Below are 142,957 nucleotides of genomic sequence, written 5' to 3'. Positions count from 1 at the left end.
AAGATGTAACCAGTGATGTTATATACTAATTAGTGGCCACAGGTCTCATGTCAGTCTTCCAATGACACAGCTACACACCCGTTTTCATAATATCACACTCGATGTCACAAGTCCATTCCTGCAAGGCTTCACAGGGTTTCTAAGGCCTTGAAGCAAACCTGTCATCTCTCAGCACACACACATCACATCCATGCATGGGAGCTAGATTTGTATCCAGCACAGTGTGCCCAGCTTCCAGTCCTCAGCCCCTTGCCACCTTCAAAGCTGGTCCTAAATGCCAGATCACCCTAAATGTCAGATCATCCTGGGGTGAAGGCTGTCCGAGTCACCAGATCAGGCTCCCCTGCAGCAAGAGTAGCCTACAACCAGCAGGATAGATGTGGAGCCACAGGAGCCACACAGAAGCTGTGTGGATATGCCACACAAGAATACAGGAGTCAGAGACCAACCAAGACCATCGAGCTGGGTCACATAGAGGGAGACCTGCAGGGAAGGGTCAGGTAGAGGTAATCCACGGAACTGATTGGACTTTAGGGAAGCCATCAGGGCAGAAAGTGGTAGATACCTTGAACAGATTTAGTAACAGCAGCTGTCATTGTCTGATTCTAGTAGGAATCAGGACGCTCTCTCATGTGATCTTAACTCCTCCGGCCACTTGTGGGGAGCTCTTTACTGCCCCCTTTCCTAGAGGAGATAACGGTCGCTTCTCAAGTTTGACCTCTTACAAATACATAAGGGGGGGGCTTCCACTTCTGGGAAGTACAGGCTAGAAGGGAGGGGCTTTTAACTCTGGACACGGCTAAGCCGGGAGGGGCACTAAGAAAAGGCTTGAGTCAAGCACCCCTACTTGAGAATGGCAATAGTACCATGTGCCCTACACCTGTAGGTGTGCCAATGAGGGCTGGCCTTAACCATCTGTAGCCTGTGTGTTGCCAGCAAGGGCGGGGAGAGGCAGGAGCCAAAAGCCCACTGCCCCCTACTGGCCAGGATTTCCCCCACCCCCAGCTCCTAGGACCCTCCCATCACCTTGAAGTTGGGGGAGGGGTGCTGCAGTGTGCCTTGTGCTGGGGTAAGGGTGCCCCCAGCTGCAACACCTCCTCCTACTCCCTGCTGGACACCCCTCTTTGGCAGAGCTGCCTGGAGAGATCACAGGCAGCCACATGAAAGGGAATTTTCCCAGGCAGAGATTCAGTTGAAAGCTGCCTCTCCCGCCCCCACCTGCCCCTGCTGTGCCAGGCCAGGCTGCTGAGGTCCTGGTGCTCCAAGGGAGACTGGGACAGGGGGAAAGGGTTGGGGGGTCAGGACTACCCCCCCCTTTCTCCTTCCAGCAACAATGGCAGAGACAGCCCATCTCCCCCATCTCACCACCCACTCAGCTTCAGAAGTTTCTCTCTTCCTTTGTTCTGAAATCCCTCACCTACCTGAAGTTAGATTCCACCATTCATTGTCCTTCCTCAACTCTAGCCATCATCTCCAACAGGCTCAAAGTAGCTGGTGGGAAGAATGGATGGACAGGCTCATCCTTCAGGATGGTCTCTGTGATAGGCAGGAGGGACTCAAGCTAGATAAATGTTGCTGATGTAATGTCACCCTCTTGCTGTTCAGTCTAGAACATCTGGTTGGCTGTGTGGTGACTTTCCCAGGCATCTGGCTTCTGAGATCCCAGACCTGTGCCCAACAAACCCTCCTAGGGTGGAGACACTCCATCCCCAGGAACATCCCCTTCAACTGTCTGGTGACCTTGAGGCTGAAAAGAAATACAGAGAAGGATACCAGGTATACACTTGACACAGCCAGGTCTCTGGTTAAAACTGCTCCCCAGGAGTCACATCAGTAGCTTGAAGATTGGGGGTTATACTCATCCCAACGCTGCAGACTCCTCTGCACGGGTCAGGCCTGATGTTTGAAGCTGAGGTAGGAGGGTGGACCTATGTACATGATTTCTCACAGAGGCCCAGCTCTGAAATAAGGAGTCTGTGCAGGTAGGGAGGTACTCTAGGACCAGCCCCTTTCAGATGAAGACTACTTCCACCTTTGGCTGCCAGGCTAGGTGCTCATCTGGCCCCTGAGGGATCCCAGTGTCTCAGGGACTTTCTTCTCCAAGATGGTACCGCATAGCCCTCTGCCCAGCAAGCCCCCAAGCCAGCATCCCCACCACCACCAAAGAGAGCAATAAGCCAGTCATCACTTGTGACACAAACATGCATTCGTTTTATTCACAAAACAGCCTGGTTTCCTAAAACAATACAAACAGCATGTTCATCAGCAGGAAGCTGGCCGCGGGCAGGGACCCCTGGGCACCCACCCCCACTGGCAGGGGTCCACGCAAAAAAGCCCTTTCTTCTGCTGCAATTAGCAAGGCGGAAATGAAAGGACTTATTTTCTTTTCTCTAAGGGAAGTAGCCAGGATCAGAAATATCTAGACATGGGCTCCCAGGTCTCAGTGGATCAATGAACAGCACTTTCATTTTTCCAAAATTACCACTGTTGGGGTAGGGGGTCCCAGTCAGGATGGTGGGTGCAGCACAGCTGGTCTGGGCTTGGGGGTGTTGGGGAGGACCCTACCCTGGCAAGCTTGGCCTGACAGCTCTGCACACGTGGATGGATAGAGGGGCTTCTATACGGCGCCATCAACATTCTCTTATAGACTTGAGTGGATTCTCCAGGCAACTATGCACTATTTCATGGTCGGAAAGAATCAAAGGAAGTTTAAATGAGGGTGGAGTTAAACTGTGCTAAATTACAGTAGTGCTTATTAGTAACTAGATTTCAAAAGGTTACAGAAAATTTACATTCTCTACACAAAAACGGCATCTCCCGCACAGACAACATGACATCGACACAGGAAGGAGACTGATTGTCCATTCTTTGCCCAGGAAGTCTCGGTACTTTATAGATTCGTCTTTACCTCTTTTTGTTTGTTGTTGTTGTTCTTTTTCTTCTTCTGAAATAGCAGTTATATTTTTTCTTTCTTTTTATACTAGGGACGTGGAGATGTTAAAACGACAACAAAAAATATATATATAAAAACAGGAATGAAATCTGTGAGAGAATATTTTTGGTTCTAAAGACGGGTGCATCCGTTTGTCTTCGCCCGAATCCCTTGCCGGAGACCACACGAGCAGTGACATTGCACGGAGAGGGCAGCTTTGGGTTCCCGCCGCCGTCACTGAAACCACCGGAAGGCAGCTCCCGTCGGAAGCATCACCTTCTGGCGGGGCGGGAGGAGACAAAAACAAGGAGAGAGTCAGGGTCCTGGTGGGCCTGGTGCAAGAGGCTCCCCTGTGGACGGCTCCTGGCAGAGGGATGGGCATGGAGTTACAGGCAGCCACCCCTGGAGTTCCTGCTCTCCTGGCCAGGCCAGGGAAGGAGCGGTGACCCATTGGAGGGCCCAGAGCACCCTGAGGCCTCCTGAGCTACTATGCCCAGGAATCCTTTCCCTGGCCCAAAGGCACCAAACAACAGGTGGCAATGGTGCATCTGGGGGTCAGGTCAGCTTCTGTCAAACGAGCGTGCACACTGGCCATGTGCACGGTGCGTGCCTCACGCTATGCTGGGCTGTGCAGTGTGAAGAGGGCTATCTGGGGTTCAGCAAGCAGCTGTGTCTATAATGAGAGGATGCATACTGGGCAGGTGCGTGCGTGCATCTACAAAGGATGAAGGTGGGTGCCTTGGTGTGCGCATAGGACGTGTGAGCGTTGGGAAGTGGCCCGGAGGCCACAGCTGGGGTACCATCATTGTTTTCCAACCACTTGGGTATTTATGTCAGGCCCACTTGGAGAGGGGCAGGACCTAGGGCAGAGAGTAGTAAACTGAAAAGATGCTTTGTACCCAGGCCTGGCACTGGAGCTAGGTGGCTATGTCTGGGTGAACAGGGTCGGGCCCCGGCACAATGGTGGAGAGAAAGCAGCATAGAAAGCTCTCTGCCTTCTCTAAGCAAACCCCATGGTGGATAAGCCCTTGCCTGTACCCCAGGCCCATGGCTAATCATAACCCACGGCCCCAGATCTGTCACCTAGATGCACAAACCCAGGTTTGTCAGACTTCACAGGCGGGCAGTGATATGAGAGCTCTTCTTTCCTTAGGTGGCGGTGGGAAAAGAACAGCTAGACTCTGAGGGACAAGTGCAGGACCTACCCTCAAGGCCACAGGGCCGGTGAGACTGAACTCCTGAAATTGGGGATGGGACAGTGCTAGAATCTTAGGTCATGGACTGGATGCTCTAGGACAATTCAGGAATTCTATGGGAACCTTAATGTCAGACCCAAGTCTTACTGGGAATGCTAGGACCCTGCCTGTCGGGAATCTCAGGAGGTGGTTCTGAGTTTTAGGGCAATTAACTGGTTATCTCACAGCCAAACTGCCAGACCCCAGGACTTGCCCAGGTAGGAATGGTGGGCTTAGGGGTGGGTTTGGACTGCCAGACTGATGCAAGAGCCCACAGACCTCCCTCTAAGGCGCTGTTACCTCCAGAGCAGCGGAAGGCTTCTTTTTGAGTTCCTCACATTTTCTGAATTTGCAAATCTGATGGCCAGTCTTTCGATTCCTACAACTGCTGCACTGCTCACAGTTGATGCGCCGCCGGCAGGGCGCACACATGCCGCAGCGTTTCCGCTTCTTCTTGCCCGAGCTGATGGCAGAGGCCAGCTCTCCCTGCATGGGGTACTCAGCCAGACCAGCCATGTGCAGCGCGCTCTCGGCCAGGAACACACCTGCCGGGGTCATGATGAAGAGGCCTGGGTTGATGGGGAAAGCGCCCAGATAGGGGAAATCAGACTGGCCGTTAAGGGCTTCTGCACCAGCCACCGCCTCCATGTCAGGCAGGCCAGCGCCTGCCTCACTCATCAGCGGCAGATGCTCCTGCACCACACGCTTCAGCATCTCTGTGGACTGAGCGAACTGCTGCAGCGTCAGCTGTCCCTCGGCTGCCAGCTCCGTGGCCCGCTCGGCCTTGCTCAGCAGGCTGGCCACAGCACCACTTTTGTGCTTTGAGGTAGGGTTGCTTTTGTCCATTGCCATGGCTGCTGCCAGGTCGTGACCATTGGCCAACAGGGAGGCCGCGGCTGCAGCGGCAGCAGCCTTGTCAGCAGACTCCCCGCCCATCATGCTGCCACTGCCACCACTGCCACCGAAGGAGGAGTAGTGGGAGAGCGGGCGGGAGCGACGCAGGCTCTTGTTGAGAGGTTCGCTGATGATGCCGCTCTTGTTCCGACGCTCGGGGGGTGGCGCATCATCTGCCACCGAGGCCGGCGCAGCCGTCACGGCTGCACTTTTGTCTGTCGCTCCTGCCTTTGGGCCGCTGCCATTGGTGCTGCTGCTGCTGCTACTGCTACTACTGCCGGTGTCCTGGGAGCCACCGCCGAGGCTCGACATGGTGGGGCCGAGGCCCAGACCCTGCTGCTGGAGGAGCCTGCCAACTGCTAGGGGTTCACAGATGAGCACCTGGCCCTGCTGCTGCCCACAACAGAGATGCTGGGTGGGCCTCGCTGCTCAGGGCAGGCACATGGTCAGGTGTCCCAGTGGAAGTGTCTGTACTCTGTTGGGACAAGAAGGTACAGGGTCAGGGCAGCAATCAACCCTCCTACTTCAATATCACCATCTGTATTGCCATGGTAACAATGACAAGCCTGACAAGACATGGCCACTGAAGTGTCATGGGGGAGGCTCAGACCAGGCCTTTCCTTTCCTTCCAGAGATCAATGAAGGCAGCCAGCTCTTCTAGGCTACACTGATTGGAGAGTTATAGTCATCTCTGCCTCCTAATTTTATTCCCCTAACCCATCTTCTAGGAAGCTGCTCCTGGACCCCCCCACCTGGGAGATTTCTAATACACACCAGTTATTTTAAGGCTCTGGCAAGTTCTGCAGGTGAAGGTGTATGGCTTCTTAGCTGGAGCCAAAGTCAGCTCACAGAGCACAGGACCCTTAGTTCAAGGAGGAGCTACCCCGGTGCTCCAGGATGAGCAGCACTGGGCTGGAGAATGGGATTCCCCCTGTGAGAATGGAAGGACATGCATGCGCATGTAGCCATCCACGCCTCCTCCTCAGCTCCAACCCAGTCACTGTCATCTCAGACTCTCCTTTTGTCTCCCCAGGGGCCTCTACTGGCCCCTGGTCTGAGTCCTGGATGGGGAGCGTCAGAGATCTCAGGAAGCCTGATGAGCAGGGCCTTCAAGGAGGTTCAACTGTGAACCCAGACTGCAGGGGTACACTGCAGGCAGGGGGGCGTCTGGCTGGGGCAGGCTGGGCTATGGAGTATGCGTGCTCCTCGAGGGAGGGAAGACAAGCAGGGCCTGTCCTTTGGCCTTCTTAGGTACCCCTTCCCAGGATAAGGCCTGCTGCACTCTGGCCTCAAGTTAGGGCACTGTAGCATCAGCCTCCTTGGTTGGAGGCAACTGGTCCAGGTGGAGCAGGTGGTCATTTCCTCATCAGCCCTGGCTCTCATGTCCTTTCCCTGCCTACCTGCCTGTCTGTCTGTTGTGGACCAGCAGCCCCCAGCAGGAAAGGGGACAGCAGGGTCTAGCCCCTGAGCAGCTGGTGGTTCAAGGGAGAAGCACACATCCGGAAAACTCTGTTGTGCATAGGCTTTGGGGTAGAAACACATTGAGTGTCCCCAAATAACCTATCACCTCCCAATCTAGCCGCCCTGGCCACTCAGCCTGCCACAAATCATCTAGACCAACCCTGTGCAATTACAGAAACAAAGCCCTTGAGGTCGCAGAGCCTCTGCTCCAGCATCACCAACGAGTGGCCACAGAGTAGCAAGTATGGTCATGGAGGAACTCCAGGGTGAGGCAACTGGCAGACATTGACCTCATAACCATACACTTCCCAGCCCACCTAGGGCTCCTCCTTGAAGGGAGATGGGTGGAAAGGAAGAGCTGGGTATGGCAGAGTCCACAAGAGCAGATAAGAGGACTGGGAGTCAGAAGTCAGTAGTAAAAGGAAGGAGACAATCATGAATCTCAAGGATCTCTCTGTCTCACCTTCAAGAACTAAAATTCCACTCCTCAATGAATGGTAAACCCTGGCTAGGAGTGTGTGTGTAAGGGGGTGGTGGGTGCAATGGTGCTAGTAAGACAGAAGTCATCTCTTCCAGCTCATCTGAGCTAAGTTACCCTGTCCTGAGCCACGGCCCCAAAGCTTTTCAGATCTAAGGAAGGAGATCTGAAGATAGGGGTCTATGGGCTAGAGAAGTGGGGAAGAAAGCAGTTTGCCCCTAGCCTGTGGAGTCCCCTCCACACCGCTGCGGCCTGCTAGCTGGTAGCAGAAATCGATAGCTGCATTAACACTGCTCTTGCTCTGTTCCCTCCCTCCCTCCCTCCTCCAGCTCCAGGATCTGGCTCTGTGTGCAGGGCGGGCAGGTCAATTAGAAGTCAGCTCCCTCCAACACAGCCAGCTTGGTTCAGGCTTGGCGCTCTCTTGGGCTGAGCCTCTGCTTTTGTCTCTATCCCCAGTCCCTCTCTGTGGGAACAAACTTCATGTTCTCTTCATCCGCTCAGATCCCCTACTTTTTGGTCCTCCCTTAGAGGAAACCCCCCCCCACCACCATCATGCCCCCAGGTCCTGGGACACGCTGAGCTCAGAAGGAGCTCAGGAGAGAGAACGTGATATGTCACTGAGCAGGTGCTGCAGGCAGAATGCTGTGGTTTGTCAGCCACAGGCACTGAAGGTGGGGGTAGATACACAAGGGGGACTAGAAAGGGAAAACTGTCCTCAAACCCAGAGGACAGACATCCACATCTAGTCCTCCCGGTTCGGTTCGAGTCTCAAGCTTGTTTCAAAGCTGCCTCATGTAATCCTGCAAATATCGTAGAAAGCTGAAGCCCTGGTTCCAGTGGAACTCTTACCACAGACTTCATCTGCCCTACTCACAAAAGGGGATAACAGAAGTGATACTCTCCTAGGCTCCAACCTTCGTAGTGCAGGACACCCGGCAACACCACCCAGGCCAGAGGGGGCCTGGCAGTGCCCAGGCAGCAGGGGAGGAGCTGGGGCTGCGTTGAAGCGGAGCGGGAATGAGCAGGAGGGAAAGCTGGCGGGCAGGCGGGCGGCGGCGGGCGCATCCATCATCAGCCCTGCCAGGAACGCATCCAGCCCCCAAAAAGAAATACTGCGCCTGAGGAGGGACAACAAAGGGCTCCGTTTCATCAGCAATGCGGAGCCAGCGCCCTGCCGCCCCGCCAGCGGCGGTCAGCCCACAAAGGACCCCTTTGTCCATGCAGGAGCCGGGCGGCCGGGAGCCGGGACCAGGGACTGATGAGTGGGGACAGAGCAGGGGGTGGTGGTGATGAGGAACCAAGTCATGGAGAACTGGGGGGCAGATGGGGAGAAGATGGTAGAACAGAGACAGGTGGGAATAGATAGGGAATTGTGTCACCACACTGCAGAGTGGGTCAGAGAAAATGGAACCTGGAGGAGGGCTTCGGAAGTGTCAAGGTTGAAGGACAGAGGATGTACAGGGACCAGAGACTGGGGAGATGAGGCTTAGGGAGACCCAGCAAGGCATCTTGTCCAGGCTGAGGGACTTGAGGTCTTGTGACATAAAAACAGAGCCCTAATAAGAAGGGACTAAGAAAGCAGCGAATATGCCCATAATGGGAGAAGAGGAAGAAAGCCTGAAGAGACCACCATGTCCGAGGAGAGATGAAGAGGAGGGCGGGGGCTTGAAATAATTCCTTGGAAAACAAGTGGAGTCACAGATGGGCCCCCTGCTGGCAGCGGGTTCCCTTTGCCTACCTTTACCTGTAGAAGAATCAAACCCTGTTCCTCTCTACAGTCAAGCACAGAACTTGCTCCCTTAAGTAGCACGGTTCACACAGGTTCCCTTAACTAACTGCCCTTATCACTTAGCCCTTACTGAATACCTTCTGTGGTCTGGTGTTCTTAAGCTTCATATGTTAAGGTATTACCCAAAAACACAGGAACTGTTAACCGGCTTCAGAGATGAGGAAATATGCTCACAGAAGTTCAAGCTCTCAGTCCAAGGTCAAACAGCTGGTGCCCAGATGTGGAACTTGAACTCAGAGCTCAAGCGTTGGTCACTCTACTCTGTAACTGCCTGGGCAATTAATAGTGGCCCAAGGCAAGGTGACCTCATTATCATGCTGTCCCCTACCCCTCTAGGATTGTTACCATGCCTATCACCTCTCCCGTGGTCAAGGGGGTGAGCTGTTACAAACCCCACTTGGGGCCTTAGATAGGTACAAGCAGGAACACGGATTTCTGGGCCAGTGACATCATAATGCCAGCTGGCAATGAAGTCACTGGAGGTGGTGGTAGTGCCTTTACTCCACCCCCAACAGACATGCATACAGGTATGAATACGTGTCCCACAGCTGAAGATTACAGATGCTGGACTGTCCTCTCCTCATCTTCTCCAATAACAGCCCCATGTCCTGTGGCAGTGGAGAAACAGCAAAAGACATGACCCTGGTCCTATCCCCCAGAATGCACAGAAGCTAGGCTGATGACCACACAGCTGGTATAGGGAGGGACCAAGCAGGTTATAGGGCCTTCCTGGAAGGGGCTGCCAGGCTAAGAGCTAAGGACAGAAAAAGATTACCAGGGGGCAGTAGGTATAAGGTATGGCTATGAACTTGTCAGAGTCCAAATTGAGCAGATGACAGGATTTTTTGCTTCCCTCATACTGGGGATTGAACCTAGCTTCATATGTGCTAGACAAGTGTTTTACCATTTGAGTCATGCCTTCAGCCCTAAGATTTTTCTTTTGCCAGCAGTGGGTCTTTTACTCAGGGCTCCATAATCTCATGATCTCACTTGGCTACCCCCATCCCCCATCTTAAGGCTGATGCTAATTAATTAGAGATGAGTCTCACTCACCTTTCTGTCCAACCTAGCTTGGAACAAGTGATCCTTAGATCTCAGCATTCTGAGTAGCTAGGATTACAAGCATAAGCTACAGGCTCCCAACTTCCTAGGCTATAAGCTTTTTGTTGTTGTTTGGTCTTTTTTTTTTTTGGTTGGTCATGGGTCTTGAACTCTGGGCCTGGGCACTGTCCCTCAGCTCAAGGCTCCGTCTACCACTTGAGCCACAGCGCCACTTCCAGTTTCCTGGTGATAAGAGTCTCACGAACTTTTCTGCCCAGGCTGGCTTTGAACTGTGATCCTCAGATCTCAGCCTCCTGAGTAGCTAGGATTAGAGGCATGAGCACCAGTGAATGGCTAAGTAATACCTTCCATACTATAAAATTCACTCATTTAAAAAATATAATTCATGGGCTGGGAAGGTGGCTCAGTGGTAGAGTGCTTGCCTTGCATACATGAGGCCCTGAGTTCGATTCCTCAGTACTACATAAGAAGAAGAAGCCATAAGTGGAGTTGTGGCTCAAGTGGTAGAGCACTAGCCTTGAGCTGAAGAGCTGAGGGACAGCGCCCAGGCCCAGAGTTCAGGCTCCATGACCAACCAAAAAAAATTCAGCTGGGTGCCAGTGGCTCATGCCTGTAATCTTTGCTCCTCTACTCAGGAGGCTGAAATCTGAGGATCATGGTTTGAAGTCCCCCCTGGGCAGGACAGCCCATGACTTGTATCTCCAATAAACTACTCAAAAAAGCTAGAAGTGGCAATAATTATATATATATACATATATATATATACACTTGAATGCTCTTGAGTTTACGGATTGCCAAATATACCACTACCCCTCTTGGATGGGGCTTCATTTTGGGACCAGCCCAATAGAGACAGCTATTGTCTGGATGTGGAGGCAGTCTTGTGTGCTCTGGTTCGGAGCACCTCTCCCCTTACTTCTGTACCTTCCTGATAGCACCTCCCTGCCCTCCAGCCATCTTGGTGGTCTCCAAGGAGGCGAGACAGACAGATGGATGGCACACAGGCTAGTGGTGGCAGAGACTGGGGACCACAGCCTGTAGTGGTTGAGCCAATCTGAGCAATGAAGGGAAGGAGGGATTCTCTCATTCCCATGATTTAGCCTTGGGAGTTTCCAGTGGGAAAAAGCCCCACTCAGGCCCAGAAGATGCACACAGAGACATTAGTCTTAGAGGCAAAGAAATGCAACCCCAGCCAGAACACAGGAAAAACATTCAGTAGAAAGACATATAGAGACCCACTGACCACTCAAACACCTAGCAGGCTGACTGGAGGCCTTCAACACCACTAGGGGCTGGTGTCTTAAGGACTAACACCTCCAAGAGCAAATGTCAAGGACAGAAGCACTACAACCAGACTTCTCTGTTTCCACACCTATGGCCCTGACCCTCTGCACCCTCCTCGCAAGACATGTGTCACTTTGTCTAAACATGTGGCTGAGACACAAACGCTTGAGAAAAACACTGGGGTACATGAACCTCTGATCTACCTCACAAAGCTCCCAAAAGAAATGGCAGATCTGCCCATTTCTGGTCTGATCCTAGGTCACACCTCAGGACACCCTGAACAGAGTCCTTTGCCTGAGATGTAAAAGGGTCGGGACAACTCTTAAATGGTGGATACTGGTGGTTCACATCTTTAATGCTAGCTACTCAGGAGGCTGAGACCTGGAGGATAATGGTTAGAAGCCAGCCCAAGTAGAGAAGCCCTTAAGACTCTCTCCAGTTAACTAGAAAAACACAAGACTGGAGCTAGCTTAAAGGGCAGAATACTAGCTGTGAGCAAGGAAGATGAGGGAGAAAAAGAAGAGAGGGAGACAGCTCTTGGTTTTTTTGCTTTTTGTGGATCCTAGGGCTTGAACTCTAGGCCTGGCCACTTGTCTCTGAGTCCCTTTTTGCTCAAGGCTAGTACTCTACCACTTGAGCCACAGCTCCACTAGAAGCTTTTGCTGTGATTAATGGGCTTTCCTGCCCAGGCTGGCTTCAAACCTTGATCCTCAGATTTCAGCTTCCAGAGTAGGATTACAGGCATGAGCCACCAATGCCTGTAGCTAAGTGAGCTTGTTTTGTGACTTAAGCATATAGCCATTGAGCCCATTTTCCATGTTTTGTATGGGAGCAGGCCAGTCAATATGGAGGCTTTATCCCACATGTGTCTCGACAGCCATTCTCAGAAGAAAGTACTTGTACCTCTCCATTCAGAGCAGGTAGTTTGATGCAAACAAAATGATGTTCTGTCCCAGTGTGACCCCTTGGATCTTAGACTAAAAAAAGTGGTGAGCTGGGCACTGGTGGCTCACACCTGTAATCCTAGCTACTTAAAAGGCTGAGATCTGAGGATTGTGGTTCAAAGTCAGCCTGGGCAAGGAAAGTCTGAGACTCTTATCTCCAATTAACCACTTGAAAACCAGAAGTGGCACTGTGGCTTAAGTGGTAGAGCGCTAGCCTTGTGCTGAAGAGCTGAGGGACAGCTCCCAGGCCCAGAGTTCAAGCCCCAAACAGACAAAAAAAATGGTATCTGAACTATGCTCATCTAAGATCAAAGCCTACATACCTGTTTAGTGTAGGCCTCACTACAGGCTAAGCTGCCTGGCCCAGACACACCTGTGTGAAAGAATTAAAAGGGAGGGGGCTTTGTCCTTCTTGGGACTACTGGTTTTCTGGTGGTTTATTGGAGAAAAGTATCACAGCCAGGCACTGGTGGCTCACGCCTGTAACCTTAGCTACTCAGGAGGCTGAGAGCTGAGGATCGTGGTTCTAAGCCAGCCTGGACAGGAAAGGTTGTGAAACTCTTATCTCCAGTTAAATACCAGAAAACCGGAAGTGGCACTGTGGCTCAAGTGGTAGAGTGCTAGCCTTGAGTTGAAGAGCTGACAGTGCTCAGGCTGAGTTCAAGACCCATGACCGACAAAAAAAAAAAAAAAGGCTCGGATTTTCCTGCCTGGGCTGGCTTTGAACAGTGATCCTCAGATCTCAGCCTCTTGAGCTAGGATTACAGGCAAGCCAGTAATACCCAGCATGGGTACAGCGCTTTTGTGGCATGTGGTGGCACATGTCAACAGGAATGGCTAGGAATTAGAACCCTGTCTCTCTCTCACTTTGGCAGGACCTTTCCCCACACTGAGCATATTTCCCATCTGTAAGTCAGAGAATAGTTCTTACTTCTCATTCAAATTATAGGAGTAATGTTCCCAGAGAGTGCCATGAGGAAGGAGATAAGATACAGAAAAAATAGCCAGGTGCCAATGGCGCATACTTATACTAGATACACAAGGAGGCTGGAGTAAGTGGAGATAGAGGTTCAAAGCCAACCTAAGGGGGAAAAAAGGCCAAAATTCCAGGCTGGAGGTATGGCTAGAGTCTCCCAATAGTGACTTCCCACCCACCCAATAAGCGCTAGAGGCCTGCTCAGCCATTTGCAGGTAGGGAAGAAATCTTGAGAGGCTTAGAGAAGGCAGTTCACTGAGGCAAGGAGCACCCTGCCCCCCAGCTCTCTTTCCTGAGGACACAATGGCAGGTTCTGATAATGAATGGGCACTCACTGTCTGCCAGAGACTGTGCTAAGCATCTCACTTGCATTTTATTCCTGGGTCATCTCTACATTTAACTATTGCTATCTCCACTTTAATCTCTCTCTCTGTCTGTTCTGTCTGTCTCTCTCTGTCTATTTTTGTGATACTGGGGACTGAACCCAAAGCCTCAAGCACGCTAGGCAAATGCTATATAGCATGAGCCGTAATCCTCAGCCCACCACTCCCATTTTACAGATAAGGCAACTGAGGCTCAGGTAAGTAAAATCATGTAAGGTCATAAGTCTAGTAGGTGGCAGAGCTAGGATTTGAACCCAGATTACTGTGACTCTAGGGCTTGCACAGGACCAAGAACTCCCAGGCACATGGAGGGAGGGACTCCGGTTGAAGAAGGGGCTTCCCAAGTTGTCTAGAGTTTTCCAAGGGTCTTGGGTGTGACAGCTCTCAGGCTCTAGGTGAGCACATTAAGGAATCATTGTAGTGGAGTCTGCAGCTGTACCGCAGAGCCCAGGAAAAGACAGGGGAAGGGGCTGTGGGTGGGTCAGACAGGCCAGGCCACAGCTCCGGGCATTCCGGCAGCCTCCGCAGGAAGCAGAATGGGACGGAAACCGGCTCCTGCCACCTCCCCCAGAATCCTGTGGGCAGTCCAGCCAGGCTGCACAGAGGCCCTCTTTGTGCCTGCCCCAACCCGCTACCCGGCGGGCCCAAGGTTTTGAGTTTCCTGGGGGGTGGGGACCTAGTCACCACTAAGTCTCTGGCTACCTCCTCCTCTGCAGCCACTGCGGCAGTCCACAGCTGGAGGAGGAAGTGCGTAAATGGTCAGGACTGCCCCCAGAGACCCTGGGAGGGCTAGTCTGCCCACATCCCATTCCCCCAACATTTACATTCCTAATCAGGCTGGTCAAGTAGCCATCACCCTGAGCCTGCCTCTCTGCCAGCAGCCATGAAGACCACTGTGACCCTCATCCCAATCTATCTTGGTACTCTTGGGCCAGACAGGTGCGGCAGGACATCTGCTCAACTGCCCTATCTGATGCATAAGGCGCACCCAGCAGAGGCCTCTTCCTGTCAGTTCAGGAGACAAAAGCCCCTTGGGTATATAACTGCTTAAGAAACACAGGGCACCTGGGAGTTGCGTGTGGGGGAGGAGTGTCTCGAGGAGTGGTACTGTGTGTCAGTGTACTGACCTGTGTCTACCAGGATGCGCATGCTGTGTGCCTGTGCCTGGTGGGCTGTGGGTGTGGCCAGGTGCATTCACAGTCTCGGGCGTCACCCTGTGGGCTGGGACTTGGCTGTACACATGGGGCTTATAAAGTCAGCGCAGGAGGCGATGGCTGCCTGTGAGACCTGTGTTTCCATACATGTGAGTGCACACACACACACACACACACACACAGAGTGGAGTCCATGGTGGGTGACGTCTGCTTGTTCTGGCCTCGGCATGTCAACCTGCCTTAAGGGGAACACAGCGGCATGGGAGCACTGTGAGCAGAGTTGGGGCTCTGGGGATGAAGAAGGCTGGGGCCTGACTCGGATGGGATGGTGTGGGGAGGAACTGGTGGCAGCTGTTAGGGCCCCTGTGGAAACAGAAAGCTACCCACAGGTGCGCCTGGGCTGTGGTGGGGGCTGGGCTCAATCCCCAGTTCTAGCCCAGAGCTTGTCCCAGCCATGAGGGAGGCACCTGGCGTCTTGTCTGCAAGGAGGCACCTTGTCTTCAAGGTCCAACAGCTCTGACCAGCATCAACCTGCCTGCCTGCCTGGCCTAAGCATGGAAAAAAAAAAAAAAACCTGGAAAACAAAAGCCCCCAGACCGCAGGTCCTCCCCGCAGAGGTGTGGGGGAGGCAGGCAAGAGGAGGGAAGATGAGTGGGAGGGGGGGAGGTGTCCACAGCCCTGGAACACAAAAATAATGAGGCAAGAGGGGCCATGGGGCTGAGCCGGCTGGTTCCGGAGTCGCTATCTGACCTTGACAGATGCCACAGCTGGGCGCCTGGAGAGGAGCCGCCACCACCCGCCGCCTCAATGCTGCAGCCCCCCCACCCCCAGGTCCCCCAGGCCAGGGTCGATGGAGGCTCCAGCAGGCCATCCACAGACAGCCCCCTACCAGGCGAGCGCTGGGAGACCTCAGTGTACCTCTCAGAAGGGGGTGGGAGCAAGGAGAGGGGGTCTGGAGGGGGGGGGCGTCAGCTGTGGGACTTCCTGATGGTGCCCAGCACTCAGGTGTGGCTGTGTGTGAGAAGCACAGAGCTTGCCATTGTGCTTGTTTGCAAAGCTTAGCTGTGCGACCAGAGTATGTGTGGAGCAGGGGAGCAAAGTGTGAGTATGGGTGTGACGGGGAGGGGGGGGACGACAAAGATGGTACTTGTGTGTGCGCTTGGAGGGTCACACACGACTGGAGAGATGGACTAATGTTCCTGACGTGGGTGTGGACGTGCATCACTGGAGAGTGGGTGCTGATCACGCCTCACGCCCTTTTCCAAAGCCACAGCTGCCTTCGTAGGTAAGCCATGCTGACACTAGTAGTGAGGTGAGGGGGGACAAAGAGAGCCACGCCCCCCCTTCCCCTGCACATGGCCTTCCTGAGGCCACCTACCCTCCACTCTCACTGTAAGGTCCTGCTCTAGTACTCAGTGACAGGCACAGGGCTGGGCACTGCCACAGCAAGGGGTTGTGGGGTGAGCTGCAGCAGGGGATGCTGGGCTAGAGGTGGATTAGCAATTCCGAGCACTGGCTGCATAATTAAAAAATCATTACAGCAGGCAGGCGGGCAGAGCTGAGTGTGAGCTCACGCTTGGAGCGGGTGGGGACACAGCCGTGGTGCTCCCCTTCAAACCATTTCCCCAAGGAAAAATCCCACCTGCTAATATAATTATGGAAAAACACAAGCACAGAAATTCTGTTTTAGCAAGCAATGTGCCTGAGAGCCCAGGGCCCTGCCTGGTCTCTAGCACAGCTAGCAGGGCTAGAGACTGGCATCCAGAGCTCATGGCAGCAAGGTAGACCATGGAAAATCCAGAGTTACCTCCAGTCCTTCGGCAGCAACTTAAAGAGGGGAAGGGGGAGACATAGAAAACTCAGCTCCAGCCATGTGAGCAGCTCATACCTGTAATCCTAGCTACTCGAGGCTGAAATCTGAGGACTGCAGTTCAAAGCCAGCCCAGGGCAGGAAAAATCCCTGAGACTCTTCCTCCAATTAACTACCAAAAAGCCAGAAACGGAGCTGTGGCTTAAAGTGATAGAGCGCTAACCTTGGATGCAAAACCCAGGAACAGTGACCCAGTCCTAAGTTCAAGCCCCAGGATCCACACCAAAAATAGAAAAGCCAGGCACCGATGGCTTACACCTGTAATCCTAGCCACTCAGGAAGTTGAGATCTGAGGATCAAGGTTCAAAGCTAGCCTACACAGTAAAGTCCATGAGACGTATCTCCAACAAACTACTCAGAAAAAAACAGAAATTGGGCTGAGAAGGTAGCTCAGTGGTAGAGCGCTTGCCTTGCATGCATGAGGCCCTGGGTTCGATTCCCCAGCACCATATAAGCAAAAAGAAAAAAGCCGGAAGTGGCACTGTGGTTCAAGTGGTAGGCTAGCCTTGAGCTGAAGAGCTGAGGGACAGCGCCCAGGCCCAGAGTTCAGGCCCCACGACCGGACCCAAAAAAAAAAAAAAAGAAAAAGAAAGAAACCGAAGTGGCACTGTAGCTCAAGTGGTAGCACAAACTTGAGGACCAGCAAAAAGAAATAAGAAAAAGGAAACTCAGCTCCCCAAATCCAGGAGAAAACTACTGAGCCTTGATAGTTTACAAATGGGGAAACTGAGGCTAAGAAACCTGCAAAAAGTCAGTAGGTGGCAAAGCTGACAAGCGTGACAATGCAACATGCTAGGAGCTCAACACAACCCTCCCCTCTCTCCCCAGCTCCTTCCCCTCTGTGGGAGATTCTCCCTTAGGGTGTACCACAGCACCCTCCTGGACGTCCCTGGGTCCCTGTGGGGGCTGTGTTTGGATCCTGGGCTCCTAGTGTGGCCTGAGAAAGGCGGCCAGCTCTGGGGCACAGGCTGCAGAAGGGTGGGCACAGCCGCCCCGCCATCACCTCGGGCCTGAAGCGGCAGGGACTGCGCAGTCGGGAGCCAGGCCTAATTAGTCAGCCTGGGACCAGCCAGGCGCCGGGCCTGGGCTCGCCAGGACCAGGGCACACAGGCACGTCCGCGACCGACTGGCCGCGAGGCGGCGGGGAGCCTGGAGGCCACGGCGCCCAGAGATGCGGTGGGCAGGCGGCCTAGGAAGGAGGCCTGGGCCAAGGAGAGTCCCCAGCAGCAGGCCTGCCTCCCCTCACTCCTCGGTGCCACCAGGCGCAGCAATTAGAGGCTTTCAAAGTTTGTCCTTAATTGGTTTCATTTTTGCTTCATAAATGATTCATGGCCCCAGAGATCTGCAAGGCAGAGGGAGTGGCAGAGGGGAAATTTGGGGAGGCTTTTCGCCTGGGGCCAGTGCACCCCCCTACCTGAGGCTCAGGAGGAGGCCATGGTCCCAGCCCAATGGATGAGAGGGCCTGGTAAAGCCTTGGGCAGGTGGGCCCAGCAGCAAAAAATAAAAACCCAGACCTTCTCCTTGGAGCGCTGGCTAATTAGAAACTGCAACTTCTTTTCTGCAGACCAGAGCTCTGCCGTCCAGACCCAGCCACAGCAGCTGCTGGGGCCTTGGGAGCATGAATAATAATGTAGCGATCACAATAACAGCGTCAGTAGTAATAATAACAACAACGATGAACACTGAAGGAGCTTTTCCTAGGTCTGGGCACGAACCGAGAACGTAGGCATTAGCTCATTACTACCTCTGCCCCAAGCACTGGGATTACTGTTTTACAAAGAAACTGAGGCTCTGAACCTGTCTAATGCCGTAACTCCTCACATTCAGAGAAACAAGACAGAAGGACAGACACCAGGAATACTACTTGCCAGGTGTAGGGGTAGGGTGAGGAGGGGTGGGGGAGTGGTCTAGAAGTACAGTAAGGCCTTAGAGGGCACTAAGTGGCCCAGTTGTGCCAGACCAGCTCTGCCCTTCTAACAGGCTGTGTGACTTCGGTGGAGCAATGTCCTCATTGGGCTTTAATTGACCTATCTGTAAAACAGGAACCCAGGAACCCAGTAACACCCACCTTTGGAGTATTAAATCCTGTCCCTCTGGAGCTAGGACACAGGAGTTACTACGGGTGCCCGCCATCAGGGAGCTCTCAATCTCTAGAACACACACAATAAGGTTCAACAGTTTCAGCAGAGACCCTTGACCACTGCACATTGGGAAAACATTGAGAGAGCAGTACCTAGTATGGAGGGCCTCGTGGAGGAGTGACAAAGGAATTGACTTCCCTCAGACCCTATATGCCCTACACATATAGTATGTTCAGGCAATGCCCAACACACACATTATGTTCAGGCAATGGGTGAACACCTTCTCCCCACCAGACAGTGAAATAGGCTGGTGCCTGGCCCAACTCTTCAAGGGTATGCCTCCCTGAACAATACCACAACCTCCTGATCATCCCCACTTTCCCTCAGAAAAAGGGACCCCTAGAGCTCAAGGCCACACAGCTTGGAGGAACCCAAGGAGGCTCATATGCCTCACTTCAGTGGCTTGGAGAACAGGATGGGAAGTTAATATTCTTGACCTTGTCCCAGGCCCAACCATGACCTTTTCTTGTCAGAACAGAGTACCCCCATTCTCCCAGATACTAGATTTGACCCAGCTGAAGCTATGGTCAGTGGCGTTGAAAGTAGGCTAGAAGCAGTGTGTGTGGGGGGGTGCTATGTACACTAGGACCCATGGGGTATCAGGCTCTTGCCTCGTTCCGTTTAGGTCTTCCTAAATAAATGGGATGGTGGGGCAAGCCCCTGACTGCACACAGGGCGCAGGTAATATGTCCATACGGGGTGTGGAGGAGGCGGCCACAAAATGGTGCCTGAGGTGACAGGTTGGAGGGGCATGGCTATGTTCCATGGCCCCTCCTCCTAGGGGGGGAACAGCTCATTTCAAGGCATATCACCCTCACCTGGCAGAGCAGGGTGCCTGTGGAGTGCTGACAATGGCTTGGTGGATATCTGCCCAAGTGGCTGAGCTCTTGCGGCCTCAGCAGGTCGAGCTCACATACCCCGCCCAGGTGTGCCGTAGGACAGGACGCAGGTCCATCTGCCTATCCCAGGATGCCAAGCTGGGTCACTGGCATCCCCTTTAGCCTGCCCAGGAACCTGCATGTCTGTAGCAGGTCAACACTGATGTCAGCAAGGCCAGCCAGGCGTGGAGCCCACCACCTCCAGAGCCACCAATTAATTAACTTTTTCAAATTAATTCCTCAAGCAACACCCCATAATTAAACTGTCTCCATCAGCCCAAGCTGGTAAGCGAGAGGACCCCACAATGAGATGGATGTAGGGGTGAGGTTACCAGGTTGGAGAGGCTTTGGGCATTCAGGTGTTTCACCGTGGCTGGGCTTTTGTTTGCCTGGTGACCTGATGGGAGCTGTCTCCCAAAGGGGAGCCTGAGCTCCTCAGTCAGAAAGTGGGGGTTCTCAGAGAGACCCTTGGCTTGCTCAGCTCATTCTGCTGCCCCCCGCCTCCATCCCAATGCCCCCAAACCACAGCAGGTCTTGGCATGGCCCAGTAGCAGCACAGGCGCTGTAAGGCTGAGGAGGCCGTGGCTGCGGCGTTCTAATTTCCCAAAGGGGCTGAGATTAATTAGCTCACACACAGGCGCAGAGAGGGAGAGTGGGAGCCGGGGCGGCAGCGTGAGGCAGGAGCTGGCTGGCGCTCCCCTCTGCCGGCCGCCAGCCCAGCAGGCAGCCAGGCGGCCTTGACAGCCTGGGTGCTCTGAAGGTCAGTGGCCAAGCTGGCTGAGCCAGCAGACTGGCACAATGTCCTTCCCAGAATCCTTAAGGCTGGAGGGACAGGAACCAGGGCAGTGTTCAGCGGGGAGGGAGCCCCACTGCCACAATCTATAGAGGGGCTAGATGCTTTGTCCACATCATCTTGCTTCATGTTTACAGCAGCCCAATGACAGAGGACCACAGTTCTCCCATTTCACAGATGTGGATACTTAGGCTCGACAGAGTGCAACAATGACTGGCCAAGGTTGCTGAAGGCAATCTAATACAGGCTAACTCAACCCACAGTCCACCATGCTCCTCCAGATGAGGGCAGGAGCCCTGAATGCCACTGCAGGGCTTACTAGGGGATCTGTGACTGCCCTGGAGCACAAACTTCTACCACAGAAGGTGCAGGGCCCAAGCCATTTCACAGATAAACTAACTAGAAAGGGGGCCAGTACTGTGGTTCAGGCTTGAGAAGGTAGCTCACTCAGAAAAACGAGATCTGAGGATTGTGGTTCAAAGCCAGCCTAAGCAGACAGATTTGAGTGTGTGTGTGTGTGTGTGTGTGTGTGTGTGTGTGTGTGTGTGTGTGTGTGTGTGTGTGTGTGTGTGTGTGTGTGTGTGTGTGTGTGTGTGTGTGTGTGTGTGTGTGTGTGTGTCCTGGGGCTTGAACTCAGGGCTTGGTTGTTGTCCCTGAGATTTTTTGCTCAAGGATAGTGTTCTATCCCTTGTGCCACAGCTCCACTTCCAGCTTTTTGATGGATAACTGGAGATAAAGAGTCTCATGGACTTTTCAGCCAGGAGCTTGGAACTGCAATCCTTAGATCCTGAGTAGCTCGGATTCCAGGCACAAGCTATCTTTGAGCAAAAGAGAATCACAGACAGTGCCCAGGCTCTGAGTCAAGTCCCTGGACCAGCACAAAAAAAGAGAGCAAGAAAGGGGAGGGGAAGAAGAAAGAAAGGAAGAAAACAAGGAAGCAGGACTGGGAAGTTGGCTCAGTGGTAGAGTACTTGCCTTGCATGCATGAGGCCCTGGGTTTGATTCCTCAGCACCATAAAGCAGAAAAAAGCCAGAAGTGGTGCTGTGCTCAAGTGGTAGAACGCTAGCCTTGAGCTGAAGAGCTGAGGGACAGCGCCCAGGCTGAGTTCAGCCCCCATGACCAACAAAAAAAAAAAGGAAGGAAGCAAGCAAGGCAGGAAGGCAGGAAGGAAGCAAGGCAGGAAGGCAGGAAGGTAGGCAGGCAAACTGATCGGTGGCAGAGACCAACCTCCAAGTAAGGCCAACTTGACTTGGGAACTTTAAAAAAACAAATCTTGGGCTGGGAAGTTGGCTCAGTGGTAGAGCGCTTGCCTTGCATGCCTGAGGCCCTGGGGTCGATTCCTCAGCACCACATAAGCAAAAAGAAAAAAGCCGGAAGTGGCACTGTGGCTCAAGTGGTAGAGTGCTAGCCTTGAGCGGAAGAGCTGAGGGACAGCGCCCAGGCCCAGAGTTCAAGCCCCACAACCGACAAAAAAAAAAAAAAGGGTTTACAGTTACATAAGTCAGGTAAAGAGTACATTTCTTTGTGGACAAGGTTACCCCTTCCCTCTCTCTATCCCATTTTTTCCCTCTTGTTCCCACCAACAAGATATATAGTTCATTTGCAACACAGTGCCTAGTGAGTACCACTGCAGGTGCCTGATACTCTCTTAGGTAGAGGATTGGGGGAGAAGGTTTCCACTTTGATTGCCTCTATGTAGTAAAATAAGTGCCTGCTACTATTGCAGGACTCGACAGAAAGGTCCTCAGCCAGGTAAGGGGTGGCAAGAGGTGTGAGACCCTGTGCAGGGCCCTAGATGGCTCTCCTAAGCCAAGTACTGGAATCCACAGGGATTCCTTTGCAGAGGGCTCATCTACACTAAGCCTAAAGGGTCAGCAGTCCCAAGGCCTTTGGATTCAAGCCAGAGGGCTCCAGGACAGCTATGGGCTGGACCGAGGGAGGGACTGGCCCAACTGCAACCAGTATGCATCATATGACTTTAGGAGGTTGGCCCCTTAAGCACAGGCTTTGGAACCACAGTTCTCTCCCAACTCTGCAGCAGCCTAGGGGGACCATGTACAAGTTTCTCAAGCTGGCTAAGTCCATGCCCCTTTGTATGGAATGTAGACAGTGAGCCCCAACCTGCCAGGATCCTCAATACAACATGCGTGAAGCTCTGAACCTGGCTTGCAAGAGGTGCTCAACAAATGACAGTATTATTACTTTTATGGTCACCATCTAGGTATTGGGTTGACCAAGGTCCTAGCTTCATTTCTGCCCATTTGTCTTGGAGTCCCAGGCCAAGTCTTCATGCTGTTTCCATAGCCCCCAACACAGAGTAGGCCCCTGTCCCTAACCTACAGAGCTTGAAAGTTAGGTAGTGCCAGCTGCCTAGGCCTCTCTGTTCTGGCCACAGGAAGAGCCCAGCTACACTCCTGCCAGCCTTTCTTCATAGCTCCCTGGCTCTCCACTCATGCCTGCTCTAGTCAACACTTCTTAGATCTCTGCAATTCCCAATATCACGCCCATACAGGTTATGTGCTAAGTTCCTCACCACTCTGCAAAATCTAGCTTGTAGTGGTCTTGCTGTGTTAAGTATTGGGTTGCAGAACAGTCTCGGAACTATGGCAGGCTCTTTCTCTTTCTTCCAAAGTTGTGAACCTTCCAAGAATACCTCAAGACTCCCCACCTGTTCTGGGTCACTCTTAAGCCTCAACATTCCCATTTGAAAACAGCTCTAAGAAGGCTAAGGCTAGCTCTAAGACAATTCAGGGGCTTTGTTGTGGGGTGCTACCCCCAGAAAAATGGCCTGTAGTAAAACAGATAGGGGACAGGCACATGGAGCTGCAACAGAGTAAATCTAGTGAGAACAAACTGCACTACCTATTTTAATGACTCCTCCCATTAAAACCACAGCCTCATATATGCTCTACCACTCTACCACTGAGCCACAACTCCAGCCATACCATCTACTTTAAATCCAGTAGCTTTAAGACAGATGAGACAGCCGGGCACTGGTGGCTCACGCCTGCAATCCTAGCTACTTAGGAGACTAAGATCTGAGGGTCACGGTTCAAAGCCAGCCCGGGCAGGAAAGACTGTGAGACTCTTATCTCCAATTAACCAACAGAAAACCAGAAGTGGCTGTGGCTCAAGTGGTAGAGCACTCACCTTGAGTTGAAGAGCTGAGGGACAGCACCCATGCCCCTAGTTCAAGCCCCATGACCAACCAAAAAAAAAAAAACAGAAGACAGATGAGGCACGTTCCATTTTATAGATGACAAAAGTAAGGTCAGAACTTGACAGATTGACCCAAACTGCCCAGAAGGTAGTGATGAAGTCAGAGGTCTGGGCTTGTCCAATCCAGGGTCCTTGGCTCAGAGGGACTTGAGAGTCTTTCTAGCTGTCCACTACTGCTTATATTCCTGGGCTCCTCTTCCTCTCTTCTTGCCTGTTTGGGCCTTTACAGGCCTCAAATGATCCATAGTCTTAAGTGTTTGAAGGTAAGAGTCCAAAGCCCTTCAAAATCATAAAGCCCACTCCATTGGACTCCATTTTCTTAGGGAAGACAGCATGCTACCCAATATATGAGAAATAGCTGCATCGCCAGTTTTCCCTGTTTAAGGAGGACAGGCTTTAACCCCAACAAGAGGAGAGCAAAGACTTACAGAGTCCCTGAGGGTATTCCTCCAACCAAGACCCCCTGTTCAGGCCAGCTCTGTGCTCATTTTAGAGGGCTGTGGACTAAGAACCCGGGCTACGGTCAAATTCTAAATCTCAGGGTCACATCTGCAATCCTAGCTACGCAGGAAGCTGAGATCTGAGGGCTACAGTTCAAATCCAGCTCAGGTGGGCAAATCTGAGACTCTGACCTCCAATAAACCAGCAAAAAGCCAGAACTGGATATGTGGCTCAAGTGGTAGAGTGCCAGCCTTGAGCAAAAAAGCCATGAGTTTAAGCCCTAAAACTGGGACGAGCATGTGCATGCATGCACATATCAAGGTACTGCTTGCGAGAGGGCAACCCTGGATAATGACAGACTTGGGAACCAAGAGGACAGAGAAAAGTAGGTGCCAGGATAATTAGGGAGAACTCCCACTCCATCAGAGCCCCCATTCCTTGCCCAATCCCTGCCATGCCTCCATCTCTCACAGCCCCAACCCCGAGCAGGGTGAGCGGGCAGCCTCTCAAGGGTCCTGGGGAAATGGATTTTCAACAGTATCCCTCCCTCCAGCCTCTTCTCTTTCCAGCTCCACTGCATCCCTCCCCCACATACCCACCCCACTAACTCTGCGTGAGCCACAGTCCCCTACCCTGGAGGACAAGTGAGTTCTCAGATGGACCCATAGCAACCTGGTGATGGGGAAAGCTCCCACTCCTCCCCCCACCACAGAATCACATGTTATTAAGAGGAAGCTTATTCTGTGTGTGCCTAACAGCTTTCTTTTGTGCCATCCTAACCATGGAGAACGTATCTGTATGCAGGTGTTCCTGGCCTAATCCCATGGCCTCCTCTGGGTGTGAGCTCTGGGCTGGGGACCACTGCCTGAAGCTGTGACAGGGGGGAGATGTAGCACTGCCTTACTGGAGCAGTGTGTGTGTGGTTCCCCAGGGGGTGTGGAGCCTCCCCTCAGGAGGCACACCCATTGGTGACTGTGTATATCCAGTTTGCCTGGGTAGGCGCCAGCCTGTGTATATATCTAGCATGTGTGCATTCAGGGCTTGGGTTACTTTTGGGATGCTGCATGTATGTGGCTGAGCCTGTGCCTGCATGTCAGAGGGTGTGCTGAGCTGTGTGGGATTATGTGTACTGTCACTGTGGCTGTTCTGTGTGCCCCTGGGTGTGCTGTGTGCAGGGTGCGTGAGTGTGTGTGCTCTGCCTGCCAGGCCGCAGGGCCTCGTGGGGCTGCTGGGGATGGGGTGACTCACGTCTCCTGAGCTAATCCCGCCACCCGCCCGCCCAGCTCACCCTGCTCTGCTGGGCTCATGGCCGCCAGCGCTAGAGGTAGGGGGGGAGGCGCGGGCAGACGCGGCGGGGAAGCTGGCTTGATAAATAACCTGCTGCTTCCCCAGGCCTCTGAAGGGAAGGCTGCTACGTGAAAGAGAAGGAGGGGGAGGTGAGGGAGGCCACCTTGGCCCCCCCAGGCTCCGGCTGCCCTGGCCCCACGGCCCAGGCTGCAGCTCTGGTTCCTGTTTCATCGAAACCTGAGCTGGGAAAAGCCTATCGGGTCATCTTGCCTGTCCCGCCAGCCGCCAGGCCCAGGCAAGCTGCCCCTCAGGGGACAAGCCTGAAGCCTGGTAGGTGGGTGGGTGGGTGAGGATATTTCTGTCCAGACTAAATGCAGCTCCAGGCCTCTGTGCACCCCTCAACAGCTGTTCCGTCTCCCCTCTGCAGAAACGAGTAAATATAACCCCTCCCAGCAAACCCCAAAGCTGCTGTCTTCCCCATGGCCACACCCATATGATGGTAGGGGGAAGGGTGGGTAACCACTGCATGATCTTGGGCCAGTGTATCCCCTCCCCTCCTGTCATACTCATCTCTAGCCCCCATGCTGCCTAACAGATCTATCAGCAATAGACTACAAGACAACTAGGCTGGGGTCTCTTTATAGTGCTACAAGGCTGAGGGCCATTCCTCATAGCAAACAAACTGTCTTTAGGCTTATAAACATGACCCCCTCTACCCTGCCGGCTCCTCACCCAGGCCGGGCAATACCAGGCTCCTCCAATCTGCCCCAGCCGGACCCTGGCCAGGAAACAAGTTGTGCCAGGCTGAGGGGGGGTGGGGGGAGGGAGGGAGTATGACAGCTGCTATTTCCTGGAGGCCACAGTCAGGCACAATCTAGATTCCTGCCTGGCTCAACAATTCACCAAAGAGCCTCTCCCAGGCTCCAGGCTGAACCAGGGTGCCCCCTTCCCGGCATCAGCACACCTCACATGCAGCCAGGTCGGTCTACTTCTTCACAGCTCTGGTATGGGCAGAGGGCATCTGGCCGAAGCAGCCTTTAGGACTGGGAAGAGTGGCAATCTTTAGGGTTCAACAGGCCACGAGGCAGCCTCTGCTTCCCTCCTCCTGCCTGCCCGCCTGCCCACCCGGCTGCTTCCCCCAGCCCCACATGCACCAAATTCCCCACATGCCTGTCTGTCTCTGACAGCTCACGCAAATACTTGGCTGCGAGGGCACCCGCTGTTCTGAGCCCGCTGTGCCTCCTCCCTGTCTTGGGGGGTGGGGGGCGCTCTGCAGACACAGTCAGGGATGGGAGGGGGCCAGAGCTCAGGAGCTTGGGGAAGGCAGTGGGGGAAAAAGCAGGGGCAGGAGGGACCAGACTCAATTCCAAAGCACCAAACCCTAGGCCCTGGCCTGGGGACCACACGGTGAGCCAGTCTGGCTGGGTGGCAGCTGCCAACACCCCCGCTGCCCGGCCCCCCCCCCCACACACACCGGAACCTCCCAGGAGGACCTTCCGGAGGCCTCCCACTTGCCTCTGCCCATGAAACAGCATCTGCTAGCCCCACAGCAGCAGCTTAGGATAGGATGGAGGGCACAAGGCCCCAGGGGAAGGCTTTGAAATCCCGATGATGGCCTGGCCCCTCACCAGAGGATGGGGGTACATTCCAGCCCTCCCACAGTGTGAGGGGCACACCTGCCCAGCTGCCATGTCCTCAAAGGGGCTGACTGAGGAGGGGCTTCCTTGCCCCCACACTGTTCCCTGTCCGGCTTGCCTGATTTCCTTTCCAGAATAGCAGTATGGCCAACACTTCAAACAGTTGGGATTTTTCTGCTGGACTATGCCTCCTTGGCCAGCTCCTTACCTCTCCCAAGTCATCCCTGTACCCAGCCACACCCCACCTCCTTTCTGCAGCCAAATATTTGCCTCTTGCTTTAGCACCCCCAGCATGAAGCACTATTTAGACACTGAATAAATAACTAGCTCCATTTTGCAGATGGGTATACTGAGGTCAAGAAAGAGACCCAAGAGCTAGAACTCCCATCTTATGCTCTTCCCAGAAGAAACTGACTCAAGTCTTACCCTGTTTGTCCACTCACCACCCTACAATGTGTCCTGCTTAGGTCAGCCCTCTAGGCTTGTGGGAGAACAGGATGAATAACCAGCACTTATCATTAGTCGAGGGCCAAATATCCTTTGGCTCTTCTGGACTATTCTCCATAGCCTCAGAGTGCGCTTGGGAAGAATCCCAGCCTTCCTGTCCTTGTGACACTATGCTGTGAATAAAGCTCCCTCTCCCCATTGCACAGATGGGGCTGCTGAGGCCCCTAGGGGAGGAGAGATGCAGGCAGCCATGAGTCAGAGGGGGAGCTGGGAAGGCGCCCGGACCTGCCGGCTGTCATTGGAAGCAACAGCCTGCATTTCCTCCTCACGCTGGTGCCTGGGGAAGCGTGGGCAGCAGGCAACGGGCGGCCACAGGGAGGACCCCTCCTGTGCCAGCAGGCCAGCCACATCCCCTTGCCATCCCTCATGGGGTGGGGGCCCACCCCCTAAGACAGAACTGGCATCTCTGTCACAGGAATAGACTAAGAGGTTCAACCTGTGTAACTCAGAAAAAGCTTTCTCCCAGAGCCTCAGTGTCCCCTACCATCATACAAGATTGAAACATAGCCATTCATGCTTTCTTCCCACAGAAAAAAAAAAAAAAACAAACCCAGGCTTCTCTGATTCTAGAATCCCAACATGACAAGAATGTTGATTTGCGAATCCTTCCATTCCAAGTAGTCTATGACTCTAGATTACTGTCACTAAGAATTCTAGACTGCCAAGAGCTGACAGTCTTAGGAAGGGGCTATGGGTATTCTTCCTCCTGCTATGAGCTCAGTTAACCAATTTCCCACCTAGGTTTGGGGGGAGATAGGCTGGGTAAAAGAGGGGCTGGGTGTCCCCTGTCGGGGTCACCGAGTCAACAGAGAATGCGTGAAAAGGGATGGGGAGCTGTGTCTTAGTCTCAGGGGACAGCCTACCTCCTCCTGGCACACAGAGTTGTGAGTGCCACAGAAGTGGACCTGCACGGAAGTAAGAGTGGGTGGCTAAGGATTTGTGATTCTGAACCCCAACCCGGCCCAGGAGCTGAGGGGGAGGGGCCTCTGTCAGGTCAGGGCTAGTCTCCCTGCTTCTCAAGTTCCAAGCCAAGCTCCAGGCTTCATCTTCCTGTCTTCACCACCCACTGCTTCCTTCTTCCCACCACAGCCCCTTAGCCTCCCAGGCAGATCCTGATTTAGGCCAGCTGGCAGCCAGCCAAGGCAAAGACTTCTCCAGTCCATTTGATAGATGGAAAAACTGAGGCCCAAGGAGAAGATAGGACCCACCCCACTGGTTTGGCCAGCAGCCTATAATGGTTCCTGCCAGCTTGACTCTGCCCCTTACCTCACTTTTCAGAATTCTTTACTGTCCACCCCACCCCAGTGTCCCTTGAGATTGCTTATCCCCATTTAATGTTCTTTTTTTTTTTTTGCTGGTCATGGCACCTGAACTCTGGGCCTGGGCGCTGTCCCTCAGCTCTTCAGCTCAAGGCTAGCGCTCTACCACTGGAGCCACAGCGCCACTTCCAGCTTTTTCTGTTTATGTGGTGCTGAGGAATCGAACCCAGGGCCTAATGCTTGCAAGGCATGCACTCTACCACTGAGCTACCTTCCCAGCCCCCCCATTTAATGTTCTTTATTTACCCAACTAGCTAATCAGCCCATCTTTCTGCTGCAGGTGAGGCCTACTACTAGGGGTTACGGAACTTGAGGAGGTGCAAGGCCTATGTTCAGTAAGCACTCAGGGAGTCTCTTTTGTGGGCCATACAATATGCAAGCGCAGGAAACACCAGAGGGACCAATCCTGGCTATCTTCATGGTATTGGAAGTCTGTCAAGGCTCTGCCAAGACCCAGTCCCACTTACCAATGGCAGGTTAGCAACTCTCCAAGCCTCAGTTTCCTCATCTGTGTATAAGGATGCTAAGAACACCAGATTCCATGGGCTCCTGTGGGGATTAAAGGAGCAAAGGCCTGAAAGCTGTAAACACAGTGGCTACCCCAATAAGGGCTGAGGCTAGCTAGCCATTATCACTGTCAGTGTACAATAGATGATCTAATGTTAGTAATAGTTGGAGGCAGTGACTGATTACAGCTAAAGCTCTTCAAACACTTACTTGGTGCCAGGCACTGGAGTACAGGAAGGAATCACTGCCACATCCCTCAGTGTTAGGAGGCATGGCCCTATCTTCAACGACAGCACGTATTCCTGGTTAGGGAGTCATTTTGCATATACACAGGTGCAAACACTTAGGTGTGCACGCATGCCTGAGTGAGGGACTTGTGTCCAGTGACACCTGGAACACAGCTGCTCAAGCCCCTGTCACTGCCATCTATCCTTGCCAGTGACTTCCACAGAGCTGAGGGACCGTGGCAAAAGCAGGAACGAGGCTTGGTGGAGAGAAGCCTGCAAAGATTTTTTTGTTTTTGTTTTTTGCATAGTTCTGGCCACCAGATTACAGGCCTACGTTAGGTCCCTGGATGGAGGTCATTGGGTGTCAGCCCCCCCCCCCCCTCCCCGTTTCCCCACCAAAATCCATAGCAGCATCACAAACAAGTGTTGTGACAGGCCAGGCAGGCTGAAGAGGTGAGAGGAGGTCACAGGCACGGGAGGGAGTGGTGGGCCCAAGGGCCATGTGGGGTCTGCCAGACAGGGAAGGGTGAGTCCAGGGCTCTCCAGGGGCCACCGGGCAGGCCTGGCTCTGCCCTGCTGGGGCCAGCAGCTGGAGGGGAATAAATATAGCGTGGGGCGTCCCAGCCACATTCCTGGGAGGCCAGCGCGGCTGCCTGCCCGCTGCTCTAAGCAGAGCACTGCAGCCAGGGCTCAGAGCCGCCACTGCCCTCTTCCCAAACAAACAGAAAAATAAATAAAACCAGCTCTCATGGCTGGCCGGCCCAGCTGGGGGGGAGATGGCAGGAAGGGGCGGAGGGGGGGACAGCCCAGCAGGACCAGTTGCCGTGGTTTCTTTTCCATTGGGTAGGAGAAGACCAACAAAAGAGAAAAATGGAGGAAAAGGGCAAGGAAATGGTCAGAGAAGAGAGAACCACAGGAGAGAGAGAGGGGGGAATGTCACTGGAGGTGCGGGGAAGGGAAGTCAGGAGGGACAGGGAAAGCAACACGGATAGGCGCTGCTGCTGGGGCTGTGGGGGAAGGCAGAGGCGGCCTCTAGGTCAGTAATTCAGTGACAAGGATGGGGAGGGTGGCAGGCAGACAAAGAGGGCCGTGTGGGCCGGGGCAGGGGGCCAGCTTGAAAGGGCCATGAAATATTAAAGAGCCTAGGCCAGTGAGTGACAGAGGTCATAGAAAGCAGGACACTAACTAGTGAGCGCGGAGGGACCCCAAGACAGAAGGCTGCCCCCTCCCAACTTCTGTCACAGCCAGTCTTCCCAGCTCTCTTGCCACAAGCCCTCCTTTCTGGCTTGCCATGGACAGAGAGGACTGGAGGAGTATAGGAGGAATTGAGGTGATCAGTGACAGGAGGGAGGCCTTTGTGGTTCCCACTTCCCTTGGGGTGGTCTGGGAAAGTCGGGCCTACCAGAGCTGCCAGCCACCTTGGCAAGAAAGCCAGGAGGCCTGTCAGCACAGCCACTGCCACGGGTGCCTCCTGGGGAAGAAGGGGTAGACATCTAGCTTCCCCTTCCTAGAACAAATCAACGAAGCCACCACTTTCCTCAGAGAACCACTGGCGGGGAGTGAAGACTGCTTCACAGCTTAGCTGAGCCAGCAGGTCATCCCCAGGCCCCATTACCAGCCCATGACCTTGGCTAGTCTCTAGCCCCACTAACCTGTGCCATCAGCTTTTCCCACCCCAGGCTTGGTGTGAGGAAAGAGGGCAAATAATACGCAGGAAACCAAGCAGCTAACCCTGACACTTTCCCTGAGGTCAGTGTTCTATTAGTCCCACTTTACAGATGGAGAAGAGAAACCCAGGGAGACAAAGTAACGCACCAAGATCACACACCTGGTAATGAGCAAGCTAGAATACTGATGCTAAGTATATAAGCCATGTGCTTTGCTCTTCTAGTCACTGGGGGATATGAAGGCCTCACCACCACAAAAGCCAACTTTTAGCCAGATGCAGGCTATGGATGCCTGTAATCCCCAAAAAGGATCATGAGCTCAAGGCTAACCTGGGCTACATAAGGAGGTCTTCGTTTTGTTGTTGTTTTGTGCCAGTCCTGGGGCTTAAACTCAGGGCCAGGGTGCTGACCCTTAGATTTTTTTTTGCTCAAAGCTAACTCTCTACCATTTGAGCTACTGCTTCACTTCTTGCTCTTCAAGGCTTAACTAGAGACTAGAATCTCATACCATGATCCTCAGATCTCAGCCTCCTCCAAGATGCTAGGATTACAAGGGTATGCCACTGGTGCCCCACTGGAGGTGTTGTCTTTAAAATAAAAAAAGGGGGGGGGCTGGGAAGGTGGCTCAGTGGTAGAACGCTTGCCTTGCATGCCTGAGGCCCTGGGTTCGATTCCTCAGCACCGCATAAGCAAAAAGAAAAAATCTGGAAGTGGCGCTGTGTCTCAAGTGGTAGAGCGCTAGCCTTGAGTTGAAGAACTGAGGGACAGTGCCCAGGCGCAGACTTCAGGCCCCACGACCAGACCCAAAAAACGGGGGGGCTGGGGGCTGGGAAGGTGGCTCAGTGGAAGAGTGCTTGTCATGAATGCACGAGGCCCTAGGTTCTATTCCTCAGCAACACATAAGCAGAAAAAGCCAGAAGTGTCTCTGTGGCTCAAGTGGTAGAGCACTCACTCACCTTGAGCTGAAGAGCTGAGGTACAGCACCCAGGCCCAGAGTTCAGGCCCCATGACCGACATTCCCCCCCCCCCCCCCAAAAAAAAAAGCCAGGTGCTGGTGGCTTGCACCTGTAATACTAGCTACTCAGGAGGCTGAGAGTTGAGGATCACAATTTGAAAGCCAGCCCAGGCAGAAAAGTCCCCATGAGACTCTCATTTCCAATTAACCACTCAAAAACTAGAAGTAGTATTGTGGCTCAAGTGGTAGAGTGATAGCCTTGAGCACAAAGAGGCTCAGGAATTAGTGTGCAGGCCCTGAGTTCAAGCTCCACAACTGACACACACAAAAAGAAAAATACTAACTTTAGCTAACTAAATGCAAACTATGAATGAGCCACCATCCACATTGGGCACTATGTGATCCCTGTGTCCATCTACTGGTCTTGTGAGACACCACTTATTGTCCTGTTTTAAAGATAAGAGAAACAGCTGCGTAGAGAATTTGCTCGTGTCATATATCTAGTATGGAACCAGGTCTGATGGACTGAGTCCGGCTGCTTACATACACTTATCTGGGTGGAGCAGAGAAGGGAAGGGGTTGGGGATCCACTAGGAGAAGAACTCAGTGATCACTTGGCTTTTAGGACTTTCTCCTAAAACAGACACCATGTGAAGAAAAAGAGAGAGAGAAAAAAGGTCACAACTGCTGTGGCTGGGGGGAGAGGTAGCCAGTATAGGAGGCAAGAAGAGCCTATGGAGGCCCCAAGTTAGGAGGTCTATCAGAAGGCTCCTCTTAGTCTATCTATAGCAGTCTCTGTACTGGGTAACACAAGACCCCTCTCCCAGCATAGATACTGAGGCTGGTCTAAGGTTGTGCAGAGCCCCACCCACCTGGTCCCCTGGGCTCCAGGATCAGTGGTAGCATGAACTAATCACCCTCCCAATCCTCCCCTCCACCAGCCCCTGGTGAAAGGTAGGTCGGGATCTCCCCCCTCCCAGTCCCTGCAAGCCCAGAGGGAGGCCAGCATCAGAGGCAGGAAATGAAGAAGAATTTGCGATCTAATTGAGCTGGCGGGGGATTAGGCAGCAGAATGCAATTACTGGGTCTGGAGCTGGGCCAGGGGCTCCGACACCCCAAGATGTAGCCCTGCCCAGGTGACTGGGCCCAGCTATTCTCCTGGCCAGAGACACTCAACTAAGGGGTGGAGGGATAGGTGAGAAAGGGTTGGGACTACACTGCTCTTCTCAGCATGCTGAGAACTGCAGGGTTCTAGTCACATGTAATACTCAGAAGCAAGAAGGCTTTCTGGGAATTCTCCCCCAGGAGAATCAATGACAACCCCATGGACTCCCTATGAGGAGCAGGCAGACAGGCTGTGATCATGCATGTACATACATGTTTACATGCTCTACACATTCATGTTCACCTGCATAGGGATGCAGACACACAACTGTGGCCCTCTGCTGCCAATGGCTCCGCCAAAGGGGAGAAACATAAAAAACACCCATGACCTTAAAATCCTTTTATTTCTGTAATCACAGGCTGCCATCGCCGTGGATACGCGCTGTCACCCTGGCCCCAGCCTGTCTCCCTCCATGGCTTCCAAAACTCCCAGCAGGCAGGCAGGCAGGGAAGCTGCCCAGTTACTGCAGGGGGGGAGGGGGGGAGGGAGAGAAGGTGACAAGGGAGAGAAGATGGAATGGAAGGGGATAGAAAAACACATACTAAATGGGGGCCACAAACAACCATGTAGGGAAAGACTCAGAAAGAAGAGATGAAGAGAAAGGAACATACTGCCGACAGCCAAAGACGCAGACCACTGCCCACACATCTCAGATATACCACTTCTAGACTAGTGAGAATATTCAAATCCAGACACACACCATTCAGGCAATCCTAGATTTATACAGATACATACCAGTCACAAATTCAAATTCTCCAAAAATTCCAAACATAAAGTACAAAATACGCGCGCACGCACGCACAGACTCACACAGATACACACACACACACAAGAATGACAGGGTCATATCTTTCAGGTACATAATCTCAACTTTATAACTGAGGAATGGATATATACAATGCAGCTAATTCACCCTGGTTCACAAAACAAAATTATTCACTCCAGACTACCACATCCTGAGACAGAGAAGCAGACACATTCTACACACAGATTCATGAATTAAGAGATATGCAACCCTGAGACCCATCTCCTGGGTCATATGCACACATACCACCCAGGTTCTCACAAGGTAGACCAACAGACTCATGCCACACAGCCTCATCTCTGCCAGCTGACAATGTTTCTGGTTTTAGGGGGCAGGTAGAGGGTTGGAGATCTGATTGCTGGGTCTTTGAGGGGGTAGTCCTCTCTCATTGCCAGCAGCCTGGGAGGGCAGGCTATGCACTGGGGTAGGGAGGCAGACAGCAAGGGGGAAGTAAGAGAAAGCAGGAAAAAAAAAAAAAACTTTAGTGGGATATTCTTGTTGGGCAGTAGCGCGTGAGTAACGGGGGAGGTTTTTTGTGGTCTGGTGAGTTCCAGCTATGAGTGAAAGTTTAACTATTAATACACTTAATCAAGGACACTTCTCTCTCTCTCTCTCTCTCACACACACACACACACACAGAGCCCTAGGATGGGACCAGGTGTGAGACAGGATCCAGGAAGCTCCCACCAGCGCCTGCTTCAATAGGGGTAGAGGTTATTTTCATTCCCAGATTTTTTTTTTTTTTTTGGGTACTCGTCCTGGGGCTTGAATTCAGGGTCTGGGCATTGTCTCTGAGCTTCTTTTACTAAAGGCCAGTGCTCTACCACTTGAGCCACAGCTCTACTTCTGGTTTTTTGGTGGCTGAGAGCCTCATGGACTTTCCGGCCTAGGCTGGCTTTGAACCAAAATCCTCAGCTCTCAGCCTCCTGAGTAGTTAGAATTACAGGCGTGAGCCACTGGCACCCTGTTCAGAAGAATAAGATTTGATACTCAGTGGTTGTTCAATACTTACATCTCAAGCCAATGAATGAATGAATACTTGAATTGTATGTAAGCAGTGAGCAATGATAATAAATGGAATAGTAAGCAAGCCTGCCCTATCCTTGACCAGTCAAGGCATGCTCCAGAGCACTGTTTGGGATTAGTTCTGATTAGATGGTCACCCCACCACACACAAGGGGTGTCTAGAAAAGCAGTCTGGGCCCAGCTCCCCCACCCATATTCACATTCGTCTACCCCACTCTTCACCTTAGGAAGTCATGACCTTATCCCAGCCCCATTCTTCTCTCTCCTCCCAGGGATACAACTATCTCTATTCTACCTCTCAGAAATAACTTGGTGGACTCTTGAAGAGGATGAGATATTTGATTACCAGAGATTTGGTTCTTCAGCCAGATGCAGCCCTGCCCTACACTCCAATGGCCTCAGGTTCACACTAGACAAAAGGGTAGAAGGCAGGCAAAATCTTGAATGGGGTAACAAAAACTGAGGAAGTAGCTGGGTACAGGTGGTTCATGCCTGTAATTCTAACTACTCAAGAGGCTGAGATCTGAGGGTCGTGGTTCAAAGTAAGCCAGGGCAGGAAAGTCCATGAGACTTTTATCTCCAATTAGCTATCAGAAAACCGGAAGTAGCGCTATGGCGCAAAGTGGTAGAGCACTAGCTAGCCTTGAGTGCAAAATCTCAGGGACAAGCATCCGGGCCCTGAGTTCCAGCCCCACGACCAAAAAAAGAAAAGAAAGCCAGGAGCCAGTGGCTCACACATGTAATCCTAGCTACTCAGGAAGCTGAGATCTGAGGATCATGGGTTCAAAGCTACCTCTGAGATTTTTATCTCCAATAAACCACCAGAAAACCGGAAGTGGTGCTGTGGCTCAAGCGGTAAAGCGCTTGCCTTGAGCTGAAGAGCACAGGGACAGCACCTAGGCCCAGAGTTCAAGCCCCATGACCGGAAGGGGGGGCAAAAAAAAAAAACCTGATGTAGTCATGGTGGGAGCCCTAGGCCGAAACCCTGGGCGCAGTCTTCTCCTTTCTTTTCCCCTACCCTCCCCCCACACGACCCAGCCCAGCTTGGTGGACATTCCAGGCCTCACGTGATAAAGAGAAGGCCACTGGCCCTCGGGTAAGTCAACAGGCTCTGTTGGGGGAGAGATAGGAGGCCCAGGCCAGGGTCACCTGCTGAGCCAGGAAAACATCCAGGCCCCAACACACCCATAAATAAGGCACCAACTGCCAGCCAGCCAGTCAAGGGTCTGCCTTCTTCAGGGGAGCCTGTACCTCCACTCGGAGGGTGAAGGCAGATGCAAGGAGGCTCCAGGCTGGCAAGGGGCTTTCTCTGGAGTCACAGGTCCTACCAGGGTGGAAGGGAGACGTCCACCAAGCTCCCAGCGCTGACAAGGAATGCAAAGGCCAACTTCCTTCAGCTGTTCCCACCCCTCCCCAGGGCAAAAATCAAACTGTCACTCCCTCCTTCCCTAGGAGAGAGGGCAATTTCCGTTCTGGGAGGGGGGTGACAGCTGCAGAGCGGGGCCACTCCCCCCCCCCCCAGCTCCAGCTTGACTCTCATCTAGGGAAACTGCTAAATCAACACCGTGCAGTTGCAGGCGCCTCACTGCACGGGTCTCAAAAAAGAGGGTTCGAGGGGGTGTCGGGCCCATTCCCGGGTTTCCAGAGGTAGTTGGAACCTAGGATACCGGGGTCTTTCGAGAAGAGGATCCGTGCTAGTCACACCCCCCCCCCCCCCCACTACACATGCCCAATTAAATGCTCCCAACTGCGGGGCCTGACCCCACCCCCACCCCCGCGGGCTGGGCAGCTGAGGTGGCGCCGGGCGTTCAAATCGCGCTCCAAACAAGTCCGCAGCGACCGCGCTCGCAGCCCCCGCCAGGCGGCCCCAGCGGAAAACTTGAAAGGGACTCTGTTTGCCGGCGGCCCTGGGGCGGCTCCGGCGGGGGCGAGGGCCGAGCGCGCACACACGCCCCCCCTCCCCGCGCTTCCTGAGCAAACGCGGGGGTGGGGTGGCTGAGCCCACTACAAAACCCAGGGCTCCAAACTGCGCCCGCCGCACAAGGGAAGGCGGTAATCAAGAAGCCTGGCTGGCCGGTCCCTCCCTCTCCGCACACCCCAACCCCAAGACCCAACCTCCCAGACCACCCAGGGCTCAAGGGGCAAAGTCGGGCGCGGTTGCCAAGCCTTCAGTGCCCCGCCACGGGAGACCCCAAGGGGCAGGTCTCACAGGTCTTTTCCGGATGAGTCACGAATGAATCCCCCCCCCCCCCCAAAAAAGAAAAATCTCTTGGTGCTTCCTTGTAGCCCTTGGTACCAGCAAACTCTGCGCGCCCCTAACGATTCCCCCGAGAGGAAATAAAAAATACTGCTCTCTTATTGGGCGCTTCAGCTCTTCTGACAGGTCCCAGGAAGCCCCCCCCGCCTCGCTTTAAAAACTGGGGTTCCTCACTCCGGGCGATCCTACACATAAACAAAGCCAGGCGCACCCCGCCGGAAAGCAGCCCAATCCGGGCGAGGACAACTTCCCCCAGTCAGAAAATTAACACATTCCTCGCGAGGCGGTTCGGCCCCTCGCTCCAGGGATGCTAAGGGGGGGGGGGGGGGGCGCTAGGGACGGACTTCGGGGCTAAATTCGGGGCCAGGGCAGCGTGACGAGAGCCTGGGACGCCCGCCTTCCCACCGCCCCGCAGCTAGGGAAACACCCCCAATTCTCCGTCCCTGGCTGTATACACTACTTGGCACACGCGGGGCTCGAAGGCAGCCCGAAAGACTCCCCAAGGTTGGAGAGGAGGAGAGAGGTGGCCGGGGCATGGCGGAGATGGGGGTGATACTTCGGAAAAAAAAGAAAAGAAAGAAAGAAAAGGTCAAACTTGCTCAGCCCGCCTGCACCCCGCGAGCAGCGGGGGCGAGGAGCCAGAGGGGAAATACAGAAGTGGCCGCCGCCTCTCGCAAGTGGAGGGGAAGCTCAGCCACGCGTGGCCGAGGACGCTCAGGGCAGCGACGATCGTCGTCCCCCCCCCAAGCCCCGGGCTGCGAGTGGGCTCGGGCGTCAGGAGTGCGCGCCGCAGACATCCAGGCAGCCGCCCCCGCCGGCGGAGCGCCCGCTCGGCACCGAGCTGGAGGACCCCGGGGCGCCCTCGGCTCCGGCGTCGGCGACCACCAGTCAGGGGGAAGCGACACTGCCCAACGGGGAGAGCCCCAGTCCCACCCCCACGGCCTCCACCCCGCCGTCCCCGACCCTAAAAAAACCCTCTTTTTGTCTGAACTCAGTGATCTGCGACCGAGCATACTGCGGCTTGGGAAGGCTGGGGTACAGCAGCGGCCACAGCGATCCCCGGCGCGAGGTCTCCCAGGCTCCGGGGTTCCGCAGCTCTGGCTGCAGGCGTCCCCCGCCCCTCCCAAACACGGACCCCTCCTTCCCCGTCCCTCATTCTCCGCACCTGAACTTCGGGGGAACCCGCGCCGCCAAACTTTCCGCCGACTTGCTGCGAACTCCGGCCCCGGCCGCGCACCGAGCCCCGGGGGAGGAGAGGGAGGGAGGCGGGGAAGGGGAGGGGGCTGGACTGGAGGGGGGGTCGGGGGAGGGCCGTGGCCCGACACCTACCGGCTCTCCGCGTCGTCCGAGCCGCCGCCGCCGCCGTCGCCGCGAGGCCGGGGGGAGGGGCGGGGCGGGGAGCCGCGCTCCGCTCCGGGCACCGCCGCCGCCGCCGCCGCCGCGGTGCGCTCCGCTCCAGTCGCCCGCCGAGCCCGGGTCCGGAGCCGGAGTCGCGTCGCCGCGGCTGGCCCGAGGCGGGGAGGGGGGGGAGCCTGCAGCACCTGCCCCTCCTCCCCCTCCCCGCGGCCCAAATTAAAAAACAACAAAAAGCAACTAATCACCCCCGAGTGGAGCGGAGCGCGGCGCCGCGGGCGGAGGGCTCAGCGTGCGGCGCCCGGACTCAGCAGGCGGCGTGCATGGCGGGGCGCAGGCTGGGACACGGGGCCCGGCTTTGCGGGGTGTGTGTGGGTGTGTGTGGGGAGGAGGGGGGGTGAGGCTGCACCGCTTTTCTGGCTCAGCTCGGACGCCAGCTCTCGCCGCCACCGCCGCCAGCGCCGCCGCCTCTACATCCCCGCTCAGGCTCCGCCGCCTCTGCTGCCGCCGCCGCCGCCGCCGCCGCGCGCCCGCCCGGGCAGGAGCTCTGAATGCTGCCCGGGGGCTGCCGGCAAAACCCGGACCGGACTCTTCGCTCCCTCCTCGTCGTCCTCCCCCACCCCACCCCCCCCAGCCTGTCTCCCCCTCCCTCCTCCCGCCGCCTCCCTCCCAGCGCAGCTCTGGCCACTTGGACGCCGCAGGCTCTGAGGCTGGAAGCCGCAACCACTACGCCTCCAGATGCCCGCGCCCTGCCTAGATCTGCCGAGGCTCAGCTCCACTCGAGAGCCCCGCTTCACCTTTTTAACGTGCAACTTTATGGGGGGAGGTGGAGTAAAAGGCTCGCCCCTCTTTGTAAGGGGTGCCTGGGTTTGAAGACGCACCTTTCGGGTAAATATGCCGCCCTCTGGCCCCCACAGTACAAGCTGGGCGAGAGGCTAAGACGATCGGGAGGGAGGGCTTGGCCGCGCCTCCAGCTCAGGTGCTCCTTGAAACTGGGACGGCCTAACCCAGAACTGTAGAACCTAAACGCGAGTTCAAAGACCCCCAACCTCTCCAGAACACTTTCCTGGATCCGGTGGGCCCTGGGTCCACCGAGAGAATACCAATGGAAGTTCCTGTCCCCATTGTACAGATAGGGAAACTGATCCAAGAAAAGGCGCTTTGTCTTTTATGAGACAGGCGCCAGCCTACTGAATCCTGGGACTAAGGCTACTACGATATGGAACCGTGACTGATGAACTCTGTGCCTGAAACAGTACCTGGAACACAATAGCGGCTCAATCGAAACTAGTGGAAAGAGAGAAAGAAACCTCAGCCCTGTCAGGGTAGTCGCCCAATGGAGGAGGGGGCAGATTTGGGTCTGCATATCTTCGTCCTTATTCCATCAGTGCTCCCTCCATCTGCCCAGCTTGGGCTAATCCTATGGCTGCAGATGTCTTCGGAGCTATCCATAGAGAGAGCCCCGGGCTCGTATAATCCCAAACTGCATATAATCAATCCCAAAGTGGAAGTTCTCCAATTCTCTGGGATTCCGTGCAGGCGGGTTAGCTGCAAGCAGAAAACGCAGCCCCCACCCCGACCTAAACTGGGGGGGGGGGGGGGAAGGGCTGTTGGGGAAGTGGGCCTGGTGTTAAACGTTACAGCCTGACATCGATTGGGGTCCAGATAACAGGGAGTTAACTGCCACGACCTGACCGCCTCCAGCCACAGGCTAAGCCTCCGTGAGAGAAGCGAAACTGTCTCCCACCTCCCTGCTTCCTCTCTCCGCTGTCGGGCCTGGCTGTCTCCCAGGCATGGTGAAGGCCATGGAGCTTGGGTCTCCCAGGAACTGAGGCTCCAAGCTGAAGCCCCTAAGCCTTTTCTATAGGAGAACTTGGGGCCTTAACCCAACTGGGAGTGGGAGTGGTGTCAAAGGACAGACTTCATCTGGAATATGTAGCCTCAGCTTTCACTCCTGACATCACAGGGCATAAGACGTGACTCCTCTCAGACATTGCAAGACATCCCCCCCACGCACACACTTGCCAATTCTTTGCTCTAATGTTGAATGGTCTTTTCTTACCTACAGTATCAAAGAATGGCTATTCTAGGGCGGTGGTGAGCTCCTCTCCTCTCCTTCCAACAGGTATCTTCAAAACCACTCTTGTTAGACATACCATGTAAGTAAAAGCAAGGTGCTTGCTATGGGAACACAATTTTAAAATGGTGAAGGCACCCGGATGTTCATTTCCAGACTTCTTAAACATACATTCTGGGCCTCACCCTGAGCATCAGGCACTGTTTGGCACTGACCATATGAGGAAAAGGGAGGCATATCCAGGATGTTCCAGTAGGTAATTCTGTCCCCTAAAAGGATTAGAAACTAAGAGGTAAAAACGTCCTATAGATCCCATATGCCTAAGGTTAGTACAGAATGAAGTCCAGCCTACCTATAAAATGCTCTATGCTGGGATCCTTAACTTAGGGAATGCCCATTAATTATCCTTTTTTTTTTCTTTTTGAGACCATTTTCCCCCACCCTTCCTCCAAACTCAATGAGGCTGCAGACTCTAATAGTGGTCTCAATGGGGATGGTTTCCTCAGGAAAGTGGTGATAACACATGCCTGATCCAATTTAGAGAGCAGAGGATCTTGGAGTTTCCCCTTCTAGAAATTAAGAACTGGAGATGGTTTGGGAGGCATGGCTCAGTTGATAGAATACTAGCCAACAAGTGAAAGTTCAACAAGTACTGAGTTCAAGTTCCAGTCTAGGACCTAAACAACCAAAAAGAAAAAACCTGAGGGCTTAGGAAAGTGGGTCAATGGTAGAGTGCTTGCCTCCCATGCATGAGGCCCTGGTTTGTTTTCCTAAGCACCACATAAGCAGAAAAAGCCGGAAGTGGCACTGTGGCTCAAGTGGTAGAGCACTTGCCTTGAGCTGAAGAGCTCAGGGACAGTTCCCAGGCCCAGAGTTCAAGCCCCATGATAAAAGAAAAAGAAAAGAGCCGGGTGCTGGTGGCTCACGCCTGTAATCCTAGCTACTGAGGAGGCTGAGATCTGAGAATCACGGTTCAAAGCCAGCCCGGACAGGAAAGTCCGTGAGACTCTTATCTCCAATAAACCACTAGAAAACCGAAAGTGGCGCTATGGCCCAAGCGGTAGAGTACTCGCCTTGAGCTACAGAGCACAGGGACAGTGCCCAGGCCCAGAGTTCAAGCCCCATAACTGACCAAAAAAAAAAAAGAAAAGAAAAGACCTGAGAAGAGATCTAGATCCTCACCTATTGAACCCAGATAGGAACAAGATGGGAGAGTACGGGCAGGTTATCCATAAGGAAAACATAACATGTAGTAATTGGAGGTGTGGTTCAAGTGGTTGTAGAGCACCAGTCAATGAGCAAAAGCATCAGATATGGAGTTCAAGTCCAGGTCTCAACAACAACAAAAAATGCGGTCTGGGAAGTTGGCTCAGTGGTAGAGTGCTTGCCTTGCATGCATGAGGCCCTGGGTTCGATTCCTCAGCACCACAGAAGCAGAAAAATCTGGAAGTGGCACTGTGGCTCAAGTGGTAGAGTGCTAGCCTTGAGCTGAAGAGCTTAGGAACAGCTGCCAGGCCCAGACTTCAGGCCCCACGACCAAATAAAAAAAACAACAAACAAAAAAGCCAGAAGTGGCGCTGTGGCTCAAGTGGTGAGTGTTAGCCTTGAGCAAAAGAAGCTCAGGGACAGTGTCCAGCCCCTGAGTTCAAGCCCCAGGACTGGCACCAAAAAAAAAAAATGTCTAGAAAATGACATGTACAAGCCATCCATATAGATGTCTCTGTCACAGACAAGTGAGAAAAGTGGAGGACATCTAAGAAGGATGGGATGGGGATCTTTGCCCTTTCCCAAGAATGGAGATACCTTGGCCCACTATTCCCCACCACCACCAAAGGAACATTCAGCTCAACATTGTTGTTAACCTTTCTGCTAAGTTTTTTGGTTTTTTTTTTGGTCGGTCATGGGGCTTGAACTCTGGGCCTAGGCGCTGTCCCTCAGCTCTTCAGCTCAAGGCGAGCACTCTACCACTTGAGCTACAATGCCACTTCTGGTCTTCTGGTGGTTTATTGGAGATAAGAGTCTCACGGTCTTTCCTGCCTGGGCTGGCTTTGAACCGCAATCCTCAGATCTCAGCCTCCTGAGTAGCTAGGATTACAGGCGTGAGCCACCAGCGCCCGGCTTCTGCTGAGTTTTTAATCAATCAGATTTCAAGTTAGGAAGTAAGTTCAAGTCTCTAACCCCTTTGGTGAAGACAAGGGGCTTTTTGGTATCTACCTGCCCTGTCCTCTTCAGCGGAGTATGTCAATCCAGGAATCTGGATCAGCACTCTCATTCATTTTCATACCCCCTCCTCCTTGTGCTAGGGCTAAGGATTGAACCCAGAGCCTTCTGTAAGCTAGGCAAGTGCTCTACCACTTACCTCTCTCCCATCCCCTCATTGGGCTCTCTTGGATCCTGCTGATAATACTCATGTCTAGCATTGAGGTGTGGCTCCCCAGGTCCCTGCCCTTCCTTGGCTTCCCTACCTAGCCCTCTGCTCCTTGTAATCCTTGAGCCCTACTGACCAACACCAAACATTGGTAACCCCTTCAGATTTTCCTAAGACCCTGCCTCAGGTTGCTAGGACTTTGGATATACTGTTTCTTTTGCCTAGAAGGGACTTACTTGATCAAGCTCATCACATGGATTTCCTGCTGAAGACCAAGAACATATATCACTTCCACTGGAAACCTTCTCTATCACTTTTAGCCTGAGTTTGAGCCATACTGAAAAGGTCACCAGTAGCCTTTGTGGTAATCAGGAAAAAAAGGATAACCCTTTGGGTAGTTGTAAGAACATACAGAAGGTCCATGGACAAGCCTTCTAGCCTTTGCTAGGTATCATTTTGAAGGGCATACACTGTACATGTGTACTCGGGGCTGGCTTTGAGCCTATCATTTGTCCTTTCATATGGCTACAGTAACCACATTGCATAGAAATCGTTTTTCTTGGTCTGGGAATGTGGCTTAGTGGTAGAGTGCTTGCCTAGCACTTATGAAGCCCTGGGTTCGATTCCTCAGTACCACATAAACAGAAAAAGGTGGAAGTGGTACTGTGGCTAAAGTGGTAGGGTTGTGTGGTTCAAGTAGTAGGGTTGCCAGCCTTGAGCAAAAGAAGCTGAGGGACAGTGCCCAGGCCCTGAGTTGAAGCCCCAGGATTGGCAAAAGAAAAAAGAAAGAAAAAAAGTTTTCTTTGTTTCTTTTTTGCAGTGCTTAGGGTTCAAATCCAGGGCATTGCTTATGCTAGGTAAACTCTCAACCACTGAGATGCATCTCCAATTTCAGAAATAGCTTTTTTTTTTTTTTTTTTGGTCTGTCACGGGACTTGAACTAAGTGCCTGAGCACTGTCCCTGAGCTTCTTTGCTCAAGGGTAATGCTTTACCACTGAGCCACAGCTCCATTTCTGGCCTTTTGGTGATTAATTGGAGATAAGAGTCTCATAGGCTTTCCTGTCTGGACTGGCTTCAAATCAAATCCCGATTCTCAGATCTCAGCCTCCAGAGTAGCTAAGATTACAGGTATGAGTCACTGGTGCCTGGCAGAAATAGTTTTTGCTCACTGGTCTCCCCATCCACTCATTACCACCACCTATGAAAATTCTTTGAGGCTAAGGGAGGGTCCCCTAGCTGCTGGAGGCCTGAAGCCTGCTCCTAAATAGGTAACTAGTAATAACAATAGTAGCCAACATCTTATGGATCTCTTAAATTATGTGCCCAGCCTATGCTAATTGCTTTCAGTGCATATTTAATCCTCAGGTTTCCTAGCTAGCCCAGGGTTAAAGTAGCAAAACCAGAATTTCAATTTATATCCTGAGAAAATTTCCACAACCACCTGTTTTAACGACTGTCCATCATAGATTAAAACAGCAATGAAGCCAAGCACCAGTGGCTCATGCCTGTTATCTTAGCTACTCAGGAGGCTGAAATCTGAGGATCACAGTTCAAAGCCAGCCCAGGCAGGAATGTCTGTGAGACTCTTGTCTCCAATAAACCACTCAGAAAACTAGAAGTGGTGCTGTGGCTCAAGTGGTAGAGCGATAGCCTTGAGCTGAAGAGCTCAGGGACAGTGCCCAGGCCCAGAGTTCAGGCCCCACGACCAGCCAAAACCAAACAAACAAAAAATAGCAATGACTGTATGTGGCCACATGAAGGGGAGTATAGGATTTAGGGTCTTCAGGCAGTGATCGCTCATATCTATAATCTTAGTTACTCAGGAGGCTGAGAGCTATAGAAATTGAGATTTGAAGCCAGCCTACACAGAAAAATCCTCTATTTCCAATTAATCATCAAAATGATGTACTGGAGGGTGGCTCAAGTGCCAGCAAGAGTTCAAGCCCAGTACTGGGAAGCTCTAGAAGCAGCGCTCAAGCCCACACAAAGATGGTCAGTCTTCACTTTAAATCTACCCCTCTTGGAGCTCCACTGTCCTCACCTCTATCACAAAGCATGTTGGCTGCCCTGCCTGCTGAAGCAGACTACAGAATAGTCTTCAATGAGGTCACCCTAGACTGTGATCTTTGCCAACCTCCTAGCATGGACAGAAACAGAAAAGACCTTCACTGCACTGGACTACATGTAGCCTTGGAGTCTCAGCCCTCACATTTACTCCATTCCTTAGGTTTCATTCACCCCTACCCATGGCCTTTGAAATGAACACCAGAGCTGTCACATAGTAAAGGGGAAAGTCAAACAAGCCAGAGTCTGCGTCCCAAGTGGCCCAGGCTTGCCCACTCCTGAGAAATCAGTTTGGTGGTTCACACCTGGCCTTGATCTGTGTAACCAGGAAGAAAGAGAAGGCAGAAAGGGGGGGTGGGGGGGTTTCCAGGATAAAATGGCTATGAGGGAGCAGATGCCAGTACAATCTCCCTCACCCTCATATTCTTCCCCATGCTCAGCACAACTACACACATGCCATAGCCAACTACAGATACAGCCCCACAGGGAACTCGGCCCATATATGCAGGGACATTCAGGGAGGTGTCACATCCATGCAGCATCCCTTGGCTTCTCTAGGTACCATCAAGTTTCCATTGTCTGTCTTGTGGGAATGGGGCTGAGTACTCAAGGACCAAGAAGGGAAGAGGGGAGGCTTTGGCTCAAGGGGAGGACACTGTGTCACAAACCTCCAGGACCTAGACCTGGAGGAGGGCACCTGGGCCTGAGAGTTGAAGACAACTGGGTCTAAAAGGGCCTTGCCCAAGGCCTGCAGGCTGGGGTGGGGTGGTACTGCAGGCTTGCTGGGGGTGGAGGGGTGGGGCTCAGTTTCCTCTCACTCTTGGGCCTCAGAGGACCTAGCCAGGCTTTAAATACCCTTCTCACTGGGACTTCTGAAAATAGGTTCATCTCTTTCTTCACATCAACACCTCCCTCCCCCCGCCCCCCAGCAACCCTTAGACTGCCTTCTCCTTCAGACTTGGGGAGACCTGTGTGTTCTAGCTTGTGCCTGGGGTGGGCCCAGAGATGAACTGTTCTTTGAACTGGTGGGACTGGTTCTGTGTCTAGCCACCTGGGCAGTCACGGGTTGCCTGCTAGGCTGGGGAGGAGGGAGGGAGGGAGGGAGGGCTCCGGAAGGGGCCCCTCGTAAATCGTTAACTCCCTGAGCCACCACAGCGTCCCCTGGGCCCCACCTCCAGTCGTGACTCTGGCCCTGACTGTCCACCCAGGGGCCTGTAGTCAAAGTTTAGAAGACAAAGCTAGAGGCCTTAGCACCTTGGCAAGCCCTAGGAAGGGGCAGAAAGTGCCAGTCAGAGAAGGTCTTTCCTCTAAATTCAGAGTTTCTCCCTCTAGTCTGCCCTCCAGCCTTCCTGCTGCAACCCTGACCTTTGTCTTTCCAGTGGAAAAAGCACAGCACTCATGGCTGGGCCTCAGGGCAACCCCTAGGCAGGTCTTAGATAATTATGCCGCTGCTACCCACTCCCCCGTTAGGAAGTAGATCTGAATAAGGTGAGGAAAGTGACTTGGTATAGTTTTTTTTTTTTTTTTTTTGTTAATGTTGTTTTGTTTTGTTCAGGTCCTGGGGCTTAAACTCAGGGCCTGAGCACTGTTTCTGAGCTTTTTACCATTCAAGGCTAGTATTCTGCCCCTTGAGGCACAGCTCTACTTCCAGCTTTTGGGTGGTTAATTGGAGATGTCTCAGGGACTTTCCTGCTTTGGTTGGCTTTGAACCTGGATCCATAGATCTCAGCCTCTTAAGTAGGTAGGATTATAGGCTTGAGCCCATGACACCTAGCCTTAGCACAGTTTTGAATTAGAATGGGGCCCTCAGTATCCCTTTAGCTCTCCTTTCTAGGGCCGGGGCTCCAGTGGCAAACATGAAGAGCAGCCTTTCTCCATAGGCATTATGAAAGCCTTCATCTGCCAGGTAAGTATTCAGTTTATCAACACATTTGGATTTTGTGAGACTGAAGCTCTGAGAGCTAAGAGGACTTAACCCTGGCTATGGCAGCTGTGCCTGGATTGAGACCCATTTGGGTTTTTTTGGGGTTTTCTCTTGTTGGTCCTGGGGCTTGGTGCTGTCCCTGAGTTTTTTTTGTTTTTGTTTTGTCATTTGTGGGGCTTGAACTCTGGGCCTGGGCACTGTCCCTGAGATCTTCAGCTCAAGGCTAGTGCTCTACCACTTGAGCTACAGCACAACTCCAGGGTTTCTGATGGTTTATTGGAGATAAGAGTCTCAGGGACTTTCCTGCCCAGGCTGGCTTTGAACTGGGATCCTCGGATCTCAGCCTCCTTAGTAGCTAAGCTTACTGGTGTGAGCCACCGCACCGAGCTCACTTCCAGCTTTTTGCTCCTTATTTGGAGAGAAGAATCTCACAGACTTTTCGGCCTAGGCTGGCTTTGAACTGGGATCCTTAGATTTCAGCCTCCAGAGTAGCTACAATTCCCAGCATGAGCCACTATTGTCTGGCTAGAACCCTTGAAGGCATTCAGTCCATCTCCTCAAATTTTGAAGCCTTTTGGGTAGGGAAATACCCTGAAGGCAAGAGCGGTCAGACAAGTCCACTATTATACTGCAGTACTGCTGGGAGCATTGTGTGTGTGCTTGTGCATGTGCACACACATATGGGTGTGAGCACATATGAGCACTGTTTCTGGAGCTTGAACTCTGGGTCTGGGCACTGTCCCTCAGCTCTTCAGCTCAAGGCTAGCGCTCTACCACTTGAGCCACAGTGCCACTTCCGGCTTTTTCTGCTTATGTGGTGCTGAGGAATCAAACCCAGGGCCTCATGTATGCGAGGCAAGCACTCTACCACTGAGCCATCTTCCCAGCTTCTCTTGCTTAGTTTTTTTGCTCAAGCCTAGTGTTCTACCAGTTGAACCACACTTCCAATTATAGCATTTTGCTGGTTAACTGAAGAATAGTCTTACAGACTTTTCTGCCAGGCCGGCATTGAACCTGCTGGGAGCTTCTGTTCTAGGACAGATGGGCATGTTTGGGCACCTCTCTGGGAGCCCCTTCTCTAGATCGCATTCTCCATCCCTGGGATGGGAAGACTCCTCCAGACAGGCCAACGAGGGAGAATGGATGGTGCTACCACCCTTTGCACCAGGGAGGCATCTCAGAAGCCAAGGAGACAGAAAAAACATCAACTTTTAATCGAGACTGCAGATTCAGAAGATTCATAAGTGAAATGATTCCCTAAGGAAATATAAAAAGTTACTTACGGCATGGCTAAATTGGGCATGCTTCAATCAGGGGCTGTTGAGAAACCATTAAGATATACACGGTGATTTTTTTAGATATATATATGTGAGCTCTGTCAGGAAGGCTGGCCATGGCTCCAGCTAGAGACAGAGCTAGCCTTGGCTAGCTAGGGAGGAGAGTGCAAATGGAGAGACTGTGAGCTTTTTATTGTCACAAGGTAATTACTTACCTACCTTATTCCTTGGCTTAGCTTGAGGAAGTGAGCACCTGTTTAGATACAGGAGCATGACCAGAATCCACTCTTAGCTTAGATCTACACCTGACTGGCAGAGAGGTTCTGGGGCTGGGGGCAGGGGGACACTACCAGGTCATTCTCTTTGGTCACTCCTTCCCCAGGGAACACTGAAGGGGTAAAGTTTTTCCAGGGAAAGTGCTAGGATAAGTTGTAGTTATTGAGAGCATCCTCCCCTCCTCATTGCAGGAGGAGAAAGCTTACTGGAGACCTATCCTCTTGCTACAGCCTGCAGATGTGTTTCTTCCTTTCTTTGCTTAGGCCTAGAATTTTCAGGATCACTACAGGGATAAAACCTACCTCATTCTCATGCTTTGCCTAGTGCCTGGCTCCCACTGGATGTTAAATGTCAACTACAAAGGAGGACATCAGGGTGTAGATGGAGCAAGTCTATGTGGTATGTGGGGTAGGGCATGGAAAGTAGACAAGCCAGTACCCAAACCTCTTTTCTGAGGCCCATCTGACTCAATAGCCCCTCCTTTACTGCTAAATTATCAGGGAAAGCAAGAAATTTGAGCTGGGTGGCGGTGGCCACGCTGCCTTGTGGGTGACCCGAACCCGATCCTGGTCAGGCCAAGGCGCTATTTTAAACCCCAGCCCAAGCTTAAGGGCCTTAGCCCAGCAGGCCCATCTCTGATTACAAAACCACTGCCCACCTCCTAGCTACTCCCTCTTCCCTACACTAGGACCCCCCCCTCCCCAAGCTGGTGCTGGGCTCAGTGTGTCTTATGTTGTTGGCTGGCACCAGTGTCCCAGCCCCAAACCTTGTCCAGACATTCTCATCTCTCCATCCACACAGGGACCTGTTGACCTGTATTCTGACTGAAATTTCTCCTGGAAGAGTTCTGTTCTCTAAGAATGAGGGTACATCCTATCAGGACTGTGGTGTTAGGCATTGTTTCTGTGGGGGCCAGAGTATACAGGCTTGGCCAGGATTGTGTTAGGAAAAAAGGAAGTAGGTTAGACAAAAGTAGGGACTTCCCATCAGTGAAACAGTGCTCCAGAGAACTTCCCCTCCTCTGCTTGCCTGTGCAGAGAAAACTCCAGAGGGAACCCCATCCCAATCCTCTGGTTCAGGGCTAGGGGTGGGGGCTATTCGGTGCCATTTGGCAGACCTCTTCTTCTCTGTCTTCTCAGAGAGAGCACAATATTCAGATGGCCCAGCTGTCAGCTGGCTGGGCCCACTGGACCTGTGGACAATCTTTCTCCTATCCCTGGCAGTAGCCTGTACCAGCTCTGAGTCCTGCCAGCCTGGTCTCTGGTCAATGATGACCTAATGGGAGGCAGTGGAGATGTGGGTAGGGCACCAAGGGAAGGGAGGCTGCTGATCATCTTACCTGTGCTGCTGGCCCCCATCTTGAACTGACTGGACTGAAGGCAGCCCAAGAAATCCCATGACCTCATCTATTCCCTTGCTTCCATGACTTGTAGATTCAGCACTAAGTATGGTGTTGGCACGTCGCTGGGAGCAGCTGAGCAATGATGCCAATAGCCTTCAGTGTCAGGTAAGCATGGTTTGCTCCAATCTAGCAGTTGGGGAAATGGGGATAAGAAGTATCTCCCACTATTCTGGACTGGAGACAGCTGGAAACAGGACGAATATTCTGGAAGACCCCTCCCCCCTCTCTTCTAAGTCTTTGGCATCTCATGGGATCCTGCTTATCTCATCCAGGTGGTTGGGCCTTGAGGATAGAGCCGCTTCTCAACTTGAGAACTTCCCACAGGACATTTGGCAATGTCTTGAAGGCTTTCAGTGCTGGGGATCAAACCCAGTGCCTCCCACAGCAAGGTCTCTATCTTTGATTCATATTCCCCAGTCCTTTGGAGACTTTTTTTTTTTTTTGCCAATCCTTGAACTCAGGGCCTGGGCACTGTTCCTAAGCTTTTATTGCTTAAGATTAGCTAGTACTCTGCCACTTGAGCCATAGCACCACTTCCAGCTGTTTATGTGGTACTGAGGAATTGAACCCAGGGCTTCATGCATGCTAGCTAGGCATGCACTCTATATTCCCAGCCCCTTTGGAGACTTTTTTTTTTCTCAGTTGTGGGGCTTGAACTCTACCTGAACTCTACTTTAGTTCTACTACTTGAGCCATAGTGCCACTTCCGGTTTTCTTGTGGCTTATTGGAAATAAGGGTGAGTCTCACAGACTTTCCTGTGAGCCACCAGGACCTGGCTTGGAGATTTTTTTTTTTTTTGGGTGGTTGTGGGGCCTGAACTCTGGGCCTGAGCGCTGTCCCTCAGCTCTTCAGCTCAAGGCGAGCACTCTACCACTTGAGCTACAGCGCCACTTCCGGTTTTCTGGTGGTTTATTGGAGATAAGAGTTTCACAACTTTCCTGCCTGGGCTGGCTTTGAACCGTGATCCTCAGATCTCAGCCTCCTGCATAGCTAGGATTACAGGTGTGAGCCACCAGTGCCAGGCTTGGAGATGGTTTTGATAGTCATAGCTGTTGCTAACAGATAAAGACCAGAGATGTGGCTAAATATCCTCCAACACAAAGGACAAAGAATTAAATGGCCTATAGTCCAAAATGTCAGTAGTGCTGTTTTCAGAACTCTGGGTTAAACCCTGGGAGTAACTTCCCTGACTAATCTGGGCAACTAGAAATGGGCAGGAAGCATTCTCTGCCACCTACTACTACCAAAGGGGCCACAAATTACCATTTCTCACTGGCATAGTCAGAGAAAGCATTCTGCCACCCTGGCTTTTTTTTTTTTTTTTGTATGAGACTAGGATTCAAAGTTGCTAGATGACCCTTGTTTTTGTTCATTGGCTGGCACTTTACCCCTGAGCCATGCTTCCAACCTGCATTCTGGCTTTTGTCCAAGCTCAGGAATTAGGTATCTGACATTTTCACTCATTGGCTGGCACTCTACTACCTGAGCCATGCCTCCAACCCCAGACATTCTGGCTTTCCCCTGTGGCCAAGGGATTCCAGCTACTTACCATTGAGGGAAGATCAAGGTCTACCAGGAAAATTTAACAAGATTTGTTGTTGTTGTTGTTGTTCCTGGGGCTTGAAATCTGGGTGTGGGCACTGTCTCTGAGCTCCCTTTGCTCAAGATTAGCACTCTAGTACGGGAACCACAGCTCCACTTCTGGCTTTTTCAGTGATTAGTTACAAATAAGACTCTCACAGGCTTTCCTGCCTGGGCTAGTTGCGAATCCCTATTCTCATATCTCAGTCTCTTGAGTTTCTAGGATTACAGGCATGTACCACTAGGGACTGACCTAGCAAGACTTTTTTTTTTAACCGGTCGTGGGGCTTGAACTCAGGGCCTTGGGGCTATCCCTGAGCTTTATTTCTCAAGACTAATGCTCTACCATTTGAGCTACAGCACCACTTCATTTCTGTGATTAACTGGAGATGAGAGATGCACGGCTTTCTGGCCTGGGCTGGCTTCATACTATAATCCTTAAATGTCAGCCTCCGGAGTTGGTAGGATTACAGGCGTGAGCCACCAGCGCCTGGCTCTAGCAAGACTCTTAACTCAGAGGTAAAGCACTGCCCTAGCAGTTCTGCACTAGCTCTGAATTCAATCCCTATTTACACACACACACACACACACACACACACACACACACACACACACCTGTGGCCTTAGGAATATGGCAAGCTGGCTGTTCACCTACCCACAGCACTCCAGGTGCCCAGGATGAAGGGCATGGCTAAGACCCAATTCAGCTTCTGAACATGGATGGGGTTTACACATCCCACTTCCAGAAAACCCCATCCTCAATGAGGATTTGGGGCACAACATACAAAAAGCCAGTAGCTACTGTGCTACTCTAAGGCCATCCCTTGAAGGCTGGCCCAGACATGACAGGCAGGTTGGAAGCTCTGGCTGCCTCCTTCACCTTCCCACCCTCTCCCATTTCTATTTAGGAGGCAGCCATGGTGGTGGCTTAGCTTCTGTCTCCGGTTTCCTAGGAAGCTCTGCTGAAGCAGCCCAGCCTCCGTGGGTCCATCTGTCAGGGAGGCTGTTCCGCCCCATCGATCGCTGTTCCCAGGGGGCTCTGTTGCTCCAGGGACCCAATGTGGCCGCCAGATAGGAGAGAACCACAAGGATAAAAGGTGGGGAGGAGGGCAGTTTGGCAGCAGGGAGAGCTAAGAGGGGCTGACACTGCAGTGAGAAGGCACAAAGCTAGATAGGCATAAGAAATATAGAGGGCCAGGGGCAGTGAGGCAGCAGGCTGGCTAGAATGACCTCTGAAGCCAGCTGTCACCCTGAGGTCTGTTTTGCCTTTGGACACAACCAAGTCCCCACTTGCAAAGACAACAATAAAAATGGCAGCAGCTGGCATTTATTGAGCAGGAACAGTGTGCCTGGCACTGGGCTGGGGCTTCATACAAGCCTGCTTTCACTTGAAGATCCAGCCCATCCAGAGCCAGGTGCTCTCCTCTCTAGCGGGCAGGGAAGAGGCTGCAGCACTTATCAGTAGCCACAGAGAGGAGCTGCAGCTAGTCTGGCAGGCGGGTTAGCCTGGCCCAGCGGCTGTGCCCCAGCCCCAGACAGACAGAGCCAGGTTGGAGAGGGAGGAGGCAGTCTCGCCTGGCCACAGGCCCTGCCCGCCCTCCCCGCGGAGCCGCCTCCTCCCTTGGGCTGCGTGACATCTGCCCCGCTTCCCGGCCCCAGACAGCTGCCCAAAGCCACGTCAGCACTTCCACCAGGGAGTCTGGAAACTAGCTCTGGCCCCTGCAGAAGGGTGGAGGAGGAGGAGGACTGCGGGTCTCCGAGGGATGGCTCTCAAGAGGGTAACACACTCAGCAGAGTAGGGGCTGGGGTCAAATGACCATGGGCTGCGCTGCTCCTGTGAACCTCAGGTTCCCGTGTGCGTGTTGGGGCGCTTTAGGAAGAGGTCTGGGAGGACAAAGTAGCATTCAGAGTTAACAAGGAGCATATATTCCCACGCAGCCACCATTCTGAGGTCACTCTACCATCCCTAAGACCCAAATGGTCACTTAGTGGGGCTCAGAAGGGTGAGAAGGGAGGGTAAGGAGGTGGAGGTGCGGGGCCCAACTCCACACACTGGCCAGCTGGGGCCAGAGATAACCAGCGCCTCCCGGAAAATCATTAGCATCTGTTTGGGCCAGAGAAGTTGGCCCGCAGGCGCCTCCGCCCACCGGAAACGCCTGCCCCCGCTCCAGGCCTGCGCACAGGCGTCTCCCCCCCCCCCCCCCCCCCGCAGCTCTAAGGCGAGGGGACATCTATCCACCCCCCCACCCCCCGACGGTGGACAGCCCAGCCAGTCCGAGGGCCAGGGTAGGGCCGCGCCGTCGGGGGCTTCCTCTGCGAAGTGGGCGGTCCAGTCCGCGCTCCGGGCAATCCAGACCGATTCTTAGAGGTACCCGGGCTGGCAGCAGCCCAGGGAGTGTGTGGAAATGACACCGCCAGGGCGGCGGAGACTCCCCCCCCCCCTCCTGACATTGGCTGGAAAGTGGAGCAGCTCGTCAGGGACAATCAATGGCGATCGATCGCTGCCCGGCGCGGGCAGATGGCGCAGGGGGAGGGGCGGCACAGCCGGCAGGGCTGGGGGCATCCGTGGCCGAGGTCAAAAAACACAGCAGACCCACAAAAGGGCACACCAGGGTCGCACGGACACACAAGCCATACAAGACATCACTACGGGTTTCCACACCACAAAGGAGGCAAGGCATAGTTAAAACTACACTACAGTCTCTGACACAAGTCACAAACAGTCAAACCTCCAGTTTTCATGGGCATACAAGGGAGTCAGAGACACATAACTACAATGGCATGCAACCAGTCACACTATCACACAACAGTGCACCGCACCACCACAGGGCTACAGGACACAAGATTAACCACACATTCCACTAGCTACTCTCAACTACACAACAGTGTGGAGTTACTCTAGCACAATACAGCAAAAGTCACGGCCACATTACACACCATCACAATCTCAGGAAAAAAGGATTAAATTGGGGCTCAACTGCAACACCACAAATGGGACCAAGAGACCAAACGGTACAGGGCCAAACACTGCCACAAGATGCACCCAATAACTATGGGATAAAGCTATTTCACATTCCAACATGTATACAGTCTTCCCCCTCCCCTCCTACCCAACACAGTAAACATTTTGGCAGAAGCATTAATTCACAGGGCTCTTCTGACAGGGCTACTGTAGGTAAATACTTAACACATGGTAAGCACTCAACACAGGGTCATTGGCTTATTAATGGTTATGTCTATATAAGTGACTGGAACTACTTAGCATCATCTCTTCAAGTTTGGTCCATTTCTCTCTGGGAATCTGATTTACCCAACAGCAAAATTAGTTCTGCCATTACACACACCTGGGAAACTCAAATGTCACAAACAGTTCACATTGAATTTACCACATAGCAGGTACACCCTCACTTCTCCCAAAACATAGCCACTACCCACCAGAAGCAGGGTATGTCCGTGTCACCAAAGCTCCAGGATCTTGGTGGGGAACATGGCTCCCCACGATCTTCACTGGGTACAACCTAACTAATACAGAGATACTGGCCTCATGTTCTACTACTCCCCACAAAGTTGTAGAATACAAAGCATCTCCCTCCTAATGGTCACCCACTCCAGGTCCCAGAGGCTCCCAAATAAGCTCTTTAAAGATTAACCCTAGTTAGTCCCTCTGCTACTTCATTTTCCCCAATAAACAGAGGCAAAAGTGCAAGGTTCCCAGATCTCAGCAATGTCTCCCATTCCAATTCTCAGTGGGTGCATGTGTGTAGGAGCCTAGCCCCTAAAAGACCTTTATAAGACCACTCCTGGGCCAGCCATAGTGGTTCCTGCCTATAATCCTAGCTACTAACATGGCTGAAACCTGAGGATTGAGATTCAAAGCCAGCCTGAACAGAAGTCTTTGAGACTTATCTCTGATTGACAACACACACACACACACACACACACACACACACACACACACACACACACACACACACACACACACACACACACAAAGTAGAGCCTGACTCAAGTAGTGGAGTGCCAGCCTTGGGTGAAAAGCTAAGTATCAGTGCCTAGGCCTAGAAATCAAGCCCCAGTACCAACTCCAAAAAAGAAGAGACTTCTAGGTTCCAGGAATCACTGAACCGGCTGTAGCTCTCACTTCTTCAGTTGAAGCTGGACCCACTCAAGGGCTTTCAGGAGTCTTTTATACCCAGGGATCTCCCTGGGTCATATCTAGGCTCCTCCCAACACTTACCAGTTTTGCCTGTGTGAATTAGTTAATTCTCCAGCCAGTGTCCATAACCCAAATAACCCAAGTCCTGAATGCTGATCCAAGTGACTGGCAAGAGAGGGTGCTTTGATCACCTCACTCTCCTATCTCCTATTCCTCCTTCAGGAAGGGCTAAGAAATAGGAGGGGAGCGGGGAGGGAAGGGACCTGGCCCCCTTAGCCCATGGCTGGAGTCAGATCCTCCTAGTACCTATACTGCCCCCTTGCCCCAGGCTTTATTCACCAGGAAGGGTAGCCACAGACAGCCAGGCCAGACATAGCCATTCATCTTTTTATCTACTCTATTTGTGGACACATTCTCATAGGTCTCATTTAGTGGCTATATATGAGCTGTGAGCCTGGAAGGGCCAGATACCTTGCCCTTAGGTCCCTGTAGGTCCTAGCAACTGGATCCTACTCCCAATGACAAACCTCAGGCTTGTACAGAAATCTAGGAAAGACATCTTACTATACCAACATCACTGAAGCCACAAGTACCCACACACACAACTCTTGAATTTGAGGAAGACCATTTTCCACCATGCCTTGCCTAGAGACCCAGCTGGGGGCTAAGGAATCATTCACTAGGGGAGGAAAAAAAAACCAACGATAAATTAGTTGTCCACAATTCTAACTGAAAAGCTTTGGCCTGTGATTTAAACCCCTATCAGAATCTTCTTACTCAAAAGCTACAGATTTAGGCCCACACCCATATGCATAAACACTAAAGAATGTCCAGGCTCACAATTCTCACAAACTCCTGAACACATGCACAGCCTCTCCCATTATTGTGCTCTTGAGTGCGTGCACACACACACACACACACACACACACACACACACACACACACACAGCCTATGCTCTCCCATGCCTAAAGCCTATCAGCCACATTCTCCATGGCTCCCTCCTTTCAACAGAGACAGGGCAGGCAGGGAGTCTACATTCCCAGGTTTCTGCCCTGACCCTGCTGGCTCCCACCCCTTCCTGGTCCCCCCACCAGAGCACACATTCCTCCTGCTACAGTCAGATAACCAGCCCCAAGAGGAGGCTTGGGGGAGAGCAAGGAATTCTGGGGCCAGGCTGCTAGTCCCCCTAAGTCCCAAGTCTACGGCCAGTATCTGACATAGTACCAAACCAGGAATGTGTCCTGCAGGTAGCCATCACCGCCATACTAGAACCTATACTGTCCTCTCATCCCAAGGACATTCTTAGCTCTAGAACCTCCTTTGGATGCAAAATCCCTTATATGATTAGGAACTAAAGCAGGATTAAAACCCACAAGACACCTGTAATCCTAGCTACTCAGGAGGCTGATATCTGAGGAACGCAGTTCAAAGCCAGCCCTGGCAGGAAAGTCTGTGAGACTTTTTTTTTTGTCAGTTGTGGGGCTCAAACTCTGGGCCCTGGCACTGTCCCTCAGCTCTTCAGCTCACGGATAGCACCCTACCACTTGAGTGACAGCACCTCTTCTGGCTTTTTTCTGTGTATGTGGTGCTGAGGAATCGAACCCAGGGCCTCATGCATGCAAGGCAAGCACTCTGTCACTGAGCTGCCTTCCTAGCCCCTCCATGAGACTCTTATCTCCAATTAACCACCAGAAAACCAGAAGTGGCACTGTGGCTCAAGTGATAGAGCACTGGCTTTGAGCTGAAGAGCTGAGGGACAGTGCTCAAGCCCAGAGTTCAAGCCCCACAAACAACAACAAAAAGCAACAACAAAAAACTCACAAGACCTCTCCCTACCCAGAGTTAATCAGTTGGTAGGCAAAAGCCTGACTTAACAAGCACCAACAGCCTCTAGACAGCTTTCCCCATCTGGGGGTAGATGTGGTTCTCACAGCTCTGCCTGGGTTGCAGCCACTTGGTGGGTTCAGCAAATCTGTAGATATTTGCATACCCAGATGGCCAAGCCTAAAATTTCAAAGAATTCCTCATGAAGAGGCAGCTGGCTTCCGGGTGGTGGCCCTGGAGACTCACAGCTGTTAGGCTGGAGGATTGGGGAGCCTGAGGACCCCAGATACAAAATAGATGAGAGATGAGAAAAACGTTTCTCTGCTCTGCTCCTGGCCCCCACACCTTCGCCCATCCTGAGGGTCTGAAAGACCATGTCATGCCCAGAATAGGTGGGCAGGCAAGTGAGACAGGGTTAGTTAAGTAGGGACACAGGGAATGCTTCTGAGAAAAGGTAACAGTGGACTCCAGAAATATACATCCTGCTGTTCACATAAAGCAACGAACAGGAAATGTGCACCAATGTCACATGCAGCCAGGTGGGCAAAGGCCTTGGCCTTTGACCTGCTTATCCTGTTCACACACGGGAATATGACTACAATAGTGGGGAGAAGAGGTGGGAATTAGCAGCCTATTTCTGGTAGGTCTTGGGCTACCATTTCTCACTACAGAGGGGAAACTGAGCTATGCATTAGTTCATGGGATGCCAGACACACCAAATAAAAACCAAACCCCAAAGAAGCCTCTCCACCCCAAATCCACAAAAGCCTCTCAATTTGTCCCTAAATTGACCATGCACCTTATAGCTGTTTTTTAAAAAACTATGTCACTACTGCCCTCTGCTGGCCACTCAGGCACTAGCACCCACTCAAGACACCAAAGCCATCATCACTCCCTACATTGGTAAACATTTTGGACATCTCCACCTGTGAGTCAAGGATTAACAGAGGGTGGGAAAGTAGGAACCAAGCTCAAGACACAATGTGTCAGAGCAGTTGTTCTACATCCCCTCAAATAAACCTGCAATCTGTCCCACAACTTTTCTTTTGGCTGTAGGGCACTGTCCCTCAGCTCTTCAGCTCAAGGTGAGCGCTCTACCACTTGAGGCACAGTGCCACTTCCGGTTTTCTGGTGGTTAATTGGAGATAAGAGTCTCAGACTTTCCTGCCCGGGCTGACTTTGAACTGCAATCCTCAGATCTCAGCCTCCTGAGTAGCTAGGATTCCAGGCATGCACCAGAAACTCCCCTACATTTATCTTTTGTTCTTACCTTATTTGCACTACAAGAGGGCTGAGCTAAGCTGAGTTGGAGCTGTCCTTCCAAAGGATAAGACAGCTATGATTTCGTGGTTTCTCCTGCAACTTTCCAACAGGTAACTGGAAGTCCAAAATGCCCTCTAAAGAGGCCAGTCACCTTCAATTCTTTGCACAACATCCTGCAGGTAGCCACACCTTCCAAGATGGCAGTGATGGAAAGAGAAACTGCTCAGATGAGTCAAATCAACATTGTCTCTTATTAGTCAAGAAAAAAATGCTAGACACCCCTGCTGGTAGGTAGTCAGCCTTGCTTTTTGCAAATTAGTGCGGAATCTCATGTCTGAGATGGTGCTGGCTCTAGTGCACAAATGTCATACTGGGATAACAAACCCAAGAAAGTTAGCAATTTGGGGAGTAGCTGTTCTGCCTTAACAAAATCCTCCCCTTATTCATTTTTGTTCTCTAGAGGGCTTACAATTTAGGGCAGAAACAGAAGCTGTTGGAGCCCAAAGTTTGAGACTAGTCAGGGCAACAAGTGAGACTTGATCTCTCCTACCCACTCACCCACACCCACACCCATACATACTTTTCACTTCTCTGTAACATGTAAGTCCAAGCCTGCATATTCAGTAGCTAACACTTGTTTTTGCTACAAGTGATGAACCATTTGCTTTCAGAATAGAAATAGAGCAATCAAGTGTCCCAGCATTGTAAAAGTCTGTTCTACATATAGGTTAAAAACGAGGAAGTGAAGGTACTGCTCAAGTGGTAAGAGTACCAGCCTTGAGGGAGAAAACCAAGTAAGAGTGCTAGGCTAGGCCCTGAGTCTAAGCCCCAGTACTAGCACCCAATAACCAACCATTCAAAGACCAATGGTTAGCTGCTATACTGGTGCTAAGATATTCATATAGTTTTACATCTGCTAACAAGCAAATTACACTATCCTTTTTTTTTTTTTTGTCAGTTGTGGGGCTTGAACTCTGGGCCTGGGCGTTGTCCCTCAGCTCTTCAGCTCAAGGCGAGTGCTCTACCACTTGAGCTACAGCGCCACTTCCGGTTTTCTGGTGGTTTATTGGAGATAGGAGTCTCACGGTCTCTCCTGCCCGGGCTGGCTTTGAACCGCGATCCTCAGATCTCAGCCTCCTGAGTAGCTAGGATTACAGGCGTGAGCCACCAGCGCCTGGCTACACTATGCTTTTGGATTGGATCAAACTCCACAACTAATGTAAAGAGAAAAAAGTGATCACTTGTCACAAAAATGTCTTGACTTTGCCTTGACTTAGAAAGAACAAAGCTGGGAAGTGGTACTGTGGCTCAAAGTGGTAGAACACTAGTCTTGAGCAAAAAAGCAGCTCAGGGACAGCATGCAGGCCCTGAGTTCAGGCCCCACAACAACAACAAAAGGCTGGATGGTGAGTCAATGAAGCCTTAAAGGCTTTAGCCCAAATGTTTGACTTTCCCACTTATACTAAAATATAGCACAGAAGGAGGAATTGTTTCACGAATATTAGCCCTGACAATGTGCTTCTCTCTAATTTTCCTTTTTTTTTTTTTGGGGGGGGGGGGGGGGTCTGGTCGTGGGGCCTGAGCACTGTCCCTCAGCTCTTCAGCTCAAAGCTAGCACTCTACCACTTGAGACACAACGCCACTCCAGCTTTTTTTCTTTTTGCTTATGTGGTGCTGGGGAATCAAACCCAGGGCCTCAGGCATGCAAGGCAAGCACTCTACCACTGAGCCACCTTCCCAGCCCCTTCTCTCTAATTTTCCTATTTCTAATCCCACCCTAAGAAGTAATGAGGATCCTGACTACCAAGAACTTTACTGACCTTAGTTAAGTGATGTTATGGTGCCTGGGAAAAGCTTTTAAGGAAGGTTTCTGTGGAGTAAGAGAACTAGGGAAAGCTAGTTTTAAGTCCATGTACAACAGGAAGAAAAACTGAATAGGGACCAGGATCCAAGAATGCTTTACGTATTTTTCTATCTGCTTGCATACATACAGATAAATACATACTGTGCTATAGTTTGCTTCAACTATTTTTTTTTTGGGGGGGGTCCGGTCATGGGGCCTGAACTCTGGGCCTGGGCACTGTCCCTCAGCTCTTCAGTTCAAGGCTAGCACTCTAACACTTGAGCCACAGCGCCACTTCTGGCTTTTTTCTTTTTGCTTATGTGGTGCTGAGGTATCCAACCCAGGGCCTCATGCCTGCAAGGCAAGCGCTCTACCACTAAGCCACCTTCCCAGCCCTGCTTCAACTATTTTCATATTGAAAATTTACTTTCTTGCTGCATGCCGTGGCTCACACCTGTAATCCTACTCACAAGGCTGAGATCTCAGGATCGTGGTTCAAAGACTTCCTGGGCAGGAAAGTCTGTGAGACTCTTAATTAACTACCAGAAAACCAGAAGTGGTGCTGTGGCTCAAGTGGTAGAGTGCTAGTCTTGGGCTGAAGAGCTGAGGGACTGTGCCCAGGCCCAGAGTTCAAGGCCCACAACCAACAAGGAAAGGAAAGGAAAGGGAAGGGGAGGAGAGGGAGGAAGGAAATTTACCTTCTCTATATATCACACCCAGCAAACTCAGTTGAAACAATGTTTCAGAAAGGGACAAAGAAGAATCAAAGGAGCCTTAACTTTAGTAAGAATTGGCCATGAGTAGTACATATGCTTATTCCTGATTTGAAAGGAAAGAAAGTATGTTCATAATATAGAAGAGCCAGAAAACGTTCTTTTAAAGTCTCACAGACAAAACAGGCAGCACTGTTTTTTTTATACCTGTAATCCTAACTACACAGAGGATGAGATCTAAGAATCTCAGTTCAGGTAGGAAAGTCTGTGAGACTCTTATTTCCAATTAACCACCGAAGACCCAGAATTGGAGTTGTGGCTAAAGTGATAGAATGCCTGCCTTTTGCAAAGCTAAAGGACAGTGTCTAAGGCCTGAGTTCAAGCCTCAGTAACAGCACTAGTTTACACACACACACACACACACACACAGAGAGAAAAAAAGAAAAAGAAAAAAGAGGGAAGGAAGGAAGGAAGGAAAGAAGGAAGGGGGAGAGAGAGAGAGAATGAGGGAGCAAATCTTACAGGCAGCCAGAACTTGGTAGTTCACTCCACAGCTACACAGGAGTCTGAGATCCAGTTCTAAACTAGCCAGGGCAGATACTCTAAGAGATTCCATCTCCAATGAGCCAGCAAAATGTTAGAATGTTGAGTGCCAGTCACAAACAAGAAAGCCAAATGAAAAGGTGGGCATTAGCTCCTGTAATGCTAGCTACTTAGAAGGCTGAGATCTAAAGAACAAGATCCAAAGCCCAGCTAGGCAAATCTAAACTCTCATCTCATTAATCAGCAAAAAGCCAGAAGAAAAGGTATGGCCCAAGTGGTAGAGTACCAGCCTGAGTTAAAGCCTTGTTACAAACATATACAAAGACCCCCTACTCCCACAAAATAAACCCCACCCCAAGATCTCCAATCCCCAGTCAGAAGCCAGGCTAGAGGCATAGCTCAAGTGGTAGAGCACTAATGTAAAAACAAACTGCAAATACAAGTCTGAGTTCAAATTCTAGTACATCCCCTCCCCCTAAAAAAAACAAAAAACTTGGCCAACAAAAACCTCCTCTAAGCATTAAGAGGTGCTATACAACACAGATAGTCTGAATTTCACTTTTACTACATACAAGGAAAGGCATTGTAAATGTAATTCAGAAATAACCCATTTCTCCTGACAATTTATCTAGAGTTCAAAATAAATGACTCAGAAAGTCAACAGTTGGAAGTAGGAAATTCCAAAAGCTTCTGCTTTTTGCTAGGTCAGGATAGTGCAGAGAAAGTTTCTTTCTCTTTCTGACCATATTTTCCTCTCCCCATACACCCTTATGCCTGCCCCAAATCTTTGTAGAAACTGGCAGGACAATGAATGCTCCTTTTAACTAATACTGGCCAATATTAGAGCATGCAAATACCTGAAACTGATCAAAAGAGGTCGCTCCCATTATAACGTCAAAAGTACCCCAAGCTATTACTTAAGAAAGAGAGAAGCCGGGTACCAGTGTGGCTCATGCCTGTAATCCAAGCTACTTAGGAGGTTGAGACCTGAGGATTGTGGTTCAAAGCCTGCCCAGGCAGGAAGATCCGAGAGACTCTTATTCTCCAATTAACCACAGAAAACTGGAAGTGGTGCTGTGGCTCAAGTGGTAGAACACTCACCTTGAGCTGAAGAGCTGAAGGATGGTGCCCAGGTCCAGAGTTCAAGCCCCATGGAGGGAGGGGGGAGAGGATAGAAAAGAAGGAGCAACTAAGTAAGCAAACAAAAGGAAACTTCAACATTCCTTTGTAACTACTACAGGGGTTATCAAGATTTGCTTCAAACTTGCTTTACATATGATAAAGCCAGAGAATCTCCCGGAAAGATGATCTATGTGATCCTAGGTGAGAACCACCCTGAATGTTATTTTTCTTTTAGTAGGCTTTCCTCATAGACCTTAATTCTGGAAAAGACCCATCTACACAACTAACATGCTTGTTAGCCTTTCTAATACCCATGTCTATCTACCTCATAACTGGGCAAAGAACTTGGCAGTCATCAGTGATAGTGGGTAGTATAAGCTAAGGTTGTAAAATGTGAGGGATGATATGACTCCCAAACCTCCTGTATCTGCTGCTCAAAGTCCTAATTGGCAGTGACTTTTGAGCTGGCACAGCCACATAAATTCATCTGCTAAGGAAAGAAAGTTTGAGGACCTGAGATTATGTCCTTATTGAGATCTCTCTAAAGGCCTACACAGGTAAGCATTGGTGGGGTGACTACAGATCAGGTTCCTCAGCCAGCCAGAAAAAATGCTTCTGTAAACCAGAGTGCTAAACAGGCTACACTGCTGTAGTCCAATAAAAGGTCTGCAGGTTTGTTAAAAGTTACATGTTGTATATAAGCCATTTTAAACAGGCTGCCCAGAGGCAATGGGCGGTACTTAGTGTGCCAATCATCTGCAGTTTAAAAACATCTACTGTGGTTTTGTTATTACAAAACTCTGGCAAGTAATTGTTAGTCAGTTGTTAAGTTATAGGTAATCTCTCTCTCCATTGATTTCCGTGATACTTTAATTGGAAATAAAAAGGGCTTTTGTAACAAAGACTCCTTTCTACAGTTCAAAGCCAGCCTGGGCACAAAGAATCCCTCTAAAACTCCATCTCCCCACTAACCAGCAGAGCCAGGCTGGAGGCATGGCTCAAGAGACTCTCACCTCTAAGTATCACCTGTAACTGGCATTGTGACTCTTAAGTGGTAAAGCACTAGCCTCAAGCAGAAGTGCTCAGGGACAATGCCCAAGCCTTGAGTTCATACCCTGTGAATGCCAACTGGGAGATACTAAGATTCCTGCCCGCCCCCCCCCCCCTCGCATGAAGTCAGTCCTGACAACAAAAAACTGCGGAGAGGAGTAAGAGGAAATAACATCCTAAATGGAGTCACTTTACACTTGCTCTTTCAAAATTAATCAGAGCTGGGAGATCAAGAGAAATTGTTGTTTGCCCACCTAATGTCCATACCCGTTTACCTCCTAACTGGACAGAAAGTTAGTCTTGTCTTTGTTACCAGCTATTTGTATTTATAGTAGCCTCTGACTGGTTACTCCCAACCAGTCCATTATGCTCTCCCCTACCCAGTTGGCAAAAAGACCCTAGCACCCCCTTCCTTCCCTGTAATGAGCTACAACTGGGCTTATACACCAAATGGAATTTTTCTGGCCCCTGGCCAGTGTATGTTCTCCTATGTCATTCATGGTAACTGACCTTGTCACCTTGTCAGCTTTTTTGCCTAACCTTTCCAAAAGTTTGTTAACAGGGTAACAGCCCCCAATCCAGGACATTGCCTGGGAACATGTCAAGGCCATCCTGTTACTACAAGCAACCAGAGACATCACTTACTCTGCCCTGCCTTGCCCAACGCAGACCTGCACCCTAAAGTCCCCAGCTCCAGGGACTCCTCGATGCTCCCAGGCCAGGAGGAAGTAGCCAAAAGAGCCCATGACACCTGCTAGCCCTGGTACCTTTAACTATCTGCTACCTCTTCCTCAGGTTACTGTAATCCTGAAGCAGGAAGTTTTGCACCCCTCCCCTCCAGGATGTGGGGAGTCAGGAACGATGCTGTCTCTGAGACAGAAAAGGCAGTCTCAGGCCTGATAGCACCTCTGGACTACTAACAGCAATTTTTGCCTTTTATTAATGTCTTGCATTTTAGATAACTATTGTCATATAGGAACAAGAAGTAGCTCCAGAAGAAACGACCTCTGCCCATACCCCTGGCCTGGCACCCCTATTTTTATTAAACAACAAAGTGGGGAAATGTTAGTATTGTGCCCAACTTTGGTCCTCAGCTCTACCCAAAACTGACCTCTCCCAGTCCTACAGTTCCCACCATACAGCTGCCACTCCCTCTCTACCCACCTGAGGATGCACCTAACTCACTTCCTGCCTACAGACCCTCCTGCTTCCTGGATAGGGATGGATGACATGTGCTCCCTCCCTCCCTCTCCTGGGAAATATGCCCCCTCTAATAAACCTTATAATAATCTTTCTCCTGTGTCTGCTTGCCTCCGGAAAGGGGGTGGGGTGGGGAGAATCTCCTGGGATGGATGTAAAGGATCCTTTCAATGCTTCCTATTCAATTGGTTAAGACTAAATTGGATTCAAGGACCTAATACTTTCTGTGACCATACAAACCTTTTATGTGGCACTTGTACACTAGAATGGCAGCTTTTATTTATTTAGCACAATACTTAAAAGCATTGTTTTGAAAAATATCTGTATACCACCTAACAAATGGTAGTAATCTGGTCACTAAGGCGACAAAAAAAAAAAAAAAATGAGCTTTCAAGATTTGTGCAATAGGCAGGCCCTGCCAGTGGTTCCTGCCTGTAATCCTAGCTACTCAGGAAGCTGAGATCTGAGGATTGTGGTTCAGAGTCAGCCCAGGCAGGAAAGTCCATGAGACCCTTATCTCCAATTAACCACCAGAAAACCAGAAGTGGAGCTGAAGAGCTCAGGGCAGTGCCCAGGCCAAGAGGTCAAGCCCCACAACTGACATAAAAACCAAACCACAATATTGAGTTCGAACTAGGATGCAGCTCAGTGAGAGAGCACTTGACTTGTGGATATGTAAGGGCCTGGGTCTGATCTGTATCACTGGGGAAAGGAAAAAAAAAAAAATCAAACCAACCAACCCATACACACATGCACAGACTGAATTTCCCACTGCCCATGATAGGAAGAACACAGGATTATTTTGAGCTCAATTCTAACTTTTCATCCTAATTGTCAAACCTCATCTGCAAGGTCAAGGATGTTAATAGTCATCCTTGAAATGCTTTTAAGCAGCCAATAGCTAAAATCACAGAACTTTAAAGGGTTTTCAACTGATATCATAGGTAGGTCCTGAGATAAAGGAGCAGTGACACTGAGAGATGAGACAAGGTGAACAAGTGAACAAAAGCAGTGGATATTTATTCCTCGATTTTTGTGCAAGAGTGTAAAGATGCATTTTAAAGAATCTGATGGCTAGAGAGCATCAGCCATGGCCTTCAGGCTGGCCTGGTTTACAATTATAGATTAGGTAAAGAAGGGGAATGGGGATAACTTGCCTAGTTCACATGAATGATGTTTCTGGCAAACACAGTATACAAGTTTCAAACTACATTTTACTAGAGTCAAGGGAAGACTTTAAAAAGCCACATACAGTACAATTTAAAATTGGATGAACATCCTGCAAATGTTAGTGCAAAGTAATTACGTAGACTCTCCAATACAAGATTGTGCTCATGTTCCCAAGTTTGGTCAGAGTTGCTCTATATAATTACAGTCACAGAGGCTTCACTTACCAAATAGCAATGCCTTCGTGTTTTATGTTCTATGTACCAAGGGAATGTCACAAGGTTTTGGTGAGATGCAGCTTAGTTTCATTAACAAAGCAAATTTCTTATTTAGTGTAACAGTCATGTTCCTGGAATGCTGCACATACACATTTCACAAAAATGCCTTTAAGCTGATGCCTTTTATCTTGTTCAGTAAAATTACTCAAGGTATTTTTTTTAACTATGTAAACTGCAATTGTTTCATGATTTTAAAATGCAACCAGTATAAATGAAAACATTTCAGGGGTGAGGGAACACCCACCACTAATCTCAGTTAGACAAAGTTCTTAAAATCAAAAAGCCTATTCACACAAAATTATATGTAATGACTGTAGTAATCAGTTTATTACACAGATTAATCATTCTTGAACGTACAAGCTCCAGAGGAGCAATTGGGTCTTTAAATATACACAAGTATTTCCATCAAATGAATTTTCACCCTTACATCCAAATAGACCTAAGCAGTTAAAAACATAAGAAAAATAAGAGCTATTAGCTATGTATTAACTGAGAAACCACATACAAACCAAAGAATATGGAAAGAGAGAGAAAGAAAGAAAGAGAGAGAGAGAGAGAGAGAGGGAGGGAGAGAGAGAGGGAGGATGAAAGGCTGAAAGGGTAGGGAAATGTAAAAGAGTTGGAAACAAAGCCCATCACACTTTTTGTACTAATAGCTCCAATCCATTTAAATGTTGACCAGTTAAACTTAGACCTTAGAATACAGGATGTGGGTAGTTTAATCTGGTTGGTCATAACTTTCACCTAAGTTGTAGGTCCTTCGAAGAAAATGAATACAGAAATAACTTCATGTTCTTCACCTTGCTGTTCATAACGGTTTTGATTTTAAATGGATTCCACTTAAAAACAATCTCCTACAGGCCAGTGGAGCTTTCCCCCATCCAAGTACACACCATGTGCCCACCATCCCTCGCACCTTGCCGTTATCCAAATTTCTGCCAATAAGTAAAGTTTTTTGTCTCACACCTAGGTTACGCCTGGAAGATTGGCTTTTCATACACATACTTCTCTGCTAGGAGGCAATGTTGGTACAGAAGTACAGTATCTCTAGTTTGTTGTTCCAAGTATGTACAACACGCAGCACTGCTGTTTTATCAGGTAAACATGTGCACAGGGGAAGATGAGGCGTGGGCTCATAGAAAGCAGTCAAATGGAAATCAAAAGGACTTTCTCTTTCAGAGTTCCCCTATCTTTATTTGTAGAGGTTATCCAATAATTTCTTTAATTACATCGCATACTTCTGAGTCCATTCCCGAGCTATTCTGTTGTACCTGTACATACAAAGAGAAGCTTGGCTTAACATAGGTAAGGAGTCAATAATCAACAGATTGCACTCATTATCCCATCTAGTAACTTCAGGGCAACAATTTCTAGGACAGTCAAGCAAAGTCACTTTTATACCTCATATCAGTAAGACAGCTACACTCAAGTGACAGAAGGACATGCTGTACTATGGAAAACAATTTCATATAACTACATTTGCTAACATATACCTTTTTACACACTTGATTTGTAAGTCTTCATTTGAGGCATATGCATGTGTATGTATTTTTTGTGGGGGAAGGGAGAAATAGGGTCTCATGTAGCCAAGGGTAGTCTCAAACTAGAAATTCCTCTATTTCAGCCTCCAAAGGCTGGGATTATAAGTATGCCTCATTAAATTAACTAATGAATGTTAACACTTCCTTTTGTAACAATACAACTGGTTCTGACTTATTTCAACAATTTGCTTGACAAGATGAATGCTGCTGAAGAACATTCCAGTACTAAAATTAGCAAAAAAAAAAAAAAAAGACTTAAAAGTGAGGGTAGAGGGGGAAGAAAGGATACACATTTGGGCATGATGGTATATGTCTATAGTTCTATCTACTGGAGAGGCTGAGACAGGAGAAATATTTGAGCTCAGGGTCAACATAATGAGAGACACTTCTCAAAAACAAAACAAAAACAAAGATATCAGAACAATGTTAACAAAACAGGCAATGTAAAAGTTCTACTGACTACCATATTATTACTACAATGACTTAAGTTATGCCTTCTAATAGCATTCAATTATTATATACTAGATGAAATGGTTTCCCATCAAAAAATTTTAATCAAAGGCTGGGAATGTGGCTTAGTGGTAGAGTGCTTGCCTAGCATACATGAAGCCCTGGGTTCAATTCCTCAGTACCACATAAACAGAAAAAGCCAGAAGTAGTGCTGTGGCTCAAGTGGTAGAGTGCTAGCCTTGTGCAAAAGAAGCTCAGGGACAGTGCCTAGGCCCTGAGTTCAAGCTCCAGGACTGGCAAAAAAAAAAAAAAGTTTTTTTCAAATTAAGACTAATTTTATAAATTGTGATTCTCAGAGCTATGCCTCCTGAGCAGCTAAGATTGACAAAGCAAACTCTTCAAATTTGTTTCTGAGTTTGGTTTTCCTTTTATTCCTCCACCCCTTTGCTGTGTTGTGCAAGTAAAGGTATTTTCATTTCAGCAAGAACGTTCTTTGGAGAACAAACGTGTGTGCTTGATCTTCTTTATGAACTTTTTTTCCCCCAGACACTTATCCAATCCATCTGAACTGGCTGCAATAAGACACACTTTAGATAGCAATGTGCAATAAATGATTCTTGGGAACACACACACACACACACACACACACACTTTTTTCCTCTGCATATCACCTTTATAATAACACTAAAAGATTAAAAGCAATTTTTTAAAATAAAAATTTCAGCAAGAAATACAGGACCATGGATGCTATTCAGACATAAACACAATCAAAACTTAAGTAGAAGCAACTGCTATTAGAATCTCCATTCCGGGTATAGTTCCATTTAAAAAAAAAAAGAAAAAGAAAAAGCCTACTTCTTTTTGTATGTTGTAGGGCTTGAACTGGGGGCGCAGGTGCTAGCACTCTACCACTCTGAACCAGTGCCACTTCTAGTTTTCTCGTGTTAATTGGAGATAAGAATCACAGACTTTCTTGCCTGGGCTCCTTTTGAACTGCAATCCTTGGATCTCAGCCTCCTGAGTAGCTAGGATTACATGTGTGAGCCACCAGTGCTTGGAAAGCCCACCTCTAAGACATAATCCCTCCTATAATCTCATGGAACACATACAGTAATGGTTAGAATTTCTTTCTTACTCTTTTTTTAGTGTGCCAGTCCTAGGGCTTGAACTCAGGGCCTGGGTGCTAGCCCTCAACTCTTTTTCTGAAGGCTAGCACTCTACAACTTGAACCACAACTTGGCTTTTAGGCAGTTAATTGGAGATAAGAGTCTCATGGGCTTTCCCACCTGGGCTGGTTTTGAACCCCGATCCTTAGATCTTAGCCTCCTGAGTAGCTAGGATTAAGGATTACCAACATAAACCACAGGAGCCCAGTTACTATCCTGATTATTCTTTAATAATTCATAGTATTCTAAAATACTAAAATATCTAAGTTGCACATCAAGTTTTTTTTACAGAAGAAATTTGGGGCTTTCATGTCTAATGGAATTTATTCATTTTCCTCCTTTAGATTATGTAAAATGGTATTGCCCTCTCTCATTAATTTATAAATACCTAGGGAAGACAAATGGGTATTTTGATTTTAAATGCTTTGTGTTAAAGGCCAAGCATAAAACACAAAGCTGTTGTAAATGTGCTGTACATGAGTGTTCCTAGACAGTGAAAGTCATATGAAACAAGAGATAAAATTAGTATCACCTATGATACTTCATGTAAATACTCCTATCTCTTGGACAGTATTTAGTAGTTCATTTTAAATATGTGGCCCATATTTAGCCCTTAGATAAGGAAGAGTCTATATAACATCTTTATCCTACCACAGAGACCTTTCTATCTACAGGCCATACTTACTTTTCTCTATCTGTTTTGTAGATCCGAGCAATCTCAGGCACTAAGGGATCATCTGGATTGGGATCACACAACAGAGAACAGATGGACAAAAGTACTAGGATGAAAAAATATGTATGCATTAGTAGAAAATAAAAGCAAAAGGTTGAGATAAACACAAGATGTCAACAAATTCTCTAGGGCTAGGGGTGTAGCTAGGTGGATTCTAAAAAACCAGGGCCAGGGGTGTAGATAGGTGGTACACTACTTAGTATCCACAAAGCACTGAGTTCCATCCCCAGCACCATCAAATAAAAATTTGAAACTATACTATACTCATTGCAGCTTTGAAAGCTCTATCTAACTTTACATTTGCAGTAGGCATCAAAGATTTTAAGAAGCTTAAACAGATTTCAAAGTTCAGTCATCAAAAATTAGAATGACTACTGAAAATATCTTTCTTCCCTAAAACTATTCTTAAAGATTAAAAGAAAGGAGAATGAATAGACATCTTAGTCTCTCAGATAAGAGTATTAGCCCCTTTGGTCAAAGTCTTACAATTATGCCATGATATAAGAAGTGCATATATGATTTTCTTTAAACTGTTAACGGAGCTGGCTCAGACATGTGAAGTGACTTGTCCAATGGCCCTGCCAGAATGAAACAGAATTAGAAAACCCATGTCTTAGCTCGGTGTTGGTGGCTCACATCTGCAATCCTAGCTACTGAGGAGGCTGAGACCTGATAAAAGATGGTTTGAACTCAGTCAGGGCAGAAAAATCTTCAAGATTCTTTCTCAAATTAACCAGCAAAAATGCCAAACTGGATGCATTGCTTAACTGGATAGAACGCTATGAGTGAGACCATGATGCTCTAAATTCAAGCTCTAGTACCAGCACAAAAGTTAGGAAGAGAGAGATGGAGGGAGGACAAACAGGTAGGCCAGGCTGGGAGGAGCTTAGGGATAGGACACTTGCCTCGTCTACATGAAGACCTCAATTTGATTCTAAGCACAGCGAAAGTGAAAAACAGGGCTTCCAAATCCTAGACCAAGTACAACTGTCAGAGTTGTCAAAGCCTATTAAGTTTAATTTGTAGAAACTCCATTTAGGGAAAAATGACTTGCAAAAATATTTTTTGGTGCCCAAGAACTTAAACCCAGGCCCTACATTCTGTCCCTTAGCTTTTCGCTCAAGTCTAGTGCTCTAGTACTTGATTTAAGCCACAGCTCTACTTCTGCCTTGCTGGTTAATTGGAGATAAGTCTCATGGACTTTTCTGTCCAGGCTGGTTTCAACCGCAATTCTCAGATCTGCCCATGGGCCACCAGCACCTGGCTTGAAAGACAGAACAGTTACACTACCTAATACTCTTAAGCAAAAATGCTAACTGTGGAACTCAACAATTACTATTTGTTTATTGACATATCATTTCAAATACAATTAATTTGCTTTATTGTTAGCTAACAATAATTCAGCATAAGAAAAAAAATATAAAAAGGTATCGACAATATGTTTATACCAAATTGGGAACATCCACACTTACTTCAGAGGACTATATAACATACTTTCTATTAAGGTCTCAAAATCTTTTCAATGATGATTTAGATTTTTTTTCTAAGCCATTTCTTTCAGTGATAACACAGACAAATCCCAATAGTATACATTTCTATCTTTTTTGGTCGGTTGTGGGGCCTGAACTCTGGGCCTGCACATTGTTCCTCAGCTTTTCAGCTCAAGGCAAGTGCTCTACCACTTGAGCTACCTTCCCATCCCCTCAATAGTACACATTTCACTATATACAAAAGAGAACTAATGATACTAAGTTCAGTACTACCTTCTGACCTAATGGAATCAAATCTTTCTCTTCTAATGCTAATAAAACTCTACTATCCCTTTCTCTCTAATGTTCTCTACCAAGAAGCAATGACTCTGAATGTACTTTATAGTCAGAACACCAAATTTAACAGAAAAAGAATTTGTTAATTCTCCAAAGATCAAAGGCCTCAGAGAGGTAAATAAAGACTGACATGTCCTTTATCATTCAGTTGGGCAACAAAAATATTGCCCAACTAACAGAATATGGTGGGGGGGAATCCCTCAAAACTATCAGGGAGGGGCTGGGAAGGTAGCTCAGTGGTAAAGCGCTTGCCTTGCATGAGGCCCTGGGTTCAATTCCTCAGCACCACATAAGCAAAAAGAAAAAAGCCAGAAGTGGTGCTGTGGCTCAAGTGGTAGAGCGATAGCCTTGAGCTGAAGAGCTGAGGGAAGAGCACCCAGGCCCAGAGTTCAGGCCCCACGACCGGACCAAAAAACAAAAAACAAAAAACTATGAGGGAAGCTCTGTGTGTGTGCACGTGCATGTGTGTATGCTGGTCCTTGGGCTTTCACCCAGGGCTGGGTACTGTCACTGAACTTTTGTGCTCAAGGCTAGTATCCTATCACTTGAAACACAGCTCTACTTCCAGCTTTTTGTTGGTTTATTGGAGATAAGAGAGTCTGCCTGGCACCAGTGGCTTACGCCTGTAACCCTAGTTAGGAGGAGGCTGAGATCTAAGGATCATGGTTCCAAGCCAGTCTATGCAGTAAAGTCTATGATGATCTTATCTCCAATTAAGCACCAGAAAACGAAGTGGTGGTGTGGCTCAAAGTGGCAGAGTACTAGCCTTCAGCCAAAAGAGCTCAGGAACAAGGTCCAGACCTGAATTCAAGGTGTAGGACTAGCACAAAGAGAAAAAAAAGTCTCACAGGCTTTTCTGTCTGGGCTGTCTTGGAACTGTGATCCTCAGATCTCAGCTTCCTATGAAGCTAGGATTATAGGTATGAGCCACTGGCACTAGTTACATCATGCTCTTGCTTGGCTTTTTCCACATAAGACTGGTGCTCTACAACATGAGCCAGATCTCTACTTCCAGGGAGATTTTTTTTGACTCCACAATTCTGGTAGAGAGCAGTCCCAAAATTACTTTTCTTCCATTGTCAGGTGTCATCATCTAATGATGACAATTACATAGAACACTGTAATAGAAAAGATTTCATGTATTTCCTAAAAATGACTATAGATGTGAGTGCTCCTGAAAGTGTTGACTGGTATAGAAAGATATATTCATGACCTATCAAATATGCAAGAGTACAACTTGCCTAAAATTACATACTGTCAAATTAGTATTAATAAAAACTCCCTTTACTAATTTTTCTAATAAGGCACCTTTAAAGGACAATCTTCAACACTGTCCCTTGCTGGGGTTTGAACTAAAGCCTTATTATGCTTGCAAGACAGGCAGGCACTCTACCATTTGAGCTACACAGTCTTCAAAGAGAAAATTTTTTTTCATCATTTCAATTATGTATCAATTATGAGAAAGGCTTCACCATGTTATTCCACACATACTGTGTTATCCTTTAGTCACACTAGCCTCCTGTTTTCTTTCCTGTATTATATAACAGTTCCTTAGACTCCTTATGCCATTTTCATGCATAGACACAATATACTCCAAAATTATTCATACTCCATCACTCTATTTTTTTTGGGGGGGGGGGGGGGTCCAGTCGTGGGCCTGAACTCTGGGCCTGGGCGCTGTCCCTCAGCTCTTCAGCTCAAGGCTAGCGCTCTACCACTTGAGCCACAGTGCCACTTCCGGCTTTTTTTTTCTGCTTATGTGGTACTGAGGAATCGAACCCAGGGCCTCATGCATGTAAGGCAAGCACTCTACCACTGAGCCTCCTTCCCAGCCCCCTCCATAACTCTAAAGAGACAAATTTTAAGTGTCTTTCTCTTTTTCTTGGAATGAAAAATGGGAAAGGATTCTTAGTATACTACTCAGAACCTTCAAAGAAAATTGATGTTGGATTATAATGTACTCTATACCTTCTGTAAGAGGCTAATTTCTCGTTTAACAGCATGCATGGATCTTCATGGAAGTGACTTAAGTTTTATTTACATATGATTCTTTCATCAGTATATACCTCTTTTCATTGGTGTCCTAATCCATAGTCACTTTCAATTCTAAAAGCATACAGTTGGGTCAGCCAGGCGCTGGTGGCTCACATCTAAATCCTAGCTATTCAGGAGGCTGAGACCTGAGGATTATGGTTCAATCCAGTTGCAGCAGCAAAGTCCATGAGACTATCTCCAGTTAACTAGCAAAACAGCTGGAATAGAGGCATATCTCAAGTGGCAGAACACCAGATGTAAGCAAAAAAAGCTGAACAAGAATATGAGGACCTTGTTGGGCACCAGTGGCTCACACCTGTAATCTTAGCTACTCAGGAGACTGAGATCTGAGGAATGTGGTTCAAAGCCAGCCCGGGCTGTAAAGTCTGTGAGACTCTTCAATAAACCACTAGAAAACCAGAAATGGTGCTGTGGCTCAAGTGGTAGAGCACTCGCCTTGAGCTGAAGAGCACAGGGATGGGGCCCAAGCTGAGTTCAAGCCCCACGACTGACCAAAAAAAAAAAAAAAAACAGAACCTAATGTCTATATTCATATTAGGTATCCATCTCAAGAGCTGATATTTCTCTTTCTTTTCCTTTTGACTCATGGATCTGAAAAGTTGGTTGACTGTGGATTAACTGTCTTATTTTACTCTTTTAAACTAAGCTTCTTTTGCTCAAGGATAGCACTCTACCACTTGAGCCATAGTGCCACTTCCAGCCTTTTCTGATTTTGTGATACTGAGGAATCGAACCCAGGGCTTCATGCATGCTAAGCAAGCACTCTACCACTAACCCCCATTTCCAGCCCCCAATCTCTTCTTGAGTAGTACCATCAACAAAACAGTCACCATACCAAGAAATATTTTATGCTTATAAATCTAACTCAGTTGTCTCAATGTCTTCTTCAGATTGTTCCTTTTAAAAGGAAACGAGCAATCTGTTCAAACTAAGGCTTCAAACTTTGGCTGGAAGTATGGCCCTCCCTAATAATAATAGCCTTAAAGAGATAAAAAGCAAGCCTGGTACTGGTGGTTCACACCGGTAATCCTAGCTACTCAGGAGGCTGAGATCTGAGGACCACAGTTCCAAGCCAGCCCTGGCAAACAAAGTCTGTGAGACTCTAATCTCCAACTAACCAATAGAAAATCGAAAGTAAAACTGTGGCTCAGAGTGGTAGAATGCTAGCCTTGAGCTGAAGAGCACAGGGCCAGTGCCCAGGCCAAGTTCAAGCACCATGACTGACAAAAATAAAAATAAAAAAAAAATAAATAAAAAAAGACAAAAAACATATTTGCCTTATCTTGATATTAAATAACTATTTCATTACCTTTTGAAATAGTTAGTGCTGGAGACCACTGTGACCGTAGAATATCAAGACAAATGCTCCCATTACTGTTAATATTTGGATGATAAATTCTTGTTGTAAATGCAACCTGTATGAAAAGAAAAATTTTGTATATCGGTTTATTAGTATCATACAGAATTCATTAAAAGCAATTGTCACATCTCAATTACCTTAGGTGGTTTGAAGGGGTAATCTGTTGGGAAATGAATTGTCAAGAAAAATACTCCACCCTGATAAGGACTGTCATTCTGTTAATGATAAAAAAAAAAAAAAAGTAGATTTAAAATGAGAAAATTACATAAACTATTTATCTGAAATTAATGTGAATACTTACTGGTCCCATTATTGTAGCTTGCCAATGAAACACTGTAAAAGAACAACAAAAAGATGAACATGTAACAAATACCCACATTATACCTACACCATAATAACCTATCCTTTCCCATCTATTTATAGATGCTTATTTATAAGCAGAAAAATAATTAATATGGGTAGGATAAAAAAATCTGTTCAGTCTGAACAAAAAAATAAAAAATTAGACTACTGATAAGGTAGAGAATATTTTGGGGGGCTGGGAAGTTGGCTCAGTGATAGAAATCTTGCCTCACCTGCATAAGGCGCTGGGTTTGATTTCTCAACACCACATAAGCAGAAAAAAGCTGGAAGTGGTGCTGTGGTTCAAGTGGTAGGGCATTAGCCTTGAGCTGAAGAGCTGAGGGACAGTGCCCAGGCCCAGAATTCATCCCCTACAACTGACAAAAAAACCCAAAAGATTATTATTATTTTTTGGGGGTCTGGTCATGGGGCCTGAACGCTGGGCCTGGGCGCTGTCCCTCAGCTCTTTAGCTCAAGGCCAGCGCTCTACCACTTGAGCCACAGCACCACTTCCGGCTTTTTTTTCTTTTTGCTTATGTGGCGCTGGGGAATCGAACCCAGGGCCTCATGCATGCAAGGCAAGCGTTCTACCACTGAGCCAACTTCCCAGCCCCCAAAAGATTATTTTTAGCAAGACATATACACTATAGTCACAGCATTTGAGAGGCTGATGAAGGAGGTGTATGATGAGTCCAAGACCAGCCTGGGTTATACAGTCTCAAAAAACACTTGAACTAGCAGGATGCCAGTGGCTCACACCTGTAATCCTAGCTACTCAGGAGGCTGAGATCTGAGGATCACGATTCAAAGCCAGCCTGGGCCAGAAAATCCATGAGACTCTTATTTCCAATAAACCACCAGAAAACCGGAAGTGGCACTGTAGCTCAAGTGGTACAGCACTAGCCTTGAGCTGAAGAGCTGAGGGACAGCGCTGAGGCCCAGAGTTCAAGTCCCATGACTGACAAAAAAAACCCAAAAAACAAAAAACACTTGAACTAAGGCATATTGAAAAGTACAATCAAGGCAGGAGCTATAATTCTAGTACTTGGGAGGTGGAGCTAGGAGAGTTATCATTTCAAGACTAATCTGGGCTATGGAGAGAGATTTTAACATATTATGCTACTTAAAACTTATCATACAATTATCTGAGGAAACTAAGGAAAGTTGTCCCTGGGGTTATATCTGAGTAACTTAAACCAGATTGTATCACAAGCTATAAATATGAAGACAGCAGGGCACAGGTGGCTCATGCCTGGAACCTTAGCTACTCAGGAGGCCGAGATCTGAGGACTGGAGCTTGAAGCCAGTACAGGCAGAAAAAAGTCCAAGAGACTCTTATCCCAATTAAGTCATGGCCCAAGTGGCAGAGCACTTGCCTTGAGCAAAAAAAGCCCAAGATCAGCATGCAGGCCCTGAGTTCAAGCACCAAGACTGGCATGCATACTAAAATGAAGTCTACATGAAAATCCACTAGAATGTCAGTCCAGATTCTAAAGTCCCTTCAGATCTGTTTAATAGGAAACCATCTTTGTAGTTTGTTCCTTACTGGTGCTTAAACTCACAAATAGTAGCTTATTTATGTATACACGTATGTAAATCCTGGGACTTGAACTCAGAGCCTGAGTGCTGTTCCTGAGATTTTTTGCTCAAAGCCAGCACTCTAACACTTTGAGCCACAGCTGGTTTTTTGAGTGATTTATTGGACACAAGAATCTCACAGGGACTTTTTTGCCTGGGATGGCTTTGAATCTCGATCCTCAGATCTTAGGCTCCTGAGTAGCTAAGAATACAAGCTGTGAGCAACCAGCACCTGGCTATAGCCACCTGTTTATTAAGATTTAAGAATGAAAGGCATTGCTGAAGCTCTTTTCCTTAGATTATCCCTCCATAGTACTTTTTTTTTGGTTGTGGGGCTTGAACTCTGGGCCTGAGTGCTGTCCCTCAGCTCTTCAGCTCAAGGCGAGCGCTCTACCACTTGAGCTACAGCGCCACTTCCGGTTTTCTAGTGGTTTATTAGAGATAAGAGTTTCACAGACTTTCCTGCCCAGGCTGGCTTTGAACCGCGATCCTCAGATCTCAGCCTCCTGAGTAGCTAGGATTACAGGCGTGAGCCACTGGCGCCTGGCTCCTCCATAGTACTTTTAAAAAATCCTCTTATTTACAGCCAACAAACTTCGTGGGTGCGTGTGCATATGCACACATGCATGTGTGTGCCCACATGCACTCATACCGGAGTTTGAACTCAGAGCCCCAAGCTCTTGCTTGATCTTTTTTATTCATGAGTGGTACTCTACAACTTGAGCTGTCACACCTCTAGTCCACTTTCTTTTTTTGTACATTTTTTATTGTAAAAATACTGTACAGAGGGGTTACAGTTCCATAAGCAAGGTAATGAGTACCTTTCCTATCAAGCATTGTTGCCTCCTCCTTTGTTTTTCCCCTACCATCCCTTTCCTCCCACCTCCACAACTACCCTCCCCCTCCCCTCCACCTCTTACCAAAGTCGTAAAGTTTGTTTTCAACATAGTGTCTTGTATATCTCATCTTTTTTGTTGGTGGAAATAAGTTTCCAACTTTTCTACCAATGCTAGTTTAAAACCTGGGCTTTCTTTTTTTGTCCATCGTGGGGCTTGAACTCTGGGCTTGGGGGCTGTCCCTCAGCTCTTCAGCTCAAGGTTAGGGCTCTACCACTTGAGCCACAGCGCCACTTCCGGTTTTCTGAGTGGTTTATTAGAGATAAGAGACTCTCGGATTTTCTTCCTGTCGGATTTTCCTGTCCAAGCTAGCTCTGTCACAATCCTCAGATCTCAGCCTCCTGAGAGCTAGGATTACAGGTGTGAGCCACCAGCACCAGGCTAAAATCTGGGCTTTCTAGCTGAATGTCAGTGGTTCACACCTGTAATCCTAACTACTTAGAAGGCTGAGATCTAAGGATCACAGTTCAAAGACAACCCAAGCAGGAAAGTCTGAGGCTATTATCACCAATTAAAACCCAAGAAAGTAGAGTGGCTCTTGTGATTAAGAGTGTTAGCCATGATCAAAAAATCTCAGGCACAGGGCTGGGAAGGTGGCTCAGGGGTAGAGTGCTTGCCTTGCATGCATGAGGCCGTGGGTTCGATTCCTCAGCACCACATAAGCAAAAAGGAAAAAAAAAAACGGAAGTGGCACTGTGGCTCAAGTGGTAGAGGGTTAGCCTTGAGCTGAAGAGCTGAGGGACAGTGCCCAGGCCCAGAGTTCAGGCCCACGACTGGACCCCCCCCCCCCCCAAAAAAAAAAATCTCAGGCACAGCTCCCAGACTCTAAGTTCAAATTCCAGGACCAGCACAAAAGAAGAGACAGATCTTTAAGGATCAATCTTAGCAGTTGATAAAAATAAGGTGCCAAAATAAGTTTTTGGTGTTTTGTTTTGTGGTTTTTTTTTTTTTTTGGGGGGGGGGGGAGAGGCTGATCCATGGGGCTTTAAACTCAGGGCCTGGGTGCTGTCCCTGATCTCTTTTTGCTCAAGGCTAAAGCTCTACCACTTAGAGCCACAGTGACAATTGCAGTTTGAGTCATTAATTGGAGATAAGAATCTCAAGGGAACTTTTCTGCTAGGGCTGGCTTTGAACTGTGATCCTTAGATCTCAGCCTCCTTAGTAGCTAGTGGCGTGAGCCACCATTAACCAGCAAAATAATTTTTTTTTTTTGCTGATAGTTTTCATTTGCAGTGTTGGGAACTGAATCCAGGGATTCACTCATGCTAGGCAAGGGCTCTACAAAGTAGCTACATTCTAGGGCTGGGAAGGTTGCTTAGTGTTAGGTAGAGTGCCTAGCATGCATGAAGTCCGGAGTTTGATTCCTCAGTACCACACACAGAAAAAGCCAGAATTGGCGCTGTGGCTCAAGTGGTAGAGTGCTAGCTTTGAACAAAAGAAGTTCAGGGACAGTGCCCAGATCCTGAGTTCAAGCTGCAGGACTGGCAAACAAAAAACAACAAAGTAGCTATGTTCTAAAAATCAAAATAGGTTTGACAGTACAATTTCTAGTATATCACAGTTCTAAAATTACTCTTTGGTTCTGTGGATCAAGCCTTATATTAAAAAAGATACTGTGAGTTCTGTTAATCTCCAGAGATCTACATTTGAACAAATACATCTCAAGAAATTTCATTTAATGTTCAAAGGAAAATAAAGTTGACTGTGACTAACAAGTCTTCAGGTTATGTTTTTTAAAATAAATTTTTATTGAGAATGATTACATAAATTTCACAAATTTCACAGTACTGTGGGATAGTAATAAATAGTAAAGTCATAAACAAATTTTTTTGTTGTTGTTGGTGGTGATTGTGGGGCTTGACCTCTGGGCCTGGATGCTTCAGTTCAAGGTGAGTGCTCTACCACTTGTGCCATAGCGCCACTTCCAGTTTTCTGGTGGTTTATTGGAAATTAGAGTCTCACAGGCTGCTTGGGCTGGCTTTGAATCCTAGGATTACAGGCAGGAGCCACCGGCACATGACCACAAACACATTTTAATCATCACAAGGCAAACTGTCATTATCATGGTCTATAAAGTTTGTGAATTCTATAATTCAGCTTATTTCTTTCAGAAGTATACGTCTTCCTGCTTACTAGATCTTTGCCAAAAAGTAAAAATTAATGGGCTATTAAAACCAGATACTGTAACTTTTTTTTTTTTTGGTCTGTTTCTCTTTGTTCAAGGCTAGCTTGAACTTGAGCCACAGAGCCACTTCAAGTTTTTTCTGTGCTTATTTGAGGATAATATTCTGACTGTGCTGGCTTCAAAAGTTGATCTTCAGATCTTAGCCTCCTGAGTAGCTAGGATCAAAAGCATGAGCCACTGAAACCAAGCCAGGATGCTATAACTTTGTTTCCATCATCTTATACTAAATATCAGTAACATGAAATGCTGAGAGATTTCAGTGCTAGGAAGGTCAAAAGTATCTCAAAAGTTCTGTTTTGGTCAACAATTTTTCTCTTCATGCAATTAACCTTTGACTTCTTATGAGAAGACAATGAAAGTACATTTATCTGTCCAATTAATTACATACATGCCTAATTCAGATTTACTCCATGTGGTACCTCTAAGCTACTCAGGAAGTGGAGACTGGGAGAATTATAGCTCTAAGCCTGTCGGACAAAGTTCAGAAGACCCCCATCTCAACCAATAAATGCTGGGTGTGGTAGCACTATCGGTCATCTAAGCTATGTGGGAAGGAGATAGCTACCTATTACAGCTCTAGGCCAGCTGGGGCATAAATTCAAGACCCTATCCAAAAAATAACTAAAGTAAAAAAGGCCAGGGGGCATAGCTCAAGCGGTGGAGCCTCTGTTTAACAAGCCCTGTGTTCAAACTCAGAACACAAGCAATGGAATTGAAAAACAAAAAATTTAAATTAGCATGCATGAATCATATATCTCAGTTGATCTAGAAAAGCTCTCAGCCAGTCCTGCGTTTCCATGAGTTGAGTTTAAATCCCTGAATTTAAATCCTTACATGATTTATTAAAATATAGGCTGGTTTTTAATTTTTTTTTGGAGGGGGGGGTAATCAGTCATGGGGCTTGAACTCAGGGGTCTGGGTACTGTCCTTGAATTGTTTTGCTCAGCTCTACCACTCTGGGCCACGACTCCACTTCCTAGTACGTTTTCTTTTCTTTTTTTGGGTCTGGTTGTGGGGCCTGAACTCTGGGCCTGGGCGCTGTCCCTCAGCTCTTCAGCTCAAGGCTAGCGCTCTACCACTTGAGCCACAGCGCCACTTCCGGCTTTTTTCTTTTTGCTTATGTGGTGGCTGAGGAATCAAACCCAGGGCCTAATGCATGCAAGGCAAGTGCTCTACCACTGAGCCACCAGCCCCCCTAGTATGTTTTCTTTTAGACAATAATTCAACCTCCAATAATAAACATTCACAAAACTTAAGCATGTTTATCAACAAACATAAGTAACTAACTGTCCCAAAGGAAATTATCTTTAGTCTCTCCTCCCTCCCTCCTTCTTTGTTTGGGTCCTTGGGCTTGAACTCAGGGCCTGGGAGCTATACTTGAGTGCTAGTACACAAGCCTAGCACTGTACCTGGGAACCACAGCTCCACTTCCAGTTCTTTTTCGTGATTAAATGGAGGTAAGAGGGCTGACAAGGTGGCTCAGTGGTAGAGTGCTTGCCTTGCATGGAGATAAGAGCCTAACAGACTATTCCCCCTACCCCTCCCCATTTCCCACCCCCACCTCAGCCAGTAGTGGGGCTTGAACTCCTTGCCTGGGTGTTGTCCCTTGTCCCTCAGCCCTTCAGCCCAAAGCTAGTGCTTTACCACTTGAGCCATAGTGCCACTTATGATTTTCTGGTGATTAATTGGAAAAAAGAGTTTCACGGACTTTCCTGCCCAGGCTGGCTCTGGCTTCAAAATAAAGATGGTGATGGTGCTCTACCACTTGAACCACAGCACCACTTCCAATTTTCTGTTGGTTAATTTGAGGTAAATGTTTCACGGACTTTGCTGCCCAGGCTCACTCTGAACCACAATCCTCAGATCTCAGCCTCCGGAGTAGCTAGGATTACAGGCGTGAGCCACCTGCACCTGGATGATGGCTTTTTAAAAAATTGTGAACTGTGGTGCTGAGTATCAAACTCAGGGTCTCATACATGCTAAACAAGCTCTTTACTAGTGAGCTACATAACCCTAACCTGGAGGATTTTGTTGTTGTTGTTTTCCCCTAGATTTGAAATCAGGGCGTGGGCACTATGTTCTCCCTGAGCTTTTTTGTTCAAGACTGGAGCTCTACTTTCTGGTTTCTGGTGGTTAGTTGGAGATAATCTAGCAGACTTTCCCTGCCTTTGTTGGTTTCAAACAGGTCTCAGGTCTTACTCTCCAGAGTAGCTAGGATTACAAGTGTGAGCCATCCAGCCTGTAGGCTGGGTTTGTGGGGGAGGGGGAGTTTGTTTTGTTTTTAGTGCCGGTCTTGGATTCTGACTGAGGGCCTAAGTACTGTCCCTAAGGTTTTTTTTTTGCTCAAGGTTAGCACTCTACCACTTCAGCTATAGCTTCACTTCCAACTTTCCTGCCCAGGCTGGCTTCCAACCAAGATCCTCAGATCTCAGCCTCCAGAGTAGGTAGGGTTACAAGTCTGAGCTGTGGCTGAAGTGAAAGAGTGCTAGCCTTGAGCAAAAGCAGCTCAGGGTCAGTGCCTAGTATCCAGTTCAACCCGGAGCACCAACACAAATAAAATAAATAAAAAATATCACAAAGTATTTATAACTTTTTTTGAATTAGCTTTGTCTCACAAAGCACAATATCATTCAAATGCTTCCACTTTAATAAAGTTAGAAGACAAGCCAGACACCAGTGGCTCACGCCTGTAATCCTAGCTACTCAGGAAGCTGAGATCTGAGGATCATGGTTCAAAGCCAGCTCGGGCAGAAAAGTCCATGAGACTCTTATCTTCAATTAACCAACAGAAAACTGGAAGTGGCACTGTGGCTCAAGTGGTAGAGCGCTCACCTTGACCTGAAGAGCTCAGGGACAGCGCTCAGGTCCAGAGTTCAAGCCCCGCAACCAACAAAAAATAAAAATTAAAAAAATAAAATAAAGTTAGAAGATATTTTAAGAAAGAAAGCAAGCAAAGAAAAATTGCTATATAATTTATGCTATAATATGTTATAATAATTTTGGACACCAAAAATATATTAGAAGCTGGACACCAGAGGCTGTAATCTTAGCTACTTAGGAGACTGAGGTCTAAGGATTATGATTTGAAAACAGCACCAGCAGAAAAGTCTGCAAGACCCCTAGCTAAAATAAACTACCCAAAAGCCAGAAGTGGAAGTGTGGCTCAAGTGACAAGAGTATTGCCTTAAGCAAAAAAAGGTCAATGACAGCACCAAGGCCCTGAGCTCAAGCCCCAGGACACAAGCACACACACACAGGCACAAAGGCGCACACACACACAAGTTTGTAATTCTAGCTACTTGGGAGGCAGAGATCCAGGAATTGACAGGCACACAGACACAGACACAGACACAGACAGACAGACACACACACACACACACACACACAGACGTAAGTTTGTAATTCTAGCTACTTGGGAGGCAGAGATTCAGGAATTGAGGTTTGAGTCCAGCTCTTCTGTATCAACCAATGACTAGGCATGGTAGTGTTCAGTTGTTATCTCAGCTACCTGGGAAGTGTAAGAAAGATTGTGGCCAAGACCAGCCTGGGCTTTTGTGAAACCCCATCTTGAAAATAGTCAATGGAAAAATGGCCTGGAGGTGTGACTCAAGTGGTACAGCGCCAGCCTATGAAGTAGGGAGACCCTGTGTTCAATCCTCAATACCTTAATAAAAATTAATTAATTAAAAAAAATAAAAAGTTAGGATGACTAGTAACAGTGCAATAGCACTTGCCCAGGGCTGGGATCGTGACATAGTAGTAGAGTGCTTGTGTAGCATACACGAAGCCCTGAGTTTGATTCCTCAGTACCACATCAAAGCCAAAGTGGTTCAGGTAGTAGAGTGCTAGCCTTGAGCAAAGGAAGCTCAGAGACAGTGCCTAGGCCCTGAGTTCAAATCAACAGGGAAAAAAAAAGAATACCTGCCTAGAATGCACTGGGGTTTGGGTTATACCTTAAGCGCAGCAAATTAAAATTAAAAATTTAATTATACCTGTTTTTAAGTATAAGCCAGAGACAGACACAGATGCAACACATCTTACTTAATAATTATCTTACTTAAAAAGAAATACCTAGATGTGGCTTAGTGGTAGAGTGCTTGCCTTGCATACATGAAGCCCTGTTTAATTCCTCAGTACCACACAAAAAAAAGCTGGAAAGGCACTACTCTTACTTTCCCCCAACAGTCACAGAAGTTGTACCTTCTCCCAAAACCACTAACCCTTTCCCAAGCCTCTGCCAAGAGATAAAATAAAACTAGCAATTATTGTGGGAAAAAAAAAAACTGGAAGTGGTGCTGTGGCTCAAGTGGTAGAGCACTAGCCTTGAGCAAATGAAGGTCATGGACAGTGCCCAGGCCCTGAGTTCAAGCCCCAGGACTGGCAAAAAAAAAAAAAAAAAGAAAGAAAGAAAAAGAAATACCTAGGGAGTTGAGCTTTGGTTCAAGTGGTAAAGAACAATCCTTGAGCTTGTAATAATGTCTGACACAAGTTCAAAATGTAATAAACAGTGCATAAGATGACTAGATGCCCACAGAACAGGACTTTTCATTTATTTTATTTTATTTATTTTTTTTTTGGTCGGTCATGGGGCTTGAACTCTGGGCCTGAGCGCTGTCCCTCAGCTCTTCAGCTCAAGGCGAGCGCTCTACCACTTGAGCTACAGCGCCACTTCCGGTTTTCTGGTGGTTTATTGGAGATAAGAGTCTCACAGTCTCTCCTGCCCGGGCTGGCTTTGAACCGCGATCCTCAGATCTCAGCCTCCTGAGTAGCTAGGATTACAGGCGTGAGCCACCAGCGCCCGGCTAGAACAGGATTTTTCATGCAAAACTAAGATTATGAACAGTTCCTTTTTCCCTGTACCAAATGATCTCTGCACATAGAATATTCTTTGGACATATATAACCTACATGTATACATTTACATATTCATATGTACCAGACTTCCACCAAGGTTTATGCTGTTTTATTCCATATATTTCTCAATTATGCTTAAGCAGGGCCTCTACTACTTGAGCCAGGCCCCAGTCTCTATACTTCTGTTATACTTACTGTCATCTCCAACAGGACCGGCTGAACATTGTGCTGGGGGATCCCGTGCCAGGTCATTCAATTCCTTAAGAAAAACACAAAGGAAAGAAATTTTCACTTATAAATTTAAAAGTTTATAAATTAAAAGTTTATAATTTTACACTTTAGAAAATTTATACTATTACCAACATTCTCTTGTTCTACTTACTGGCAGCTCTTTTAGCATCAATCCTTCAAAGTTAGGAATGGATAATAAATATATTGAAATATTTATTTTATATTTGCCAATGTAAGTTCATGTTTTTGTGTTTTTTGTTTTTGGCCAGTTCTGGGGCTTGAACTCTGGGCCTAGGTATTATCCTTGGGCTTCTTTTTGCTCAAGGCTAGTACTTTACCACTTGAGCCACAGCTCCACTTCTGGCTTTTTCTGTTTATGTGGTACTGAGGAATCAAAGCCAGGGCTTCATGCCTGCTAAGCAAGCACATTCTTAGCCCAAGTTCATGTTTCATATAAAGTGAGTAGGGGCTGGTGAGTAGCTCAGTGATAGAGCAATTGTTCAGTAATCTTCAAGATTGGAGAGAAAAGCTAATTTCCTTATTTAGAATTAAGTGGATGGGTGTACTAAAGGGCCACAAAGCTATTTCCCTGCAGTGCTAGAGATGGAAATCAGGTTTTCCCACTTGCTAGGCACTCTACTGCTAAGTAGTCCTACCTCTAGCTCTTAAAACTTTTTTTAATGTTCTAAATCATATCCCCAAGAGGACTTGTTTGTCTTATTCTTGTGTTCTGTTAATAGGGCTTGAACTCTAGGCCTTGCACTCTCCTGGCTTTCTGGTTCAAGACTGGTGCTCTAGTACTTGAACCATACCTACACTTCCAGCTTTTTGCTGGTTTATTTGAGAAATGAGAGTCTCGGTGACTTTTCTTTTGGCCTGGTTGGCTTCAAACCACGATCATTAGATCTCAGATTCCAGAGTAGCTAGGATTAAAGGCATGAGCCACCAGAACGCAACACCCAAGACTTTTACAGTAAAAATTTCACTGGTTACTTTTCTGTATTTTTATTTTGCTCTGCTTTAAGCATGGCAGACTGATTGAACTCAGGGCCTCAACAGTACTAACTGAGCCACTTTTGCTTTTGTGTTTTAGATCAGATGTCCACAAAGGTCTCAAAACTAGATCCTCCTACCTCCTCCTCCAAGTAGCTGGAATTACAAGTATATAGCACCATACTTGGCTTTTTTTTTTTTTTTTTTGAGGGAGTGTGTGGGAGGGAAGGGCTTAATTAACACAGTCACACTGGCCTGGCCTTAAACTAACAACCCTCGCATGTCAGCCACCTGAACATTAGGATTTTATGAATATTCAGTGCCAGGGTTGGGGGAATGACTCAAGTGGGAGAGCTCATACCTAGCCAACACAAGGCTCTAGGTTAGAAATTCTACTAACACACATTTTCACACACATACACACCACTCATTTTAAAAAGATTCAGTGTCCTCCAATGAGAAAGAATGTCCCAGGATGACCCAGGGAGGGAGGTGGGCTAATGAAGTAGAAGAATATTTTTGGTTGAAGAAATCTGTTTGACTACATGAAAATGAAATTGTTTGGGGAAGGTGGGAATGGTATGATAAGGGAGAACTGACAGACTGATATAATTGAAACACTGTGGAAATGTTACAATGGAATTTCTCTTGTAACTTAATCCATGATTAAAAAGAAAGATTCAGTGTCTATTTTTGTATGGCACATCTATTAGGTTCTATACTCAAAGCAAGATAATAATTGAACAATGGCTCATGCCTGGATCTTAGCTACTCAAAGAAGCTGAGATCTGAGAATTGTGGTTCAAAGCCAGCATGGACAGGAAAGTGAAACTCAACTAGCCACCAAAGATGCTGGAAGTGGAGCTGTGGTAGAGCACTAGACTTGAGCACAAAAGCTCAGGGACAGCACGCCTGAGTTCAAGCCCTACTACTGGAACAAAGAGGGAAAAAAAGCTAGAAAATCACAAATGTTCCAAAAACAATACTGGGCCATCTGTCACACTATGTTTCCAGCTGATGACCACTACTAGGGATTTAGAAGTGGTAGGTAAAACTTCTGAAAAGATAACTAAAGGGCTAAGTAATAAAACATACCTTACAGCTTTAGTCAGACTGATGTACTGGTAGTAATGCTCCACAATCAGGTGTCAGCTTAATAAGCTAACTCAACATAAAAAGTTTTCCTAGCAAGCATGAGGTCCAAGTTCAAACCCAGTATAACAAAAAAGTAAAAACTAAAAAAGGGCCACAAATTTGAAACCTGGTTATAGGTGGGGTTGACTACAAAATCCTAAAACAGGAAACTGTACAATTTTCCCTTGTCCCTTGGGCTTGATTTTGCTTTTACTTTTGTTGTAAGTTTCAGCAATGAATATTTTAGTATAACATGGTTATTGTAGGGAAACGTAGGAAAAAGAGAAACAAAAACAGAAGAAGAGAAAGTGAGAGACTCCCACTTTGTTCTGTTTAGCAGCACTAGTGATGAGAGCAGAGTACAAGCTAGATAGCTGGGGGCTGGGAAGGTGGCTCGGTGGTAGAGCGCTTGCCTTGCATGCCTGAGGCTCCGGGTTCGATTCCTCAGCACCACATAAGCAAAAAGAAAAAAGCCAGAAGTGACGCTGTGGCTCGAGTGGTAGGGTTAGCCTTGAGCTGAAGAGCTGAGGGACAGCGCCCAGGCCCAGAGTTCAGGCCCCCCAAAAAAATAAAAGCTAGATAACTGTTTTGTCATTGGCCATATCCTCAGCTCATAAGTTTTCACAAGTATGAGCCAGTAGAAAGACAGTATAACAAACAAATGCTTTTTTTAAAAATTCAGACAAAACTCAAGCTCCAAGGGTGGATTTGTATATTTTAGAAGTACAACAATAAAAACTAATTGGGGGGGAGGGAGGTTCAGCCTTGAACACAGGGCCTGGGGACTGTCCCTGAGCTTCTTTTGCTCAAGGCTAGCATTCTACCATGTAAACTACAGCTCCACTTCTGGCTTTTATTTGGTGGTTAATTGGAGATGAGTCTACATGGACTTTCCCTGCCCAGCCAGGCAGGCTTTGAACCACAATCCTGATTATCTCAGCCTCTGGAGTAGCTAAGATTACAGGGATGAGCCACCAGTGCCCAATTTAGAATCTCAAGTTTTGTATTTTGTGTCTCCCTGGCCCTATCATACCCATTTATAAATGTGTGGATGTTGAATAGAGATGTCAGGTCTCATTTTAAAATGTTTGTAGCACTGGTCAGTATAACGAAGTACTCCTGCTCAATTTTAAATACTGCTAGCAATGTCTTAATACCACCAGACTGCTATCAAACTATAATCTGAATCTAACAAACTATTCTGAAAATACTTCAGTGTTCACTAAATGGTATTTTACTTCTGATTTCAAATTGAGATACCTTTTCCATGCCAGATGACATCAATGTTTGTCCCTCTCTAGTCCTAAGACTACTTTTTTTTTTTTTGGTCCGGTCATGGGGCCTGAACTCTGGGCCTGGGAGCTGTCCCTCAGTTCTTCACCTCAAGGTTAGCACTCTACCACTTGAGCCACAGCGCCACTTCCCGCTTTTTTTTTTCTGCTTATGTGGTGCTGAGGAATGGAACCCAGGGCCTCATGCATGCAAGGCAAGCGCTCTAGACTGAGCCAACTTCCCAGCATGATCCTAAGACTTCTAAGATAAACATAAAACCATCAATCCATTTCATAAGCCAGAATGCTATAACTAATTTTTAAAAATGCTACCCAAATGCAGGCTAATACACATTAATACACTCATTTAACACTTAACTTGGTTCAAGGGAGACATGGAATCATTTTAAAAAGCAAAATGGCAAGTCAAAAAGTTATACTAGCTGGGCTCTGGTAGCTCACGCCTATAATACTAGCTACATAAAAAGCTGAGATCCCAGTACTGCAATTTGTGGCCAGCCCAAACATGGAAGTCCATGAGTTTTTTTTTTTGTTGTTGTTGTTGTTTTTGCTTTTTTTTGGGGGGTCCAGTTGTGGGGCCTGAACTCTGGGCCTGGGTGCTGTCCCTCAGCTCTTCAGCTCAAGGCTAACGCTCTACCACTTGAGCCACAGCGCCACTTCCAGCTTTTTCTTTTTGCTTATGTGGTGCTGAGGAATGGAACCCAGGGCCTCATGATTGCAAGGCAAGCGCTCTACCACTGAGCCACCTTCCCAGCAAGTCCATGAGATTTATCTCTCAATTAAGCAAAAAAATCCAGAAGGAAAGCTGTGGCCAAGTGGCAGAGTTCTAGCCTTGGGTGAAACAGTTGAGAGACAGAGCTCAGGCCCAAGTTCAAGCCCCAGGATCGGCACAAAAAAACCCGGGTGGAAGCAGCAGGGCAGTCTCTCTCTTCCCTTCCTTCTTCCCCCCACACCCCGCCGCCTCTGCCCTCTCCTTTGCCCCCCCTCCCGGCCCCACCCTCTACCCATGCCTGATTCCTTGTGGCCAGATACAAAACTGCTCTGCTTCGCTGCCATAATGGGCTGAAATCTCTCAAACCATGGACCAAAATAAAGCTTTCCTCCTGTTTCTTAGCAACAATAAATCTGACTAATATAGGTAAGGACTTAAGTGGTTATATGACTATATCATGCTCGTTAAGTTTGGATCTACAATATTAGAAATATCTGAGAATCTATAATGTAGCCAGGAAAGTAAATTGAGTCTTAGCATTATTTAATTACAAAGAAAGAACAGTTAGACCAGCAGTTCTCAAAACTGAGCAGGATCCCTTGCCGGTGAGATCTGAGGATCCCAGTTCAAAGTTAGCCCAAACAGAAATATCTAAAAGAAGCCAGGCACCGGGCGCTCACTCCTGTAATCCTAGCTACCCAGGATACTGAGATCTGAAGATCTTGGTTCAAAGCCAGCCCGGGCATGAGTCTGCGAGACTCTTTTTTGGGGGGGAGTGGGAAGGGGTCGTGGGGCTTGAACTCTGGGCTTGAGCACTGTCCCTCAGCTCTTCAGCTCAAGGCAAGCACTCTACCGCTTGAGCCACAGCACCACTTCCGGTTTTCTAGTGGTTTATTGGAGAAAAGAGTCTCATGGACTTTCCTGCCAAGGCTGGCTTTGAACCGAGATCCTCAGATCTCAGCCTCTTGAGTAGCTAGGATGACAGGCATGAGCCACTTGTGAGACTCTTATCTCCAATAAACCATTAGCAAACCGGAAGTGGCGCTGTGCTCCAGCACTAGAGTGCTTGCCTTGAGCTGAAGAGTGCCGAAGAAGCTCAGAGTTCAAACCCCATGTCTGACAAAAAAAAACCAAAACTATCTAAAAGGCTCTCTTCAACTAACAAAACAAACTGGAGGCATAGTTCAAGTGGTAGGGTATCACCTGTGATTTAAACAGTTAAGAGCATATCAAGAAAAACAAAACAAAACAAAAACAGAAAAAAGTTGAGCAAAAAGCCCTAAATTCAAGTTGTAAAACTGCTGAAAAACAAAATAACAAAACCTAGGTCCTGGCACATAAGTATTGGCATCACAAGGATATTCTACCAGAAATGCAATTTTTCAGGCTATATCCCATAGCTACCAAAAGGTAGAGTTGAAGGAACAGTCTGCATTGTAAGGGCTCCCAGGAAACTACATTACACAAAAGTTCAGCTGCTTTTGTGTTTGCAACAATTAAAAAGGTGATACTAGAAAACTCTTCCACTACAATCTGAAGGGAAGGTGGAAGGCAAAATGGTTAATGCAAAAAAAAAAAAAAAAGAAGTAGTAAACCGGGCACCAGTGGCTCATGCTTGTAATTCTAACTACTCAGGAGGCTGAGATCTGAGGATCGCAGTTCAAAGCCAGCTAGGGCAAGAAACTTGTGAGACTTTTATCTCCAATAAACCACTAGAAAACTGGAAATGGCGCTGTGGCTCAAGCAGTCGAGCGCTCACCTTGAGCTGAAGAGCCAGGGACAGTGCCCAGGCCCAGAGTTCAAGCCCCAAGACCAAAAAAAAAAAAAAAAGAAAGTAAGTAAGTAGTAGAGTGGTAGAATGCTTGCCTAGCATCCATGAAGCCCTGGGTTTGATTCCTCAGTACCACATAAACAGAAAAGGCTGGAAGTGGCATTATGGCTCAAGTGGCAGAGCACTAGCCTTGAGCAAAAAAAAAGCTGAGTTCAAGGCCCTGAGTTCAAGCCCTATGACTGGAAAAAAAAATGAGTAAGAAAATGGTATCAAAAAGGGTAAAAGGCAAGGTACGTCCTAGTCTTTTTTTTTTCTTTTGTGCTAGTAATGGGGTTAAACACAAGGCCTCATGCTCTCACTTCTTTACTCAAGACTGGTGTTCTACCACTTTAGCCACAGCTCTACTTCTCTGGCTTTTGGTGGTTAGAGATAAGCCTCTTGAACTTCCCTGTCCAGGATGACTTCAAACAATAATCCTCAGATCTCAATCTCCTGAGTAGCTAGAATTATAGGTTTGAGCCCAGCACTTGGCTAAAAAAGAGAATTTTTTTTTTTTTTTTTTTTGGTTGGTCGTAGGGCTTGAACTCTAGGCCTGGGCGCTGTCCCTCAGCTCTTCAGCTCAAGGCTAGCACTCTACCACTTAAGCTACAGTGCCACTTCCCATTTTCTAGTGGTTTACTGGAGATAAAGAGTCTCACCGAGTTTCTTGCCTGGCTGGCTTTGAACCGTGATCCTCAGATCTCAGCCTCCTGATTAGCTAGGATTATAAGGCGTGAGCCACTGGTGCCCGGCTTGATTTCCTTCTTTTTTAAGACTGCATAGTATTCTGGGTTTTTTTTTCTTTCTTTCTTTTCTTTCTTTCCTTTCTCTCTCTCTCTCTCTCTTTTTTTGCCAGTCCTGAGGCTTGAACTCAGGGTGTGGGCACTGTCCCTGTCCCTGAGCCTCTTTGTGCTGCTCAAGACTGGCACTCTACCACTTGAGTCACAATGCCACTTCTGGCTTTTTCTGAGTAGTTTACTAGATATAACAGTTTTACAGCCAGGCGCTGGTGGCTCATGTCTGTAATCCTAGCTATTCAGGAGGCTGAGATCTGAGGATTAAGGTTCAAAGCCAGTCCCGGGCAGGAAAGTCCGAAAGACTCTTATCTCCAATTAACTACCAGAAAATGGGAAGTGGCACTGTGGCTCATGTGGCCGAGTGCTAGCCTTGAAGCCCCACTACTGACAACAACAACAAGTTTTGGACTTTTCTGCCCACGTTGGCTTAGAAACTTGATCCTCAGATCTCAGCCTCCTGAGTAGCTAGGATTACAAGCATATGCCACTTGCGCCCAGCTCTAGTTTCTTAAGGTATTAGATTTTTTAAACTAGTCTAGGACACTTCCTGGAATATTCTCAATCCCAGCTCCTCCATGTAACTTCAAAGGCTTTCCTATCATTTCTTTTTTATTTAAAAAGCACAAATTGCTTTTATAACTTAGCACAGTTCATATTTATGTCTGTGCTTACATAATGTCTTCTGACCTAGCAATACATAGGGACCTTTTTGTATACTTTGTGGTCCATGGAAACTGTCCTGTAAATATTTGTTGAACACATAGCTCAAGTACACACAGTAATTCTAAGTACCTACAGAAAGGTATTTCCATCTTTTATTTATTATAGGTATTTTAAAAAGTGAAAGCAGCCTGCAGCTTCCAACTGCAGAAACCAGACTCAGAAAACTCTTAAAAGCACTGGACCTGGACAGCTCAGAGATCAGAGATGAGGCACCAGGATACCCAGACCTAGAGAGCTCCCATGGCCCAACTGCTCAGCCCACAACCAACATAATAGAGTGCGGCGGCGGCTCAGTGAACTATAGTGTGTAGATACAGAGATCTGCCAGAGCACCAGCAGTCAGCCCATAACCAGCTCCAGGATCAGGGAGTATACCCTGCTGGGGACAGCCCCCAGAGACCAAAGCTGGTTGTGACTCGCAGATGTTTACCCAGGCCCCTCCCCCTACCACCCAAGAAAAACACCACACTTGATGAAAACAAAGAAGCCACAGTTCTTCCTCACCTCCTCCCCCCACCACCACCTGTTAGCCTCAAGTGGGAGGCCACAGGAACTCATGCTTGATGGGCACCTACCTACTCATCCCAGATTAAATCCAAATCTCAGCCTTCCTTAACAGATAGACAGTGGCTGGTGGATGGCTCTCTTTGCTGTAGGAACGGCAAGATGTGTGCGTGTGCCAGCCGCTGGCAGAGCATTTCCCATGGAAAGCCACCAAGTGAGTACCCACACCAGCTCTAGGCAGGAGCACAAGCTGCCTGGACACGAGACTCTGAAGCACTTGCACACCAGCCCCTACTGGGAACCACAAATCATGGGAACACGCTGGCCACTAACAGAGCACACTCCTTTTGGTAGCTGAAGGTGCCTGCCCCTATCAGGACCAACTGGTCCCTGACTGAAATTGCAAATCGTGTGAGTGCACTAACAGCTGATTGAGTGTCCCCCCTGCCAGAAGCAGCTAAGCAAGTGTGCACACCAGCCCAATGTGGGATGAGGTGCCTGGGTGCTGCCTCTGCCCTCTGCCAGGAAGCACAGGCCCCTGAAACACTGGTGTGTCAGCCCTGTCGGGGACTACTGATATCTGATGAAAACAGACTTCTTATTAAAATCAGTACAAAAAGACAAGGAAAGTCATTACATATTAATAAAGGGAATGATCCATAAAGAGGAGAAATCACAGTAGTCAATATCTATGCACCAAACAAAGGAGTATCTGTATATGTTAAACAATACTCTCAGACTTACAGTTGGTCATGGGGCTTGAACTCTGGGCTTGGGCGCTGTCCCTGAGCTCTTCAGCTCAAGGCGAGCGCTCTACCACAAGCCACAGCGCCACTTCCGGTTTTCTGGTGGTTAATTGGAGATAAGAGTCTCAAGGACTTTCCTGCCTGGGCTGTCTTTTAACCATGATCCTCAGATGTCAGCCTCCTAAGTAGCTACGATTACAGACATGAGCCACAAGCACGCAGCAACAGTGGGAGATTTTAATACCCCACTCTACCAAAGGACAGATCAACCAAACAAAAGGAAAGCAAAGAAGCCTCTGAACTAAAATGAAACCATAGCCCAAATGGACTTAACAGACAGACATCTACAGAGTTTTCCACCCAAAAAAACACATTCTTCTCAGCAGCCCATGGAACATTCTCAAAATAGATCATATCATAGTTCACACAAAGAACCCAAACAAATACAAGAGGATTGACACAATCCCCTGCATCCTATCCGACCACAGTGGAATCAAACTAGTTCTTACCAACAAAGCTTACTATAGAAATTACTCAGATACATGAAAAGCTGAACTGCACACTACTGAATAACACCTGGGCACAGAAGAAATTAAGGAAGAAATTAGAAAGTTCTTACAATGAAAATATATCACAATGGAACCTCTGGGAAACTGCAAAAGCAATGCTGAGGGACAAGTTCATAGCCCTAAGCACACACATAATGAAAAGAGAAGCAGCTCAAGTAAATAACCTCATGATAGAATTAAAACTGCTAGAAAAGCAAGAAAAAATTAAATCTAAAGCTACTACATGGAGAAGGATAACAAAGATTAGGGCAGAAATCAGTAAGATAGAAATTTTAAAAATTAATGAAACAAAAGGCTGTTTTTAAAAAAAAATAAAACTGACAAGACACCTGTGAGATTAACAAAAAAAGGAGGGAGGAGACTCAAATCATAAGATCAGAGATGCCACAAGAAAAATTACAACAAACATCTAAGAAATCCAAATGTCTATAAAGAATGATTTCTACAATCTATACTCAATAAAGGAAAACCTAGCAGAAATGGACAAATTTCTAGAAAAATACAAATTACCCAAATGGAACCAAGAAATATAAATCAAATAAATAAACCAATAACATACAACAAAATAAAGGAAGTAAACAAGTCTTCCAACAAGGAAAAGCCCAGGCCCAGATGGATTCACAGAAGAATTCTGTAATACTTTTAAAGAACTAATACCAATACTCCTCAAACTTTTTTGTAAAACATGTGCAGAAAGAGCAATCCCAAACTCATTCTATGAAGCCAATATCACTCATCCCCAAACCAGGTAAGGATCCAACAAAAAAAGAGAACTACAGAACAATCTCTCTAATGAACACAGATCCAAAACTCAATAAAATATTAGCCAACAGGACTGGGAAGGTGGCTCAGTGGTAGTGTTTGCCTTGAATGAATGAGGCTCTGGGTTTGATTTCTCAGCACCACATACACAGAAAAAGCCGCAAGTGGCGTTGTGGCTCAAGTGGTAGAGCACTAGCCTTGAGCTAAAGAGCTGAGGGACAGTGCCCAGGCCTAGAGTTCAGGCCCCACAACCGACAAATAAATAAATAAATAAATAGCCAACAGAATCCAGAAACAAATTTAAAAAAATCATGACCAATTAGGCTTCATCCCACAAATCCAAAGCTGGTTTAATATATGCACATCAATAAATGTAATTCACCATGTCATGAGAGCTAAGGTCAAGAATCACATGATCATCTCAAAGATGCAGAAAAGGCCTTCAACAAAATACAACATCCATTCATGTTAAAAGTTCTGGAGAAAAGAGATAGTAGGAAAAAAACAAAGGAGAGGGTAACAATGTTCGACAAGAAATGTACTCATTACCTTACTCATGTAACTGTAACCCCTCTGTATAACATCTTTACAATAAAATAAAAAAAAAAATAAAAGTTCTGGAGAAACTTGGAATAGAACATTCTTTAAAACAGTAAGTCGGGGGCTGGGAAGGTGGCTCAGTGGTAGAGCGTTTGCCTTGCATACCTGAGGCCCTGGGTTCAATTCCTCAGCACCACATAAGCAAAAAAAAAAAAAGCCGGAAGTGGTGCTGGGTTCAAGTGGTAGAGCGCTAGCCTTGAGCTGAAGAGCTGAGGGACAGTGCCCAGGCCTAGAGTTCAAGCCCCATGACTAGACCAAAAAAATAAAAAATAAAAATAAAACAGTAAGTCATCCCCATGCTGCTGATCACATGTATGGTGTATATGTGTACACCGTTATGTGTTATAGACCATGATAAGACAATTTGCTCCAGGAAAGTTAGAATGAGCTTGTGACTTTAAATGAGCATCATTATTCCACAATACTGTGAAATTTGGGAAATTATATAATCACTTAATCACAATAAAAAAAAATAACAACAAAACTTGTTCAACCACTTTGGAAAGCAGTATGGAGGTTCCTCAAAAGACTTCACATAGAGCTCCCCTATGACCCAGCAATCCCACTTTTGGGCATTTACCCAAATGTTTACAAACAAGACCACACTAAAGCTACCAGCACAACTATGTTTATTGCAGCATTATTTACCATAGCTAAGATATGGAATCAACCCAGATGCCCCTCAGTAGATGAATGGATCAAGAAAATGTGGTATATATACACAATGGAATTCTATGCCTCCATCAGAAAGAATGACATTGCCCCATTTGTTAGGAAATGGAAAAACTTGGAAAAAATTATATTAAGTGAAGTAAGCCAGGCCCAAAGAAACGTAGGTCCCATGGTTTCCCTTATTTGTAATATCTAGTATATGTATGAGTCAAGCGGAAAAGGTCAGATAATGTGACGTCAGGAAAATGAACCCTTAGATGTGTATTTTAATGTTTTTTTCTTTCATGCATGTGTTTCTAACACATTTATAAGATTATCTCTTTGTTGCTTTGTATGTCCCTCCCCCACAGTATAACCCCTGCTTTCACTATATCACTATATTTGATGTCAGTATAACTTGTGGAGATGGGGAAAAACCAGTTGTTTAAGGATACAGGTGGACCTGTTGCAACAATGAGAAGTACAAGTTGTCATGTCCAAAACGAGCTTTACAACGTCGGTGCAGGGGGGGGGGGGGGGGGAGGAGAAGGATTGGGATTGGGGGGGAGGGGGGAGGCTGGGAAGGGATGTGAAGGGTAAACAAAGGAGGAGGCTGCAATGCTTGGTAAGAAATGTATGCATTATCCTGCCCATGTAACTGTAACTCCTCTGTACAGTATTGTTCACAAATAAAATTAAATTAAATTAAAAAAAAAAACAACAACAAAAAAAAAGAAATGCTGTAAATTTTAGAACAGACATTAAAATAGACATAGGGAAAGAAGAAATTAAACTATCCCTATCTGTAGATGATATCATCTTATACCTGCACTCCCAAACTCCTAGAACTCAAAGACCACTTCAGCAAAGTAGCAGGGTACAAATTTAACCCACAAAAATCAGTAGCTGGGGCTGGGAAGGTGGCTCAGTGGTAGAGCGCTTGCCTTGCATGCATGCGGCCCTGGGTTCGATTCCTCGGCACCACATAAGCAAAAAGAAAAAAAGCCAGAAGTGACACTGTGGCTCAAGTGGTAGAGCGCTAGCCTTGAGCTAAAGAGCTGAGGGACAGCGCGTAGGCCCAGAGTTCAGGCCCCACGACCGGACCCCCCCCCCCAAAAAAAAAAATCAGTAGCCTTTCTGTATGCTAACAATGTACAAGCAGAAAAGGAAATCATGAAAACAACCCCATTTGCAATAGCCTCCAAAAAAAAAAAAAAAAAGAACCTAACCAAAGTTGTAAATCAAAGGGGACACCAGGAAATGGAAAGATCTTCCATGTTCATGGATAGGTAGAATCAATACTGTAAAAATAGCAGTATGGCCAATGCAATGCAATCCCCATCAAAATCCCAATGATGTTCTTTACTGAAACAGAAAACAATCCAAAAATTCATATAGAACAAAAGAGACCTAGAATAGCCAATGCAATTCTAAGCAAAAGAAGCAATGCAGGAGGTATCACAATTCTAGGTTTCAAGCTCTACTGTAGTGTCATAATAACAAAACCAGCTTGGTATTGGCACAAAAAATAGACCCAAAGATCAATGGAACAGATTAGAAGATCCAGAAATAAAATCACCGCATAGTATCTGATATTCAACAAAGGAGCCTCTTTAACTATTGGGGTTGGGAAAACTGGGCAGCTTCATGCAGATAACTAAGTTGATTCCTGCTTGTTACCACACACTAACATCAACTAAAAATGGATTGAAGACCTCATCATCAGACCCCAAACTGAAACTACTGCAAGACAAAATAGGAGAGACATTAGAACTAAGGCACAGGCACAAACTTCCTGAATAGAGGCCCAGGGTCACAATAGATTGGACAGAAATTAAACAAATAGGACTACCTTAAAATAAAAAGTTTCTGCACAGCTAAAGATATAGCTACCAAACTAGAAAGACAACCAACTAATTGGGAAAAGATCTTTACCAGCAATACATAAGACAATATATACAAGGAGCTCAAGAAACTAACCTCTCCCCAAATCTAACAAACTAATCATCAAATGGGCAAGGGAGCTAAAGAGAAACTGCTCAGAAGAAGTAAAAATGGCAAAGAAATACATGAGGAAGCTGAATGCCCGTGGCCCACGTTTGTAATCCTAGCTACTCAGGAGGCTGAGATCTTAGGATCTTGATTCAAAGCCAGCCTAGGCAGGAAGTCAGTGAGACTCTTATCTCCAATAAACCAGTAAAAAAGTGGCGTTGTGGCTCAAGCAGTAGAGTGCTCGCCTTGAGCTGAAGAGCGCAGACACAACACCCAGGCCCAGAGTTCAAGCCTCATGAGAAAGAAGGAAGGAAGGAAGGAAGGGGAGGGAGGGAAGGAAGAAAGGAAGGAAGGAAGGAAGGAAGGAAGGGAGAGAAAGAGAAAGAAAAAGAGAGAAAGAGGGGGGAGGAAGGAAGGGAGAGAGGGAGGGAGGGAAAGATGAAGGGAGGGAGAGAGAGATGGAGACAGACAGACAGATAGACATGAGAAAATGTTCATCATCCGTGGTCATAAAGGAAATGCAAATCAAAACAACCCTGAGATGCTATCTTACCCCAGTTAAGACCGACCAAACTGAATTCAGACAACAACAAATGCTGGTGGGGATGGGGAGAAAAAGGAACCCTAGTATATTGCTGGTGGGAATGTAAACTAATACAACCACTTTGGGAGTCTGGAGGTTCCTGAAAAAATTAAGCAAAAACTAAGCCTAGACTTTCCCTATAACCCAGCCATACCACTCCTAGCACTCCTAGGCATCTACTCTGAACATCATGAATCAGGATACAACTAGGATACTGCATATCCATGTTCATTGCTGCACTATTCACAATAGCCAAGATATGGAAACAACCATATGCCCCACAATAGATGAATATATCCAAAAAATGTGGTACCTGTACACAATGGAATTTTTGTTGTTGTTAGTTGTAGGACTTGAACTCTGGGCCTGGACGCTGTCCCTCAGCTCTTCATCTCAAAGCAAGTGCTCTACCACTTGAGCCACAGCCCCACTTCCAGTTTTCTGGTGGTTAAGTGGAGATAAAAGTCTCACGGACTTTCCTGCCCGGGCTGGCTCTGAATCTTGATCTTCAGATCTCAGCCTCCTGAGTAGCTAGGATTACAGGCATGAGCCACTGGCACCAGGCTAAGTCCATAAGACTCTTATCTCCAATAAATCATGAGAAAAACCAGAAGTGGCTATGTGGCTCCAGTAGTAAAGTGCTTCCCTTGAGCTGAAGAGGTCAGGGATAGCACCCTGGCCCAGAGTTCAAGCCCCACAACCAACAAAACAAAACAACAAAAAAAAAAAAAAAAAAAAAGGGGAGGATGAAATGGCAGCATTCACAGGGAAATGAATGGAACTAGAACAAACTGTGTTGAGCAAAGTTAACCAAGATCAGAGAGAAGACAAATGGTTCATGTTCTCTCTGATATGCAGATGTTAGATTTAAAATGCAACAAAATGTGCCAAAGCATACAGGATCCTAGACACCCATACACAGTAAAACCAAAAGAGGATAGTCTTAGGAGAAAAGCACCAACCAAATGTAATACTCAAGTACGTTTTCATATGTATATAAAATAATATACATACTGAAATGAACTCCAAAGATAAGGAAACAAATGACCTTTTCTTAATTTGTCTTATCATTTTTAGATGACTTAGTATTTCTCTTTTTTTCCAGCCAGTCCTTGGGCTTGAACTCAAGGGAGTCCGGGCACTGTTCCGGAGTTTCTTTTGCTCAAGGCTAGCACTCTACCACTTGAAACACAGCACCACTTTGGGCTTTTCCTGTTCATGTAATATTGAGGAATCAAACCCAGGGCTTCAACATGCTAGGCAAGCACTCTACTACTAAACCACATTCTCAGCCCGAGTTAATATTCTTTTTGTTGTTGGTGGTGGTGGTGGTCATGGGGCTTTAACTCTAGGCCTGGGCCCTATCCCTGAGCTCAGCTCAAGGGGAGCTCTCTACCATGTGAGCTACAGCACCACTTCCTGACTCAGTATTCCTTACCTCATATATGGCGTATACATGTCACATATGAGGGAAAGTGGGGGAGTGCACAGAATAAGTGGAAAATGGGTGAAAATGTACAGCAGCAAGGTACATCAGCTACACTAGACATTGATGAAAGTGAACCAAGCAACTCATGGGCAGAGATGGGAGGGAGGGAATGAGAGAGAATGAAGGAACAGATGATACTAAGCAAAAGGCAAGAAATGTACTTATCACCTGTCATATGTAAAGGTAACCCTGTTGAATTTTTTTAAAGGTTAAAAAAAAAAAGCCACCAGTGTCATTCCAAACAATGGCAGGTCAGCTTAACTGGCAATGTGTTCTTTCTGAACAATAAAGGTATGTCTTTCAGTTGATGGCATCTTCTATTCAATGAAGTAGGGTTTATGGAAAGCAACAATCTCATTCTCTGATAACACAGCCACAGGATCACATATCTAACAAAGCTTATGTTTAGAATTTTAGCAACCATGGCCAAACTAGTAAATGAAAAAGATGAGATAAGAAAATCACACACGTATTCCAGTAAGACTACTCTGTAGTAAGCAGGGAAACAAATATATATATAACATGCTTATATACAAACAATATTATGTACAGTACAGAAGTAAAACAGGCACAGATTTGTTCCTTGGTATCAATTCCTGAAGCAGTAGAGGCTAAGTTGTCAAGTCAGGTTTGACTTGATCTCTGCAGGATCTGAAATTCCCTCTAATGTCAGTTACAGGGACATGAGTCTTTGCTCTCTACTACTATGTCCAGAACAAATGTGGTACATGATCAGGTAGAAGGAAGAATCTATGGGCTAATAGACAGATGGAACATTAATGCCAAAATATTTCTCCACTCATTAAGCTCCAAACATTTGAATGCTTGCAAGTTTCCTTCCTGACATTTGGCTGAACAAGATCTCTTCTATCAGCTGGATCTCTTTGAGAGCAGCTACAGAGAAAACTAAAACTCCAAAGAACTTACTTTTAAGAGGGTTGGTTCATTGCTACACTCATCTATAATATTAATAACCAAATCCTAAGCTTCAAAAAAAAATGGGGGAGGAAGCCGGGCGCCAGTGGCTCACGCCTGTAATCCTAGCTACTCAGGAGGCTGAGATCTGGTCCAAAGCCAGGCCAGGCAGGAATGTCCTTGAGATGCTTATCTCCAATTAAACACCAGAAAACCAGAAGTAGCACTGTGGCTCAAGTGGTAGAACTCTAGCCTTGAATTGAAAAGCTAAAGGACAGCGCCCAGGCCGAGTTCAAGCCCCACAAAAAAAAAAAAAAAAGGGGGGGGGATGGGAGTGTAAAACTAGGAGGGAGAGGGAGAAGAGTGAGTGACTTTGTCCAAAAGAAATGTACTCATTACCTGACTTACAAAACTGTTATCCCTATTATTTTATAATAATAATATAAATGGGGAGTAGCAGATCCTGAATGCTACTGTCTTGGTGTGTTTCTATGTTAAAGTGGCAAGATGAGAATTTCAAAAAGGAGGTAAAATGGCATCAGACATACCGTCTAAAAGTATGGCATCCAAAAGAACTAACTTTACAACTTTAGAATTGTAATGATCTGCCAGGCACCGGTGGCTCACACCTGTAATCCTAGCTACTCAGGAGGCTAAGATCTGAGGATCGCAGTTCAAAGCCAATCCAGGCAGGAAAGTCCATGAAACTTTTATCTCCAATAAAAACCACTAGAAAACTGCAAGTGGTGCTGTGGCTCAAGTGGTAGAGCGCTCACCTTGAGCTGAAGAGCACAGGGACAGCCCCCAAGCCGAGTTCAAGCCCCACGATGACCCCTCAAAAAACCAAAATTGTAATGATCTGAAATATATAAAAACTGTTCATCTAGAACTGTAAATTCTTTTTTGTGTGTAGGCTGGTACCAGGGCTTAAATGCAGGATTCTACACTCTTGCTCAGCCTCTTGGCTCAAGGCTGGCACTCTACCATTAAAGCCGTACTTTAACTTTCAGCTTTTTGCTAGCTAGATAAAAGTCTCTCAAATATGTCCGCGCAGGCTGGCTTTGAACCATGACCCTCAGACTTTAGACTCCTGAGTAACTAGGATTACAGACATGAGCCACTACCACTGCCAGGCTAGAATTGTAAATTCATGAAACTTAAATAGTTTCATGTGCTGTCATTTCACAAATGTTGCTATATAGATAAACCTGACATAGATGATCATTCCTCCTATAAACTAACAAGCCACAAAGAGTTTGGGGGCATAGTTCAGTAATAGAACATTTGCTTAGGGCTGGGAAGGTGACTCAGTGGTAGAGCGCTTGCCTTACATGCATGAGTCCCTGGGTTTGATTCCTCAACACCACATAAGCAAAAAGAAAAAAGCCGGAAGTGGCGCTGTGGCTCAAGTGGTAGAGCGCTAGCCTTGAGCTGAAGAGCTGAGGGACAGTGCCCAGGCCCAGAGTTCAGGCCCCACGACTAGATCCAAAAAAAAAAAAAAAAGAACATTTGCTTAAAACCCAAAAGACCTTGGGTTCAAACCCCAGCACTGCCAAAAAATAACTAATTAAAAGATTAAAGGATAGATACACAAGGACAAATAAATTTTACCAGCTATAAATATATAAAATTGTTTTGTGGGGCTGGGAAGGTGGCTCAGTGGTAGAGTGCTTGCCGCCTTGCATGCTTGCCCTTGGTTTGATTCCTCAGCACTTCCTCAGCTGGAAGTTGTGCTGTGGCTCAAGTGGTAGAGCACTAGCCTTGAAATGAAAAGCTGAGGGACAATGCCCAGGCCCAGAGTTCAGGCTCCACGACCAACCAATAAATAAATAAATAAAAAGAAGACAACAACAACAAACTGTCTTGTGAAGAATCAAAGGCAGAAAAAAAAAAAAAGAATTCCACCTGATTTATATAACTGTAACCTCACGGTATATCACCTTTACATTAACAATAAATTAATAAAAAAAAATTTTGGGGGGGGGGGGTCCGGTCGTGGGGCCTGAACTCTGGGCCTGGGCACTGTCCCTCAGCTCTTCAGCTCAAGGCTAGCGCTCTACTACTTGAGCCACAGCGCCACTTCCGGCTTTTTTTCTTTTTGCTTATGTGGTGCTGGGGAATCTAACCCAGGGCCTCATGCATGCAAGGCAAGCGCTCTACCACTGAGCCACCTTCCCAGCCCCTAATTAAAAAATTTTTTAAAAAGAAATTCAGTTTTTAAAGTAACTGCCAGGAAGACATAGTTCAGCATAGAGAACTTGCCTAACATGCTCAAGGCCTAGGGTTCAATCCTCAAAATCAGAAGGAAAAATTAATCTAAGTTTAACAGTATGTTTTAGCACAAATACTGAAAAAGCACAAACTGACAAAGATTCTTAACATCTTCCCAGAAAAGCCCAGTCTTCAAATCTAGCCACTAGATAGTATTGACAAGTATAAATAAATGTATCTGGGGAAAAAAGTCCTTACCTGATTATATTTTATGTAAGTTTAGGAATACGATCCCTTTGTCCACATTGAAAGTATCTGAAATGGCATCTAATCAAGTATCTTCTGCACAATAACAGAAACACCACAGTTAAGTCGTGTGGGAAAATATTAAACTACCATGAAAAGAAAATAGCAGTTTGTTTCTGTGATCAAATTCACACCTTAGAAAAACTGCCATGTCATCTGCAGCAATGATTGGAACAGGTCCATATTGAAAACCCAAAACTGTGAGTTGGTCTGGGGAAAGATTTGGCACTCCATTTTGTATTTCATGACATTAAAAACAAAGCACAGGGTTTTATTGATTAAGATGCATTACACTCATAAGCTGGTTTGTGTAACTACTTCAAGATAATTTTTGAAAATTTTTTCTGGGTACTGGTGGCTCATGCCTGTAATCCTAGGTACTCTCAGGAGGCTGAGATCTGCAGATCAGTGTGAAACTCAACCAATCAGGAAAGTCTTATCACCAATTAAGCACCAAAAAAGCCAGAAGTGGTGCTGTAGCTCAAGTCATAGAGAGCTAGCCATGAGAAGAAAAGCTCAGGAACAGCATCCAGACCCTGAGTTCAAGTCTTATAACCAGACAAAAAAAAGTTAAAGTAATGAGCCGGGCGCTGGTGGCTCACGCCTGTAATCCTAGCTACTCAGGAGGCTGAGATCTGAGGATCGCGGTTCAAAGCCAGCCCGGGCAGGACTCCTATCTCCAGTAAACCACCAGAAAACTGGAAGTGGCGCTGTAGCTCAAGTGGTAGAGCGCTCGCCTTGAGCTAAAGAGCTGAGGGACAACGCCCAGGCCCAGAGTTCAAGCCCCGCGACCGACCAAAAAAAAAAAAGTTAAAGTAATGGAATAACTGAATAATGCATAGCTATACTAAGCTGCTTTTAAAAAAAAAAATAGGTCAGTTAGTGGTAGACTGCTTGCCTAGCATACATGAAGCCCTGGGTTTGATTCCTTAGTACCACAAACAAAAAGCTGGAAGTGGCACTGTAGCTCAAGTGGTAGATTTGCTAGCCTTAGCAAAAGCAGTTCAGGGACCGTACCCAGGCCCTGAGTTAGAGCCCCAGGATCGACCAAAAAAAAAAAAAGGTCAATTAAAAAAATGCTATGGTACACATTGCAAATAATATTTTATTTTGACACAAAAATTGTATATATTTAATCTGGATACAGTATAGCACACTAATAATCCCAGCAGAAAGATTACGAGTTGGAGGCCAGGCTAAGAATATATAGAGCCCTTGGGCTGGGAAGGTGGCTCAGTGGTAGAACGCTTGCCTTGCATCCCTGAGGCCCTGGGTTTGATTCCTCAGCACCACATAAGCAAAAAGAAAAGAGCCGGAAGTGGCGCTGTGGCTCAAGTGGTAGAGTGCTAGCCTTGAGCTGAAGAGCTGAGGGACAGCGCCCAGGCTCAGAGTTCAGGCCCACGATCGGACCCCCCCAAAAAAAAAAAAAGAATATATAGAGCCCAGCATATATATAGCTATGATTACAGGCTCAGACCTGTAATCATAGCTACTCAAGAGGCTGAAACCTGAGGATTGAGGTTCAAAGCCAGCCTGGGCAGGAACGTCCATGACACTCTCATTTCCAATAAACCACCAGAAAACCGGAAGTGGCACTGTGGCTCAAGTTGTAGAGAGCTTCCTTTGAGCTGAAGAGCTCAGGGACCAGCGCCCAGGCCCTGAGTTCAAGCCCCATGACCAACAACAACAAAAACATATAGAAATGCTGTCTTTAAAACCAAAACCAAACAAAATGATATATTTTGGGGGTATCACATTATTTCAATATATGCTTACATTATGTAGTGCTCAACAGGGTAAACTGATCTAACCAAGTATTAGTCATCTCTACCTCGTAAGCAGATAATACTATCTAACCAATTTATCTTCAAGAAATGGTACAGTACTTCTTGAGGATTCTGGCAGCATTTTTAAAGAATAAGGCAGAGGCAAGCAGAACAGCAGTTCTGTGGGGTAACAAATATACAAATATTATGACTTCAACACCTACCTCCAAAAATACAGTCTCTAGTCAGCCTTAAAGTTTCTTTTCTTCTTTTCATCTTTGCAGTTCTAGGGATCCAACCCAAAGCCTTGAGTTGGCTAGGCAAGTGCTCTTATCACTTGAAAGCTGCAACTTCAACCTGCTTTTTTGATACTTTTTTTTTTTTTTTAAATGGTCGTGGGGCCTGAACTCTGGGCCTGGGCGCTGTCCCTCAGCTCTTCAGCTCAAGGCTAGCGCTATACTACTTGAGCCACAGCACCACTTCCAGCTTTTTCTGCTTATGTGGTGCTCAGGAATCGAACCCAGGGCTTCATGCATGTGAGGCAAGCACTCTACCACTGAGCCACCTTCCCAGTCCCTTTTTGATACTTTTGAACCATGGCACTGGAGTTGAATTTAAGAGCCTCTTACCACTTTAGCAAGCCTCCAGCCCCAGCCCCCTCAGCCCCAGATTGTATCTCTATTACTTTGCCCTTGAAATCTTCATTTTCCTGCTTCTTCCTCTTGAGTAGCTAGATTACCCCCACCATGCCAAGTTTCTTACTATATGTGTGCTCTCAGACTGTTTTATTAAAGTAAAAAGTCTCATTAAAAACAAGGCTAGTAGTACAAAATTCTTCCTGTGGCTCAATTTTTTGTTTTTGTTTTTGGTTTTTTTGTTTGGTCGTGGGGCTTGAACTCTGGGCCTGGGCACTGTCTCTCATGGACTTTCTTGCCTGGGCTGGCTTTGAACTCTGATCCTCAGATCTCAGCCTCCTGAGTAGCTAGGATTACAGGCATGAGCCACTGGCGCCCAGCTCTGTGACTCAATTTTAAGTCACATTTTTTTTTAAATTTTCTTTTTTCCTGTCTCTCTGCAATAGGCTAAGCAGTTTAGGAATTTATTCTGACTTGAAAGAACAGATCCCTGGGCTAGGAAGGTGGCTCAGTGGTAGAGCGCTTGCCTTGCATGCCTGAGGCCCTGGGTTCGATTCCTCAGCACCACATAAGCAAAAAGAAAAAAGCCAGAAATGGCGCTGTGGCTCACGTGGTAGAGCACTAGACTTGAGCTGAAGCGCTGAGGGACAGCACCCAGGCCCAGAGTTCAGGCCCCACAACCGGACCCCCCAAAAAAAGAACAGATCCCTAAGTAAATAGCTATATTTCTCTAACCAATCACATTGTAAGGTTTTCTTTTCCCAGCTACTCTTTCTTTCCCTGCCCCATTAATGTATCAAATATATCTTCAGAAATAAAAAACAAAAAAACAAAAAAGCCAAGCTCTGGTGGCTTATGCCTGTAATCCTAGCTACTCAGGAAGCTGAGTTCCGAGGAATGCAGTTCAAACTAGTCAAAGCAGGAAAATCTATGAAATTCTTATTTTCAATTAACCAGTAAAAAGCCTGAAGGGTAAGTGTGGCTCCAAGTACCAGTCTACAGTAGAAAAAGCCAAGAACCATATATTTAGGGTTGATTGGTTTTCATAAGGTTAACCAAAAAATGTAATGCATGAGATAGGTGGGCCGCTTCCCTGAGAGTTTTTTGCTCAAGGCTAGCACTCTACCACTGAAACCACAGCACCACTTCTGGCTTTCTCTATTTATGTGGTACTGAGGAATCAAACCCAGGGCTTCATGTATGCTAGGCAAGCATTCTACTACTAAGCCACATTCCCAGCTCCCAGTATATAATCTTAAAAAGATGACCAATAATAATTTATTTCCTCCTTATACTTCTTATCAAGAAGTATAGTTTGTACCAAGCACAATGGCTCAAGATTTAATACTAGCTACTTGCGATTAGAAGGGGAATCAGGGTTTGAGGCCAGCCCAAGCCAAAAAGAAAAAAAGACACCACCGCTGGGCGCTGGTGGTTCATGCCTGTAATGCTAGCTACTCAGGAGGCTGAGATCTGAGGATCATGGTTCAAAGCCAGCCGGGGCAGGAGACTCCAATAAACCACCAGAAAACCAGAAGTGGCACTGTGGCTCCAGCGATAGAGTGCTAACCTGGAGCTGAAGAGCTGAGGGACAGCACCCAGGCAGAGTTCAAGCCCCACAACCAACAATAACAACAAAAGTCCAAATACTCCTGAAATTGAACTATTCTATTAACTGATTTTTGTATGTCAGTCCTGGAGCCTGAACTCAGGGAATGTTCCTGAGCTTTTGTATTCAAGGCTAGCACTCTACTCCATTTTAAGCCACAGCCCCACTTCTGGCTTTTTGGTGGTTAATTGGAGGTAAGAGTCTCACAAACTTTCCTGCCCAGGATGGCTTAAAACCCTGATCCTCTTCAGCACCACATAAGCAGAAAAAAAAAGCTGGAAGTGGTGCTATGGCTCAAGTGGTATAGTGCTAGCTTTGAGCAAGAGCTGAGGGACAGCGCCCAGGCCCAGAGTTCAGGCCCCACGACCAGAAACTCCCCCCTCCCTCAAAAAAAAAAAACCTTATTGGGGCTGGAAAGGTGGCTCAGTGGCAGAGCGCTTGCCTTGAATGCCTGAGGCCCTGGGTTCAATTCCTCAGCACCACATAAGCAAAAAGAAAAAAGCTGGAAGTGGCACTGTGGCTCAAGAGGTAGAATGCTAGCCATGAGCTGAAGAGCTGAGGGACAGCGCCCAGGCCCAGAGTTCAGGCCCCACAACCAGACCCAAAAACAAAACAAAATGAAACAAAACACAAAAACCCTGATCCTCAGATCTCCTGAGTATGATTACATGCATGACCAGTGGCACTTGGTTTAACTGACTCTTACAGATATAGGGAAGCTATTCCTAACTTATATGAAAATGCAAAGAACTATAAAGAGCCAGAACAGGGCTGGGAAGGTGGCTCAGTGGTAGAAGGCTTGCCTTGCATGCCTGAGGCCCTGGATTCGATTACTCAGCACCACATAAGCTAAAAGAAAAAAGCCGGAAGTGGCGCTGTGGCTCAAGTGGTAGAGTGCTAGCCTTGAGCTGAAGAGCTGAGGGACAGCGCCCAGGCCCAGAGTTCAGGCCTCACGACCGGACCCAAAAAAAAAAAAAAAAAAAAAAAAAAACCTGTATGTCTTTATTGCTGCTTTGGTTTGTTTTGATTCTTTTCTTTTATCCCTGTAACTGTATAGTTTTTAGTATTTTTTTTTCTTTTTCCTATATCCGTGATATAGGCCTTTATTTTTTTAGTTTTCAATTTTTAGTATAGGTCTTTAGCCCCTTTTATTTATATTTTGTTTATGTTCCCGTACAGGCTTGAATTTAGGGTCTTGAGCTTGTTTGGTTTTTTTCTTTCTTTTTTTTTTTGGGGGGGGGGGGGGGGTTCCGGTCGTGGGGCCTGAACTCTGGGTCTGGGTGCTGTCCCTCAGCTCTTCAGCTCAAGGCTAGCACACTACCACTTGAACCACAGCGCCACTTCCAGCTTTTTTTCTTTTTGCTTATGTGGTGCTGAGGAATTGAACCCAGGGCCTCAGGCATGCAAGGCAAGCGCTCTACCACTGAGCCACCTTCCCAGCCCTTGTTTGGTTTTTTCAATCAATGCTAGTGCTCTGCCACATGAGCCATGCCTTCATGCCTGGATTTTTTTCCTAGTTAATTAGAAATAAAGTCTTTTGGATTTGTCTGCCCAGGCTGGCTTCAAAATCTTCAGATCTGTTTCCTTAGTGTCTAGGATTACAGGCCTAAGCCAACTCCAGTTCATTTACTTTATAGTTCTGTTTCTTCCTTCCATTTGTCCAGACTTATATCTGTACCACAACACCTGCCTTTCAATATTCAATTTTAAAACATATTTCATTTCCTTTTTATAGTCCTTCCCCATTTATACTGACAAGTATCTTCAAGTAGAACTGTTCTTTTGCCCATATTTCCTTTTATCCCTGTTCTCATATCCCTAATCCTCTCTCAGTACCTATACTCTTTCCATGTAACTAGATTCCTCAAACATCATTTATTTTTTTCCTTTGTGTTATTGAGTTCTATTTTTCTTGTTTTCTTTTTGCCCCCGTTATTTTATTCTGTGTGTTTATTCAATTCTGTTAATCACCACCACCACCAGCCCAATCCCTACGCTATTTTTGTCTATAACTTCATTCTACTTTCTCTTAATTTCTTCTATCAAGCTTAGCTCCTACACCTTCCTCCTCTATATAAACAAATATTTAGTAGTATTTATTATCCCACTATCTTCTTCCTAAAACAAATCTCCTATGGCTTCTGGACTACAAGGATGTATCTTTGCTTCTGTATTCAGCTAAAAATATGGGCGCAGTAGTGGTGGTGACTCATCTTCACCAGGGGTTGCCACAAATAGAATGTTAGTTTATCAACTGCAATCGTTTTTAATAGCCTAGCTGCTTCGCCTTAATTGGAGAAGAGTTCCACATAGTGTCTTGAGTATGTTGTATATATTAATTTCACAAGTGAGATACACTCCTCCAGTCTAGTAATAGGAAAATACACATCAACCTAGCCATTAACAGCTTTAAGTAACGGTCAAAAAATTAATAAAAATATCAACAACTGAAACAGGAAATTGAACAACCTTAGACTCGTAAATCCTAACAGAAATCACTATATACATTAATAAAAAAGAAAAAGCACCAAGTCTTCTTCAATATTAACAATCCTGTAACAAAAGACTTAAGTAATAGTGAAAAGGGAAGAAGTTCAATCAACAATCAAAAGAAAGTAATGGGGATGGGAAGGTGGCTCACTGGTAGAGTGCCTTGCATGCATGAGACCCTGGGTTCCTTTTCTCAGCACCATATGAGCAGAAAAAGCTGGAAGTGGTACTGTGGCTCAAGTGGTAGAGCTAGCCTTGAAGAGCTGAAGAGCTGAGGGACAGCACCCAGGCCCAGAGTTAAGGCCCCACAACCAACAAAAAAAGAAAAAAAAAACAAAAAACAAGATTTATTGTTTGAAAGACCTGAGAAACATAGTTTGAAGGCAGGAAAGTTGAATTTCCAATTAATCAGCAGAAAGCCAGAAATTAAGGTGTGGCTTAAATGGTAGAATACTGGTATTTAGTGAAAAAACTAAGGAAAGCTGAGCACCGGTGGCTCATGCCTGTAATCCTAGCTACTCAACAAGCTGATTCCCTGGGCAGGAAAGTCAGTGAGTTGTTTTTTTGTTTTTTTTTCCATCATGGGGCGTGAACTCTGGGCCTAGGCACTATCCCCTCAGCTCTTCAGCTCAAGGCTAACACTCTACCACTTCTGATTTTCTGGTAGTTTATTGGAGATAAGAGTTTCACGGACTTGCCTGCTCTGGCTGGCTTTGAACTTCAGATCTCAGCCTCCTGAGTAGCTACAATTACAAGTGTGAGCCACCAGTGCCCAGGTCAGTGAGACTCTTATGTCCAATTAACCACCACAAAACCAGAAGTGGCACTGTGGCTCAAAGTGATAAAGTGCTTGCCTTGAGAAATAAAGAGTTCATGGTCAACACCCAGGCCCTGAGTTCAAGCCCCACAACCAAAAAAAGAAAGCGAGAAAGAAAAAAGCAAAGGGATGCAAGTACAAACTCCTATGCTGACATCTATTCAAGCGTGCACACGCGCGTATGCACATGCACATAAACAGACTCAGACAGGCACTAGTGGCTCATTGCCTATAATCTTAGCTACTCAAGAGGGTTCAAAGCTTGTCTGAGCAGAAAAGCCATGGGACTCTTTATCTATAATTAACCAGCAAAAAGATGAAGTGGATCTGTGGCTCAAGTAGTAGAGTGCTAGCCTTGAGCAAAAAAAGCTCAGGGATCAGCACTCATATAAATAAATGAATAAATAAAAAAGCAAGCAAGCAACCAGGTAGGAGCAGCCATACTTATACCTAATAAAAACAGACTTCAAGCTAAAATCCATCAGAAGAGACCAAGATACTTATTTTATATTAATAAAGAGAATGAGACATGAAGAGAAAACGATTGTTAACATATATACATATGTTCCTTAAACAACATTTCAGGGGCTGGGAAGGTGGCTCAGTGGTAGAGCGCTTGCCTTGCATGCCTGAGGCCCTGGGTTCAATTCCTCAGCACCACATAAGCAAAAAGAAAAAACCCGGAAGAGGCGCTGTGGCTCAAGTGGTAGAGCGCTAGCCTTGAGCTGAAGAGCTGAAGGACAGTGCCCAGGCCCAGAGTTCAGGCCCCACGACCGGACACAAAAAAAAACAAAACAAAACATTTCTGGTCTTATAAGCACTAATAGACCCCACTATTAAGAGATACTTCAGTACTTTATCTTAGCTACTCAGAAGGCTGAGATCTGAGGATCACAGTTCAAAGCTAGCCCAGGCAGGTAAATCAGTGAGACTCTCATCTCCAATAAACCACCAGAAAACCAGAAATGATGCTGTGGCTCAATTAGAGTGCTTGCCTTGAGCTGAAGAACTGAGGGACAATGCCCAGGCCTAGAGTTCAAGCCCCACGACCCACCAAAAAAAAAAAGTACATACCTACCCCCCCCAAATCAACCAATGTCAGAATTAAATGCCACTATACATCAACAGATTTAACAGAAATCTACAGAGTACTTCAACCAGCAGCTTACAAAAGGCATTTTCAGAAGCTCATAAAATTTTATCCAAAATAAATCATAGTTTAGAACATAAAACAAGTCTTGGAGGGCTGGGAAGGTGGCTTAGTGGTAGAGTGCTTGCCTTGCACACATGAAGCTCTAGGTTCGATTCCTCAGCATCACATAAGCAGAAAAAGCCAGAAGTAGCACTGTGGCTCAAGTGGTAGAACACTAGCTGTGAGCTGAAAAGCTGAGGGACAGCTCCCAGGCTCAGGGTTCAGGCCCCATGACCAGCAAAAAAAAAAAAAAATGTCTTGGGCCTGGTGCCAGTGGGTCACACCTGTAATCCTAGCTACTCAGGAGGCTGAGATCTGAGGATCACAGTTCAAAACCAGCCCAGGCAGGAAAGTCCATGAGACTCTTAGCTCCAATAAACCACTCGAAAACCAGAAGTGGAGCTGTGGTCAAGCGGTAGAGCACTTGCCTTGAGCTGAAGAGAGCAGGGACAGCACCCAAGTCCAGAGTTCAAGCCCCATGACTGACCAAAAAAAAAGTCATGGCAAATACAAGGACATTGAAACAAGTTCTTATTTATCAGGTCATAATGGAATTAAGCTATAAGTCAACACAAGATACTACAGAAAATATGCAAATAAATGAAGATTGAACACACTGTTGAATGATCACTATATGTCACTGAAGAAATAAGGAGAGAAATAAAAGAGCTCCTAGAATCCAATGAATATAAAATACAGCCTGGCCTGGGAAGGTGGCTCTGTGGTACAGTGTTCACCTTGCATGCATAAGGCCCTGGGTTTGATTCCTTAACACCACATAAACAGAAAAGGCCAAAAGTAGTGCTGTAGCTCAAGTGGTAGAGTGCTAGACTTGAGCAAAAGAAGCTCAGGGACAGTGCCCATGCCCTGAGTTCAAGCTCCAGGACTGGCAAAAAAAAAAAAAGTGCCCTCAAATAAAAGCCTAGTAATGCAACTCAAAATTTTAAAACTCAAAAAATAAAAACAAAAACAAAAAACACAGAAACAAGCCAAACCCAAAATTGACATATGTAAAGAAGTAATAATTTCTGGCAGAAATTAATAGAGACTAAAAAAATACACACATACACACACAAGCCAGGCACAGTTGGCTGATGCCTATAATCCTAGCTACTCAGGAGACTGAGACCTGAGAATTGCTGTTCAAAGTCAGCCCAGGCAGAAAAGTCCCTGTATGACTACTCTCTCCAATTAACCACTCAAAAACCAGAAGTGGAACTGTGACTTAAAGTAACAGAGTACTCAGCTTTGAGCTAAAGTGCTCAGGGATAGTGCGCAGGCCCCAAGTTCAAGCCCCACAACTGACTCAAAAACAAAAACAAAAAAAATCTGAAGCCAGGCATCATTCCTAAAATCCTAGCTACTCAGGAGTCTAAGATCTGAGGATCACAGTTCACAGCTAACCTAGGCAGGAAAGTCTGTGAACTCCAATTAACCACACACACAAAAAAAAGGCCGAAAATGAAGCTGTAGTTCAAAGCAGTAGTGCTAGCCTTAAGCACAAAATGCTCAGGGACAAATAAAGCAGCAGAAAAAAGGAATCAGTTCAGATGGCTCACCTGTAATCCTAACTACTCAGGAGACTGATATTTTTGTTTAACTATTTTTTGTCTTTTTTTTTTTGTACTGGAGAGCAAACCCAGGATTCAAGCTCTAAGACTGACACACACACACACACAAAAAAAAAAAAAGATTCTGGAAAGATCAACTACAACTGTCTTTCAATTATATCGGTATTATGTGTGTGTGTGTGTACAAATATATGTATATATACATACATGTATATATACACATATATATGGATGTATATATACATATAATATTAAGGGAGAACAGTATTTTTGTTCTAATTTTTATCTACTTTTAATACATGTTAAACTAATGCCACATTATTTTTTCAGGGTGTGTGTGTGTGTGTGTGTGTGTGTGTGTGTGTGTGTGTGTGTGTGTGTGTGTGTGTGTGTGTGTGTGTGTGTGTGTGTGTGTGTGTGTGTGTGTGTGTGTGTGTGTTACTGAGTTTGAACTCAGGGCCTTGTGCATCATAGACAGGTACTTATCACTTGAGCCAAGTGCCTCTGCCCTTTGATATAATACTGAAACTTACATATCGAATACTGGAGGAGTGGCTCAAATGGAAGAATGCCTGCCTTGCAAGTAGTTCAAATACCATTATCAACAAATAATACTAATAATTTGTACATCAAAAAGGAAGGGATATGGCCATGTTCTTTTTTTTTTGAGGGGGGGGTCAGTTTTGGGGTTCGAACTCAGGGCCTGGGCACTGTTCCGAAGCTCTTCCTTAAGGGTAGCACTCTACCACTTAAAGCCACAGCTCCATTTTCTTTTTCTAAGTTGTTAATTGGAGATAAGAGTCTCACAGGGACTTTTCTGACTTTGCTGGCTTCAAACCTGATCTTCAGATCTCAGCCTCCTAAGAAGCTAGGATTATGGATGTGAGCCATTGGCACTCAATTCATGTAACTTTATTGATGAGATGCAGTAATAAAATTTAACCAGCAGCACTGTAGTCTATTTGACTATCTAGTGTCATAATGTGTATCTGAGAAATTAATCCAGGCTTATTATATATTAAGCATTTCTAATGTACCTGGTATACCTCCCCATATCTAGAATAATGAAGTTGGGTTTTTGGGAGGAGGAAGAGGGGAGGTTGGTCGTGGGGCTTGAACACTGGGCCTGGGCGCTGTCCCTCAGCTCTTCAGCTCAAGAGCAAATTGAGCCACAGAGCCACTTCCAGTTTTCTGGTGGTTAATTTGGGATAAGAGTCTCACAGACTTTCCTGCCCAGGCTGTCTTTAAGCTGCAATCCTCAGATTTCAGCCTCCTGAGTAGCTAGGATTACAGGCATGAGCCACCAGCGCCAGCTAGAATAATTAAGTTTTAAATGGAAAGTAAAATCCTTTGACCCAAGATCTCAGACTGTCTTAAACACAAGCAAAGGAAAGCCTTCTACTTTTTAGAAGGTAATTTATCTACTATATAGCAATAAAAATTGTTGGCAGAAGCCTAACTGCCTATGTTTTCCAATAGGAATAAAGTAAAATATTCAGTCTGAAGACAGTTCATGGTACAGCTTTAGGGAACACAGAGAGTTCGAGGCTAGTCTGGGCTAAACAGTTTCAGGTCAGTTAAGACACCAAGGGTTCATGTCTATAATCCTAGCCTATAACCAGAAGACTGAGATCCAAAGGATTTTATTCAAAACCATCCAGGGCAGAAAAGTGGCTGCAACTGCATCTCCAAAGTAACTAAAAATAATTAGGCAAAAGCATGGCTGAAGATGTGGCTCAAGTGGTAAAGTATTAGGCAATTAAGGTGAACAAAGCAAGAGACTGAGACAAAATCCCAGTAATGCAAAAAACAAACAAAAACAACAACAAAAAACACACAAAAAAAGGCATTACAAGGCCAACCTGGGCTCCTTGTGAGTTTTGTCTCATTAACACAAAACAAAATTAATTTGTAGGGGCTGGGAAGGTGGCTCAGTGGTAGAGCGCTTGCCTTGCATACCTGAGGCCCTGGGTTCAATTCCTCAGCACCACATAAGCAAAAAGAAAAAAAAGCCAGAAGTGGCACTGTGGCTCAAGTGGTAGAGCGCTAGCCTTGAGCTGAAGAGCTGAGGGACAGCGCCCAGGCCCAGAGTTCAGGCCCCACGACCGACCGGACCCCCCCCCCCAAAAAAAACTATTCTTTTTGCTACAGTGTATCTGTTTGGAACTTTCTTCACATTATACTGTGTAATATGTAACACATTAATGCAGCACCTGATGAAGATCACATTTATTATGTGAGGGTAAGCCCTATGTCACTGAGCTATATCCTGATCAAATAAATCTTTTTTTCCTGGTGCCTGTCTTGGGGCTTGAACTCAGGGCTCAGGAGCTGTCCCTGAGCTTCTCTGACTCAAGGCTAGTGCTCTACCACTCAGACCACAGCACCTTTATCTGAGTAGTTTATTGGAGAAGAATCTCATGGACTTTCCCACCAAGACTGGCTTGGAACCTCAATCCTCAATTCTCAGCCTCCTAAGTAGCTAGGATTACAGATATGAGCCACCAGAGCTCAGCTAATAAATTCAACTTCTTTTTTTTTTTTTTTGTTGGCCATGGGGCTTGAACTCTGGGCCTGGGCACTGTCCCTCAGCTCTTCAGCTCAAGGCGAGCGCTCTACCACTTGAGCTACAGCGCCACTTCATAAATTCAACTTCTTAAGTGCTACTTTATTATTGAAAATGAGAAATGTTTTATTTTGATGTTATCGTTAATAATATCTCTAATGTTTTGGTTTGATTATCTTGATTACATATATATGCATGTGTATATAATTTTTTTTAATTTTGTGTGTGAGCTCAGAGCCTCGATGCTATCCCTGAGCCTTTGTGCTCAAGGCTAGTGTGGTGCTATATTACTGTTCCTTTTCTGGCTTTTTCTTTCTTTCTTTTTTTTAAGCCAGTCCTAGGGCTTGAATTCAGGGCCTGGGCACTATCCCTGAGCTTTCTTTTGCTCAAGGCTAGCATTCTACCACTGGAGCCACACACAGTGCCACTTATGGCTTTTTCTGTTTATGTGGTACTGAGGACTCAAACCCAGGGTTTCATGCATGCTAGGCAAGCATTCTACCACTAAGCCACATTTCTAGCCCTTTTTTTTTTTAAGTTAACTGGAGACAAGAGACTTTAGAAAAGTCACTCTGGTTTTGAACCTTGATTCTCAGTTCTCAGCCTCCTGAGTGGCTAGGATTACAGGTTTGAACCACTAGCGACTCTTGTGATGATATATTTTAATTAATTTAGCTGAGATTATTGGTGGGTTTTTTGTTTGTACTTTGAAACAAGGTTTTGCTATGTTACTGAGGCTAACCTCAGTATTCAGAATAAGCTGAGTCTGCTTCCAATTTTAATTCAAATGTGCATTATTTCAGTAATGTTTGTAGATGTCAATACTAGGTTGGAAAGTGTTTACAGGGAGGAGAGGATAAGAGATGTGGATTGGTAGGGTTAAAGACAGGAAAACTATGAAAGTAGTTATATGTGCTCAAGATGTACTGTACTCAAAAACTGACATACTGAGTTGAAACTCCTTGGTACAACTACTTGAAAGTAATTTTAAAAAAATAACTTTTTTTTTTTGTCAGTTGTGGGGCTTGAACTTGGGGCATAGGTGCTATCTCTGAGTTCTTGTGTTCAAGGATAGTATTCTACCACCCTGAGCCACTGTACTACTTCTGGTTTTCTGGTGGTTAATTGGAGATGAGTCTTACCAACTTTCCTGCCCGGGCTGGCTTCAAACAGCAATCCTCATGTCTCAGCCTCCTGAGTAGGTAGGATTATAGGCCTGAGCCATCTGCACTCAGCTTAAGTAATTTTAAAAAACAAAATGATGGGCTGGGAAGGTGGCTCAGTGGTAGAGCGCTTGCCTTGCATGCCTGAGGCCCTGGGTTCGATTCCTCAGCACCACATAAGCAAAAAAAAAAAAAAACAGAAGTGGTAGAGCACTGGCCTTGAGCTGAAGGACAGTGCCCAGGCCCAGATTTCAAGCCCTATGACCACAAAAAAAGAAAAAGAAAAAGAAAGAGGGAGGGAGAGAGAGGGGGGGAGGGAGGGAGAGAGAAAGAGAATGAAAGAGAAAGACAGAGAAAGACAGAAAGAAAGACCGACCGACCGACCGACCTAGGGCTGAGTGCCATCATACACAAATACAGACCAATGCAGAAAGAGTTCAAGTATGAGTGAGACAGACACTATCTCAAACACAAAAGGTCTTGGACCATAAGGATTTGCATAAGGTACTGAGTTCAAACACAGTACCTCCAAAAAATAGAACAAAATAAGAAGTGTTGTAGGTTTAGGGATGTAGTTCAATTGAGTGCTTGCTTAGCATGAACAACAGAAAAAGTGTTCTACTAATGTTTTGCAATACCAGATATGAGATAGGAAGAAAAAGTTTATTAGAAGCTAAGGAAAACTAGACATAACTATGCTAAATGTAACAAAAGCTAAAAAACTAAGGTTATCTACTGAATTTGGCAATTAAGTAATCATTAGGGACCTTACAAAAAGTTCCAGAACAATGAATACACTGTTCTTTCAAGAATTTTAGCACTGAAATGTCAGAGGTGGGAGGGATTTAAAAGAAAAAAAAAAAAAAAAGCAAGATAACCACACCTGTAATCTAGCTACTCAGGAGGCTGAGACCAGAAGATCCAGATTCACAGCCAGTCTGGGAAAGAAAGTCTGTGAGACTCTTATTTCCAATTAATCACCAGAAAAGCTGAAGTGGAACTGTGGCTCAAGTGATAGAGCATTTGCTTTGAGCAAAAAGGGCTCAGAGACAGTGCATAGGAAAGAGCTTAAGCCCCACAGTAGGTGCGCACGCGTGCACGCACACACACACACAGGCACAAAACAGGATAAAGAAGAGAAGGCTGGAAGCTAATGGTTCACACCTATAATCCCAGCTACTCAGGAGGCTGATCTGAGGATAGCAGTTCAAAGCCAACCTTGGAAGGAAGGTCCATGAAACTCTAATCTCCAGTTAACTACCAAAAGAGCTGAAGTGGAAATGTGTCTCAAGTAGTAGACCAAAAAAGTTCAGGGACAGCACCCAGACTCTAAGGTCATGCCTCAGGGCTAGCATATACATATGCAAAAAAGCAAAAGGAAGTAGTTCTGGAGTGGGGATAGGAGTGTTAAAAATTACTTTGAGACAGTACCAGTGGCTCACAAAGGTAATTTTAGCTGTTAAGGAGGCTGAGATCTGAGGATCCCGGTTTGAAGCCGGCCCGGGTAGGAAAGTCCAGTCCATGAGACTCTTATCAATACACAACTCAGAAAAATTGAGAAGTGGCTCAGGTGGTAGAACACTAGCTTTGAGCACAAAGAGGCTCAGGAACAGTGCCTAGGCCCTGAGCTCAAGTCCCCCTGCAAAAAAATTTTTTGACAGGACTGGAGATATAATTCAATAGTAGTATTTGCCTAGCATTGTGATTCCCTGCCCCCCACCAAAACAAAACAGACAAAAAACACTACATCTACATCTATTATTTCTATCTATAGAATTATTATTTTTCTTTTTAAAAGAAAAGGATGGGAGAAACTCTGGGTTATATTTGGATGCTCAGGAGTTGATAGAGAAGACACAATTATTAGAGAGTAAGGGCCAGGAATAAAGCAATAGTTTGGCAAAGAGAAAAGTAGAACTTTACACAAGACAAAAGGTGGTGACTAAGTCAATCTGAAGAAGCACTGGCTCTAAGAAATCAGGACTGCTTATGTCTGACTCCTGGCTCTTCCTACTACAACCATACAATCTTGGGCAAGTTTGTTTACATCTCTACATCTTTTTTTTTTTTTTTTAATTTAACTGGGGTAAAGAGTTCTCAGGATGGCCAAAAAGACCCAGTAATTCTTGATATACATACTCTAAAGACAGTTGAGGAATTTTTTTTAATGGAATTTTTCTTTTCTTTTTTTTTTTTTTTGTCGGTCGTGAGGCTTGAACTCTGGGCCTGGGCACTGTCCCTAAACTCTTCAGCTCAAGGCAAGTGCTCTACCACTTGAGCCACAGCAACACTTCCAGTATTCTAGTGTTTTATTGAAAATAAGAGTCTCACAAACTTTCTTGCTCAGGCTGGCTTTGAACCATGATCCTCAGATCTCAGGCTCCTGAGTAGCTAGGATTAGGATTACAGGCCTGAGCCACCAGCTGTTTGGGTTTTTTGAGACAGGGTATATACCTGTAATCCTAACTACTTGAAAAGCTGACATTGGTCGAGCTAATTAAAAAGTTCATGCAACACACTGGGCACACTGGCATGTATCTGTCATCCAGCTATGTGTGAGACTGAGATCAGGAAGATCACAGTTCCAAGGCCAGCCTAGGCACAAAAGATTAGGCTGAGGGGCTGGGAAGGTGGCTCAATGGTAGAGTGCTTGCCTTGCATGCGTGAGGTCCAATCAGAAAACGCCAGAAGTGGTGCTGTGGCTCAAGTGGAAGAGCGCTAACCTTGAGCTGAAGAGTTGAGGACAATGCCCAGGCCCAGAGTTCAGGCCCACAACTGACAAAAAAAAAAAGATTAGGCTGAGACAGAACAAGAAGAGACTGGGTAAAGTGATTCGTTCATGCCAGTAAAGGAAGATAAAAATAGGGGAATCAAGTTCCAAGTATAGGCATGGGCAAAAAAAAAGCAAGACCCTACCTCAAACTAACCAGCACAAAGTAAGAACTAGAGGCATAGCTTAGTGCTAAGAGTCCCAGTCTAGCAAGTGTGAGGCCCTGAGTTCAAACCTCAGTACTAGAACACAAACAACTATGTAGCCCAAACTGGTCTCAAAGTCTCAGCCTCTCGAATGTTGGAATTACAGATGGGAGTCACCATGCTCAAGCTCTGTTGTTTTTATACCTCAAAAGAAATTTGAAAGAACTCACAGGTAAGATTTCCATTATCTCCCTAGAACTGGTACTTTGATCACTTACTGAGATTAAAACAGCTGGGCTCTGCTGATTCACACCTATTAAAATCCTCTATACAAACAAGGCTGAGAGCAGGGCACAGTGGCTCATGCCTGTAAACCTAGCTATAAGGAGGCTGAGAGGCGAGAATCTCGGTTGAATGCCAGCCCGGGCAGGAAGTCCAGGAGACTCTTACGTCCAGAAAATGGAAGCGGCGCTGTGGCTTAAGTGCTGTCCTTGAGCTAAATAGCTGGGACAACACCCAGAGTTCAAGCCCCATGAATGACAAAACAAAAAACAAAAACAAAAAACAAGGCTGAGGTCTGAGAAGAGAGGCTCAGACTCAGCCCATGAGGACATCTCAGACTCTTTATCTCCATTTAACTAGCAAAAAAGCTGTGAGGGGCATGGTGGGTCAAATGGTAGAATGTCAGGCAGGAGCCAAAAAGTCCAATGAGAGATAGAGGTCCTGGTGCATATGTGCACATGCACATATACACATGTGCATACACACATCAACAAAACAACGACAAAAAGAAATAAGGGCTCGCTGGGCACCGGTGGCTGACGCCTATAATCCTAGCTACTCAGGAGGCTAAGATCTGAGGATCACGGTTCAAAGCCAGCCCGAGCAGGAAAGTCGTGAGACTATCTCCAATAAACCACTCAAAAACCACCGGAAGTGGTGCTGTGGCTCAAGCAGTAAAGCACTCGCCTTGAGCTGAAGAGCGCAAGGACAGTGTCCAAGCCCAGAGTTCAAGCCCCATGACTAACAAAAAAAAAAAAAGAAAAGAAAAGAAACAGGGCTCAGGCCAGACACTGGTGGCTTAACATCTGTAATCCTACCTACACAGGGGGTTGAATTTTGATGATCAAGTTTGAAGTCAACTTGAGTTGACTTTTATCTCAATTATTCAGCAATATGCCAAACTGGAGGTTTAGTTAAAGTGGTAGTGTGCCAGCCATTAACAAAAAATACGAGTGTCCACTGGGCGCAGGTAGTTCACACCTCTAATCCTAGCTACTCAGGAGGACGAGATTTGAGGATTGCAATTCAAAACCAGCCCCGGCAGAAAAGTCCATGAGATTCTTATCCAATTAACCACAAAAAGCCAAAGGGCAGCTGTGGGATGCTAGTGGAGTGCTAGCCTTGAGCACAAAAGGCTCAGGCACTGAGTTCAAGACCAGAACTGACAAAAAAAAGACTCAGGGTTAGTGTCCAGGCTCTAAATTCAGGACTAGCATGCATAGGCATGTAGGCATGTACACACATACACGTACACACACATTCACGAGGAACTGGCCCAGATTAAGGTTCTTTCTTTCTTAAGTCCAAGATCAGCACTTGAATTTGGTACCACACCTCCAATCCCCCCAGGTTAAGGTTCTTAAGCACAGACAGTAGCACATGCTTATAATTCCAGCACTCAGGAAGCTGAGGCAGGAGGGCCTCAAAAAAGAAATCCAGCCGGGCGCCGGTGGCTCACGCCAGTAATCCTAGCTACTCAGGAGGCTGAGATCTTAGGATCACGGTTCAAAGCCAGCCCGGGCAGGAAAGTCCGTGAGACTCTTATCTCCAATAAACCACTCGAAAACCGGAAATGGTGCTGTGGCTCAAGCAGTAAAGCACTGAGCCCAGAGTTCAAGCCCCACGACTGACAAAAAAAAAAAAGAAAAGAAAGAAATCCAGCCAGGCATCAGTGGCCCATGACTGTAATCATAACTACTCAGGAGGTTGAGATCTGCGGATTATCATTAGAAGCCAGTGTAGGCAGAAAAGTTCTCTAGAGACTCTTATCTCCAATTAACCACTCAAAAACTGGAAGTAGTACTGTGGCTCTAGTAGTAGAGCACTAGCCTTGAGCAAAAAGAGCTCAGGGACAGTGCAGAGGCCCAGAGTTCAGGCCCAGAACCAGCAAAGAAAAGGGAAATACAACCCTAGTCTTACCTAGCAAGTCACATAGCCTTTTCAGATAGTAGCTTTATCTCCGTGAGTCTTTTTTTTTTTTTTGGGGGGGGGGGGGGGTCCGGTCATGGGGCCTGAACTCTGGGGCTGGGCGCTGTCCCTCAGCTCTTCAGCTCAAGGCTAGCGCTCAACCACTTGAGCCACAGCGCCACTTCTGGCTTTTTTCTTTTTTGCTTATGTGGTGCTGAGGAATCAAACCCAGGGCTTTGAGCATGCAAGGCAAGCGCTCTACCACTGAGCCACCTTCCCAGCCCAGTAGCTTTATCTCTAGCAGTGCTAATATATTAATTCTATCACTTGACTCTGCAGACAAGACAAATGGCATTTTTATTTCCCTGTGTTATAGTTATTTATGTAGGAAAAACAAATGTGCTCCTATATTTCCAAGATGAGGGCTACAGAGGTTTCTGGCAGCTTCAGGTATGAGTCAGGAATTCCAATCATGTGAACTACCAGGATAGTAGCCATGTTTCTGTGAACTATACTATCCACAACTGGAACTTGTCAAAGCCTCCTTATCTTTCAATAGTACAGTAATACGTACAAAGACTTTAGAGAAAATCCTCAATTTAATTATATTTAAGTAGCAATCTAGTACAGCCAGAGAAAGCTTCTCAATTCAATAAACTTCTCAAAGTTTCTTTTTGGGGAAAGGCAGGAGGGTAATGATTGAACTCAGGGCTTGTCCATGCCAATAACATGTTGTACCACTGAGTTACACATTCCTGTATTTAGTTTTGGGGTGTTTTTTTTTGTTCTGTTTTTGTGCCAGTCCTGGGCTTCAACTCAGGACATGGGCACTGTCCCTAAGCTGCTTTTGCTCAAGGCTAGCACTCTACCACTGGAGCCACAGTGCCACTTCCAGCTTTTTCTGTTTATGTGGTACCCAGGGCTTCATGCATGCTAGGCAAGCACTCTACCACTAAGCCACATTCCCAGCCCTCATTCAGTTTTAAGAAACAGAATCACTAGGTACTAGTGGCTCACACCTGTAATCTGGGTACACAGCAGCCTAAGACCTAAGGATTATGGTTCTAAGCTAGCCCAGGCAAGAAAGTCTATCGGATGTTTATCTCCAATTTACTACCCAAAAAAAAGGTGGAAAGTGGCGCTATAGCTCAAGTGGTAGAGCGCTCACCTTGAGCTGAAGAGCTGAGGGACAGCGCCCAGGCCCAGAGTTCAAGCCCCACAACCGACAAAAAAAAAAAAAAAAAAAAGAAATTAACACCAAAAAAAGGTGGAAGTGGAGCTGTGGCATAATCAGTAAAGCACTAGCAGGGAGTACAAAAGGCAAGTTCAGGGCTGGGAAGGTGGCTCAGTGGTAGAGGCCTTGCCTTGCATGCATGAGGCCCTGGGTTCAATTTCTCAGCACCACATAAGAAAAAAAAAGCCGGAAGTGGCGTAGTGGCTCAAGTGGTAGAGCACTGGCCTTGAGATGAAGAGCTGAGACAGTGCCCAGGACCAGAGTTCAGGCCCCACAACCGGACCCAAAAAAAAAAAGGCGAGTTCAAGCCCCTGGACCAGTAAAAAGTGAAGTCTTAGTATGTTGCCCATAGTGGCCCTGAACTCTTGGGCTCAAGTGCTACTCTTGCCTTACTCTCTGAAAGTAACTGGAATTATACATGGCTAAGAATACTTTTCTAATGGAGTATGGGAAGTAAGATTTTCTGAGAATACCTATACCAAGAAGCTTATATCTTTTGGAGTAAGGTATGTCTGTTTTCTAATATATAACTTTTTTTTTCTTTTTTTGGGGGGGGTCCGGTCATGGGGCCTGAACTCTGGGCCTGGGTGCTGTCCCTCAGCTCTTCAGCTCAAGGCTAGTGCTCTACCACTTGAACCACAGCGCCACTTCCGGCTTTTTTCTTTTTGCTTATGTGGTGCTGAGGAATCGAACCCAGGGCCTCATGCATGCAAGGCAAGCACTCTACCACTGAGCCACCTTCCCAGCCCCTATAACTATTTTTAACAGTCATTTTCATCCATGTACAAGACTATTTGCTAATTTACTTTTTTTTTTGGGGGGGGGGGGGTAGTGGTGTCACTGGTCTTGGGGCTTTTAACTTTCAGGACCTAAGTGCTGTCCCTGACCCTTTTTTCTTCCCTAAAGGTTAATGCTGTAGCACTTAAGCCATACCTCCACTTCCAGCTTTTTGGTAAATAACTGGAGATAAGAGTCTCACAGACTTTCCTGCCTGGGCTGGCTTCAAACCATGATCCTCAGATCTCAGCCTCCTGAGTAGCTAGGATTACAACCATGAATCACTGGCATCCAATTTTAGTTTTTTATTTGGGGTGCTGTTTCTGGTGCTTGAACACCTAAGAGCTGTCCCTGACCTTCTTTTGCTCAAAGCTAGTACTCTACCACTGGAGCTACCGCTGCACTTCTGGCTTAATAGTAGTTTATTGGAGATAAAAGTCTAATGGACTTTCCTGCTTGGGCTGGCTACAAACCACAATCCTCAGATCTCAGCCTCCTCCTGAGTATCTAGGATTACAGTTGCAAGCCAAGAATGCCTCAGTAGTCAAAGGCTAACTTCAACACACAGACACAAATGCTCGTGCACACAAAAACCTAGGAAGCAGTTAATGAGAATTTTAGGAAGTTACTATTTAACCATACATAAAAGTTACTTTCCAACTTTTTTTTTGTAGGTCTTGGAGATTGAACTCAAGGGCTTTGGTGCTATCCCTCATCTTCTTTTGCTCAAGGCTAGTACTCTACCACTTTGAGCCACAGCTCCACTTCAGGTTTTCTAGTGGTTAACTGGAAGTAAGTCTTTCAAGCTTTCCTGCCCAGGCTGGCTTTGAATTGCTATCCTAATATCTCAGCCTCCTGAGTAACTAGCATTACAGGTGTGAGCCATCAGCACCTGGCTTTTAAACCTTTTAAAAGGTGGAATTTTTTCTTCTTTTTCTTTTTTTTTTTTCAGTCGTGGGGCTTGAACTCTGGGCTTGGGAGCTATCCCTTCACTCTTCAGCTCAAGGCGAGCGCTCTACCACTTGAGCCACAGTGCCACTTCTGGTTTTCTAGTGGTTTACTGGAGATAAGTCTGAGGGACTTTTCTGCCTGGGCTGGCTTTGAACCGTGATCCTCAGATCTCAGCCTCCTGAGTAGCTAGGATTGCTGGCATGCGCCACCGGCGCCAGGCTTTTTTTCTTTTTTTGGTAGATGGTGGAGCTTGAACTCAGGGGCTGGGCACCGTCCCTGAACTCTTTTTGCTCTGAGGCTAGCAGCGCTTTACCACTTTGAGCCACAGCATCACATCTGGTTTTCTGGTGGTTAATTGGAGGTGAGAGTCTCACAGACTTCTCTGCCCTGGCTGACTTTGAACCTCGTGATCTTCAAATCTCAGCATCCTGAGTAGCTAGGATTACATATAAGCCACCAGCGCCTGTCTCAAAAGATGGAAACATTAAATGACTTCATTCTCCTACAATTCTGATTAATCTGTGTAATAGAAAAAGAACAGATGTACTGATGATCCTAACATTACTTTTTGAGCTATGTACACAAAGTGTTAACTATAAGTAGCAGAAGACCATTAAAATGTACAAGATTATTAGGGTTAAAAAGATTTTGGTAGCCAGGTGCCCCATAATGCATGCCTATAATCCTAGCTACTCAGGAGGGTGAGATCTGAGGATCATGGTTCAAAGACAGCCCAGTCAGGAAAGTCCATGAGACTCTTATCTCCAATTAACCACCAGAAAACTGGAAGTGGCGCTGAGAGACAGCACCCAAGACCAGGGTTCAAGCCCTATGTATGACAAACCAAAAGAAAAAAACTTTTTGGTATCCTGACTTTAATCAGTCTTCAACTATTCAAAGAATCAAAACATCTGGGCCCTAGTGGCTCACACTTGTAATTCTAATTATTCAGAGGCTGAGATCTGAGGATCATGGTCCAAAACCAGCCCTGCAGAAAGTCCATTGAGACACTTATCTCCGTTAACCACCAAAAAGAAGAAAGTAGAGATGTGGTTCAAGTGATAGAGTAATACACAGAGTTAATCTTTGCCAGGACACACACACACACACACAGTTAATCTTTGCCCTTCCCAAGAATAATTTTAGTATTAGGGCACCTGAATATGTACAAGTAACTAAAAAAGTAAAAACAGGAAGCAAGTTGAGCCAAGAGGCCAACACATTCTACAGAACACAAGAAATCTTCACTCAGAGCCTACTGGATCTTATTTTAGACACAATGTTAATAAGCTCTGTGATCTGGTTTCCTAGCCCACAACAGATGCAGCCAACTGGAAAAGGCTTGGGGGTGGTGCTGCTAGTAGCAGACACCCAAAAGCATCAAACTCAAAACTGAAAACCTATAAAGTCATTGAAAAGCTCGGAACAGCAGGCTAAGGCCATTTGGTATAAATACCAAAAACAACAAAAAACGCAGAGGCTCACAATCCCAGAACACTATCACTATGCTATATATTCATAATGGTCTTCTTTGGTATACTTTGCTGTTTAAAGCATAAGTTAGAACAACTTAAGATGTCTGCCAAATATAAAGCCCAGCCAGATGCCAGTGGCTCATGCCTGTAATCCTAGCTACTCAGAAGGCTCAGATCTGAGGATCACAGTTCAAAGCCAGCCCAGGAAAGAGTATTCATGAGACTTTTTTTTTCCCCCATGAGACTCACCTCCAATTAACCACCAGAAAACTAGAAGTGGCACTGTGGCTCATGTGGCAGAGTACTAGCCTTTAGAGTGCTAGCCTTTAGCTAAAGAGCTGAGAGGCAGCACCCAGACCCAAAGTTCAAGCCTCAGGACTGCCAAAACAAAAAAAAATTTTTAATTGTTAGAATGTAGATGCAAAGGTATTTAAGTTCTTTCACAGAATAAGTTTCAAACCAAGATTAATTATGTAAGAAAGACTTCTAGGGATTCCACTGTAGATATATTGAACTGAGAATAAGATAGACTGCCATTCAACTTAAAATGGGTATCATAACCAGGCACTGGTGACTCATGCCTATAATTCTAGCTACTCAGGAGGCTGCAATCTCAGCATCACAGCTCAAAGCCAGCCCAGGCAGGAAAGTCTGTAAGATACTCTTATCTCCAATTGACCACCAGAAAACCAGAAGTAGAACTGTGGCTCAAAGTAGTAGAGCATTAGTTTTGAGCAAAGAAGCTCAGGGACAGCGCTCAGGCCCTGAGTTCAAGCCCAATGACTGACTAGATAATAAAGAACAAAATGTTTGGGAAAACTGACCTCCATTTTGTTCTCACATCATTTTTTCACAGATATAGCAAAATTAAATTTCTCTTTTCTAATCTCTGGCAGTCTGATATAAACCAATCATATGGAAGACTCTAAATTATAAATCATAGGCAGGAAGGGAAGAGTAAAGAAAGAAGAGTAGCCAGTGCTGGTGGCTCGTGCTTGTAATCCTAGCTACTCAGGGGGCTGAGATCTGAGGATCGTGGTTCAAAGACAGCCCGGGGAAGTAAAGTCCATGAGACTTTTATCTCCAATAAATCACCAGAAAACCCCAAGTGGCACTGTGGCTCAAGTGGCAGAGTGCTAGCCTTGAGCTGGAGAGCTGAGGGACAGTGCCCAGGCCCAGAGTTCAAGTCCCACAACTGGAAAAAGAAAAAAAAAAAAGGAAGGAATGGTAATACAAGTTTTAAAAGTTCAAGATAGCAGACTGGGAATGAGGCTCAGTAGTAGAGTTCTACCCTAGCATGTATGAAGCCCCATGTTCAATTCCTCAGTACCACATAAACAGAAAAAGCTGGAAGTGGCGCTGTGGCTCAAGTGGTAGAGAGCTAGCCTTGAACTGATGAGCTGAGGGATAGTGTCCAGGCCCAGAGTTCAGGCCCTAAAACTGGCACACAAAAAAAAAAAAAAAAAAGTGAGGCTGGGAAGGTGGCTCAGCGGTAGAGTGCTTGCCTCCCATGCATGAGGCCCTGGGTTCGGTTCCTCAGGATCACATAAACAGAAAAGGCTAGAAGTGGCACTGTGGCTCAAATGATAGAGGGCTAGCCTTGAGCTGAAGAGCTCAGGAACTGCACCCAGGCCTAGAGTTCTAGCCCCATGACTGACCAAAAAAAAAAGTTCAAGATGGGTTGGTCATTGATGGCATTGGTGGCTCACATTGTAAGCCTAGCTACTCAAAAGGCTGAGATCTAGGATCATGTGGAAAGCCAGCCCAGGCAAGGAAAGTCTGTGAGACTCACACACACACAAAAGCTGGAAGTGGAGCTGGGGCTCAAGTGGTTTAGTGCTCGCTAGCTTTGAGGCCATGAGTTCAAGCCCCACAACCAACAAGTCTATCAGACTTGACTGCCTGGGCTGCTTCAAACCACAATCTTCAGATCTCAGCCTCCTGAGTAGCTAGGATTACAGGCAAGCACAAGGCAGAAAGAACGAAAGAGAGAGAGAAAGAGAAGAAAGAGGAAGGAAGGAAGGAAGGAAGGAAGGAAGGAAGGAAGGAAGGAAGGAAGGAAGGAAGGAAGGAAGGAAGGAAGGAAAAGTTTGCCCTTTTTCATTTGTAAGAGATTGAAGAAGTCAAATGAAGCTGGTAAGGAGCTAATTTATAGTTAAGATTGGAATTAATTCCACATTAAATTGTCTTTGACATAGAATGAAATGAGGACCAACTGCAGAGCTAAGGTGTACATAAAAGGTCAAATGATTTGCATTCCACTATAGTTTAAGAAAAAGTGCAGGGCTGGGAAGGTGGCTCAGTGGTACAGTGCTTGCCTCCAATGCATGAGGCCTTGGGTTCAATTCCTCAGCACCACAGAAGCAGAAAAAGCTGGAGGTGGTGCTGTGGCTCAAGGGGTAGAACGCTAGCCTTGGGCTAAAGAGCTGAGGGACAGCACCCAGGCTGAGTTCAAGCCCCACGACCTACAAAAAAAAGTGCAAACCAATCATCACCTAATCTTTAGGGTTAGTAAGCTTAGGATCTACACCTAATCTTTAGGGTTAGTAAGCTAAGGTTTTATGTAGCCAGTATGAGAAGCCATATGAAACACCAAGGTAAAATAATCAGTAGTATCCTTCCATTTCCAACAAATGATAATGGTATTAAGGTTACAGTATTGCAGGGAGGGAGAACTCTAAATTTTAAACCAAGTCCATATTCCTGATATGGGATCAAGAAAACCTCTCTATCAATAACTAATCTTTCATTTTAAAGAGCAGAGAAATTCTTTCTAGTCCAAAAATCAGTAAGTAAAAAGGTTTCTGAAGACCTAGCAGCTAATTTCAGTGTTATATCTATTTTGTGAAGAGACTGTGAAAGGAACCTTTGAATACTTAGTTTTTCCCGTAGTTTTCAACGTTCAGTTTCTGAACTGATTGGAATCCATTCTTGTCGATCTAACAGCTTTTCTCTTAGATGCAATCCTGCAAAAACCTAAGAGCTAGTTTCTGAGTACATATGGCAATCTTAAAAAATAAAAACGTTTCTCCTTCCATTGCCCTCCTCCTCCCTCATGAAGTCACCTTTTCTTCCTTCTGAACTTCCTACTGAGCACTTTCTGGACAAGTAAGATGAACTGAAGTAACTAAGAAGGAAGTGAACTCAAAACAGTTGTGCATCGGGCAAAACGGAGTCTGTCTGCTCACAGACAGGGGCCCCAAGCCCGGGCAGCTGTGCCCTAATAGGGGGGAAGGGATGATGAGCAAGGGGGGGGGGGGGAAGGCGGGCATAGATGGGGTGACGAGCCCTTTCGACCTGTTTGTGGAGCCGCCCAATGCCCCAGCCACCACCCTTCCAACGCCCGGACAATGGCCCTGGAGCGCAGCACTACCGGCCAGGAGGGAGATCCTGGGTCCCCGCACCACGCGGCCTGGAAAGGCAGGCAGGAGGAACGCAGAGAGAACTAGAGCTCCTCCGGCCTAGGCGCGGGCCGCGCGCCCGGGCCTCCGCGGGCGCCATCACTGGGAGTGGGGTGTGAAGGCCGCGCCGCGGGGCCAGCGCCAGCAGCGAGAACCAGAGGCCGCGAGCCCGGCAGAGACGGCGGCGGGAAGTGCAGGCCGAAGCCTATTCCCGGGCCTGCCCCGCAGCCGACCTCCGACCGCTTACCTTGTGGATTCTCTTCAGAGCCATGGTGGGAGGCAGTAGCCCCCGGGGCTGGGACGGGGACCGGGGAGGGACGGGGAAGGGACCAGGAGGCCTGAGGCCGCCGGGGCGGTCGCGGGTCGGCCGGAGAAAACGGGACGTACGGGAGCGCGGGTCCGGCGGGACGGGCTGAGGGCCGGGGCCCGCTCAGCTTCTGGGGCTGCCGCAGCGGATCACCGCATCACCCGGCGGCGGCCCCTTTATGCGCTGCCGCCCCAGCAGCCCCAGCCGCCGCCGCCGCCGCCGCCGCCGTAGCTGACTCTTCCTCCCAAACTCAGCGCCGCCTCCTCGGACGCTGCGGATCCCTCCGCCGGGAACCGAGAATCCGAGTCTCGGGCTTGATAGGAGCCGGTCGGTCAGACAACCAGAGGAACTGCCTGGTTTCCTGCCTAACGCAGGTAACGCAGGTGGACGGAGGGACGCGCGGGCGGGCGGGCGGCGCCGCCGGGGTGGGGCTGCCGGAACGTGGGGAGCGCCTCGGCCGAGGGGCAGGTCGGGAGGCGCCGGGATTGGCGGGCCGCGGACGGAGGGCTGGACCCACGGACGCGGAGGGATACGGGCCGCCCCTGTGAGTATCTTACGCGCCGTCGCTGTCGCAGCCGCGACCTCCGAGGGAATGACGCCGGGAAGCGCTGGGGAGAGATCTCGCGAGAACTCAGGCGCGGGTTCTTGGATGCTCCCGCGCCGAGACCCTGGAGGCCCCACTTCTGATACCCCACGCGCGTGTCGGGAAGGAACAGTTTTTAAAGGCACTTGTTGTTCACAAGGCTTGGCCATTGCTTGCAGGAGTCTCTGGAGGAAGCACCTAGTTCCCTTGCTACGTTCCAGAAGGGAAGGGACTTGTCCAAGGTCACACAGCTCTCCAGTGGCAGGACCAGGACATTTTGGGAGCCACAGGTCTCATCAGATCCTTTTTGGTTAGACGTGGTAGCAGTCTGGCCACCAGGCGCGAATGAGGCTCCCAAAGCCTACAGATGAGTTCCCCTGACACAGACCCGGATTGGAAAGACTGTTATCTCTCCTCTGTCACTGGCATGTCCGTTTTGAGAGATCCTGTTATATGTAGTCAGAAACAACTGAAGGACAACTAAGGGATGGACCTAGCCAAAGTCAAATAAGGTCATACCATCCGACCTACTCAGTAGAGAAGGGTAGAGATTAGAGAAGGGTAACCCCAAAGGGGAAAATAGAATCCAGACACCTGGAATAGGTACATTTGGGGTTATGTGACGAAGGAGAACATGAGATAGCCCGAGATCTTTTTCTGAAATGTGATAGATTGTTTTTAAACGTCCACTAGAAAATTCTCAAATTTTTTTGTATAAAAAAAGCAATAGAGGGGCTGGGAAGGTGGCTCAGTGGTAGAGCGCCTGCCTCGCATGCGTGAGGCCCTGGGTTCGATTCCTCAGCACCCCATAAGCAAAAAGAAAAAAGCCGAGAGTGGCACTGTGGCTCAAGTGGTAGAGCGCTAGCCTTGAGCTGAAGAGCTGAGGGACAGTGCCCAGGCCCAGAGTTCAGGCCCCACGACCAGACCCAAAAAAAAAAAAACAATAGATGATTGGTTGTGTAGCTGGCCGAGTAGGCACAAGGCCGTGGGTTGGATCTATACCACTATAAATAAATAACAATTAAAATCAATATGAATTTATTGCAAGAAACACGGATAAGCAAAAGAATGAAAATTAGAGTTACCCATACTCTCATCAAGGGGTAAGTAACTACTTTGTTATTTGGTTGCATCTTTTTTTTTTTTTTGGGGGGGGTCCGGTCGTGGGGCCTGGACTCTGGGCTTGGGCACTGTCCCTCAGCTCTTCAGCTCAAGGCTAGCACTCTACCACTTGAACCACAGCGCCACTTCCAGCTTTTTTTTTTCTGCTTATGTTGTGCTGAGGAATTGAACCCAGGGCCTCATGCATGCAAGGCAAGCACTCTACCACTGAGCCACCTTCCCAGCCCGCTTCTCCTTTCTTTACCTTACCTTTATCCTCCCATTGCCACCTTCAATGGAGCTGGGATTACAGGATTAAGCCACAAAACCCAGCCTTAACTCACAAGCTTTTTTTCATTTGTTGGCAGTTGGGTTTTGCTTTAGAAGTCACCTCTTTGGCCGGGCGCTGGTGGCTCACGCCTGTAATCCTAGCTACTCAGGAGGCTGAGATCTGAGGATCACGGTTCAAAGCCAGCCCGGGCAGGAAAGACCGTGAGACTCCTATCTCCAATAAACCACCAGAAAACCGGAAGTGGCGCTGTAGCTCAAGTGGTAGAGTGCTCGCCTTGAGCTGAAGAGCTGAGGGACAGCGCCCAGGCCCAGAGTTCAAGCCCCACAACCGACAAAAAAAAAAAAAAGTCACCTCTTTGTTGAAAATGAACCATACAATTTGTGCGTGGGGACAGGAGGAAAAATTGGGATGACATTGCCCAAAAAAAACATATTCAGGCACCGGTAGCTTATGCCTATAATCCTAGCTACTCAGGAGAAAAACCAGAAGTGGCACTGTGGCTCAAGTGGTAGAGCACTAGCCTTGAGCTGAAGAGCTGAGGGACAGCGCCCAGGCCCAGAGTTCAAGCCCCACGACTGACTATATATATATAACATGTAACTTGTTTGGCAAGTTTGACCGACCATTTTCAGGCCAGTGTCCCCAAAGAACAATTGGGACAAGTGGGTATATAAGGAAATGGCTTTTCTGGGCTGCCTCTGCCCTCCAGCAGCCTGACATTCCAGCACCTTTGGTTTGGAAATAGAGCCATAATAGTCATCTGACTACTTCCTGCTGGACAGGGGCATCATGGGGCTGTATGCCTGTTGTCTAGGATACCAGAGAGGTAGTTGGCAGGTGATTGTATGGATGGATTAACCATCCCTCTGGTCATTTCTTGGATGGAGCTCTGGATGAACCTCAAGAGGCATGGGACAAATAAAAAGAGAAGACAAATTAAAATTAATGGGCCTACTAAGGGTAGTAATCATCCAGCAAGGGGGTATGGAACCTGTCCAGAATGAGCCCCCTGGATTGTTGATGCTTGAGGATCTCAATGTTTTGTTCTACCAAACCTGACTCATTAATATAATAACAGCATTATTCCCACAAGAACAGGCAGGTCCCACCTTTTTTGGCTGTTAGAAGGTCCAAGTCTCAGTGGCTTTGGAGAGCAACCTGTGCCAGGGAGGTAAGTTGGCACTGGGGTGAGGCTAGAGATACCAAGTTGGATTCCATGGCCACCTGGAGTTTATATAAAAACTCCTGAGCTGAGACTAGGCTATGTCCTAGGACTGCAGAAATGTGTTGAATCACCTAGGAAATGAAGGCTGAACCATTATTAGATTGAAGTGAGGAGGTGAGGCCAAAGCAAGGAATAATTTTTTTTGGGGGGGGGTGGGCCCAGTCGTGGGGCCTGAACTCTGGGCCTGGGCACTGTCCTTCAGCTCTTCATTCAGCTCAAGGCTAGCGCTACCACTTGATCCACAGCGCCACTTCTGGCTTTTTTCTTTTTGCTTATGTGGTGCTGAGGAATCAAACCCAGGCCCTAAGGCATGCAAGGCACGGGCTCTACCACTGAGCCAATTTCCCAACCCTAATTTTTGAAAGTAAAAATGAAGTTACAACTCCTGCCATCTCTCTGGTAGTTGGAAAGAGCTGAACCCACCCTGTGAGAATGTCTACCAAGACAAGAAGTTACCTCATCCTTTTGTGGGTAGGCATATGGGTGAAATCAACCTGCCAGTCTTGGCCAGGCAAATAGCCCCGCATTTGATGAGTTGTAAAGGCTGGCCTAGGTCCCCGTTGAGGGGTGGTGGAGCATGTAAATCATGCCCGAGAGGCAGACTCAACTATGGTGGAAAGCTGAGGGTGATAAAAGAGGGGCTTTAAAGACAAACAATGCCTTGGGCCCAATATGAAGTGAGGCATGAATCTTCTGTATGAAGGTTGTAGCCTGGGCCAGAGGCAAGGCCAACTTATTTCCCACAAAGGTCCATCCCTGTTCTCCATCCGTGCCACCCTTCTCATAGAGAAGAGGTTTTTCAGACAGGGAATACTGAGAAGTCAAATCTGGGACCTGTAAAAATAAAATGGGGCGCAGCACCAGTGGCTCATACCTGTAATCCTCGCTACTTCAGGAAGCTAGATCTGAGGATCATGGTTCAAACCCAGACAGGGCAGGAAAGGCTGTGAGACTTTTTTTTTTTTCTTTTTTTCTTTTTTCTTTTGGTCATGGGGTCTGAACTTGGGCACTGTCCTTCAGCTCTTCAGCTCAAGGCTAGCACTCTAACACTTGAGCCACAGCGCCACTTTTGGCTTTTTCTGATTATGTGGTGCTCAAGAATCGAACCCAGGGCCTCATGCATGCAAGTCAAGCACTCTACCACTGAGCCACCTTCCCAGCTCCTGTGAGACTCTTTTTTTTTTTTTTTGGTCGGTCGTGGGGCTTGAACTCTGGGCCTGGGCGCTGTCCCTCAGCTCTTCAGCTCAAGGCGAGCGCTCTACCACTTGAGCTACAGCGCCACTTCCGGTTTTCTGGTAGTTTATTGGGGATAGGAGTCTCACGGTTTTTCCTGCCCAGGCTGGCTTTGAACCGCGATCCTCAGATCTCAGCCTCCAGAGTAGCTAGGATTACAGGCGTGAGCCACCAGTGCCTCGCCTGTGAGACTCTTATCTCCAATAAACAATCAGAAAATCAGAATGGCACTGTGGCTCAAGGGGTAGAGCGCTCCCCTTGAGCTGAAGAGCTGAGGGATGGTGCCGAGGCCCAGAGTTCAAGTCCCATGACCGACAAAAAATAAATAAAATAAAATGGGGACTGTCTTGAACACCCTGGGGAAACATCTTCCAGGTCAGCTGACTGGCCTGAGAAGTGTTTGGATCCTCCCATGTAAAGACAAACAGATTCCAACATACTAGGTCCAAGGGAATGGTAAAGAAAGCATCCTCAGGGGGCTGGGAAGGTGGCTTAGTGGTAGAGCGCTTGTCTTGCATGCATGAGGCCCTGGGTTCGATTCCTCAGCACCACATAAGCAAAAAGAAAAAAGCCAGAAGTGGCACTGTGGCTCAAGTGGTAGAGCGCTAGCCTTGAGCTGAAGAGCTGAGGGACAGCGCCCAGGCCCAGAGTTAAGGCCCATGACCAACAAAAAAAAGAAAAGAAAAATGGGTAGTAGAAGGGGGAATATGGAGGAGGATCTATGGGTTGGGAACTATAGGGTGTATGGGTACCAAAGGTCCTGTACTATCTGGTAGGAGCTATCCGGTTTGTGGACAGGCAAAATAGGGGTATTATAAAGATTGTTAGTTGGCAACAGGAGTCCCTTACATTTCAAATACGTTCATATCCAGAGGAAACCATTTTCTCCCAATTCCTTTCCCAAGGCTTTCTTTACTACCCCTCTTTACAATTCTCTGAGCTTCTTTGTGGCTAGAGTTTAAAACTTCCCATTTTTTCCTTTGACTTGTGGAACTGGGTTATCTCAGAACTGCCTCAAGGTACCTATTGGGTGGGGACGTTTGCTAGATTCTTTTTTTTTTTTTTTTTTTTTTTGGTTGGTCGTGGGGCCTGAACTCGGTCTGGGCGCTGTCCCTCAGCTCTTCAGCTCAAGGCTAGCGCTCTACCACTTGAGCCACAGCACCACTTCCAGCTTTTTTTGCCTATGTGGTTCTGAGTGCAAGGCAAGCACTCTAGCCCAAGTTTGCTAGATTTTAAGGCTAAGAGGCTGGGTCTCATTCCTCTTACTGCCTCCATTCCATATATCAGGCATGTAAGAGGGCCTGTTGCTGGTGGCTGGGAGGGAAGTCCATCAACTCCCATAACCGAGACCTGGTAAGGAATTAAGGGGCCTGAGTAGAAAGGGAGGGACCGAATAGGTAGCCCCCGTATTGTCCAAAAAGGAAATGGCCTTGCCCACTACCTGGATTGTTACCCTAGGCTTGGTGAGGGTGAATTGGATCAGTGAAGCAGGGTGTCCTCAGTCTTCAGCGGCCAGGCAAGCCAGGGGAGCGAAGGACTGTACCCCCATGACTAGGCTCAGAGGGGCACTCAGTCTTCCAGTGGCCGTTTTGATTGCACAGCAGACATGGTGCCTGGGGAGGACCCAGTGCCCCTCCTGGCTACACTTGAAGCCGGGTCAAGTGGTTGGTGCTTTTCTCCAGAGCCGTGCGTTTTAGGGGGCCTTAGGGCAGTGACTGGGGCTTGGGCTTGGTAGGCCACCTTTTGGTGAAAATGTGATTCCCTATCAGCCTTTTCCTGTTCCTCATGGGCATGGAAAACTTTAAAGGCCATGTTCGCCAGGTTACAGATAGGGGTTTGACGGCCATCCTCAACCTTTTTAAGTTTTTTCTTTATATCTGGGGTTGACTGAGAAATGAAATGAAAGGCCAAAATCTTGCCCCTGCCAGGTAGGTGGCGTCCAAGCAGGTGTACTTAGACAGGGCCTCAGTAAGTCTAGCTAGAAAGGCAGCTGGGTTTTCATCCCAAAGTTGAGTCATTTCCCGCTGTTGTCAAAGTTAATAACCTTATGAGAGGCCCCATAATCCAGCCAAAAGCACTGAATCATCTTATCTCTATGCAAGTGGCCATGGCAACCTTCAGCTGTGTCTGTCTGATATTGCCAGTGAGGGTCCTGTCTGGGGACGGCCTCAGTTCCCACGGGCATGGTTGTATCTGTAAGGTGGATCTCGTCCCCATGAGCCTGGCAGCCTGATAGACTCAATCACGCTCCTCCATGGTAAGAGCAGAGGAGAGTATAACACGGAGGTCATGCCAGGTGAGATATTAGACTTTCAGCCCAGTGGGGTCAGCTGGTGCATGGGGCGGTGGATGCACCATAGGTAGGAAGGATAACTGAGACTCAAGAGGGTCAGGAGAGGAAGAGAGAGGGAGAGTTTTTGGAGGGATCTTGCCACATGAGCAAGATTTGAGATGGGGGCAAGAAAGACAGGGAAGGACGGGAGCATAAGTAGAAGAATCCCTGGCTGTAAGGAATTTCATTCGGCCCACTTTACTGTCTGCTCACAGAAATTGCAGAGATCGGTTAGTATATTGAAATTGAAAGTCCCATTTTCCAGGCTAGCATGACTGGTTATTGAGCTGGTACATAGGCCATTCCCTATTAGGCCTAGAGGTTTGAGGTTAGCTAATAAGCAACCCAGAGGAGAATGTGGGTCAGGTTTAGAATTTTGGTTTCCCATGGTACCCAGGCAGCCCAGGTTAAAACTAAGGCTGAAGTCTTGTGCTCAGATAAGGATCCCCAAAGACCACCATGGAGCCGATTCCAATGACAGTCGTTTATTGCAAGCTCGAGCCTGGACTCACGACTGTCACTGATGCAGCAGGTCTAGAGCGAGAGCCCTGACTTCCAGTTTAGCAGGGTTTTTATTATGGTTACAGCAAGGGTAGGGGGTTTCTTACTTAGTGGTTCATGATTGGTTGACATTTAGTGAATCTTGTAACCATCTTATTGACTAGCATGTGCGTACTAAGTGATTAAGCAGCAAACTATGTTAACTATGCTATCTTAAGCAAATCTGGAGCTTTAGGTGCCTTCCTGTCATCCACTGATGGCAATTGCTAGGGGAGTTACAGGCAGAACCTTATTGGGACATTTCGCAGTTTTTCCAGGAACCTGAGTTCTTACTTTCAGTAAAAGTCTTTACAATGGATACTTTCAGTAAAAGGCCTTCACAATGGATACTTTTGGTAAAGGCCTTCTAACTCTAGAATGGCTGTACTTTGGCTAAGGCCTCTCATTCCCCCCTTCTCTAATAACTAAGGGAGCCAATCATGGGTCCTTGGTAAGGAGTTCTATATTTTCTATGGGTTGATACCGAGCACTTAGTACCATCAACTGAACTGTATTGACTCGCTCTTTTATGAATGGACCAATCTGTTGATTATGCAAGGTCCAATTGTGAGTAACCAAATTAATAGTAGCAAAGGCTCTATTAGGGGAATTATCCATTGAGCCAGAGGGTTATATAGCCATCCAAAGTCCAGGCTGTTAGCTGGACATTTATGGAGTCCCTCACACAGTTTTTCTAAGGCCTTTACATTTTCTTTTCTTTTCTTTTCTTTTTTTTTTGGGTCCGGTAGTGGGGCCTGAACTCTGGGTCTGGGCGCTGTCCCTCAGCTCTTCAGCTCAAGGCTAGCGCTCTACCACTTGAGCCACAGCGCCACTTCCGGCTTTTTTCTTTTTGCTTATGTGGTGCTGAGGAATCGAACCCAGGGCCTCAAGCATGCAAGGCAAGCGCTCTACCACTGAGCCATCTTCCCAGCCCTGCCTTTACATTTTCTTCCACCAGTCCTGACTCTGTATATCACAGCTCTCTTAATTTTATGCCAGCTCCATATGCTACATACTTAAACTTTCTGGGGTTTGTCTTCTTCCCTTTTTCACTCCGATACAAACATTTTTAAGACAATCCTTACTTTTCAAATTCTTTCTTTTTTTTTTTTTTTTTTTTGTCGGTCGTGGGGCTTGAACTCTGGGCCTGGGCGCTGTCCCTCAGCTCTTCAGCTCAAAGCGAGCGCTCTACCACTTGAGCTACAGCGCCACTTCCGGTTTTCTGGTGGTTTATTGGAGATAGGAGTCTCACAGTCTCTCCTGCCCGGGCTGGCTTTGAACCACGATCCTCAGATCTCAGCCTCCTGAGTAGCTAGGATTACAGGCGTGAGCCACCAGCGCCCAGCTTCAAATTCTTTCTTATCCAGGAGGCCATTTTTTTCCCAATTCCTTCCCCAAGGCTTTCTTTACTACCCTCTTCTTTCCCTGAGTTTCTTTGTGACTTGAATTTAAAACTGCCCATTTTTTCCCTTTGGCTTGTGGAACCAAGTTATCTCAGAACAGCTTCAAGGTACCACTGGGGAGGAGAAGCTTGCTAGATTTTAAGGCTAAGAGCAGGGCTGGGTCTCATTCCTCTACCTCCATTAATAAAAATCTCTAAACACAAGGTAGAAGGAGATGTACAGGGTATGCTATTCTAGGCTCACCCAGGGGCTAGTCTGGTGGGGTTACTGCTCTTTAACACATGCCCAGAAGGAAGCAGGTTTTTACCAAAGCCAAAGTAGATTGTGACTATAGAGTGGATTTCCAGTCCCTATGCCCTGAAGTGCCTAAGGCAAGCCAGTGCTGTCCTTGCCCCCCAATATCAACTGTGGGAGTAGAGAGGGTTACTGGATATCACCAAAAGAATGTCCCTCAAGATCTTAGTTTTAGCAGACTCAAAGCAGTTTCCCACTGGGAAGCATTCTCAGGTGATAAAATCAGGCAAGAGTTCAGTCTACTTTTTCCACGGTGGAGGTGGTCGGGGTGACTCTCAGGCTGTCCTTGAACTTTACCCATTAGGGTATGCAGTAGCAGCAGCAGGGTCTCTCAGTGGTTCCAAGGGACTGTCACACCTCATGCTGGGCTGCAAATTACTACACAGACTAGTTAAGAATACATTACATAGGCTTGGCAGGCTGTGGCGCCAGTGGTTTTTAAGACCGTTTAGACAATAGCCCAGGACAATTTACCAAAATGACAACTTTTTACTAACCAGATATTTTTGTAAACAGACACAGAAGGCTTGGTCTTGTAACCATCTCTAACAGATGCAGTCTCCACACTTGCACACCTGTTATCACTACTCTTTATGCCTGTTTTTTTTAATTATATTTTATCTGTTTTGCCTCATTTTTCCAAGACTCTGGACTCTTAAATCTTAAAAGGGGGTTGATGGGCAGAGGTTCATCTTCTGTAACTTCTTCAAGCTGACTTCAGGGGCATTGATCCTACCTAGCCAGAAACCTATAACCTTAGCCTATTTTACAAAGAGGTTACCAGTATTAGATGTCATTAAGAACAATATTTTAAAGCCGGGCGCTGGTGGCTCACGCCTGTAATCCTAGCTACTCAGGAGGCTGAGATCGGAGGATCTCGGTTCAAAGCCAGCCCGGGCAGAAGAGACCGTGAGACTCCTATCTCCAATAAACCACCAGAAAACCGGAAGTGGCGCTGTAGCTCAAGTGGTAGAGCGCTCGCCTTGAGCTGAAGAGCTGAGGGACAATGCTCAGGCGCAGAGTTCAAGCCCCACGACCGACAAAAAAAAAAAAAGAACAATATTTTAACTTTTGACAAATGCACAGAACTTCTCCTGCTACAGCAGTGTAGCTTGTTTAGCACTCTGGTTTGCAAAAGCATCTTTCTGGATGAGTTAGGAAGGTGATCTCTAGTGACCCTAACAATGCCTAAGTTACTCTTGCAGGCCTTCAGACAGATATCAATAGAAACACACTCTCAGATTTACAACTCCCCCCCCCCTTTTTTTTTTGAACTGATGAATTTCATCTGTCAGCTCAATAGTTACTGCCAATTAGGGCTCTTGGCACATACAGGGGTTGGGATTTAAACTACCCTCACATTTTATAACTTTAGTTTTTTAATACTATCACTTCCTGTCCCTTACAAGGTAGATAGTCATGGACAATAGGCATGCTTACAAACTATCTTTCCATGAGGGGCTGGGAAGATGGCTCAGTGGTAGAGCGCTTGCCTTGCATGCCTGAGGCCCTGGGTTCAATTCCTCAGCACCACATAAGCAAAAAGAAAAAAGCTGGAAGTGGTGCTGTGGCTCAAGTGGTAGAGCGCTAGCCTTGAGCTGAAGAGCTGAGGGACAGCCCCCAGGCCCAGAGTTCAGGCCCCACAACTGGACCCAAAAAAAAAAAAAAACTATCTTCCCATGACCTCCTGGCTCTGACCAATTTTTGAAGGGCCACACACAAATGACTCTGGGATCTGACATTATTTCTGCCATCCAAGCAGTGGCTTACTACCTCTGGATGCTCAACCATTGCCAGGGTCCCCAGAGTGCCTGTCTCCATGTGGGAATAAATGCACTTTGGCATTTTTCTTCATTGGTCGCTGGACTTGAACTCAGGGCATGAGTACTGTCCCTCAGCTCTCCAGCTCAAGGCTAGCACTCTGCCACTTTGAGTCCCAAAGCAACTCTGCTTGCTCTTTCAGCACTCTGCTGGCTGAGTAGAAGTGACAGTCTCACAGGGACCTTTTTCTGCCCAGACCGGCTTCGAACTAGTTTGCAGATCAATGAGTCTTATAAAAGGCCACTTTACGCCAATTAAAAGCAACAAGGTAGTCAACATAGAAGTAGCTT

The 142,957-nt window shown here is 47.2% G+C and overlaps 2 protein-coding genes across 4 annotated transcripts; both read right to left on the bottom strand.

Moving 5' to 3' along the window:
* Positions 1-2,180: 2,180 nt before the first annotated feature.
* Positions 2,181-38,646, bottom strand: Cxxc5 (CXXC finger protein 5). Of its 3 annotated transcripts, XM_042692050.1 has the most exons (4): positions 38,460-38,540; positions 29,153-29,234; positions 4,468-5,536; positions 2,181-3,211 (listed from the first exon to the last, which is right to left on the bottom strand). In XM_042692050.1, exons 3-4 carry the CDS (start codon positions 5,371-5,373, stop codon positions 3,167-3,169), a joined length of 951 nt encoding a protein of 316 aa, XP_042547984.1. In that variant the 5' UTR covers positions 5,374-5,536; positions 29,153-29,234; positions 38,460-38,540; the 3' UTR covers positions 2,181-3,166. The 3 variants fall into 3 exon arrangements, with proteins under 3 accessions (XP_042547984.1, XP_042547985.1, XP_042547986.1); XM_042692051.1 differs by lacking the exons at positions 29,153-29,234; positions 38,460-38,540 and adding an exon at positions 38,624-38,646; XM_042692052.1 differs by lacking the exon at positions 29,153-29,234 and having other exon boundaries at positions 38,460-38,545.
* Positions 38,647-66,527: 27,881 nt separating this feature from the next.
* Positions 66,528-132,227, bottom strand: Ube2d2 (ubiquitin conjugating enzyme E2 D2). Its single transcript, XM_042692059.1, has 7 exons — positions 131,784-132,227; positions 85,959-86,022; positions 76,211-76,242; positions 76,047-76,124; positions 75,859-75,964; positions 70,621-70,714; positions 66,528-68,049 (listed from the first exon to the last, which is right to left on the bottom strand). Exons 1-7 carry the CDS (start codon positions 131,805-131,807, stop codon positions 68,004-68,006), a joined length of 444 nt encoding a protein of 147 aa, XP_042547993.1. The 5' UTR covers positions 131,808-132,227; the 3' UTR covers positions 66,528-68,003.
* Between the last annotated feature and the right edge of the window lie 10,730 nt (positions 132,228-142,957).

The sequence above is a fragment of the Dipodomys spectabilis genome, unplaced genomic scaffold (genome assembly GCF_019054845.1).
Source record: "Dipodomys spectabilis isolate Male_0828 unplaced genomic scaffold, ASM1905484v1 ptg000147l, whole genome shotgun sequence".
NCBI lineage: Eukaryota > Metazoa > Chordata > Mammalia > Rodentia > Heteromyidae > Dipodomys > Dipodomys spectabilis.
This window is presented reverse-complemented; position numbering and strand designations above follow the sequence as displayed.

What these genes read in the sequence shown, in the direction of transcription:
- Cxxc5 (XM_042692051.1), bottom strand. Translation starts at nt 5,373, where the DNA reads ATGTCGAGCCTCGGCGGTGGCTCCCAGGACACCGGCAGTAGTAGCAGT. An exon ending in AGCCTTCCGCTGCTCTGGAG is followed by an intron (nt 3,212 to 4,467) that starts GTAACAGCGCCT and finishes CCGCCCCGCCAG; the next exon opens with AAGGTGATGCTTCCGACGGG.
- Ube2d2 (XM_042692059.1), bottom strand. Translation starts at nt 131,807, where the DNA reads ATGGCTCTGAAGAGAATCCACAAG. An exon ending in AAGCTACAATAATGGGACCA is followed by an intron (nt 76,125 to 76,210) that starts GTAAGTATTCAC and finishes TATCATTAACAG; the next exon opens with AATGACAGTCCTTATCAGGG. An exon ending in ACCCCTTCAAACCACCTAAG is followed by an intron (nt 75,965 to 76,046) that starts GTAATTGAGATG and finishes CTTTTCATACAG; the next exon opens with GTTGCATTTACAACAAGAAT.